The sequence below is a fragment of the Cervus canadensis genome, chromosome 13 (assembly GCF_019320065.1).
Source record: "Cervus canadensis isolate Bull #8, Minnesota chromosome 13, ASM1932006v1, whole genome shotgun sequence".
Lineage (NCBI taxonomy): Eukaryota > Metazoa > Chordata > Mammalia > Artiodactyla > Cervidae > Cervus > Cervus canadensis.
In genome coordinates, this window is record NC_057398.1 from 16792975 (window position 1) to 16937153 (window position 144179).

Genomic DNA, 144179 nt, shown 5'->3' on the forward strand with positions numbered 1-144179 from the left:
TTCTTTATTCACACTCTAATCCCCAAAGTGCCTGGCATATAGCAAGCACTCAATAATGTATACGTTTTAAGGCTTTTTCTCTTTTATTTTTGGTTTCTGACCTCTTTCCAGTAAACTGATTAAAGGTATAGACAAAGCCCAACTCATATTTTCCCAGCTGAGCTAGTGCTCATGGACACAGCAGGCCTGAGAAATAGTAATAAGAGTGAAAGATCAAGGGCTGGGGGAACAAAGGACACATTCAATCTTTTCAGTAGGGGTGACTGGGACTGCACCACTCCCAAGTGCTTGCTCAGAATATAACAGTAATGCTCTATTGCCAAGTCCTATCTTATACTTTTCAATGTGGAGGCCAGCTGGTGTCAACAACAACATGGTGAATGAGCCAAACGGTGTGCGTGGACTCTGCTGGTGGGCATGTTTGTGGTGACAAAGGGGAAAGTATTATCTCTGGTAATAGGTGGGAAGCATGGCTGGAACTGGGCTACTGATCCTCTAATTCAGGGTTGACCAGTTTTTTTGCAAAGGGTCAGAGAGTATTATAGTCTCCGTGGGTCCTTTGCAAAAGCAGCTTTAGAAGCTACAGAGCAAATGACTGTGGTTGTGTTCCAGAAGGGGCTTTGTGTTCCAGAAAAAGCCTTACTCATGGGAACTGTAATGTGAGTTTCATATACTTTTCACCTGTTGTGAAATATTATTCTTCTTTTGATTTTTTCCCAATCATTAAAAAAACAAACAAACAAACAAACAAAACACTATCCAGTAGTTAAGAATTCGCCATCCAATGCAGGGGACAAGGGTTCAATCCCTGATTGGGGAACTAAGATCCTACATGCCATGGGCAACTAAGTTGGCTAAGTATTGAAACCCACGCACTCTAGAGACCTGCAACAACAGAAGCCATTGCATGGAAACAAGAAGCTCTTGTGTCTCAACTAGAGATGCCCGTGTGTTGCAAAGAAGACCCAACACAGTCAAAATTAAAAAATAAAAAAAAGGAAAAACATTCTTAGCTCTCAGGTCAAACAAAAGTAGGTGTCAGGTAGGATGTGGCCCACAGGCCACAGTTTGCTACCCTTTTTCTGGTGCCGAATCTATTACTAACCACCCAGAATAGCTTTACTGGGGGCAAAGCCATATGGAGAGTGCTGACCGGATGACAGGACCATAGTAGTCTTACCGAGTGCTGGGTTCTGTGCTTCAGTGTAGCACGTATGCTCTCATTTATTTCTTACAACAACCCCGTGAGGTAGGAACTAGGATCATCCCTGCTTTACAGATGCTCAAACTGGTCACCCAGCTCGCCATGTCAGAATTAGGCTTTTCAAGGTCTGTCTGGTTCTCTGGTGGATGTCCTGACCACTGCGTCAGACTGCCTCCTGTGGCGATCTCTCAGTGTCATGGAAATCATAAGTGATGGCTTATGTTTTTCAAGAACACAGATTTTTAAAAATATATATACAAAAAAGAAGTCAGGTTTCCAAAACAAAAAACTGGGGGCAATGAGCCCTGAAGAACAGATGTGGGCATATCTGGCTGTGGGAAGATTGGCTCCAAGTCCCCCAAGACTTAAGTGATTTTTCTGAACTTGTTATCTAATTCTTCCCCCAAAAGTCTGGAGGAATGTGGAAGTCATTTCACTCTCCAGAGGGACCCTCTCATCCTTGCCTCCCACTAACCCCCCAAACACACACATACACGTACACACGCACACGCGTATCTTAGGTGTGCATGTTAAACTACTGTCAACCAATCTATTTGGCATTGGGATGTAAAGAACAGATGTCAACCTACGGCCGCTGCTTCCAGTGGGCCTTGGCAGGTGAGTGCAAAGGTGGGCATCGCCCAGCAGTGCCGGCTCTTTCCTGCCGTCTGCTTCCATCGTTTCTCTTTCTTGGACACCCACCCACTGGGATGCCAACATGGAGGGCGGCTCAAGGGTGGGCCCCAGTAACAGCGTGATGGGGCGGGGTGGGGTGGAGCTGGGTGCCCTCAGCTGCCCTCCCCACACTTCTGGAAAGTCCACTCACAGCTTCTCTCCTCTGCACCCAGCCCCACCCACCACTTCCTCCCTGACCTCACAAGCTACTTCCCTCTGCAAGCACTGGGTGTGACTGGCACCCCCACATCAGGAACTGCAGGCCCTGGAGAGACAAGGCCACAGGGTCAGGACGGAATTAAGTTGGGAGTGGGGGTGGGAGCTAGAGCTTGGGTAATGGAGATAAGAGAAGCATAAAAGGGGATTTAAGAGTGGTGACAGTGAGTGGAGGGGGTTGGAGCCAGAGGAGGAGGTGGGGTGTCCTGGAGCTAAGATGAACCTTGCTCCTGCCTCTGGTTTTCTTCCAGGCCTTCTCTTCCCAACCACCCATAGAAATCCTCGGAAACCTGCCTGCTCCTGAACAGGGCAGTTTCAATTCTTTTTAGAAATCCCCTTCTTGGTTCCTTTGTCTCATTCCCCTCCTACATCTGATCTCCTCCCTTTTCCATTTTGCTAATGAATCTTTTTGGAGCAAGCTGGGGGTGGGAGGAGAAGGGGGTGGGGGTGGGGGGCTGGGTGCGCTGGGGGTTAGGGCACAGCTATGGAGCACTGGGTGGCCTCTTGGGAGGCCACTGGGAACCTCTGAACTCGGTTCCCACAGACCTGTGCGCTGAACTACCCCCTTCGTGTGGTTTTCACTCACCCTCTGCCCTCAGATAAGGGTGTCTTTGCTGGATGCTGTGCTGGACAATAGGAAGGTGGGCTGAACCGTGAGGTAGGAGATATGAAGTCTTTGGACTCAGATCACTCAGCTTTCAGTGAGGCTTTGTGATGAACCTGCATCAAGGCAAGGCGATCTACATTTCAAAAGCAAATTTTAAAATGCATTCATCCAAAAAAAAAAAAATGCATTCATCCCACCCCCCATTACAGAGTCATATTTGTTCATGGTAAAAAACAAAACAAAACAAAAAACTCAGCACAGAAACCTACAGAAAAAAAAAGGAAGCAAAATCACCCATAATTCACAACCCTGGGAAAACTTGCAGCACTGGATCTTTTTCTGTCTACTCCTTGCTCAGTGTGTATCTCTGTCTCTATCTCTACCTATAACATATAATATTGACCACTTGAAAGCCTGCTTTTTTTTTTTCTATTGGCATTCTTTTTTGAGTATTTCCCTACTTAAAATTCTTCTCAAGCAATGACTGACATGTAATGAATACATATTTATCTTCCCAATACTAGACAATGTTCATATGTAGGAAATCGTTTTGAATTATTTTTGAGGACATTACCATCCCCACTCAATACCACACACACACACACACACACACACACACACACACACACACCCCACACACACACACATCTGTCTGAGAGTTTATCAGGAAGTCAGGAGGACCAAATACTCCTCACTATGGGGGCAGGCTCTCCGAATGGGATCTGTGGGCCTGGGGTGGGGTGGAAGCTGGGGATGGAGGGGGTGGGGAGGTGGGGGTGGAAGGTAAGCATGCAATGCAGGGCAATTGTTTACAGATGCGAATTCCTTATCTTGAAAGCTCCACCCCTTGAGAACATCTGGGCTGGAGTGTGCTGGGACCAGGGCTCAAAACTATGTGGGTGTATGTTGTGAGGCTCAGGCAAGAAAAGTGACATGAAGTCTGCCAAAATAAAACCAGATCAGACAAGGGAGTTTTATCTGTCTTCCTGGGAGTGTTGACATTCTCCACATTGTGGTTTATTTTCCTGCTTATGTGGCCTGCCTTTAATCTGGAGATTGTGGCCAGCATAGCCCAAAGTCTACTGGCACAGCCTATGTGTCCAGTCCCCTAGTGTATGCTGCTGCTGCTGCTAAGTCGCTTCAGTCGTGTCCGACTCTGTGCGACCCCATAGATGGCAGCCTACCAGGCTCCGCCATCCCTGGGATTCTCCAGGCAAGAACACTGGAGTGGGTTGCCATTTACTTCTCCAGTGCATGAAAGTGAAAAGTGAAAGTGAAGTCGCTCAGTCGTGTCCAACTCTTCGTGACCCCATGAACTGCAGCCTACCAGGCTCCTCTGTCCATGGGATTTTCCAGGCAAGAGTACTGGAGTGGGATGCCATTGCCTTCTCCTCCCCTAGCGCATAGTTCTCGGTAATAATTTGGATTTGGGGGGAGTGAGCATAGAGTAGGAGAATGGGCGTATAAGTGGGAATTATGGCCAATGGTAGCTATGAACCTATCTGCAGGAAACCTGACAAAATCAGCCAGCGAGAGTTCCCAAGGAAGGGTTCTGAGGGCCAAGTTTCTCAGCGTGGAGGGTCTGCAGCTGCTCTAGGGTCAGTGTGGAGGGTCAGCAGGATTCGACACTACTAACAGCTGAAAAGAAGTGAGAGGAAAAACGAGAGCAAAGGTGAAGGAATGGCAATAGGGCTTGATCACCAAGAAGCCAACGATCATGCTTGGGCATCCAAAAAACAAGGGAACCCAATATTTAATGTGTCATAAGGAATATTCATGTATTGCCTGGAGGGAAGGTGGATAAGTGGAAGGTGATTAAAGCCTTAATATTCTCCAGTTATTAGGGCCTCACCGGGTCCTAATGGACAGAAAGGAGATGGGAAAGGAGGAGAAAGAGAAAGTCGGAGGATAAAAGAAGAGAAAGTAAGAATGGTTTCCATCTACAAATATGTATAAAGTGTCAGCCATAGTGCAGACTTTCTGCTAGAAACTAGGAACATGTAATGAAAAGTTTCAAGCTGTAAAACTTTTGAATAGCACACCACAGAAAATGTGTTCCTAAACCTCTGCCGAGTGATTGCTTCCAAAGACCTTTGATGTTTGGTTTACCCAGGTGGGTTATATGGAGTCAGAAGTTGTGTACAGATTTCTGGGCTGCAGATACCATGCTGGTCATATTGCCTGGGTTGGCTCCCTAATCAGTATCCCTTTATGGCACCTGCACTTCAGGAGGAAACCCAATTTCCATCCTTAGGTGGAATATGTTCTAGAACCTTGGGGAAGGGCTGCAACTCCGTAAGGAAGATCAAACAAATGTCATATGTCTTCATTTAAATGGGGTCTGATATGTTCACCATTCATTCATTCATTCATTCATTTTTCAAACCTAAAGGTTACACCTTATTCCTAAAGGTGAGGTTAAAAAGAATATATAGAGCCATTTCTTTTCCATAGTACTTTTAAAACACTGAGAAAACTGTCATGACAGCCTCTCCCTGTGGCATTAACTATCTTGGAAACAAGTTGGACCTTAGAGCAGATTCAAAAGGGAGGTAAGACCATCCTTTAATTACTGAACACTGGGGACTGTAGGGCCTCAAAGTGAAGGCCCTCAAGGTTGAGAGTTGGGGACAGGTTGGGAATTCTGCTTAGAACTTCTTTTTTTTTTTTTTTTAAATAATATTATTTTTTATTTGGCCACACCAGGTCTTAGTTGTGGCACACAAGATCTTTAGTTGCAGCATGTGGGATTTAGTTCCCTGACCAGGGATCGAACCCTGGCTCTCTGCATTGGGAGCTTGGAGTCTTAGCAACTGGACCACAAGGGAAGTCCCCACTTGGAGCTTCTTCTTCCCGGCTCTGATTGGTATCCAATGGCTCATTATCCAGGCAGAATCATTGAAGGTACAGGTGATGCCACTGAATCCATGCTCTGAACCAACAACTGCCTTTACCATCAAAGACTCTTAGGAGACTGGGCTGCTTTCATGCAAGGCCCAAGTTGATAGAGAGAAGAAGAGGATGCATTCCGTGCCCTTGGGTTAGAGCTTAGGAGAAGATGCAGGAAGGTAAACAACTGATTGGAATTTGAAGCAGAATAAAGTGAGTTACAAACTGTGGAAGAGGCAGTGGGTTGTGGGGGTTCAGATGTAAAGGCATTTAATTTTATTGTCATGCATGATTATAGAAAGCTTCACAGAGACAATATTCATTTCAGGTGGACCTTCAGGATAAGCAAGATTTGACAAGTAGAAATGATGGGAGGACGTTTTCTAGGTCAAGGGAGTTACAAGGAAATACGCAAGCCTGCAATGGGTCCCAAGAAAAGCAACTCTGGGGAGGCAGCTTGCAGGGAGGGTGAAATGCATGGAGCCATGAAATGAAAAATCATGGGCAAAGCACCCAAGACCCACAGGAAGAATATCAGCAACCTTCCCTTGGATGTTCGGGGGGACGCAGGGCAGGACCACTGGAAGAGTATGGTATTCTAAGTCAGGCACATCACAGTTTGCTCTCAACTGTAGCTATTTTAATCCTGACTGACACTAAACAAATTATCTCAAAACTCTGATCATTTTCCTAATGTATAAATTGAAGATGACATTCTTTCCTCTCAGACTGACGGGAAGTTTAAATATGTTCAGAAAGTGCCAAACAGGTGCAGATGATAGATCCTCAGTAAATGTATCCCCTTCGTTTATTTCCTCAGGTGGAATAAATTAGGAAGTATAAGCTGTGCATCAAAAAGCTATAACGTCATTCATTTTACAGATTATCGACCACCCACTATGTGTTAGGTCCTGTGCTGGGTGATGCAGGGTATCTGAGATGCAAGCTCTCAAAGGGAGAATAATACAGCTAAGGGAGATGACATAGAAAGAGTCAAAGGTTAGGGGCTTCCTTGGCTGCCCAGTGGTTAAGAATGCGCCTACCAACACAGGGGACACAGATTCGATCCCTGGTCCAGGAAGTGGTGCTGCAACTAAGCCTTGGGCCATAACTACTGAAGCCCCATGCTCTAGAGTCCATGCTCTGAAACAAGAGAAGCCATCCCAATGAGAAGCCCATGCACTGCACCTAGAGAGTAGACCCCACTCACCGCAGCTAGAGAAAGCCCATGTACAGAAACAAAGACACACAGCAGCCGCTGCCCCCATAAAAGTCAAAGGTTAGGTAACAGTCTGAGTTAACTATCTCAGAGTCATCCTAAGCTGTCCAGACAGCTGCACAAGCATCCAGATAGTGAACACTGACAGAGAAATACAGGAGGACAAAGGGCAGGGTGAGCTCACTGAGGCCTGGGGGGCTGGGGGGCTGCAGCAATGCCAAGGAGCAGAAGAAATGTGAGCCAGACCTCAAACACAGTATTTGGAGAAACAGAGGAAAGGAAGGCTTGTGCTAAGGGGTGAAAAACCACCCGTGGTGCAGTCTAGCTGGACGGTAAAAGAGGGGTCCTGGGAGGTAAGGCTGACAGGCAGGTGGAGGCCAGATTGTAAAGCTCTGGAGGTCAGGCTAGGGACTTCAATATTCATTACAGACAATGTTTTTTCACTGTGTGTTTGAGGCCACACTATCTGATCTGCCTGCCAGATGCATACTGATGTGTCCCCAGCCACACTTTGAATTTTTTATGCCACTTATTCTCTAGTATTTATATATTGCTTTATCTTCTCTGTTGGATACATGTGTCACACTGTGTCCTAAGCAAGACTGTCAGTTTCACAGGACAGGTCACATAAGGATGTCCTAATTTGGTATGACTCAGTACAGCTTAAGCTGAGTCTAAGGGGATACCCATGGCGAAGCTGAGGTCATACTGTTGTGACGGTCTGGAGGAAATGCCAGTCACTGCAAAGGCATCATAATCAGCACATTTGTTGTCTCTTCAATGTTGATCTTAATGTTCTTGCTCCTGCCTTGATGGTTTGGTCCTCCAGTTTGAGCAGTGTTTCCGTGGACCATATCTGATGTACTTCCCATTCATTAATACAGAATCCTCAAATAAAAGGGGATACTTTCCTAATAAAGGGTCTTAGGCCTTCCAGGTTCTTTTGTGTTTTTGCCTGGTTGAGCTCCTTGACTTTCCTAGAAAAAACCAACCAATCATTTAACAAGAGAACTGCCAAGTGTCCCTAGCTCTCTTAGCCTCTAGAAACCCTTGTCCTTTGATATTCCCAGCTGCCCTTGTCTCAGCTTATTCCCGAGGAGGAGATCAACCAGGAACCTCGGGAATCAGATAACCCAGGGCGGAAAGCAGAACTACAGAGCAAACATGGACTGCCCTGCTGTTTGCTCTGGTTTAAAGAGTTACTGGGGATAGTATACTAACCTTTTGTTTTGCAGGAGCTTTACTTTCCTGGTAAATAGCTGTTTTTTTTAATAGCAATTTCTTCATGTGACCAGTTGAACAAAGTCTTAAAATAGAACTGACTCACGTATCTGTGGATCAGCCAAGATGGCAACAGTGACACTAGGGTCACTGGTCCCATTCTCCTGCCAGACAATGGCCAATCAGGAGTGCATGCGTTCCTCGCCTACGCAGGGCACAGCGGTTCCTTCATCTCACCGCCTCCTGAAGCCGTAGCCTTCCGTAGCCCTGATCATCACCAAGTGGTAGAGTCCTCAGATGAGTGTTTGCTGCCCCAGACACTGCTAGAGACCCTTACCATGACGCATGCTCATGAATTTCTCTGGAGTAGATTACTTTGGTTCTACAGACACTTCTTAAACTTGGTTTTCCATGAAACAAGGGCAGCTAAACTGGGGTGTGGGTGGATATGGGACCGGAAAGAGGCCATTCTAGTTGTTCCTGTAAGGAGCAAGGACAAAATCTCCCCTTCCCAATTGGAGCCTGTTCATGCCATTAGGAGGTCGGGGTGGGCAGGGGTGGGGGCGGGTCTGCAGCTGGTTGGTTGAGTGGGTCAGAGCCTAGCACCCAAGGCCCAACAAATAGTGACTAACCTCAGCCCATTTGTTCTTTCTTCCTTTCCTTACACGTATTTTCATTGGAGAAGAACTAGCTCTTTATGAACACCACCGAGTAACATACACAGGTACCCTGTGCCAGTTCTCTCCTCTGGTCTATGCTTTCTATGTTTGCACTGTATTTTTCCCCTATCAAGTCCTCCACTGTATCTGTTCAAATCTTTCCCATCCTTTAAGATCCTACACAAACCTACTCAATGTGATCCATGAGCTTTATTTTGGACCCTTGAAAATGAGCATGTCTAAACTAACATTACGGCCTTGGGATGCATTTCTCTTCCATTTAGTGGCTGACCAAGGCAGTATGGGGACTTCCCTGACAGCTCAGTTGGTAAAGAATCTGCCTGCAATGCAGGAGACCCCAGTTCAATTCCTGGGTCGGGAAGATCTGCTGGAGAAGGGACAGGCTACCCACTCCAGTATTCTTTGGCTTCCCTGGTGGCTCTAAAAAAATCTGCCTGCAATGTGGGAGACCTGGGTTCGATCCCTGGGTTGGGAAATCCCCTGGAGAAGGAAAGAGCAACCCACTCCAGTACTCTTGCCTGGAAAATCCCAAGGATGGAGGAGCCTGGTAGGCTGCAGTCCATGGGGTCCCAAAGAGTCGGACACGACTGAGCAACTTCACTCACTCACAAGGAAGTCTGAGTCTAGCCTCTTTGGTGTTTAGTTAGAAGAAGTCAAATTAGTAAGCATTAAATGAGCGTCTGCTCAGTACACTTCTCTCTGCTGGATCCTGGTAATGGGACCTGAGGGTTTTGCTTCTGGAGAAGAGAGCCAAGAAACCTAGTTGCTTTCTCAGCCCAAATGGGAAGTGACCATGAGAGTAAGAGCAGTAGCCACAGGCTGTTCAGAGCAAGAAAAAAACAGGGAAGGAGTTCCAAGGGGTCAGAAGCAGCAATGAAGGACTTCAGCTTCCAAAAGCACAAACTGGTTGGTTCTCAAACCGGATGGCCTGAGGTGACTCAGATGACCAATTAATTATGCAGGTCACACAGCAATCAACAGAACCAGATGAGATCTCCAAGTGAGGGGAGTCAGCCCCAAACTCTTTCTGGGGAGCAGTCAAACCTTCAGCAGTCATGGAACCAAGTCAGCAGAAGTTCCTGAGAAGAGCTAAATTTATCCAGGTTGCTGGAGGTGCTTGCGGGCATGAACTTCAGGGAAAGAAATACAAATGAGGAACTACTTATATGCCAGGAAGAGAGACCAGAAAAGATGGTACCCATGGCTGGTGAATCATAGCAGCAAAAGAGGGAAATCTCATCAATGCTGACCAGTAGCAGCTGCTTAGCTGTGTGAATTACAGTGTGTGTGGGGTGGGGATGGGAGAGATTCTCTTTAATTGAGACACTTGAGCCATCCTGGGAATTTAAAGATGATGGAAAATGAGGAATCTTATCAAGCTTCCACTACCGCTAATGATAGACAGAAATGCAATGTTTTCTCAAAGAACAGAGTGAACAGCTGAGAATTACCAAAGCATGTTGGCTCACATCCAATGACTGACGCATGCAATGCTCAGGATGCAATAGATTGGTGACATGATGGTAACATCCCACCACATGAAAAAATCCTGAGATTGTTGTCTATCTGGAAAATGTGTCTAAATTGCAAGGAGTTGGAGGGAAGCCAAGATTATTAAGTGTTATCTTGCCCAATCAAGGGTAGCTTTCAAGGGGAAATAAACAGAAGGAGGTAGGAGGTAAAGGAACACTGGTTGAGTACCCGCTGGTTGAGTTCAGTTCAGTTCAGTCTTTCTGTAAATACTATCTCACTTGATCCTTTGAGGTAAGTGCCATTCCCATTTTCAGATGAAAAAACCAAGACCCATAGAGTTTACATAAATCTCACAAGGTCATACTGATCAATTATTAAAGTCTGGGTTAAAACTTAGGGTGCAAAGCTCTAAAACCTGGGCTCTTTCTTCTCCACTATAGTGTCTTCCAGCTCTCTCAATTCCCTTTGGGTATGAAGGCCCAGCCAGGGAGCGCCTCCAAGGAGGGCCTATGTAATTAGGACACGGGAGAGGAGACCTGGAACTTCTTCCTCATAAAATCTCCTAGATCTTGGCCTAATCAAAAACTAACAATCAATACCCCTTCTAGGCCAGCTCAACACTCTCCTACTTAGAATCCCTATTTTTTTCTAAAACGACATTTCTCTGAGAAATACACTTAACTAGGTGAAAGGTGCATGTCCAGGCCTTCTCCCCTTTGCTTTCAGCATATGATAACCTTTCTGGTCATGTCCGGTCTCCTTGGTCCTTGTCCTCATCGCAGAGCAAGCATGTGTTTACCCAACCTTTATACCACATGGCTCTGAGCAGCACATGCTCTGATCTGGACCAGGCCCATCTGGCCTGGTGAGGGGTGATGGCCTTCCCCTGACCCTTCCAGGAAACACCTGTCCTCCCCAGGTTTCCCCGGGGCCCATGCTAGTGGCAACAGTGCTAGGATGGGGGCAGAGTGGGCTGAAGCTTACTCCTCCACAGGAAGTCCAGAACTGGCTCCACTAACTTCTCCAGGATGAATCTGGAGAAGTCTGAATGTCTTTGTTCACTCTTAAATCCTCCCACTTCCTTCCTTCTATCACTTCAAGCCTTGGCTACACATACTTATGATACAAACACTCAGGAGAACACTTATTAACACTCAGGACAAAAACAAGCAACAAGTTAAGGCATGTAAGACACGTAAGAACCTACACTTAGAGACAGATGTAGGCTCCAGGCACTCCTTGCTCACTCCTTTACTCTTTCTGTCCTCAGGCTGGTCGTTCCTTAGGATCCTGTCTTGGGCATCTTCTCTCTTCAGTATACTCGTTCTCCCCAGGCAATCTCATTCTTCAGTGTGACAGTGAACGCCACCTAACTTGTCGATGACTCTGAAATCTCGCACCTCAAACCCCAGCATCCCCCTGTCCACTAGCCACCTCTATCTGGAAACCACTCAGGACACAGTGGGTGCTCAATAAGTCATTGTTGAACGAATGGACCGCTTAACCCCAGGCAGAGAGTTAAGCTTCTGATTTGTTGGGTTTTTACAGCTCTGCTTTTATTGTTGTTGCTCTGTGAGGCAGTTTGGAGTGGCAGAAAGATCACAAGTTTTAGAATTACAATTGTATTCCGATCCCCGACCTTGCTCTACAATCTGTATCTATTTATCTATCTGATGGCTACAAGTCAAACTCTGAGGTAGGCAGTATGGAGTCTCATCCAGGGTTCTGGATCTTGTTCTCAAACAAGTAAGCTGGGTAGCTTTGGACAATCTCTGCCTCTCTGAGTCTCCGGGGATAGCTGAGTTGGATGATTTCTAAGTTCCTTTCTAACACGTAACTTTTCAGCGTGAAGCATTCTAACACCTCGGGTAGAGCGTTTTTTTCTGACTGGCAACCTGACAGTTTTTACTCGAAAAGGATACTATAAATTTCAGCAACTTGGCATATTTCATTCTGTTTTTCTCTACCTTTGCCTGAATATCTCGGAAAGAGGCTGAGAACTAGTTGTTGGCTTCAATACTGTTCAGCATTCAGTCTTCTGTCATAGTAGCTGTACACGGAGCAGGCTTAAAGATGAAGGTAAAAATATCTCTTCCCACACAGACAGCTATTTTTGTCTAACTCATACACTTTCCTTCTTCCCAAAACAAGGACTGGCAGAAGCAGCTGTTGCCTGAGCGCACTGGGCAAATGTCTGCACAGGGGACTGTATGTGAAGCTGTAACTCCAGGCTGGTAACTGTTTGATAAGATCCCAGATGCACAACTGATACGTCCAAGTGAGTCATTATCTTTCCAAGCACTCATCTTGGTAGGTGCAGTTATTCTAAAACTCTCTTGGGGCTGCTATTTATTTCTGATAGTAATTTAAAATTTAATCAAAGCAACAGAGGCAGACCCTGAGTTGAACAAGTCAAACGTGCTAGATATTTATCAACTCAGCAATCCAGTGGCCTCCTGACTACCTCCCCCACATCCGGCTCCCTAGAGGCAATTGCATTCAAGTCTTTCAGCTATTTCTTATGATATGTACTTCTTAATTTTAAAATAATATGCTCATTCTGCTGTCACTTGATTAATGATTTATTTTTAAAATTTTACTCTAAATGAGGTATCAGATCTCTCATACCCTCTTTTCTTTCTCTAGTGCGTTCAATTCTTCCAACAGAGAATTAAAAACAATATGCAGGATTTAGGTTATTGTCATCACTGAAAGATTGTGCATGCCAAGCCTAAGGACTATGATTTTAACCTTTTGCTTTTCCAGGTAACTCATTATAAGCCTACTTCCTCCTCCTCCTCTTCTTCCTCTTTCCTCCTTCTCCACTTCCTCTTCCTCTCCTCTTCAATTATATTTGTATCTATGGCTAGATTTGCCTACACCATTCAACATTCACTGTACACAAATTTCCACGTGGTCAAACCAGGCGTCAGTGGAGGATGGAGATAATTCCGCATTCGTCTTGAAGCCCGCCACGCGTCTAACTTCATTTTCTTCTGTAGCTCTTCCTCCAGGAGTCTCTGTCCTCCAGCTCCTCTTTGGGCTTGCTTTCCAGGCTCACTGCAAAATTGACCACAAGGGAATTCCCTTCATAGTCATTCCAAAAATTCCCTTCATCTTTCTCTTCTGTTGCATCTCCTGTTTCCTGGATCCCATGCCTTTACCCTTCTTGGTTTACACCCTCCTTTTGGTGGGGCACATTCACCAAGAATTCCTGAGAATGCATACATAGGCAGTGCTTTGAAATCATGCTCATATGAAAATGTCTATTCTATGCTCACATTTAATAAAGACCTTTAGTTGGGAATAGTTGAAAATAATTTTCCTTCAAATTTCTTTTTGGTCTACTAGCTTAGTCTAGTGCTGATGTTGAGAAGTTTATTGCTATTCTTATTTCCCATTTCTTTGCTTGTAACTTTTTTACATAGAAGCTTTTGTTTATTCCTCCACTTCTTGTAATATATCTTTGATAATTTCTTATCTATTATTTTTCCTTTTTTTTCTTTCTGGAACTATAATTTTTCAGAAAAATAACTGCCTGGGTTGATTCCCTAACTTAAAAAAAAAATCTTCTAATCCACCACTGTACACTTTTTGCACTTTTTCTCTTACCTTTTGGAAGCTGGTTTTCTTTTTTTATGAGTTTACTGTATCTTTAGTTCTCAAACACTTTTTCTTATTTTCATGATATCTTTTGCTGTTGTTTTTGCATCTTAATCTTGTTTCATGGACATAAACTTTCCCTCACCTCTCTGAAGGCACTGATTATATATTCATGGTAATTTTCTGCTTTCTGCACTGCCTCTGCTTCTCCAAGTTGCTTTATTACTGTTGTTATCTTCCTCTTTCATGTCGGAGGGCTTCCTTAAGCATCTGATCATCTGCTCTTATTTAAGAGTGAGGTTTGTCAACTGGTAGGCAAGTGACAAGCAGGCTTTTTCACACACAGCTGGTCGTATTCAGAACGCAGAAAATTCAGTGCAAAGGCCAGATCCTTGAAACAAGAGTCACTGAAGTAGCACGGTGTAAGTTCAGTGCTTTTCCCTTTTATTTAGGGTGACTTTCCTTTCTTTCATTCTTAAACTTTAGAAATCATCAAAGGGATTAATAAGCGATTATCCTCTTGAGGTCGTTTCAAATGCTGTGTCCAAAACTTGCAACTGGATGCAAGGTTGGAACTGCAGCTCACTGAGCCTGAAGAGCACCCTCTCTGGGGGTGGGCACAAACAATGGAAAAGATTAAAAGAAAGATGATTTGGATGTTACGACTACCCAGGGAACTGAAACTGAAGCAACTGTGCCAAGCAAGAGTGGACTCTACAGATATAAAATCCTCATGTTACATGACCTTTCTGTTTGACTTCAAGTGAGCAGCACACTGCAATATCACTATAGGATCATTGCTGCTGACCAGGAAGCTATCTACAAGAGGACAGTCAAATGAGAAAGGAGAAATTACAGATACCACTGTCTTCAATTAAAATTTCTTCTTCATGCTCTGAAAATAAGTTTTCATATTCTAAAGGAAAACTGCCAGATCTGTGCTCCCTCAATTCCAGCTATGGCATGCCACGCACATGCATCGAGTCCATCCTGGAACCCAAGGGAAATGCTTTGCTCTCGTTCATCTAACCAATCATTTATTCATCCAACCATCTATTTTTATCCTACATACTTGTCAAGACCAAATCTGAGATGCTTTGCTTAATTATTTAATTCTACTTATTTCTTCCTTTCCTGAACACCTGTAACATAGCTATTGGCCTCACGCATTCTAGCATGTAGTGATTCATGCATGACGTGGGTTGTCCTCAGGGGCAGTCACAAACACAAATGACTCCCAAGGGCTAGGCAGATCATGTAAATGAAGTCTTCTCCATGAGTCAGCTAATAAAGAGTTCTAAGCAAGGGAGGTAACTAGAGAATGGGTGTTCTCAGTAATGGGCAGTCACACCTTTACTCCAGTCAACCACTGCCTGGCAGTAATGCAGGTTAAGGGTCATATATCTTCTAGTTTTTTGAGAGAAGCCAGATATCCAGCTTTGGATGTGATCTTTTTTTTTTTTTTTCCTTTATTTATTTATTTTTTCAGTGGGTTTTGTCATACATTGATATGAATCAGCCATAGATTTACACGTATTCCCCATCCCGATCCCCCCTCCCACCTCCCTCTCCACCCAATTCCTCTGGGTCTTCCCAGTGCACCAGGCCCGAGCACTTGTCTCATGCATAAAAATATGGAACGCTTCACGAATTTGCGCATCATCCTTGCGCAGGGGCCATGCTAATCTTCTCTGTATCGTTCCAATTTTAGTATATGTGCTGCCAAAGCGAGCACTGGATGTGATCTTTTAAAATGACAATTTTACAAAAACACTATGTAGGACAAACAGAACAGGTGCTTCACACTATAGGTTTGTAGCCTCTGACATAAGTTTTCCCTCTCCAAAAGGCAATGAGCTTCTTGAGCTCATTGTTTCTGAATCCCCCACAGCAGCTCATGCAGTAACTAACATGAGTAATAAATGCTTGACAAACAACCATCCAACTTTGCAGAATACCACATTCAAGCCAAGCAAAATCATTGCCTCAGCTGATGCTCCGTAGCCTATAGGTGATGAAAAGTCTTCCCCTAAAATTCATTTATGTATTAAAGCTGCCCACTCTGCCCCCAAATCTGGTGGGTCTTGATGTATTTGTCTGGTAGGTATAAATATGGTTTTAATGTGTTCTTTGCCATCTTTTCATAAAATTCCCTCTCAACCTCAACTTTCCATTTTTTTGTAGCTACCACTAATAGGGTAAACTCACTACCTCTTCTCTATCATTTCATTTGCTTTTCACACATCCTTCCACATATACCATTCCTTAGGAATCACCCTCAATAATAAGGCCAACAGTGACCTCTTTTTATTTTTATCGGAGTTTAATTGCTTTACAATGTTGTGTCACTTTCTGATGTACAACAAAGTGAATCAGCTATATGTCTACATATATCCTTTCTCTCTTGGACCTCCCTTCCACCGCCCCCCAGCCATCCCAGCCCTCTAGGTCATCACAGAGCACCGAGTTGAGCTCCCTGTGCTATATAGCAGGTCCCCACTAGCTATCTGTTTTACACATGGCAGTGTGTATCTGTCAATCCTAATTTCCCACCATCCCCTCTGCCATGTCCACATGTCTGTTCTCTATGTCTGCATTGCTATTCCTGTCCTGCTAATAGGTTCATCAGTACCATTTTGCTAGATTCCACATATATGTGTTAATATACGATGTTTGTTCTTCTCTTTCTGACTTACTTCACTCTGCATGACAGACTCTAGGTCCATCCACATTTCTACAAATGACCCAATTTCACTTTCCTTTTCAATTTCCTTTTTATGGCTGAGTAATATCCCATTGTATGTATGTATCGCACATAACGATACAGCTGAGAAAGCCCAGAGATAAATCCACACACCTATGGTCACTAATTTATGACAAAGAAGGAAAGAATATACATGGAGAAAAGATAATCTCTTCAATAAGCAGTGCTGGGATAACTGGATAGTTACACATAAAAGAATGAAATTAGAATACTATCTGACACTATACACAAAAACAAACTTTAAATGGATTAAAGACCTAAATGTAAGACCACACACTATAAAACTCAGACACGAAAATATTCAAAAAACACTCTGACATAAATTATAACAAGATCTTTTTTGACCCACCTCCCAGAGTAATGAAAATAAACAAATGGGACCTAATTAAACAGGGACCTCTTTGATGTTGCGTGCAGTGATGGTAATTAGTGCTTTCATCCTCCTATCTGACTTGCACCAGGCTACAGCATTTGATGTTATTGATTATTTCCTACTTTTTGAATCTCTTTTGGTCCTTAGCCTTTTGAGGCTCTACTGCTTCCTTAATTTTCTTTCACCTTCCTAGATATTCCTCATCACACTCCTTTTCTTGTGCAATTCCTAAAAATGCCAGTTTCTTGCAGGTTTTACCCCAGGCCCTCTTCTCTCTCCCTCCACACATTCACCCTGAATGACCTTACCCTCTCCCATGACTCTGCCCCAACCTCTGCCCCAAGAGTACTGATGACCCCAGCTCTACCATCTCCGCTCCAGACTCATCTAATCAGCTGCCTTCTGGCAGTGTCTGTCTCCATTGATACTTCACACTCACAAGTCCAAGGCTGAGCTCATCAGCCCCACTCTGCCCCTGCTTCTTCTCTTCCTGCTTCACTGTTCTTTGTGAGAGGCGTGCCATCCACCTAGTGGCCCAAACATGAATTTCGCAACCCTCTCCCGTGTTGGCTTGTCCAACAAGCACGAAAAGGTAAGTGCTTGAAATGCCAAGAAAACAGGGTGCCAAAGATTTATTTGGGAAGTGTTCAGTGCTTTTAAAAAAGTGTCGAATAAGCCATTCTAGAATAAAACAAACTGTCTGAAATTCCTTACACTTACTTTAAAAATATTTTAAAATTCATTTTTACTGAAGTATAGTTGCTTTTCCGGTGGCTCAGTGGTAAAGAATCCACCGAGGAGGATTCTCCAATGCAGGAGACAGATGTGGGTTCTATCCCTGGGTCAGGAAGCTCCCCTGGAAAAGGAATGGCACCCCACTCCAGTATTCTTGCCTGGAGAATCTCATGGAGGGAGGAGCCTGGTGGGCTGCAGTCCACGGGTCACAAAGAGTCGGACATGACTTGGCCACTAAATAACAACAGAACGGTTGCTTTACATTGTTGTGCTGCTTTACAATTCTGTATCCGTTTCCGCTATACGACAAAGTGAATCAGCTATCTGTATACATATATCCCCTTCTTTTCTGAATTTCCTTTCCATTTAGGTCACCACAGAGCACTGAATAGGGCTCCCTGAGCTATATCAGTTCTCATTAGTCATTTATTTTATGTTGCTGTTGTTAAGTCACATTGGACTCCTGTGGACCACAGCCTCCCAATCTCCTCCAGTCATGAGATTTCTCAGGCAAGAATACCAGAGTGGGTTGCCATTTCCTTCTCCGGGGGAATCTTCCTGACCTAGGGATCAAACCCATGTCTGCTGCACTGGCAGCTGGATTCTTTACCACTGAGCCACCTGGGAAACCAACTACTTTATACACAATATCAATAGTGTATATACATCAATCCCAATCTCCCACTTTATCCCAATGCTCCTTTCCCTCTTCCTTGTTATTGTTTAGTCGCTAAGTTGTGTTCAACTCTTTGCTACCCTATGGACTACAGCCTGCCAGGCTCTGTGCATGGGAGTTCCCAGGCAAGAATACTGGAGTGGGTTGTCATTCCTTCTCCATCCCACTTCCTTACACCTACTTTATTTTGAATGATGTATACAAGAGGGTGGATGGGCATAACTTTTTCAGGGCTGAGAACCAGTACATTCTCACTATAACCATAGTCATCCTCAGCCATCCCTTCTCCTCAGCCACCCCTTCTCCACGTCCAATTGGTTCCTAAGCCCTGTTGATTTTGCCTCATTGATAACAGCTGAGCCAACTCTAATGGAATCTTTGCTGTCTACTACCCAGATTCTTATAGCAGCCTCTTAACTAACTCTTCCTTTCTATTCTTTCTTCACAGAGGAAATATCTGCTTCCTGTACATCACTCTCTTGTGTCAAAAATCTGTTCATTGCCATTTAGTAACTTCAGGGAAGTTCCAACTACTTAGCCTGGTCATCATGGCCCTGCACACCTTTTTGCCCCGCACTTGGCCTCCTCAATTCCATGCCCTGCTTCATCTCTAGCCTTGGCTCTCAATTGTCCATGCTTACTCCACCCCTGCACCCCACCATGTCCCTGAACCAGAGGAAATGGTCTGCAGAAGAATGAAAAAAAAAAAAGAAATCAGAATTTAAACCTCTAGTGTCCAGAAAAGAAATGGCCCAGGTCCTTCCACCTCTTAAAAGTTTCTAAAGGAGAAATGAGCAGACACAGAGATAGACCTCAGCTAGGAAATCATTTCCTTGGGATTGTCTTTTGGGCACAGCTTTTGCTCATCAAATGCAGGTAGATGGGTTACTGGGGCTACATGCAGAAAAGGGTCATTGTCTTCTTTCTCTCAATGCCCGGCTCAGTGTGAGTATCTTCACGTCACCAGCCACGAGCCAGCCTCTCAGCTGATTGAACTCGTGTCTGCTGTAAACAGGGCCGGGCAGAACGCTCCGTGCACCTCCGGCCGGGGCTCAGCCTTGGCTGGGGAGGATGGCATTACTCACTTGGAGCCCCATCCTCGCCTCCCGCCAACACTGTGTGCCCATTTTCACCAGGGAACTAAAATGGGGATGGAGGGGGGAGGTGGGAGAACAGAGAGGAGCGGGGCTGTTTGTTCTCTTCTTGGTGTTAACAATACAACATCTGTTCCCCAGCCTGGCAGCTGGACCAAAGTGAAATGATGTGAGCATTTGTTGGCCTCTGGATCAGGGGGTGGAGTGGGAGAAGGCAGGAGGGAGGGGTACACTGAGGGCTGAAGCCTCCCTGAACAATAACAACGGCAACACTAATGGGAACATCTTCAATACTACTTGGCAGGCAGGTCGGTGGAACACACACAGCCGAGTAACTTGTTCTGGCTGATCCACACAGTGTAACTAATGCACCTAAGAGCGATCTGTGTGCCTTTTAAAAAGAACCACCCAATTAAAAGGATAGTGTTTAGCTGGTAAATCTGTTTTGGCTTGTGCACTCTGATAGAAAACGTCTTTGTTAGTATCTAAGAGTGAGGCTGAAGGAGGTGAGGCTAAAAGAGGTGAGGCTGAGAGGTGGAAAGTGAAGGAGAACGAGAGTTGGAGGGAGAGAAGCAAGGGGAAACGAAGGACCCACAGCCCCCAGGCTTCTCCCCTCCCTTCCTCCTGTTCCTTCTAGTTCTCTGATGCTGAATGCTGCTCAGGCAGTGGGCCGCGTCTCTCTTCTCTCCACACTCACCCTTAAGAGTTTTCATCCAGTCTAGCGGTGTTTGTACAAAGTGAAAGTCACTCAGTCATGCTTGCCTCTTCATGACCCCACGGACTGTAGCCCGCCAGGCTCCTCTGTCCATGGGATTCTCCAGTCAAGAATACTGGAGTGGGTAGCCATTCCCTTCTCCAGAGGATCTTCCCAACCCAGGGATCAAACCCAGGTCTCCAACGTTGCAGGCAGATTACTTACCATCTAAAATCTGACCCATTCCCAGTTTATACCGCTGGCACCGACATGCTTTCCAGCCTCATATAGCTGACTGCCTGCTTGTCACCTCCAATTGGATATCTAAGGCAGAGGTCCCCAATATTTTTGGCACTGGGGATCAGTTTCCTGGAAGACAGTTTTTCCATGGGGGCTGGAGGATAATCTATGGGATGATTCAAGTGCCCCTATGAGAACCTAATGCCACCCCTGATCTGACAGGAGGCAGAACTTGGGCGGTAATGTGAGCGATGGGGAGCGGTTGTAAATACAGATGAAACGTATCTCACTTGCCTGCCACTCATCTCCAGCTGTGTGGTCGGTTCCTAACAGGCCACAGGTTTGTGGCTTGGGTGTGGGGGACCCCTGACCTAAGGCATATCCAGCCAAGCATCCCCCAGTGAGATTCTGACAGCCTCCATCTCCCAAACTTTCTCTCCCACAGTCTGTCTTCCTCTCTCAGTGAATGGCAACTTCACCCTTCCTTGACATTCCTCTTCCTCTCACATCCCACAACAAAACTGTTAGAAAAACCTGTTAACTTTACCTTCAAAATGGAACCCAGAACCCAATCACTTCTCTCCATTTCAACCACTGTCCCTATGCTCCAAGCCATCATTAGCTCTCATTCAGATCATGACAACAGTCTCCGGACTGCTCCTCTTCTGCTTATGAGTTCGCTTCCCAGTTCATCCAATCCATTATCAAGGCAGCAGTCAGAGCACTCCTATAAAACTGTAGCTCAGATCGGGTCACTCTTCCTCTCAAATTCCACCAGATCCTCTTTGCACTGGTAGAAGCCAAAGTTCCTACAATAGCCTGCAAACTTCTCTGTGACTTCTCAGGCTGTTAACTCTGCCTGAAACACACCAGGCACACTTCCAGGACTCTTCCTGAACTGCTTGTCTCTCATATTTTTGCTTATCTTACTCTCTCATTTTTAGGCCTCTATCTCAGCATCTCCTAATCTCCTTTCTTAGTTAATTTTTCTCTATAACACTTGTCTCATCTAACAAGTTATATCTCTACTTATTTATTTTGCTTGTTGCCAATGATGATGCAAATGGCACGAGACTGTAAGACAGCTACCACCCAGAACCACAAGCAGTCCCCATTCTAGGTGTAACAAGGGTTTTTGGTGTTGTTGAAAAGAAGAATAATGTTCTGTATTTAGTTTCTGGTTCATGATGATGTTCAACATTTTTGTTTTTGACTTTTTTTTCTGTGCGGGGGGTCAGAATTAGAAAAATTCATCAGCAGACTGAACAGGCACACAATAGTGAGAATGCGTAATTAACGCCTTCATCACGATCGGGATATGAAAATCAGCATCTGCAAGATTCTTTTCATTGGGTTTTATCATCATACTTTTTGTAGCCTTTTATTACTTCTTTCCTCTTAAATTTCTGTTTCAACTTCATTTCTATGTATAAGCTAATATTAAGAGGTATCAGTGTTAATCTTGCAGTATTAAATCCATCTTCTTTTCCATCCATAGGTCAGGAGAAATAGGAAAAGTGCTGTATTCCCATCTTTGCTAGTCAAGGCAAATATAAAACTTCTTGGTTCCATGTGAAAGGCTGACAGACCTCTGAGTTATAGATCTTATGTCTTAAAAGCTCTTTTGACAGTGGCAGGAAGAAATACTTGAAAGTGGTGGTAATTAAGTGGAGAGTCCTTAAAATTAGTGACAGTTTCAAATCAAATGAAATTAACAGTTAAAAGACTCAGGTAGGAGACCGTTTTGATGTTCCAGATTTATTCTGCTTCCGTTGTTTTAAAAGATCAGAAATCTTAGCATGGCTAAAATGGCTTCTCTAAGTGTTCTTTAAAAATACTTCTGGCATTTTGTGAAGAGAAAGTGTAAGTTTATTGCAGCTAAGGGATGTCAAAGATTCATCTAAATTTGATTGCCAAATGACAGTCTGTCAAGTATCTGAAGACAGGTGTTATGTCTCATGGAGGTCTGCAGTTTTCTTGGGTAGATATACTAGCCTCCTTCAACTATTTCTTATACGACAGGGCTGCCTCATTTTGGGTATTTTTGTCTAGCTTTCACTCAGCGTGGTTGTCAATCTAGAAGTGTGATACCCAGACCTGGATTTACCACTTCAGATATGGACTGACCTGAATATAAGAGTCTGGTATTTCTACAGTCCCTCTGCAGAATTTTTTTACTTCTTTTCATCCTAACTTCATAAACATTAGTTTGTCACCCACATCACAGCACTGGTTCACAATACCTTGTAGTCAACTCAGACCTCTAAAGTATCTGTTATTATTTCTTTCTCTTGAACAAGAGTAACTTTTTAAACTTTTTATTTTGAAATAATGATTGATTTCAGGAAACTGCAAAGATAATACAAAGAGATCTCAAGTACCACTCTTCCAGTGTCTCCCAATGGTACTTCTTACTTAACTATAATATAATATCAAAACCAAGAAATGAAATTTGTGCAATGCATGGGCATAGTTCTTTGCCATTCTAACTATTTTTTTGACTTAAAAAAATCTAAGTTTGTTAAATAACAAACCCTGTAACTACATGAGCTTCTTCAGATGCCATCCTCTGTCTCCTATATTGGGATAACTTATATTGTTAGAGTTGGACTTTTTTAGAGCTTCTCATTCACTTCCCTCTTTAACATTTCTTAACACTGCCTCTGACAAAAAAACAACCAACCAACCAAAGAACAAAACAATAACAACGAAAAAACCCAAAAAACCAACCCTCCTCTCTCAGCATCCTACATCAACAAAATGGTACCACCTTTCACTCAATTAGTCAAACTAAAATTCTTGAGAGACATTGTTGCTCCCCTCTTCGCTTATACCCTAAATCCAATTCATTAGCAAATCCTATCAATTTTATGTTAAGCATTTATTTTCTTTTTTCCCTCACTGTAGCCACATTGGTCTAAGCCACCATCACTCTGGCCTCCACTCTGGCCTCCTAACTGACTTCTCAGTCCAATGCTTGCACCCTGGAGTCTACTTTCCACAGAAAGCACAGACTTATCTGAGTCACTAGCACTACTCTGCTCAACACTTCCGTGCAAATTTGTAGAATTTTTCACATTTATAAAAATGATTTTTTGGGGGCAGAAAATGACAGCAAACTCTTATCTGAATCTATTGAGGATGACATAATGGTCTTTGGTTGCAGCAAGTGAGACTGCAGTCAGAGAGAAAGGAGAACTGGATGAGGTACAGATAAAACTACCCCTGGTGGGTTCCCCTTGTTCCTTGCTTTGAGCTGACCTGATACTAATTAAGAGTCTCTGGAGATGGGGCTTCTCTAGTGGTCCAGTAGTTAAGAATCTACCTGCCAATTCAGGTGACATGGGTTCAATCCCTGCTCCAGGAAGATCTGACATGCTGCAGGGCAACTTAGCCTGTGTGACATGACTACTGAACCTATGCTCTAGAGCCCATGAGTCACAACTACTGAGCCCACAGGCCACAAATACTGATGCCTAGAGCCTGTGCTCTGCAACAAGAGAAGCCCCTGCAATGGGAAGCCCATGCACCACAATTAGAGAGTAGCTCCCACTTATCATAGCTAGAGAATGCCCGTGTGTATCAATGAAGAGCCAGTGCAGCCAAATATAAAATGAAATAAAAAAATAAATCTTAAAAAAAGGAAAGAGTCTGCAGAGACGCCTTGCAGTGACTGTTGTAAGGATGCTGCTCAGAATACACCCGTTACGCTGCTCTGTGTCCCTTTCATGAGGACCCTTCAGAAAAAGCTTTCCCTAGTTTTAGTATCAGCCTTCGTTCAATTATTCAGCCAATATTCACCAAGGCTCCTCTCAACTGCGTCTCTCTCTTAAGGGGTACAGGCTAGGTCTTGCACTCATGACCTTCTGTAACGGGAGAGACACACAATAACCATGTTCTCAAATAAATGAGTTAAATGTTTTCATGTGGTGATTAGGTGCTATGAGAAAAAAACAAGCAGAGTAAAGCAATCTCACCATAGGCTTATAGGCAAGAGGAACCGCTTTTGAGTAGGCAGTCAGAAACCACTTCTCCAAGGATGGGACTTTGAGCTGAGGTCCAAATGACAAGAACAAGTCAGACATGTGAAGATCGGAGGAAAGAGGAAAAACAGGTGCAAAGGCCTGAAGCCAGAAATGACCTTGATGTTTTCAAGGAGCAAAAAGGAGACAGGGTGGCTGACACGTGGTGAGGAAACAGTGGGGGTACGAGCTGTTGAGACCAAAGGTCCAGAAGGACCTGTGCCCCAGGCATGCTAGGGGAAGGGGAAGCTGCTGGAGTTGAGAAACACACCTGGGCTCTCTGCCAGGCAATCTCTGGGCTCCATGAACAGGTATCTTCACCTGCTTCCCCCTTTCTCATCTCCTGCTCAACAGTTCGGGGCCAGATTCACGACCTTTGGTAAGTGCCTGGGAGCCTGCATTGTGTATTAACTCCATCCCTGGCACCATCTCGTGCCCAACTCTGTGTGTCCTTTTTCTCTTTAATACTTCTTACCGTAGCTAGTTTTGGTTTATATTCTCTTTCAAGTAAGTCACCTCCTGTTTTGTTTCAGATGAAGGCAGGTGGACAATGCGTACACTCAGGGACAAGGTGAACACACAGAAGAAATGGCAGAGGAATGGGGAGAGTGACATCTCCGTCGCGGAGTCTTCAGAATGGGATGGCATGGCTTTTTATCTATCCGGCTAAACTCAGAGGTTGGCTCCCCTGTCTTTGACTTTCTGCTCCTTGGGTTCTAGCATGAGGAAATGGGTTTGGAGGGGACTACTCTTTATTAGTGAGAAACTTTATTTTTGGGGGCTCCAAAATCACTGCAGATGGTGACTGCAGCCATGAAATTAAAAGACGCTTGCTCCTTGGAAGAAAAGCTATGGCCAACCTAGACAGCATATTAAAAAGCAGAGACATTACTTTGCCAACAAAGGTCTGTCTAGTCAAGGCTATAGTTTTTCCAGTAGTCATGTATGGATGTGAGAGTTGGACCATAAAGAAAGCTGAGCGCTGAAGAATTGATGCTTTTCAAATGTGGTATTAGAGAAGACTCTTGAGAGTCCCTTGGACTGCAAGGAGGTCTAATCAGTCAATCCTAAAAGAAACCAGTCCTGAATATTCATTGGAAGGGCTGATGCTGAACCTGAAACTCTAATACTTTGGCAACCTGATGCAAAGAACTGACTCATTGGAAAAGACCTTGATGCTGGGAAAGACTGAAGGCAGGAGGAGAAGGGGATGACAAAGGATGAGATGGTTGGATGGCATCACTAACTCAATGGACATGAGTTTGAGCAAGCTTCGGGAGTTGGTGAAGGACAGGGAAGCCTAGTGTGCTGCAGTCCATGGGGTCACAAAGAGTTGGACCCGACTGAGTGACTGAACTGAACTGAACTCTTTATTAATGGGCTTCCCAGGTGGCACTAGTGGTAAAGAATCTGCCTGCCAATGCAGAAGACATAAGAGATGTGGGTTTGATCCCTGGGTTGGGAAGCGCCCCTGGAGGAGGGCATGGGAATCCACTCCGGTATTCTTGCCTAGAGAATCCCATGGACAGAGAAGCCTGGCAGGCTGCAGTCCGTAGGGTTGCCAAGAGTTGGACACGACTGAAACAACTTAGCACACACTCATGCACTATTCATTAGTCGCCTGTCTAGAAAGGAAAGGAGAAAGAGAGGGAGATATACTGCCAGGGGTTTGCATTCAAGGCCCCCTAAGAGGTATACAAAACCTTCTAGAACTAACACCCCAAAAAGATGTCCTCTTCATTATAGGGGACTGGAATGCAAAAGTAGGAAGTCAAGAGCTACCTGGAGTAACAGGCAAATTTGTCCATGGAGTACAAAATGAAGCAGGGCAAAGGCTAATAGAGTTTTGCCAAGAGAACACACTGATGATAGCAAACACCCTCTTCCACAACACAAGAGAAGATTCTACACATGGACATCACGAGATGGTCAATACTGAAATCAGACTGATTATGAAGAAAGTGGGGAAAACCACTAGACCATTCAGGTATGACCTAAATCAAATCCCTTACAATTATACAGTGGAAGTGACAAATAGATTCAAGGGGTTAGATCTGATAGACAGCTTGAAGAACTATGGATGGAGGTTTGTGACATTGTACAGAAAGCAGGGATCAAGACCACCCCCAAGAAAAAGAAATGCAAAAAGGCAAAATGGTTGTCTGACGAGGCCTTACAAATAGCTGAGAAAAGAAGAGAAGTGACAGGGAAAGGAGAAAAGGAAAGATATATCCATTTGAATGCGGAGTTCCAAAGAATACCAAGGAGAGGTAAGAAAGCCTTCCTCAGCGATCAATGCAAAGAAATAGAGGAAAACAATAGAGTGGAAAAGATTGGAGATCTCTTCAAGAAAATTAGAGATACAAAAAGAATATTTCATGCAAAGATGAGCACAATAAAGGACATAAATGGTATGGACCTAACAGAACCAGAAGAAGAGGTGGCAAGAATACACAGAAAAACTATACAAAAAAGATCTTAATGACCCAGATAACCACGATGGTGTGATTGCTCACCTAGAGTCAGACATCCTGGAATGAGAAGTCAAGTGGGCCTTAGGAAGCATCACTACAAACAAAGCTAGTGGAGGTGATGGAATTCCAGTTGAGCTATTTCAAATCCTAAAAGATGATGCTGTGAAAGTGCTGCACTCAATATGCCAGCAAACCTGTAAAACTCAGCAATGGCCACAGGACTGGCAAAGGTCAGTTTTCATTCAAATCCCAAAGAAAGGCAACACCAAAGAATGTTCAAACTACCACACAATTGCACTCATCTCACACGCTAGCAAAGTAATGCTCAAAATTCTCCAAGCCAGTCTTCAACAGTGTATGTATTGTGAACTTCCAGATATTCAGGCTGGATTTAGAAAAGGCAGAGGAACCAGAGATCAAATTGCCAACATCTGTTGGATCATCAAAAAAGCAAGAGAGCTCCAGAAAAATATCTACTTCTGCTTTATTGACTAAGCAAAACCTTTGACAGTGTGGATCACAACAAACTGTGGAAAATTCTTAAAGAGCTGGGAATACCAGACCATCTGACCTGGCTCCTGAGAAATCTGTATGCAGGTCAAGAAGCAACAGTTAGAACTGGACATGGAACAACAGACTGGTTCCAAATAGGAAAGGAGTACATCAAGGCTGTATATTGTCACCCTGCTTATTTAACTTATATACAGTGTATATCATGCGAATTGACAGGCTGGATGAAGCACAAGCTGGAATCAAGACTGCTGGGAGAAATATCAATAACCTCAGATATGCAGATAACAACACCCTTATAGCAGAAAGTAAAGAACTAAAGAGCCTCTTGATGAAAGTGAAAGAGGAGAGTCAAAAAGTTGGCTTAAAACTCAACTTTCAGAAAACTAAGATCATGGCATCTGGTCCCATCACTTCATGGAAAATAGATGGGGAAACAATGGAAACAGTGACAGACTTTATTTTGGGGGGCTCCAAAATCACTGCAGATAGTGACTGCAGCCATGAAATTAAAAGATGCTTGCTCCTTGGAAGAAAAGCTATGGCCAACCTAGACAGCATATTAAAAATCAGAGACATTACTTTACCAACAAAGGTCCGTCTAGTCAAAGCTATGGTTTTTCCAGTAGTCATGTATGGATGTGAGAGTTGGACATAAAGAAAGCTGAGCCATGAAGAATTGACGGTTTTGAAGTGTGGTGTTGGAGAAGACTCTTGAGAGTCCCTTGGACTGCAAAGCGATCCAACCAATCCATCCTAAAGGAAATGAGTCCTGAATATTCATTGGAAGGACTGATGCTGAACCTGAAACTCCAATACTTTGGCTACCTGATTCAAAGAACTGACTCATTGGAAAAGACCCTGATACTGGGTAAGACTGAAGGTGGGAGGAGAAGGGGAGGATGACAGAGGATGAGATGTTTGGATGGCAGCACCAATGCGATGGAAATGAGTTTGAGTAGGCTCCAGGAGTTGGTGATGGACAGGGAAGCATTGTGTGCTGCAGTCCATGGGGTTGCAAAGAGTCGGACATGAGTGAGTAACTGAAATGAAGAGGTAAAGATGGGTCCCGATGAAAATGGGGAATGTACTCGAGATCCCGGATACCTAAGAGACCACAGACCATCCAAAGATCCAAGGAAGTTAATCCCATAACTTTCTGGAGTGAAGGGACAAAAAGGATTGGGAATGTCAGGTATTTCCCTCAAGAGTTATCTAGAATTCTGTGAACATCTCAGGGCGCTATGGTCTCCAGAGGCCCTTGGCTCAGGGGTGATTCCAAGTGTAGCAGAGCCATCCCGGGTTGACCACTGACCCCTGGTCATCTCCAGCACTTGGCTGAAACAGACTTGAGGTTTTGAGAAGATACACAGGCCAGGGGTCTTGTCATGTTGTGGTAACTACCCTGTTCTTCCCTGTCAATCTATCATCTTAAGAAAGAAAGGTAGGCACTCAGAGTGGGTGTGTGATTGGGGTGAGGCAGGGGAGAGTCACCCACAGGTTCTCTCTAGGATAAGGGACAAGACAAAGGCCTGAGATCATTCTACAGGCAATGAAATAGCATATCTGTTTTGCTTTAAAATACTGTGTGTGTGTTAGTTACTCTGTCCGACTCTCTTGCTATCCCATGGACTGTAGCTTGTCAGGTTCCTCTGTCCATGGAATTCTCCAGGCAAGAATATTGGAGTGGGTGGTTATTTCCTTCTCCAGGGGATCTTCCTGACTCAGGGACCAAACCGCAACATCTCCTCCAGCTTTTTCATTGGCAGGTGGACTCTTTACCACTGAACCACTTGGGAAGACCTTACATGAGCGTATATGTAATTTTTTCAAGCCATCATCTCTTTAGCCTGTACTCTCCCACCCATGAAAAAAAGGTAGAGGGTACATTTCTTCTTCATGATTTTGCTTTTTCACATTCCTTTTTAATCTGGCCTCTGCCACAATTGGCAGCAGAAGTGCTGATCTATCATGAGAAGGTTTTTCTTGGGGAAGCATGGCCAAGGCAGCAGCAGGAAGTACAGGAAATCTCATGAGACAGTCTGTTCTTGAACACTTGCCTGCCTTCTTCTGCAGACTCACAAGGTAAAGAGAAACGTCTGAGACACAGGGGAGGTGGTGGGAGCAGAGGCCCAGTTCTTAACTGTTTGAGGTTCACCCACAACTGGCAAAATAACCGCAGGGCACAACTGTTAGACTCCAGTCAGGCCTGCGGCCACGGTGCTACATGTTGAGACACTTTTGTTTCTAATGGGTTCTAAGCACCCAGGGAGCCCAGCAGTTAGAAGCAGCAGTGAACGGCTGCTGCTGTGTCTGCAGGCACTATAATATGCTGGCTCATGGTAAGATGCAGCTAGGGTGGTCCTGGAGTGGTCATGTGAGAGGGGAGGCATGGTGGTCTGGTCTCATGAGGCAACAAGATAGCGGCTTCCAAGGGGAAGTCTGGGTCATAGATCAGAGCCAACTTCTTTGGAAGACTTAGGCTGGGGCCCTGTGACTGCTCTTGTACTTTTGGCCAATTCAGTTAACTGATCACACACAAATGTGAGCTCCAGGATGAAGACATGGGCCCCAACCCCCAAACTTTTAAAAGTTTCATCACTTGTTATTAACACAAAGGGAGAAAGAGAGTGAAAGAGTGAGAAAGGAAACAAGACAAGACGGAGAGTGAAAGAAGGAAAAGAAAAAAGAAAAGCTTTCTCTGGCACATCTTTGGCAAGTGTTGCTTCCTGATACAGCAAGGTCCATTCTTAGAAATGGCTGGGCTTCACTGCCAAGGGTTAGATGAAAGGAAGACTGGCCCCAGGCTGAATGCTCTGACCCAACCCAATCCACCCAGGCACATGCCCAACCTCCGCACCCTATCTTTTGTTTTCCACCACATCTGATCCTCTAGTGCATACCTTGAGAGCTGGAAATTCTGGGATGATTTGCTTCCACCATATGTATACCAAAACCACCAGGCCAGTCATAGCAGCTTCTTTAGAGACAGCATCTAATGAACCCAGTGGATGACTTCTTCAAGCAAGTTAGTCAACCTAATTTGGAGGAAGAAAGAGAAGCAGGTCAAAATATGGCCAGAGATCAGAGATGGACCCTGGACCAGCCATCACCAATCTAGGATTCTAAAACCCCCTCTCTGCTACTTCTCTTGCCTGAAGCAGAACTCCTCCCTAGGCTGAAAACGGGAAGAACAGAGCTGGGTTTTGTCAGAGTCTGAGTGAATGGATTAGAGCCTGAAACAGGATCTGCCAGTCAGGAGACCGGGACTGAGGTCCCACCAGTGTGATCAGGTGAAGACTATCATCTGACTTGTCCACTGGCCATGCTGATAAGGCCCCTGACCTGTTGTGGCCTGTCCTAATTTAAACGGAAGGCCTCTCAGGTGGTGCAGCAGTAAAGAATCTGCCTGCCAATGCAGGAGACGCAAGAGACACAGGTTCAATCCCTGGGTTGGGAAGATCCCGTGGAGACAGAAATAGCAACCTGCTCCAGTATTCTTGTCTGGGAAATCCTGGGGGAGGATTTCCGAGGAGCCTGGTGGGCTACAGTCCATGGGATTGCAAAGAGTTGGGCAAGGACCGAGCACAAACACGATTGAATAACTGATTCACAAAATGCAATCGATGATATATATGATCCAAACACTTAATTTTCTAAGCTCAGATATGATTATTTATTTGAAAATGGATGTTCTCCTCCCAGTTCCCCACTGCCCATAGATAACTTGGTGATTGAACTTCTGACCACAATTTTTAAATCTATAATACAATCAGACTCTAAAGGTGAACATTTCTTTAACAGATGTATAATGCTGACAGTAAAATTAAAGGTGTATTTAAACGACCTTTTCCCAAAGCCTGGGAGTGTCTCATTTATTTGAGATGAGAGGGGCTGTGAACTCCTGCTGGGCAGGGATGGAGGATACAGGGATTTTATCACTACCTCTCTCAGAGAAAAGACTAAATATCAGCTCTCCCTGCCACCACCAGCACCACCACTCAAAACATAAAAACACACAAGAAACTCTGGCCACACAGACTGCTTCAAGGATGACCAGATATTGTCTAATCAGCATCTATTAATATTATCCCTAAGGATCACAGAAAACGCAAGAGAATTCCAGAAAAACATCTACTTCCGCTTCATTGACTATGGTAAAGCCTTTGACTATGTGGATCACAACAGATTGTGGAAAATTCTTCAAGATTTGGGAATACCAGACCACCTTACGGCCTCTGGAGAAATCTGCATGCAGGTCAAGAAGCAACAGTTAGAACTGTACATGGAACAATGGACTGGTTCCAAATTGGGAAAGGAGTACGTCAAGGCTGTATATTATCACCTTGCTTATTTAACTCAGATGCAGAGTACATCATGTGAAATGCCGGGCTGGATGAAGCACAAACTGGAATCAAAATTGCCAGGAAAAATATCAATAACCTCAGATATGTAAATGACACCATCCTTATGGCAGAAAGCAGACAGGAACTAAAGAGCCTCTTGATGAAAGTGAAAGAGGAGAGTGAAAAAGCTGGCTTAAAACTCAACAGTGCACTGGAAAGACCCAGAGGAATCGGGTGGAGAGGGAGGTGGGAGGGGGGATCGGGATGGGGAATACGTGTAAATCTATGGCTGATTCATATCAATGTATAACAAAACCCACTGAAATGTTGTGAAGTAATTAGCCTCCAACTAATAAAAAAAAAAAAAATAATGATGATAGTTAAAAAAAAAAAAAAAACTCAACAGTCAAAAAATGAAGATCATAGGGTCTGGGGCCATCACTTCATGGCAAATAGATGGGGAAACAATGGAAACAGTGACAGACTTTATTTTTGGGGGCTCCAAAATCACTGCAGATGGTGACTGCGGCCATGAAATTAAAAGACGCTTGCTCCTTGGAAGAAAAGCTATGACAAACTTAGCATATTAAAAAGCAGAGACATTACTTTACCAACAAAGGGTCCGTCTAGTCAAAGCTACGGTTTTTCCAGTAATCATGTATGGATATGAGAGTTGGATATAAAGAAAGCTGAGCGATGAAGAATTGATGGTTTTGAAGTGTGATGTTGTAGAAGACTCTTGAGAGTCCCTTGGACTACAAGGAGATCCAACCAGGTCCTGAGTATTCATTGAAGTACTGATGCTGAAGCTGAAGTTCCAATACTTTGGCTACCTGATGCGAAGAACTGACTCATTAGAAAAGACCCTGATGCTGGGAAAGGAGGAAAAGGGGACGACAGAGGATGAGATGGTTGGATGGCATCACTGACTTGATGGACATGAGTTTGGGCAAACTTCAGGAGTTGGTGATGGACAGGGAGGCCTGGTGTGCTGCAGTCAATGGGGTCGCAAAGAGTCAGACACAACTGAGCGACTGAACTGAACTGAGGATTTTATTATAAGTTGCTTTTTTTTTGTATTTTAAAGTAAAATTTCTTATAAGTAACATCATCATCATAAAAGATCAGAGTAAGAGGGTAGGGATAGATTGGGAGTTTGATATTGGCATGTACACACTGCTATACTTAAAGTAGATAGCCAACAAGGATCTACTGTATAGCACAGGAAATGATGCTCAATATGTTATAATTTAGATGGGAAAAGAATCTGAAAAGTAATAGATCTATGTATATGTATGACTGAATCACTATGATGTACACTTGGAACTAACTCAATACTGTTAATCAACTATATACCATTGTAAAATAAAAATAGTTTTTAAAAGGTCAGAATAAAATTGAAAGTTTCAACTCCCTGCTGATAGCCAATCTATTTCTTTTTTTTTTTTTCAATTTTAATGGTATTTCTTTAATGAATGCATATCATTTTTTAAAGATGTAACTGACATATAGTATGTGTGAGTTTAAGGTATACAATATGTATATGTTACAATATGATTTCCACTATAGCTTTAGCTAGCATCTTCATTATGTCACATAATTATCATTTCTTTCTATGGTGAGATTTATGACCTAGTCTTCTAGAAATTCTGAAGTACATGATACAGTTATTGTTAACTATAATCATGACTCTGTGCTTTTGATCTCCAGAGTTTATTCATCTTCTAGCTGCAAGTTTCTATCCTTTGACCAACATCTCCTAGTTCCCCCAATCACCAGCCCCTGGCAACCACCACTCTACTCCTGTTTCTGTAAATTCAGCTTTTTTACCATCCATATATAAAGTGGTATCATACAGTACTTTTGTCTTTCTCTGTCTGACTTAACTCAGCATAATGACCTCAGGGTCCATTCACGCTGTTGCAAAGGCCAATATATTTCTAAGTAACATCCAAAGTAACAATATTCCTACCAAAATGTTGGCATTGTATAATACTTTCACCTGCCTTATCTTACCTGATCCTTATGAACACGTGAGTAAATTGGCCAGTTTACCATTCCCCCTTTACACTGTGGAGGAGTGGTGGACTTGAAGACTCATCTCTCAGGTTCCTCCCACCAGCCAGGGGGCATGTGGCCAGTCAGCAGACAGCCTCTCGTTCACTCCTTCAGGGCTGCCCATCCCGCCTGAGTCACACGCTTTTCACGGCTGACTTAACGAGGAGGGGTAGAAAGGTCCAGCGCTTCAGCTGACCGCACGATGACCACAGTGGGCACCACTCACTCTGGATCTCCCCATAGTTCTGTCGGGTCTGCATCACAAGTTGACTGCTTCCTTTGCCCCTCATCCTTTCACAGGTAATTATCTCTAAAAAATATCTGCACCCTAAACTCCATCTTAACATCTTCCAAAGAACCCAGCCTTTGAACATGGATGGATGCCAAAAAAGCAAGGGGGTGAAATGGGATTTCACTGGCTGGACCCCTTGCCGTCAGGCTGGCAAATAGGTACTCGTCACTGGTGGTGACTGAAGCACAGACAGCCCTTGGCACCAGGTGGTTATTTAGTTTGTTCGAACTCTCACTTCTGTGATCTGGGAGGGTGTATTGGTGGCAGGGGATGCACTAGCCTGTGTAGATACTCCAGGTGTTTGCGGTGTGTGGAGGGAAGGATGACGGTGTTGGATGGCTATTACTAACTGCCACTGGTGCTCCGCATGAAGATGAGGATTGGATGAAAGTCACAGGCAATTAGAAGCCAGGTGTGGAAGCCAGAGGGCCTCTTGTGGTTGCTCTGCAGAGGAAGAATGGAGAAAGCCTAGGACCAAGCTCATGACTTAAGAGTCACTGAACTTCAAACACAGTTACAGTTAAATGCTAAGTGTGCAGACCCACGTGTGTGACTTCCTTGGCCCTGGTGTGGAAAATCAGAATTGACATAATTGCTTAACTCCCATGCTGGGTCCTTAGCTTATGGGGTAAGAGTTATGATAGTGAGAGGGCCAAATGGGAGCATCTAAAACTGCCTCTCCCTCCTCCCCAGGGGGGGATGGTGGAGGTTAGCATCATCCTTAAGTGTCCAAATGATTCAGGAGTAGTGGGTCCTATAATATCTCCATGTGAGTCACCAATCTGGCCACTGCAAAAACAAGATGACTCCTGGAGGATGACTGCAGGTTATTACAAGCTCAAATAAGGAGTAAGCAGATTACAGCTGCCGTTTCAGATCAGGTATTTCTGCAGGAATAGGTTAATATGGCCTCAGGTACATGGTACATCATCATTAATCTGGTGAATGCTTTCTTTTTAAACCTGGTTTAAAAAAAGGATCAGAAGCAGTCTTCATGTTGCTCCAGGGCTATGGTAATGCTCCTGACAGAGAGAGAGTCTGAACAAAGTCCACAGAGAGCTAGGCTGTCTGGACATTCTATAGTACCAATCCATCATATTGATATTGATGATATTACGTTAATTGGGCCAGATGAGCAACTGATGGCTAGCCCACGGGCGCTCCAGAGAGTGGAAAAATAAACCCTAGGTAGATTCAGGGGCCTGCCATTTCTGTACAATTTTTAGAGGTCTACTAGTTAGGAGCATGCTGGGAAATCTCTTTCAAAAAAATAAAAACCATAAATTATTACACTGCTTGCTTGCATGCGTGCTCAGTCATGTCCAACTCTTTTCGACCCCATGGACTGTAGCCCACCAGGCTCCTCTGTCCATGGGATTTTCCAGGCAAGAATACTGGAGTGGGTTGCCATTTCCTATTCCAAGGGATCTTCCCAGCCCAGAGGTTGTCTCCTGTGCCTCCTGCATTGGCAGGCGGATTCTTTACCGTAAAGCTACCAAGGAAGCCCAATTATTGCATTACAAATTTCCTAGTACAAAAAAAGAAGCACAAGACCCAGGGGCCTTTGGGGATCTGGAGGCAGCATATGCTACTCCTAGAAATGGAGGGCATGAAAGGTCTGAGTGAGGCTCAGAGCAGACAAATGCTCTGTGGCAGGTCCAGTCAGCAATACAGGTATTCCTGCTACTTGGGCCATAAGATCCAACAGACCCAATGGTGTCAGAGGCATCAGTGGTAAGAAAAGGTGCTTTGTGGAATGTGTGGAAAGTCCTAGAAGGAGAGTCCCATGGATCAAGGCCATGCAGTTGGCAAGCAGATGAATAATATGCCTTTTGAAAAAACAGCTCCAGCTATGGTACTGGGCCCTGAAAGAAACAGAATGCCTGACCATGTGAGACCAAGTGACCATGAGTCCAGGACTATTCATCTTGAGCTGAATCCTGTCATATCCATGCAGTCATCAGGCCAAACGGGCCCCCAAATAATTCATTACAAAAGAGAAGTGGTGCTCTGGGATTGAGCACAAGCAGGCTGCATAACAGAACCCCCTCCCCCATAACACATACCCATCACTGCTGCATCCACGCCCCTCCCTCAGCTCACACCCAGGGAGGTGCGGGGGACTGTTAACAACTAACTGAAGGAGGACCAAAAATCACAAGCTTGCATATGAATGGATTGACTTGGTATTTGTGTGAAAGTTGAATGGTTGAATGTTGATGACAGCTGCAGGACAGTCTCTCTCAGACCTGGCCCTGAAAATGACAGGGACAAGAGAAGGTCCTCCTAATGAACAGAGCTCTGGACAGCCCTATGGTCATTCACTTTGTGGCAGAAGAAGGGGTCTGAGGCTAGAATACACATGGACTAACGTACTGGAGTGTAATTCTAGTGGGAATGACCCCTGATGGCTCACCCAGCCTCTCAAGTGAGAGGATGGAATTTCATTTTCCAAAGATCAGCTTCCTTCTTTTGGGGGGAGCCTTCCTTTGTCCCAAGACTGACCTGGCTCCTTTTCGGGGCCTTCCCCAAACTCAGAGGATTCCTCATAGGTTTTGGAGGCCCACTCTCTCCTTTTAAGGTGGTGCTCGTCCCACATGGCAGAGAGTACATAGCACACATGGAGAACACGTCAAAAACAAACAGCTCCTGAAACTCTATCCCCAGCTTTGGGTTAGGGCCCCTCCTGGCACAGACTTCTGAGACCTGAACAGGGCTGTGTGATTTTCTGTACCAGGATTAGCTAAGAATAACACAGATCTAATGTAAACATACTTAGGGACATGTGGAAAGTACACTTAAATTTGCATTTATAGCAGCCCAGTCAACCTTCGGGAGGACAGAAGGGGAAGGATGATATTTTTTTCAATTAGCCACTTGATTGCTGATTAACTTTTGTATTTCAGATTGTGATTCGTCCACAAGCAAATAGGGGAAAATGAAAAACTATGCAGAGATTTTTCCAAGAAACTTATTTAACCAGCAAATACCATTCCATTATCATGGAAAGAAAGACTGGTCTACAGAAGCTTTGGCCCTCATCCTCTTCTGGTTCTGCAGTTACCACAAAAATCCCCCCAAATCCTGGAGGGACCCAGAAGAGAATGCCCCTGTTGCACACATTCTTATAAAATTAAGCTGGCTTGTAAATATGCAAGAATAATGATGAGAACATAGTGATAATATTTAAAATAATAAAGTAAAACTGTTATCTTCAACCTTTACTTTAGATGAGAAACACTTGAGAGGGAGGTCTTTAAAACACACGTGGGGTCTATTCCCTGAAGCTCAGATGCAGTTGTTCTGGGTCAGAGGTCAAAAGCTTCCTGGAGATCAAATGTGCAGCTTGGGTGAGTAAACACCAAACAAGACCTTGTTCTAACCTAGCATCAGGTGATTTCTATCCCTACAGAAGAATATATGTTTGGCAGGGGGAGGGGTGGCGAGAGGGAGACTTATTAATAAAAGAAAAGAGCTCATTGAAAAGAGCTCTAGAAAAACCAGTAAACCAAAGTGCATTTTAAAATGATAACTCATGAACCTACTGTATTCCACAAAGATCCTGTGACCCTTTTAAAACATACTATTTTTCTCATTTTTACTTTTTTTAATTGGAATATAGTGGCTTTACACTGCTATGTCAGCTTCTGCTGTCCAGCAAAGTGAACCAGACACACGAGTACATATATCCCCTCTTTTTTGGATTTCCTTCCCATTTAGGTCACCACAGAGCGCGGAGTGAGTTCCCTGTGCTGTAGAGTAGTTAGATTCTCCTTAGTTGTCTATTTTATACATGGTAGTGTATATGTGGTATGGTGCATGTCTGCTCAGTCATGTCTCTTTGCCTACCCCATGGACTGTAGCCTGCCAGGCTCCTCTGTTTGTGGAATTGTCCAGGCAAGAATACTGGTGCGGGCTGCCATTTCCTCCTCCAAGGGATCTTCCTGACCCAGGGATTGGACCCGTATCTCTGGCATCTACTGCATTGGCAGGCAGATTCTTTACCACTGAGCCTCCTGGGAAGCCCAGTAGTGTATATCTGTCAATCTCAAGCTCCTAATTCATCCCATCACATTTGTTGCCTATGTCTGTGTCTCTATTTCTGCTCTGCAATTAAACACGCTATTACATTGAATCCACATTTCATGTATTAAAACCAAATTATTTGCTAATAATTAGAGACAATAAAAAGTAACATTATTGTTTTATAATGTCTTTGATTTGGGTTCTGTAAATGGGCAAGCAAATGCCTACTGAGTGTGCCAATCAGAAAAAGCAGTCTATGGTTCTGTTGATTCATTCCCTGCTGGGGGCCTTCTGAGAAAGCCCAGGCTGCCAGTGGGGAAACTATACCTTAGCAGCCCTGTACAGGTATGCGTGTTAGTCCAGGAGCTAGGTGACCCGGATCTTTGTCCATTTCTGATACCAAGTTAGTGTGCTATTTAACTAAGATCCTTTTTCATCTGTAAAATGGGAATAGTAATGATCATTTTACTAACCTGAAAGGTAGTTGTGAGGCAAAATTAGAGAAAAGAACTGAACATTTATATATATAAGAACCAATGTTATTCAGTATGATTTTTATTATTACCTTATTATCATTCCACATGTAACTTTGACCTAGGGGGGCTTAGTCTTGTTTTACGAAAGGACAGCTTGGGAAATTACTTCTTATCATAATGTTCATGACCAACGTCTGTATTTTTATTTTGGTTGGTATCATTATTTCTGCAGCAAAAAAACCCAGGAGAGGTGACAAATAGGTGACCCCACCAAAATGGCCTCAAAGACACAATTATCTAAAAGGTCCTTCTCTTCCAGGTTATACAATGGTAGACTTTATGACCCTATCTCTACTCTTATACCATGAAAATACCCATTTCAAGGTCTAAGGAAAAGCCAGTGATTTCAGCATTCATAACTCCAACTGCAGAATGTCCTTAGACATGGAGTAAGAGTGAACATGAAGGCACTTTGTAAGCTGTGAGGCACTGGATATGTGTGGGTGATGGTGATGTCAGTGATAGTTATAGAGATGATGATGTTATGATAGTGATACAGACCAACTTGTTAACCTTGAAAAAATAGGAAAAGACATGAACTGCTGGTCCCAACTGGAGTAGGAAATGCACTAATGGAAAAAGGATAAGTCATGCAGAGTGAAACCTGGGGTGGGCTGTTTAAAAGCCTTATAGTTTTAAAACTCCAGCCCGCCCCTTTCCAATCTGAGAAATTCCAGACAATTCCTCAGTAGTCTACCAGGTTTTCTTCCCCTGCGTCTTTCTTTCTATCTAGATAGTTCACTTGAGGCTCCATCATCCACATCTCTTGTTCAGCAAGGTTCCTCCCCCTACACAGTCTCAGTGGGTACCACTCTCTGGACCATAGGATGGGTGTCACACTGTTAAAGGGCAGAGGGTAGGAAGGAAGGGGCAGGACAGCGAGGAAGGGTTGTCTATTCATCCCCAGGAAAGTTTCATGAATTTCCTGTCCTTACAATCCACTGACTGCTCTTTCTAATGGCTAAACTCTCTTTCAGGAGCAACACAGAACCTTTCACTTTGGCGGAGAAGGCAAACATGGAAAAGAATTATAAAAGTACACATAAGTACCCCAGGTGCTCAAAGCAGGCTGCTACAATTCCATCTTATTTATTTATCCATGACTGTGCCGGGTCTTCATTGCTGTATGCGGGCTTTCTCTAGTTGTGGTGTGCCGGCTTCTCATTGCGGTAGCACAGGCTCTAGGCATGCAGGCTTCAGTAGATGCAGCTCCCAGGCTCTGGAGCACAGGCTCAGTGGTTGTGGCGCAGGGGCTTATTGCTCGGAGGCATGTGGGATCTTCCTGGATCGGGAATCAAACCCATGTCTCCTGCATTGGTAGGTGGATTCTTTACCACTGGACCACCAGGGGAAGCCCTACAATTCCATTTTAATTGGAAGATTTAAAAAAAAAGACTTCGTGGAGGAATAGGAGTGGGGACAAATTGAAAAAAACTAGAATGAAAAGTAAACAAATGTGAGAGGTTTACCTTCCAAGAAGGTTCACTCCCCCTCCCCTCACCCCCCACAAATAGAAGAAAAGGATCACTATCCTTATCCAGGTGTTTCTTCCAAATCTTTCGGGCCCCTCATTCTGCCAGTTGAAAACTTCTTTCTCTAACAGTCAGGGACTTTTTCCTCCAGAGAGCCATTCCATCTGCATGCTACTGGTCGATGTATTTTTGACCTAAAGAACTGAGTATAGGACAGGATCTCAGTCCTCCAGGATCAGGGCAGGCAATCAGAGGTAAAAAGATTGATGAATCTGCCCTCTCCTAAGCATGAGCTGTCTCCTTGGATTAGCCCAGAGCAGTGAAGTGAAGGGCCGTCGGGGCATGTCCACTGGGTCATCCCAGCCTTGTGGAACTTGATCAGTGACAGAACTCTGCCCTGTTGCTGACAATCCCTCTCTTCAGAAAGACAACGGGGTGGTTAGGAGAATTCTTACAACTTGCCGTGGGACTACAGAGGAGATAACACCCCATCTGCCTTCGTCACAACACCACCCTCAATTCTGCAGTGATGCCTTCATCAGAGATTTTTTTTTTTAAATCTCTGGAGCCTTTCTCAAAATCTATTGAGTTCCATCTTGCTGGCTTCATCTCAACCTGTGTGTTTCAGCCATTAGTGTCTAGCACTTCTCTTAGAGCAAACTGTCTCATAAGAGTTTTGCAGGGAAGAAGAGACATTCTTCAAATTGACCTGTTTTTCTAGGGAGATTAGGCAGGAGTCTAAGAATGTAAATAGGCCCAAGAGAACGCTTTGTGTATGAGTGGATCCCAGGGTGTTGTGGGCTGCAACAGGTGGGGATAGAGCTCCCCGCTAAGCACCCCAGACTCAATGCACAATGAAATGATGGCTCCAAAGAGTCTGTCTCCCACACGGTCAATATGGCCTCTCTCAGCCGACTGCTCTGGCTTTGCAGATGCAGCCTTTGCATGAGGCCGTGACAAAGTCACCAGAAATAAGTCAAAAACAAGCTCTCATTCAATTACGGCACAGGCACTTGTGAAGGCAAACCAAGAGAGGTGGGGGAATAAAGGGCACCCTGCTGAGGTCAGGGAGTGAGAGGGAAAGAAAGAGAAGTAAACTATATCTGAAACTTATCAGGGCCCATTCACAAGAATGCTGTGAGCTGCAGAGATGGGGTGTCTGCATGACTTAAAATGGGCTCAGCTGGCCATTGGTTTATTCTACATTTGATTTTTGCCATCCATGGGAAAGAGCTGTACTTTTATTCTATGTGTATTTTTAAATATATGTGTATTTTTAAGTTAAAGATGTGTATGCTTTTTTTTGGTTGTGCTGGGTCTTAGTTGCTATATTCAGGTTTTCCTCTAGTTGTGGTGAGAGGGGGCTACTCTTCCTTGCGGTGCCTAGGCTTCTCATTGCAGGGGCTTCTCCTGTTGTGGAGCACAGGCTCGAGGCACACATACTTCAATAGTTGCAGCATTCGGGCTCAGCTGCTCTGAGGCATATGGGATCTTCCCGGGCCAGGGATCGAATTCATGTCCCTTGCACTGGCCGGAGGATTCCTATCCACTGTATCACTGGGAAAGTCCTGTGCATGCATTTTTAAAATTAAGTTTTAAATTACCCAGCAGAGTGACATGAATCTTTGCTAAGTCAAAATACATATCCTGAGTGCCCCAGGGTGCACTAAATTTAGCAGGGATCTATTAATACTATAATAAAGGTGAATCACTAAAACTGAATGCTGTGAGGTATGGAAAGTTGGGTCTTCTCCACAGCTTCTGGAACATTCCATAACAAGAGACTAACTTGGTCCCAGACTCCTAAGGGCCAGGGGATAAAGGAGTTGGGCTATTTCACCCTAGGAGACTGAAGGGTGGCCAGATTTCATGCTGTGCTGTCCTCAGTCATGTCTGATTCTTTGCAGCCCCATGGACTGTATGTAGTCTGCCAAGCTCCTCTGTCCATGGGATTTTTCAGGCAAGAATCCTGGAATAGGGTGCCACTTTCTGCTCCAGGGTATCTTCTCCACCCAAAGATCGAACTTGCATCTCCTGTACTGGCAGGTGGATTCTTTACCACTGAATCACCTGGGAAGCCCTGGCCAGATTTCATGAATAAGTACCAAACAACAATAACACTGCTTCAGATCTGCTCAGGACAAATCAAGAGTAAATGACCTGAAACAGTAGAAGAGAGAATTTTGATGAAAAAAAAACAAAAACCCTCACTGATGCAAAAAAAAAAAAAAAAAAAATTGTCTTATCACCCTAGGAGGTGAATCTAGACCCTGTTGGTTGACCTACTGTTGAATAGGAAAAGCTTCTGTCTGTGAGGATGTGGGTATAGTTACGTAAATGGACTGAACATCCTGAGATCCAGGGAATGTTCTGTTTTTATGAGGCTACACCTGTTCCTTTCTGGCCTTACCAAGCCACAGTTGGGGCAGCACCTTTTTGTGGTTAGTACTAGCAGAACTCCATCTCTCAGGGTCCTCCTACACAGAATCCCCCATCACAGTGTCCATTTGACTTCAGGTATCCTGGACTTTCCTCAAAGTCATGAGCACCAAGACCACACTTCCTTTCCATAGACACAGCAGAAGCCCTCAATGCCCTACATGCATTTCTGGATTGTCAGGAGTCCATAGAGTGTCAAAGGCTGGGCCTTGGAAGAACTAGATTCAACCCTGGCTATGCTGTTAACTGGTTGTGAAACAAGGGCAAATCTCTCAGCTCTCTGGGGCTCGTTTTCATCACCTGTGTCATGAGGACTTTTTGTGTAAATTACACTTTTTATTTTGAGATAATTATAGATTTACATGCAGTTGTAAGGAATGATACAGGAAATCCCCTGTACCCTTCCCCCACCTTTCCCCATAGTGATATCCTGTAAAACTATAGCAAAATATCACAACCAGGGCACTTCCCTGGTGTTTCAGTGGTTAAGACTCCAAGCTTTCAATGCAAGGGTTGCAGGTTCGATCCCTCGTTAAGGAACTACCATGTGGTATGGCCACAGAGCTGCACAGAATTGGACATGACTGAAGCCACTTCGTGCACAGGCATGCGCTCTGTTCTCTGTAACTACATGTTTACTTTTGCTTGGTTTTTTCATTTAATGTCTTTCTGTTTTCTATATTCCACATACAAGTAAAAGCATACAGTTTATTTGTTTCATCTGACTTATTTTACTTAGCACAATACCCTCAAGGTCTTCCGTGTATATATACAATTGGAATACTACCCAGCCATACAAATGAAATCTTGCCATTTGTGACATCATGAAGATCTGGCTAGATAATCTCTAAGATCCTTCCTAGTACTGACATTTATAATTCCATTGTAACCTGACTGTGTTTTCTTCATGCTATACCCAACTGTGAGTCCAAACAGGGTCATATCTACTTTTCCAGAGAAGACATACAGATGGCCAACAGGCACATTAAAAGACGCTCAACATCACTAACCATCAGGGAAACGCAAATCAAACCCACAATGAAATATCACTTCACACCTATCAGAATGACTACTGTCAAAAAGATCACAAAGAACAAATGTTATTGAGGATGTGAAGAAAAGGAAACCCTTGTGCACTATTGGTAGGAATGTAAACTGGTACAGCCACTATTGGAAAACAGTATGGAGGTTCCTTAAAAATCTAAAAACAGAACTACCATATGATCTACCAATTCCATTCCTGGGTATATAGCCAAAGAAAATGGAAACACTAATTTGAAAAGATATATGCACCCCAATGTTCATAGCAGCATTATTTATAATAGCCAAGATATGGACTTCCATGTAGCTCAAATAGTAAAGAATCTGCCTGCAATGCAGGAGACCAGGGTTTGATCCCTGAGTTGGGAAGATCCTCTGGAGAAGGGAATGGCAATTCACTCCAGTATTCTTGCCTAGAGAATCCCATGGACAGAAACGTCTGGCAGGCTACAGTCCATGGGGTTGCAAAGAGTTGGACACTACTGAGCAACTAACATACACAAAATATGGAACCTAAGTGTCCATCAACAGATGAATGGATAAGAAAGATGTGGTTCAGTTCAGTTCAGTCACTCAGTCGTGTCCGACTCTTTGCGACCCCATGAATTGCAGCATGCCAGGCCTCCCTGTCCATCACCAACTTCTGGAGATTACTCAGACTCATGTCCATCGAGTTGGTGATGCCATCCAGCCATCTCATCCTCTGTCGTCCCCTTCTCCTCCTGCCCCCAATCCCTCCCAGCATCAGGGTCTTTTCCAATGAGTCAACTCTTCAGATAAGGTGGCCAAAGTATTAGAGTTTCAGCTTCAGCATCAGTCCTTCCAATGAACACCCAGGACTGATCTCCTTTAGGATGGACTGGTTGGATCTCCACATACACATACAGTAGAATACCACTCAACCATACAAAGAATGAAATTTTGCCATTTGCAACAACATAGAGGGTACTATGCTTGGTGAAATAAGTCAGACAGAAAAAACAAGACTCTGTTATCACTTATATGTGGAATCTAAAAAATAAAACAAATTAATATGACAAAATAGAAACAGACTCAGTTATAGAGAACGAACTAGTGGTTACCAGTGGGGAGAGGGAAGTGGGAAGAAGCAATTTAAGGGCAGGGGATTAAAAGGTACAAACTACTATGTATAAAATAAACAAGATATAAAGATGTACTGTACAAATGAAATATAGCTGATATTTTATAATAACTTTAAATGGAATATGATCTATATAAACATTGAATCATCACATTGTACACCTGAAACTAATACTGTAAATCACCTATAATTAAAAAAACAAAAACGGAAACAAAAAAATAAACAGCATTACATTCACAATAGTGACTGCATTTCACTGGCTCCTTCCTCCACTCCCTCTTCCCTTAGTTTTGTTTCTGGGGCTCCCCAGGGATCCTTTGCACATGAGTACGTGCTCCCACACCCTAGCTGCCATGTGCTTCCTCCTCTCCCACAGACTCATCAGGGATTCAAGGCCTGAGAAGCCACTTGAGGACCCCTCCACACCACAGTGCCAATGCTTTCCATGACAGTGCTGACGTGTGTGGAGGTGCCCCCAAAGCTGTGAAGACCAAGGAGCTGTTAGTCTCATAAGACTTCAGTCCTCACCTTGTCTGAAACACCGCAGCTTCAGCACAAGAGCAAACAGAATGCTCTTCCTTCCCACCCTCAGTCACAACAGCATCAGAATCCTGCTTTGTACATCTCTTCCAGCTTTGAAAACTGCCTGTTGTAGCTTCAGCTTGTAGCTTCTCTTTCCCTGGGGCCAAGGGCGAGATGTCTGAGATAACCATTCCCACTCCTGCCTCAGAAATCCCTTCCAAACTGACTTTTGCCCACCAGTCTGTGACAGACATCCAGGCAGGTCTGAAACCCTGAAACAGGCACTATTTAGGCTGCAGTGGGGGACCCTGTAAGCTATTTAAAGAAAGAAACCAATAAAGAGACAAACAAACAAAAAAAAAGAAAAGCTATTCATCTTAAAGACTATTCAAGGAAGTAGGGAAATTAAACATGGCATCCTTGAATATATACCCTCCAGAGCACAGCTTGGCCTATTGTTCCCGTCATAATGACAATTTACCTCTGGGAGGTTGAGAACCGGTCCCTCTCTGCTGGATCAGGTATTGGGGAGGAAACAAGAACAAAGCTGTATTGTCAGGAAGCCTAAGGGCTGACCCAAACACAGCAGCACTCCAGAATATTTTTGTGGAACATGTTTCCTCCACAGAGACCCAATCTTCAGGCAGACTGCACTGGGAGAGGGAAACTACTCCTGTGTGTTGCTGTTCCATTAAGGAGAGAAACCTACACACATACATAGGAAGAGCGGTGTGAGCCATTCTCAGGAGAAACCCACCGTTCCGCCTTCCCGCTCTGCTCCTTCCTCAAAGTCACTTTCCAATACCCAGGTGTTCTCTTAGCTCTAAGTTCTCTTAGCTCTGTTGTCATCAGAAGAAAACATTGATTTGACTTACATATCTTCCTTTTATGGAGCTCCTGCCTGTTCACCTGCTTGATTACCTGGGAGCCTGATGAGAGGAGAAAATCCCAGATACAAAATTCCAAGGTGGAGAACCCAGAATCTTTAGCAGCAAATTGTTGGGCTGGAAAATTTGTCAAGGTGGAATCTAAACTGGGCTCTGTCATCAGTAAGATCCCTTAGCCCTTCTGCGTCTCTTGATAATCACATGGATACCCCAAAGTAGATTTAAATGCCCAACTAGAGGACACGGGGAATGTGTCCTCAGTGTAGTGTGTGGATGTGTGAGCCTCAGTGGAAGCAAGATGAAGTTTCTCTAAAATTATGGCCTGTTGGGACTTCTGGTTGGATTTTTTGTGGCAGCTGTAAATAAAATTCCTTTCTTAAAAGGGTAGGAGAAGCTGTGAAGAAATCCTGCAAAGAGTGAAGATGAAACTAATCATGGAAGGAGAAAAGGGACAGAAGTGCTCCTAATGAGCTAGTCATGACAGCGGGCTGTGGGGATCATTTATTCATTCATTTACTCGGTCACTCAACACATATTATAGCATTCATTCATTCATCTACCCAGTCACTCAACACATATTACAGAACCCTGCACTGTGTGGTAAGCACTATAGGGTTAGGGGCAGATCAGTGAATAAAAAAGAAGAGACAGCTGCCTTCTTACAGCTTTTGCCAGGTAAGGGAGACAGACTAACATGACACAAATAAATTACGTAACTGTAATTGTGGTAAGTGTTAGGAAGGAGAAGAGCTGGGTACTATGAAAGCAAATAGAAGGGTGGCAATGGTTCAGAAAAATTTCCATGAGGAAAGCTGAGCCCTGGAGGATTAGCCAGAGGAAAGAGAGGCGAGTTTGGGGAAATGACCTAATCAGGAAATAATAGCATGAAAGAAGGAAGAGTCAGATGAAAAATGAATCTCAAAAAAATAAAGTCATCTATAAAAAGCAAAACTCAATGAAGAGAAGGCAAAACAAAGCTAAACCACAGTGGGGCAAAAATCTACTCCAAAAAGCTGCAGTGGTGGCAGGCATCTGGGTTCAGGGCTTCCTCCATCCGGGTGGCTTCCACCTTTTCCACACTGACAGCAAAAGGCCTTTTGTGGACGCATAAGGCCATGTCCTTCACCACCACATCCCTAAGATGTTACCCTAAGGCAGACAGATGCCATGAATTCTTTGTAAAATTAATAGCCCTTCGTGGTGGATAGTACACATTTTATACTCAAAAAGGAACTTCAGTCTGGAGAAGGTAAGTCACTTGCTCAAAGAGTTAAAGATGAAGATGAACCAACTCCAGGTGGTCTGACTCTTATGTCTGACCACATGCTCATTCTTCTTTGTAACCTAACTGGAAACCACAGAGCTTGCCTGGTCCCAGCCTGCTGTTTTAGGGGAAGCTGGAGCTCACAAAGGTTCAGACACTCACATGAGACCATGAGAGTAGAGGCCAGTGTAGGATTAGACTTCTGGTTCCCATTGCTAATCCATATATCTTCCCCATTTCTTACTGTTTAGTTAAACATAGTAAAAACACAGAGCTGAGAATTAATTATGATCGGATGCCAAAACTACATATAAATTCATCATCATTTTTCTTGAGTTACATGCCTTTCTCCCCTGAAAACTTCAGTGTTGAAATATGTAGTGGAAACTTACAATTAAAAAAAAACAACACCACTAAATGATATATCTTGTGATGAAATAATCACACTTTTGAGTTCTTGGATTTTGAACTATATTAAAGCAGGATATGCTTGCATTAAACTGATTTATGACTTTTATATAATATTCTTCTACATTCATCTAATAAAATGGAAAGTCCTAAAGTATATTTGATTGATTAGTTTCTCTAATAATATCTCATATGTAGACTATCTTGGCACACACACTGAATAATCAAACAATACAGGGGAACAGGAAGATAAAAATGGTAACTATTTGCTCCATCAGAAAGGATGGAGCATCTCTTATTATAAAGTTGCTTCTAATTAGTCTTAATAAACGTATCACTCACCCTTCTGGCCTTGGATTGTACCTCTAAGAAATGTAGGGATTAGACCTACTGGTATGTATGATCCCTTTTAGATTTGAACTTCAACGAAACAATGGGTCTCGGAGGTATATTTACAACCAGCCCACTTTCTCCTCCTCAACGACCCTCAGCCATCATTTTCATCAGCAGGCCCTTAACTTTGACTTCCAGCCCTTCCCTACTGGGTCTTAGAAATACTTGAGGGAACTTCTGACATTTTCAATTCCTGGACCTGAGCGCCCCCTAGGCACACAGAGATAAACTGTAGCTCTGGGGGAATCGGGACTGTGGTAAGCTGGTATCTTCACTAAGGCCAATGCCAAATCCCTGAACTTCCCTGTTTGCTGTGTCAAGAAAGGCAGGGCAGGGAGGGAGCTGGGAAGGACAAGAGGGAGTGAGTGGAAAGAGGGAGTGGGTGGCCAGCTCTGTTGTCAACCAGACATTACCGGGGCTCTGGGTGGCTGTCCCCCTAACAACAGGTACATTTAGAATGGGAGGGGGTGAGCTAGAAGCCAAGCACACCCTACCCCATGGAAAGATCAGTGGCCACACAGTGAGTATATCGGGCTAAACAATAGTCACTGGAAAAATTTTATGGTTCAACTAAACTCATTCACAGTAAACTATTCAAAGTTTACTAAACATAAATTATTTGTGTTGCTTACATTGTGTTCCAGTCTCTATACTTACCAGGCACGCATATCACTGGGTTCCATCTTAGTCTATCAACCATTCTTGCGGCCTTTTTCATTTCTGATACTGTTTTGTATACATACCTCCCACATTCGTAGTCCACATAACTATTACCTTAAACCTTTTGTAATGTGGCTAAACCACGGTGAGGCACTTTTTGAGAAGCTCGTGCCTGTGTATTCCATACGTACGTGGTATATGGGTTCACTGTATGTTTGTGAGTGTGTATTTGGGTTGTGTGCATTGTATGTGAGAGTGTGTACTGTGTACATGCGTGTCACAGTGTGCACAAAAGGTGTATGTCCATGCGTGTGATATGGTGCATTTGTGCATATCTACCTGCGGTATGTATATCTGTGTCTGTGTGTGGTGAACACGGTGTGTGTATGTGTATGTGTGGTGTATGTGATGTCTATGTTTTTGTGTGGTGAGGTGCATGGAGGGTTGTGTCATGGGTATGGTGTGTGTGTGTGTTTGTGTGTGTGATTTGTACTGTGTGTCTGTGTTGTTTGTGTGTGTACATGGTGAACCTCTGCATGTGGAGAGGTGTGTGGTGTATGTGTGTAGGCTTGTGTATGTTCTGTGTACCTCTATGTGTATATATATATGTGTATTTGCGGTGTGCACGTCTGTTTCTGTGTGTGTGATGTTGGGTGTGTATGTCTATGTCCCTCTGTGTGTGTGTTTGTGTTTCTATGTGTGTGTTCACTCCTGCATAGGGACTGCAGCCCCACAGGTCTAGGCCCGGGGCCCTCCTCTCAGACCTCAGCATCCCTGCCGGAATACAGAGCCTTCCTGTGGGCCCCCACATGGACTGCGATCTGTGTCTAGAGAGAGCGGGGAAGCGCTTCCTGTGGCAGGTGTTTACAAGTCTGCACAGTTGTCGTGTACCTGGGGGTGTGACATGCCAACTGCTTCAGCAGAGGACAGGTGTCTGTGGTTACCAGCCTCTCAGGGCCTCAGGAAGTCATTATCACAGGCACCAGGGTGCCTGAATTCATGGGAGAGTGTTTTTCCTCTAAGACCATTCATTCTTCATTAAAAGAAAAAAATATCTTGGGTGACTCCATCAGTCATTCTTATTAAGCCCTTCCATCTCAACAACCTTTGATCCTAGAAGCATTCAAATCCATCATACAGCCTGTCCCCTATATTCCAGCCCCAGGTCCCTGCTGGACTTACACAGATGGCTCAGCCTCCCTCCACCACGTGGGGCACCTCTGTTGTACTCATCGTCATTGGTCTCCTGCCTGCCTGACCTGGAGTCAGAGCCAGAAGGTGAAGAAGCCTTAGGCCACGGTGTCTAGGTTTAATTTTCTGTTTAAATCCCTGATAATGAACTCCTCCAATGTTCACTGAGCAGGTGTGGCCACATGCCGGGTTAGGTATGCAAGACACAGAGATGGGTAGAATCATATGGTGGTTCAGAGCAAAGGCTCTAGAATAAGACAGCACCTGTTTGCCTCCCATCCTCACCACTTACTCTGTGGTCTTTGACAAGACAACTTCCTTAAGGCTCTGCTGCCTCATTTGTGAAATAAGTGCATACCTCGCTGCGTGGCTGTGAGGTTAACTTGGCATGAAGTACCTAGCAGAGTGCCTGGAATGTGATAGTCCACACATGTTATCTCTTCTGAGGACTGGCTCACAGGCCTTCATTCCAGCCTCCTAGGTGGAGGGAGACATTAGAAAGCTGAGCACCATGTTTTCCAGGTGCCTTTACAGTCGGAGTTCTAGATGCATACTGTCTTTCATCAAGTAGGTGTACTCAGCATAAGAAGTGCAAGGCAGAATATGCTCCCTTTTGTAAAATGTAAAATAAAGTGAAGTCACTTATGTCAATCACTCATGTCAAGGAGTCTTAAAATGGAGCTGGAGCTGAGCTTTTTACACATGTCTTCACTGGGTAGAACCATGAAGGTTGAACTGGACTCTGTAAGAACACCTGAAAATTATTATAGTAACAAACTTCTACCTTCCTCTAGTGATACACTTCGCATGTAATCATGTTTAGCCAAGACCAGCTTTTGTCTGGGCTTCCCTGGTGGCTCAGCAGTAAAGACTCTGCCTGCAATGCAGGAGACGAGGGTTCGATCCCTGGGTTGGGAAGATCCCCTGAAGGAAGGCATGGCAACCCACTCTAGTACTCTTGCCTAGAGAATCCCATGGACAGAGGAGCCTGGCGGGCTGCAGTCCACAGGGTCACACAGAGTCGGACAGGAATGAAGTGACTAAGCAGCAGCAGCAGCTTTGTCTCCAACTCTAATTAAGGTTTGTAATGCAAACCTCCCTTCTTTGCTTTTATTTTTTTCCTTTGAATATCCAGCTTTTAACTTCTTCCAAAAATTTTTTTTATACTGAACTATACCTGATTTACAATGTTGTGTTAGTTTCAAGTGTATAACACAGTGATTCAGTTATATATATGTTTCTTTTTCAGATTCTCTTCCTTTATAGGTTATTACAAAATATTGAGTCTAGTTCCCTGTGCTATACAGTAGGTCTTTGCTAGTTATCTATTTCAGTGTGCATATATTAATCCCAAACTCCTAATTTATCACCCGTTCCCTTCCCCCTCTGGTAACCATAGGTTTGTTTGTTTTCTATGTCTATGGGTTTCTTTGTTTTGCATGTAAGTTAATTTGTATCTTTTTAGATTCCGCATATAAGCAATATCACATATTTGTCTCTGTGGCTTATTTTGCTTAGTATGGTAATCTCTAGGTCCACCCATGTTGCTGCAAACAGCATTATTTCATTCTTTTTATGGCCAAGTGATACTGGATTGTTTAGATACACCACATCTTCTTCACCATTCAACTGTCCATGGACACTTAGGCTGCTTCCATGTCTTGGCTCTTCTGTTCTGTTCTGTTCTATATACTGCTCGCCATAGTGGTTGTACCAATTTAGACTTCCACCAACAGTGTAGGAGGGTTCCTGTTCCTCCACACCCTCTCCAGCATTTATTATTTGTAGACTTTTGGATGATGGCCATTCTGACCATTCTGATGTGACTCATTGTGGTTTTGATTTGCATTTCTCTAATCATTAGCAACGTTGAGCATCTTTTCATGTGCCTTTTGGCCATCTGTATGTCTTCTTTGGAGAAACGTCTATTTAGGTCTTCTGCCTTTCTCTGCCTTTAAAAGCCCCTGCATCCCATCCCCCCGCCCCGTGTCCACAAGTCTGTTCTCTATTCTACATCTTCATTGCTGCCCTGCAGATAGGGTCATCAGTACCATCTTTCTAGATTCCATGTATAGGCATTAATATATGATATTCGTCCTTCTCTTTCTGACCTACTTCCCTCAGTATAATAGGCCCTAGGTTGATCCACCTTATTAGAATGAGGTTAAATGCATCCCTTTTTATGGCTGAGTAATAGTCCACTGTGTATATGTACCACAGCTTCTTTATCAGGGAAGTGGGACAAATTGAGAGAGTAGCATTGAAACATATACATTACCATATTTAAAATTAGACAGGCAGTGGAAGTTTACTGTAGAAGGCAGGGAGCTCAAATCTGATGCTCTGTGGTAACCTAGAGGGAGAGGATGGGATGGGTAGTGGGAGGCAGGCTCAGGAGGGAGGGAACACACATATACCTATGGCTGATTCATGATGATATATGGCAGAAACCACACAAAATTGTAAAGCACGTACCCTCAAATTAAAAATAAATAAATACATAAGCCTCTGAAATTTACTCAGTGTCCCCCCTCGGGCCACTGTTTGGGTTGTTACTCAAATCTATGTGCTCAATCTGCAATTCTTTGGTCCCAAATAATCAAGCTTTTTGCTTCATTATTGCCTCCTAGGTTTATTTAGGCTGATCCTCTTTTAGCCATTTTTGCTGGTAACCAAAATTGTGGAAATGTGAGGCTTTTCCGCAATGGTGCTCTGAAGTTCATTTTCCAGCTTCTTGGGCACTGAGAAGCAAGGACTGGTGCAGAGGTAGCCCCAGCTTCAGGGTTTCAGCACAGCTCCCAGGGTGCCTCAGCGCTGGTAACTCCTCTGGCTGGTCATTTCTGTGTTGTTTTGGAAGCTGTTTCTGGAGCACCAGCCTAGAATCAGTTCCTTCAATCCTTCTACTAACTTTGCCAGCACATTACTCCCTTATAAAGTTCATTTCCAATCATTAAATTAAATCCTATTTAATATAAATAAAGCAAGTTCTGTTTCTTGCCCTGAATTCTGATGGATACATCTATTATTCATATGTTATTAATATTAATATATGATAATAATATATTATAATATTGTCATAGACATTATTATATATTGTATACATTAATATATATTCTTTGTATATATTAATATATAATTTGTATATATTAAATGATATTAAAATAATAGCAGCTATTATACCAAATATATAGGCTTCCCAGGTGGCCCACTGGTAAAGAAGCTACCTGCCAGTGCAGGAGATGCAAGAAATGTTGCTTCTACCCCTGGGTGGGAAGATCCCCTGGAGGAGGAAATGGCAATCCACTCCAGTATTCTTGCCTGGAAAATTCCATGGACTGAGGAGCCTAGAGGGCTATAGTCCATGGGGTCAAAAAGAGTCAGAATGACTGAGCACACACATACTAATCATACCAAATATAGGTTATACAATAGGGCCAAATTTTTACAAATGTTATCTAATTCCATCCTTGCAGCAAAACTGGTCTTTAAGGGAACCAATCAAGGTGTGAACCTAGATCTTTTGCCACCTAGATCATGTGCCTAACTACTGCACTCTACTGTTCCTTCCCTTCTCCGGAGGAGTCTTGCACAATGAGGATGGCTACCATGTAGTGTAAGAAATGCTGGGAAGAACTATGGGCCCAGGACTGTGGGAGGCCCAAAGAGAAAAGGTCTAATTTTCTCTGGACCTTAGAAGTTCAAAATGGTGTCTGCTTTCCACCCTAGCAAGGGATCATGACCTCTGGATTCCTAATTATGTTGGGGAACCTGGCCTCAAAAATCCAGTGGCCTGTTTCTCATGTAATAATGACTTAGGAACTCCAAACCTGCATGTCTGCAAAGGCAACTGTCTACTTTTCATCCAGGTGAGTCATCAAAGGCCCTGGGACATTCAGATTCCTTTGTGGGACTGGTTCCAGCTGGCAGCTGGCGAAGCTCATGAGCAGAGGGTTTGGTCAGCTGGGGCAGATGTGTGCCCTGGGGCAGATTTGTGCACTCATCTTCAGGGTATCTTTCTCCCTGTTTCTCACAAGATTTCTCTGTAGCAACACCTTCTTGCTGGGATTGCCTTATTCAGGTCTGTACCTCTGGCGTTGAGCACACTGCAGATACTTGGAGAATGAAGGAAGGAAGGAAGAAACCCCAGCCTGCTGCTAAGCCGGGCTACCTGGAGACCTGGAGCCTCTGCACTCTCTTCTCAGCTCTTCACTGCTGCTTCTGGTCGCTATGGTTCACTCACATGCCTGGCCTTGTATGGACTGCCCTACTCGCATCCTCTTCCCAGTATCTGAAAAGCTGGTGCCTTTACTTGGTGCTTCTCTCTTAATGTCAATCTTCATTAGATAGAAGCTGCAATAATTTTCCTTCACTCCAATTTAGAAGTTTACATGCAAAAACTCAGGACTTCCAATGTGTGTCTGAAAGGTCTCTTGATCCAGAAACAAACAAGATCTTTTTTTCAGCTGAAGGACTGGTGAGAGTTTCCCTCTAAGTGGAAGTTTCATCCTGGTAGCCAGTTATAGCTGACATTCCCTTTTTGAGGGTCTGGAGACCCTGGGGATACACAAATCTTTGAATCCGCATGCTTCACAATGGGTTTTTTTTTTTTTTTTTCAATTAAAAAACAAAAAGCTCCTGCTGATCAAGATATGCAGAGCAGGTCATTATCCTTGTTTCAAAAGATTAGCTTTTGAAGACAGAGCCACAGAGCTTTAAGTGGCTGAGACAATCCATGACTCTCCGTTGGTACATTTTCCAGTTTCTTGGAACTCTTTCCCAGAGCTACTGGAACACAGGGCACAGATACTCTTTCTGCTCTTTCCCTGTTTACCTCAAACATGATCCAGGAGTCCCTGTTTGCCCAGTTGGACACAGCAGCAGGAGGTACAAGACCAACCTGCAGCATGAGCCTTGGAAGAAATGGAAGCTGAGTTCCACTGAGTGAACGGGCGCCAGACATAGCGAGTCTGATTTTCTGGCCTTTGCCTCCCTCGTTTCCAGAATTCACTACTATCCCTTAATTTCCAGGTTATGGGTCGCATAAAATGTTGTAAATTGGATGATCAGCAGCCTAATTCTGGAACACATTTTCTAACTTCTAGCCCATGGTTAATTTGCTCCTCTGTCTCCACATTTAGCCAACACCCATGACCACATCCTCAGAGAAGCCCTGGGCAGAGATGCAGGGAACTGTGGGAGATTCTGGTCTCAGGACAACTTTCAAACGATGCATGAGACACAAAGATCACCACAGATGCACATTTCAAATAATCTTGGGTCACAAGGGCCTAAAATACCATAGTATTTTATAGGGACAATAAAAAGGGGACTAAGAAATTATGCACCTTCTACATCATTTTCAGAAAGTTTTAGAAATTTACTAGTCATATATGACATGGAAGAAGAGCTGGAGATAGGAACAATCTCTCATTTCCTTGCTGTATCATCTTCCTCTCCATTATTTGGAAAACTGAAGCAGATAATGGAGTGTGTATGAATGATGAGCGTGTCTGATGGAATGAGATAGGATCTATTTGGTCATCGATACTGGACTTGAGATGCTAAAGAAAACTGAAAGGAGTAGCAATACTATTTGGGGATATCCCATTTATTCAATTATTCATCCATTCAATAACTTGATTATCAAACAAGTACGACCTATAAGGTATCGGTCAAGGTATTGGGAACAAAGAAGTACACAAAATAAACAAAATTCCTTTATCTATTGGAGCTGCTTACAATCCAGATCAGGAAGACAAGTGATAAAAAATATATATATAAAATATAGCTTATGTTACTGAATAATAAAGAGAAAAAAAAGTGGGAAAAATATAGGAAGTGCCTGGGCAAAATTGGGAATATTTTTATTTCATTTTGAGCCATCTTTCATCTGTGAAAGATGATCTCTATGAATCACAAGCACTTGGGGTGAAAGAGGTGAAGACATAAGGATGAATAAATTGTATGAGTTAGTCCTGATGGCGTCAGAGATGGGGTAGTGTTTTGGCCAAGAGCATCAGAGCCCAGGGCTCCATTTTACTCTTGTTGACCTAAGGCCAGAGGGTGGAGAACACCCATCTCCAGGGACCCAGATCACTCTGAGAATGAGTAAAATTGCATGACCTCCTCTCACTTATTCAGTTCAGATTCCTGCTAACCATGAATGTGAAGATATTAGCAATTTTTAAATGGAAATAAGCTTTGAATCTACAGTCTCACCATGCTTGATAGTAAGCAAGCCACTGCATGAATTATACACCTGGTAAACATGTCTGCATAAAGATGGTAGCTCTCCAGAAGGTGTAAACTCTTTGGACACATTTCAGATCATGCTCTAAAGATAATTTTCGGCAGCTTTGTTTGGGCCACATCTAATTAAACTTACTGCAGCAATCATTTTGCAATATATGTATGAGAGCTCATTATGTGGTAAACCTTAAACTTATACAAAGCTGTGTCAATTAGATCCCCGTAAAATTGAAAAAAAATTAAAAATAACAGACAATTAAGAAAACAAAAAACAGATCTGAGGAGATAGCTTCCTGTGTGGGGATGGCACAGCAGCAGGTCATTTGGCCCCGTTAAGCTAACAGCAGTGGGACATACAGACCACCTATCCTGGATCTGAGGGTGGAAGTCAGAGTATTTTCGTGCAGAGCAATGGGAGTTAAACTAAGTTGCAGAGCCATGAGAGCAGAGGTGTGTTTTTGTTGCTGTTATTGTTGTTTGCATATTTTTTATTTCTCGGTACTTCACAGTTTACAAATACTTAAGGGTTTAAAAAATAAAACAATATACCCCGATTCACAAGACCAATTTTTGGATATCCTCAAGCTCTTCTGTTTAAAAAGATATATATTCTACACGTACATTATACTTTAAAGTAAAAAATTTTGAAACAGAAGAAAATAAATAACAAATAAACCATCTTTACAAATACATAAATAAAGAAATTATGCAGCATCTAGAAGATGAGATGATAGGAAGTTACAGTGGAGATGACAAAGCACCATAATGATACCAAATACTGCATGCATACAGTGCTTGACAATGTTAAAAGCTTTCTTATATATATCATTTCATATAATTCTCAGAATAACTGTCTTATCAAGTAGGCAGAGCAGACATTATTATGTCAGTTTAAGAAACTGAAACTGAAGCTTGGCATTGAGGTTTTCTGATTCCAAATCCAGCTCCCTTCTGAAAATCAGGATGAATATGATATGAGGTTACACCAATTTTTAAAAAACAGATCTGTAGTCCAAGTTACCTGATTCTAGTCTATAGAATGACTAGTGTATACACTGAATTCCTGTATACACTGTGTATAATTCTGTATACACTGTGTAATTCTGTGTACACTGTATATGTGTAATTCTGTATACACTGTTTATACACTGAATCTACTGTATACACTGATTCCCACCAGTGTATAGGGGACTTCAATCTCCTGCAAATTACCCCTTAATTAGTTCTGGGAGTCCCGAACAGATTTCTCACATGAGTTCAAGAACAAGGCCCCTCACAGAAGTTTCATGGCTGGTGGCTGTCCCCATTCTGGCTGGGCCCTATGAAAGTTACAGCACCGTGGGCTACTGTGATCAGGACCAACCCCAACATTTCTGTGGCCTCTCTAGAGTTGTGCTCTTTCCTGAGACTCTACCAGCCCCAGCAGTTTCTCTTAGGACCCATTTCCAGTCCTCAGGCAGTCAAGGACATCTGTTGGTCCGTGGCAGAGTAGGGGAGAGTGGCACCCTCTTCACAGGATTATGTTCTGTCAGAGGCTCCCAAAACAGTGTTATCACGACTCAGTGATGCAAGGGTTAACTGAGCAGCCTTGTCGGGTTTTGTGTATCTGGGGTGACGCTGGGGCAGGTGCGGTTAACAGCCATGGAGCTCTGCTTGGTTCCCCTGAGTGTCTCCACCACAGGGTTGTCTATCACTCAGTCTGAACTTCGGAACCAAGTGGAGTGAAGGGTATTTTTCAGAACTGATTTTTGTTCAGAACTGATGACTCGAGCAGATTTGGGTCACCTGTCATTCTTCAATACCTAAGTGCTCTTATTTGGAGAGAGGGGAACCCTTGCCATAAGCCCTCTGATATGTCAGCTGTATTGTCACAAGCACAAATGATCCAGGGACAAACAAGGTGGACACAATTCCTGCTCTGTTGGATCTTACCTTCCGTAAGGTCGACATCATCACACCAACTTCTTTGTTTATCTAGGATGAGTTCTTTCCTGGGAGACTTATCTGGATTGTTCACTCCCTTCTACACCCCTCCCCACCATCTCACCTTCCCAATCTGCAAGTCAACATTTTTTTTTAATTAAATTTTTATTCTAGGACTTCCCTGGTGGTACAGTGGATACGAATCCCCCTGCCAATGCAGTGAACATGGGTTTGCTCTCTTGTCTAGGAAGAGTCCACATGCCGAGAAGCAACTAACCCCGTGTGACACAACTACTGAGCCGGCATGCTGCAACTACTGAGGTCCACGCACCTAGAGCCCGTGCTCTGCAACAAGAGAAGGCACCGCAACGAGAAGCCTGTGCACCAGAATGCAGAGTAGCCTCTGCTGCCGCAACTAGAGAAAGCCTCTGCATGATAGCACAGACCCAGCACAACTAAAAATAAATAAATAAATTATTAAAAATTTTATTCTGAGATGACTATAGATTCATTAGCAGCTGCAATAAATAATGTGAAGAGATCCTGTGTACCATCTACCCAGTTTCTCCCATCTTGCAAAATGATAATATAATATCACTGTCAGAACTGACATCAACACACCAGACATAGAACATCTTCACATCCACCACTACTAGATTCCCTTATATCACGCTGTTCTAGCCACCCCGGCCTCATTCCCCCATTCCTGATCCCTGGCAATCACTAATCTGTTCGCCATTCTTATTTTGTCATTGTGAGACTATTTGATAAATGGAATCATACAGTGTGTGCCTTTTTGGAACTGAATTTTTTTCCATTCAGCACAAGTCCCTAATTATCTGGAGTTTCACTGAAGTTGTTTTATCAACACTCCTTTCCTTTTTATCACTGACCAGTATTCCATGGTATAGATGTACCAGAGTTTGTTTACCTAGTCACTTACTGAAGCATATCTGAGTTGTTGCCAATTTTTGATTATTATGAATAAAACTGTTCTTTATTGATTTTTATGTGAATATAGAACTTCACTTCTCTCAGACAAGTGCCCAGAGGTGAAACTGCTAGGTTGTATGGTAGGTGCAAGTTTAGCGTCATAAGAAATTCCCAAAAGGTTTTCTAGAACGGCTGGACTACTGTCTACCACCACCAGCAATGGGGGAGGAACCTAGTTTCTCCACATCTTCCCCACAAAGTGTACTTTAACTGACTACCCCATCAACTCACCAGACCCACCCATACAGAGTGAAAGTCATCCAGGGGGTACCACTTGAGATCGTTCGTTTGGTTGGTTTTTTCCAACGGGCTCTTTGTCTGTGAAAATCTGACTTCTACCCAGCATGTCCCGCCATTTCTCTGGACGTGTCCGGACATGCCTGAATCCTCAGCAGGGTCAGCAAAAGCCTTGGGCTCAAGCAACACGTCCCTCTGCATATAGTGAGATGTTTGGGGGTTTTATCCCCAGAGCCTCTCCTAAAGGCCCCACCCCGTATCATCCCCTGCTGAAAGGTGGGCCCCAGAGACCAGTTTGTCCCCACCCACCGGAGCCAACGGAAGCTGTCTGTGACTTGTGGATAGACAATCCCATTCTTTCCCTTGGTGTCTACTATGTGGCAGGCATAGGAGATAACATAGTGAACCATCAGTCAAGGCCCCTCCTCTTGTGAACCCTACATTATGAGAAGGGGTAATAAATAATAAGGGGCTTCCCAGGGGGCTCAGTGGTAAAAGAATTTATCTGCCAAAGCAGGAGTCCCAGGAGATGCTGCTTCAGTTCCCCTGGAGGGGAAAATAGCAACTCACTTCAGTATTCTTGCCTGGAAAATTCCATGGACAGAGGAGCCTGGCGGGCTACAGTCCATGGGCTTGCAAAGAGTCTGGACAGGCATACAATAAACAATAAAGAGGCAGGGGGATTTCAGATGAGGAGAAATACTACAAAGTCTACAGCCAGGGAAATGTGATAAAGTAAATCTCCATGGAACTCAGCTTTTTCAGTATTAGAATTTCTACTTTTTTTCCCCAAAGCTAATTACTTCCATTTCTCTACCATTTTTTCAGCAGTATGTTTTCTGATTCCAAGATCCTACAGTTGACTTCTGCTATCAACAATCCCTTTTATTCGTTAAAGATGATTTTATAATTTGGTTTTTTGAATTAAAAAATATTTCTCCAAATAGGGAATGGGCACTACAGATGCAGTGCAAATACTCTTTAATTTCAACACCATATTTTTATGAATACAGCCAAAGACTGCAGGCTTTTGCAAAGTTGTGTTCTTATCCATTCCTTGTTCATTCACCATGTGAATTAACATTCCCAGGTCCTTTTCAAGCAAATTCTGTAAAGTCAAACCCTTCACCTTCTGTACTAACTAGTTCCAAACAGTTAGCCTAGCCCTTTTCTGGTTCTTTCTGCTCGGAACACAAATGAGACAAAAGTCTTTGCTGGCCTTAGGCTTCTTAAAATCTCAGCTTCTTCTGACATTGGTCTTTGGAGGCCTTATGTTTCACCTTTTCTGCTCGTACTTGTAACAGTTGAGTGCCCTGAGCAGCCAAATTGTTAACTTCCAAGTGTCATTTGTGACATATTTATGCATACATGCACAGAAGGCTGGAAGACTTAGGACTGACTATATTAATAAAATGTTATTTTTTAATAATCTTCCAAGTTCCTTGAGATAGCCTGCCTTCTGGAATCATTAACCACAGGATATTTTCCCTTTTCCATTTTTTTTTATGATATCCACTTTCCTAAGGTTTATGTATGTGGCTGATTCTTCATAGACTTCTCTTTCTTAACTATATGGTCTTTAAAATGGCATGGTTACCTTTCACCAATTTTAAGAGGCTTGGTTAACAATATGGGCTTTGGAGTTAGGTAGATCTGGGTTGAATTCTCCGGTCCTTCATTGTTAGCTAAGTAATCTTGCACCCGTCAACCTCTTTAGCCTTCAGGTTCCTCATCTATAACACGAGGATAGTTTCACAGGTTGTGAGAGGATTAAAGGAAGTAATGCTTGACACATAGTGAGCACCCAAAAAAAGATGTTAAGGGCTTAATAAGTGTAAGCTATTGTTATTTTTATTACCCTTGTACATTAAAGATTGCATCTGGAGGGTCATTTCCTCAAAATGTTACTTCTGCTTTCTGCAGGAAGGAAAAAATTTACCAGATTCTCTGTTTTTGGAGTATAAATCTTCCTGGTGTTTGGACAGATTTCCTTCTCTGCTGCTGTTAAGTCTCTTCCTATGTTAGTTTCCTAATCTGATTTGCTAAATATCCTCCACATCCTTAAAGGCATCTGCAGTTTTGATCATTTCATTTCTCTATTCTTTAACCCTCATCTAAAAGCATCTGTTCTGCTTTATAAATGTTCCTAAACATAAATAATTCTATTATATGTTGCAGTTTTCCCACCCTTCAATTAGTTGTCGTTGTTTTGGGCAGTGGATGCTGGCACATCATGCACGCCCTAATAGGGAAGAGAATATACTTCAGCCTGGAGTCACTTTGTAAGAAGCCACATTCTTCTTTATAAAAGTGTGATTCCCTTTTGATATGAATTACCACACTGCTTTTCACTATCTATGCTCAGCTCACGTCTGAGATCACATGTTTGGCTGCCACATCTTTCCCCTCCCCGTGTTTTCTCCTGAGATCAGCTGTGAATCTTCACCACTGTTGTTCTTTCCATTTAACACCTGAGTTGTCAGTTTTATCTGAATCTTTTTCTCCTCCTCATGAAACGTTAATATAAAACCCTGCTGGTCAGTTTATGAACTACCTGCCAAACTCTCCCTTCCTGTCTGTCTCTTGCCAAGAGTCCATCGCGCTATTCATACAAGCCATGGTCCAGGAAAATCAAACCTGTTTTTCAACTTGTTTATGAAGCTAGCAGTTCCCTTGCAATATCTCTTTTTCTCTTTCAAGGTCATTAATTTCAACTGGAATATGGGCTTAAATGATCTTCATTGCTCCCAAATGCCTATTTCCTGTTAAAGATTTTGCAGCCATCTGAGATGCGCCACCAAATATCTTTATGCTGTATTTTCTCTTTCTATGCAGACTGGTGGGAGTAGGTAGTGGTCAACAGGCTTGGTGATCTTTGGCAGGCTCTCTTATGTTTCAGGTGCCTGTGTCAAACAACAACAAACCTCCAGAGTTTCCTATTGAAACTCCTGGTTTGATTCCATTTCAATAACACGGGCCTCCTTGCTGGTCCTTTAATACACACTGGGTATGGTTCTGCCCTGGAGTCTTTGTACCAGATATCTCCCAGACATCCCCAAGGCTCACTGCCTCACATCTTCTCTGTCCCTCTGCCCTCTGTTTCAGTAAGGCCTACCTTGACTACCCTATTTAAAGTCACAGGGGGTTCCCAGGCAGTTAGGTGGTTAAGACTTCAAGCTTCCAATGGAGGGGCATGGGTTCAATCTCTGGCCAGGGAATTAAGATCCCACATGTCTTGCAGCACAGCCAACAAATGAAATGAAATAAAATCACAAATTCTTAAAGCAGATAACCAACAAGGACCTACTGTATAGCACAGGGAAGTCTGCTCAATGTTATGCAGTAGTCTGGATGGGAGGGGAGTTTGGGGGAGAATGGATACATGACTCAGTCCCTTTGTTGTTCACCTGAAACTATCACTTTCCCTATCTTCTTTATGCAGCTCCTTTTTTCCCCACAGTACATATCACCTCTGAATATATTAGATAATGTATTAATTTATTACGTGCATTGTATCCTTAGTCGCTCAGTCGTGTCCAACTCTTTGTGACCCTGTGGACAGTAGCCCACCAGCCTCCCCTGTCCACGGGATTATTCAAGCGAGAATACTGGAGTGCGTTGCCATTTCCTCCTCCAGGGGATCTTCCTGACCCAGGGATCGAACCTGCTTTTCCTCTGACTCCTGCATTGCAGGCGGATTCTTTACCCGCTGAGCCATAGTTATTGTGATTGTCTGATAACCCCTGTGTCTCCCCTTCCTACTGGAATGTAAGCTCCATGGAACAGAGACTTATACATCCTGAAAACTTACAGCAGCACTTGATACACACAAATGTTCAGTAAATACCTGCTGCATTTACAGAGTGTAAATACACTCAAGATCTAATGGCAAATTACAGTTCAAATCCACCACCTGCCTTTTTTCCATTCCTTTGTTTTTTTTTCTAAAGTAAGATAATTTAAAATATAAAAATAATATCAAAATTTGGAAGCAAAAATTAGGGAAAAAAAAGAAAATCATAAATAGTAAAAATAAAACTAAACCACCCACAGGTAAATGTTAATAATGATCATTAGCACTGAAAATATTTTCCAGCTTCTTTAAAATTGGATGTGCATTTATACATAATCAAAACATGCTATTGTATATGTTATACAAGTAATACTGTACACAATATTTATATATACACAGTAGTAGTAATGTAGTTGCTCAGTCGTGTCTGACTCTTTGTGACCCCATGGACTGCCAGGCTCCTCTGTCCATGGGATTCTCCAGGTAAGAATACTGCAGTGGGTTGCCATTCCCTTCAGTATTTTTATGTAATATATTTATACATAGATTACTATATAAGTAATACTGTACAGAGAGTTTGGTATTCTGATATTAGAGTGAAAGTGCTTTTTCCATTTTCTTGGCACTCTTCATGCTCTCAGAACAAAGTCACCCCATTTCTCTGCCTTCAGTATAGAAGGCCTAACCCTAACTTAACCCTAATCCTAATCCTTAACTGCGCTCCCAGACATCTTACCATTGAGTCTTGGGGGTGAACATGTTGCTATTGTTGTTCTGTCACTATGTCATGTCCAACTCTTTGCAACCCCATGGACTATAGCATACCAGGCTTCCCTGTTCTTCACTATCTCCCAGAGTTTGCTCCAACTCATGTCCATTGAGTCGGTGATGCCATCCAACCATCTCATCCCCTGTTGCCCCCTTCTCCTCCTGCCCTCAATTTTTCCCAGCATCAGGGTATTTTCCAATGAGTTGGCTCTTCACATTAGGTGGCTGAAGTATTGGAGCTTCAGCATCAGTACTTTCAATGGATATTCATGGTTAATTTCCTTTAGGATTGACTGGTTTGATCTCCCTGCTGTCCAATGGGCTCTCAAAAGTCTTCTCCAACACCACAATTTGAAAGCATTAATTCTTTGGAGCTCAGCCTTCTTTATGGTCCAACTCTCACATCCATACATGACTACTGGAAAAACCATAGCCTTGACTAGACAGACCTTGGTTGGCAAAGTGATGTCTCTGCTTTTTAGTACATTGTCTGGGCTTGTCATAGCTTTTCTTCCAAGAAGCAATTGTCTTTTAATTTTGTGACTGCAGTAAACTACCCAGAGTGACTTTGGAGCCCAAGAAAATAAAATCTGTCACTTTTCCCCCATCTATTTGCCATAAAGTAATGGGACCAGATGCCATGATCTTAGTTTTCTGAATGTTGAGTTTTAAGCAGCTTTTTCACTCTCCTCTTCCACCCTCACTGAGAGTCTCTTTAGTTTCTCTTCACTTTCTATCATTAGAGTGGCATTATCTGCATATCTGTGATTGTTGATATTTCTCCCAGCAATCTTGATTCCAGCTTGTGAGTCATCCAAACCTGCATTTCACAAGATGTACTCTACATATAAGTTAAATAAGAAGGATGACAACATACAGCCTTGACGTACTCCTTTCCCAATTTTAAACCAGTCCATTGTTTCATGTCCTGTTCTGTTTCTTCTTGTCCTGCATACAGGTTTCTCGGGAGGCAGGTATGGTTATATTTGAAAAAATTAAGATACATATTAATGCCAAGTGTTGATGGGCTTCCCTGGTGGTTCAAACGGTAAAGAATCTGCCTGCAATGCAGGAGACCCAGGTTTGATCCCTGGATCAGGAAGATCCCCTGGAGAAGGGAAAGGCAACCCACTCCAGTATTCTCGCCTGTCAGCAGACAAATGGATAAGGAAGCTGTGGTACATATACACCATGGAATATTACTCAGCCATTAAAAAGAATTCATTTGAATCAGTTCTAATGAGATGGATGAAACTGGAGCCCATTATATAGAGTGAAGTAAGCCAGAAAGATAAAGAACATTACAGCATACTAACACATATATATGGAATTTAGAAAGATGGTAATGATAACCCTATATGCAAAACAGCAAAAGAGACACAGATATACAGAACAGACTTTTGGACTCTGTGGGAGAAGGCGAGGGTGGGATGTTTTGAGAGAACAGCATCAAAACATGTATATTATCTATAGTGAAACAGATCACCAGCCCAGGTTGGATGCATGAGACAAGTGATCGGGCCTGGTGCACTGGGAAGACTCAGAGGGATTGGGTAGAGAGGGAGGTGGCAGGGGGGATCGGGATGGGGAATATATGCAAATCCATGGCTGATTCAGTCAATGTATGACAAAACCCACTACAATATTGTAAAGTAATTAGCCTCCAACTAATAAAAATAAATGAAAAAAAAAAGTCTATGGACAGAGGAGTCTGGCAGGCTACAGTCAATGAGGTTGCAAGGGAGTCAGACATGACTAAGCAACTAACTTTATTTTCTTTTTTTGAAATGTTGATGGGAATGCAAGACAAAGGGAAAGTTTAGACATTGCTGTTGGGAGTTTACATTGATATAACTGAACTTCCCTGGTGGTGCAGTGGATAAGAATCCGCCGCCAATGCAGGGGACATGGGTTTGATCCTTGGTCTGGGGCGATTCCATATGTTGTGGAGCAACTAAACCTATGTGCCACAATCTCCGAGCCCAACTACTGAGCCTGTGTGCCTCAACTACTGAAGTCCACACACCCTAGGTCCACACGCTGCAACTACTGAAGCCTGTGCACCTAGAGCCTATGCTCCAAAACAAAAAAAGCCATGCTATTAGAAGCCTTCGCAACACAACAAAGAGTAGCCCTTGCTCACCCCAACTAGAGAAAGCCCATGCAGAGCGCCAAAGACCCAAAACAGCCAAAGATAAGAGTAAATAAATAAAATTGATTTTAAAAAGTAAGTGATACAACCATTTTGCGAACAGTTTCCCACACCCTATGACTCAGCAATCCATTCCTAACTATATGCCCTAGAAACCCTCATGCACTTGTACACCAGGGGTCATATTACAAGAACAGACATCTCAGTATTGCTTGTAATAGCCAAAATGTCTAAAGGAAAATGAATAAATGCATTGTAGTGTATTTACACTTTGGATTACTATATAACATGAAAAATAAAAAATTCCCACTCCACACCATAATATGAATTTTAGAAACTTGATGCTTAAGAGAAAGCAAATGGAAAAAAAAAAAAAAGAGAGAGAGAAAGCAAATGCGGGATACTAACACACAGTATGCCTCTCCCCACACTTTTTTTTCATATTTAAAGATTTAATTTTTTAAGAAAAGTTTTAGCTTCACAGCAAAAATAAGGTGAAGATATAGAGATTTTCCATACACTCCTTCATGTGTAGCCTTTTGCATTAACAACATCCCAGAATAGTACCCTTCGTACAACTGATGAACCTACACTAATACATCAAAATCACCCAAAGTCAACAGGTTACATTAGGATTTATCTTGACATTGTACATTCTGTGGTTTGGACATGGGGATTAATGTAAGATTTAATTAATATATATATAAAGCTTACCTCAAGAAAAAAAATCAACATTAGCTGAAAGCAAGCAGATGGAATAAGCAGTGAAGATAGAGCAAACATTAATGAGTCAGAAACAGAAAATAAGAACTAATAATTTAATAATGCTGGTTCTTAACTAAGTGAAATAGGTAAACCATTAGCTGATCCAATAAAAAACTGGAAAACATAAGATAAAAGATGAAGCTTTCTAAAAAAGGCATTAATTTGAAAAAGTCTAAGCAAATAAATTTGGAAATCCAGATAATAGAGATAATTTCTTAGGAAAATACTTGAAATTGGCCCAAAATTGACTCCCATAAATAGAGAAACCTTAAATAGACACATTTCCATAGGAGAAATAAAGCTATCAAGACACTACGCTACAAAAAATGAATAAGATCCTGATTATTTCACAGGAGAACTTTTATCAACACTCTATTTCTAACTTAGCTCCAACATGTAAAGAGCTCTTGAAAGTGAAAAGTGTTAGCCATTCAGTTCAGTTAAGTTCAGTTGCTCAGTCGTTTCTGACTCTTTGCGACCACATGCACTGCAGCATGCCAGGCTTCCCTGTCTGTCACCAACTCCCAGAGCTTGCTCAAACTCATGTCCATTGAGTTGGTGATACCATTCAACCATCTCAACCTCTGTTGTCCCTTTCTCCTCCTGTCTTCAATCTTTCCCAGCATCAGGGTCTTTTCCAATGAGTCAGTTCTTTGCATCAGGTGGCCAAAGTATTGGAGCTTCAGCATCTAATGAATATTCTAATTTCTAATGAATATTCAGGTATGATTTCCTTTAGGATTGACTGGTTTGATCTCGTTGCTGTCCAAAGGACTTTCAAGAGTCTTCTCCAACACCACTGTTCAAAGCATCAATTCTCTGGCGCTCAGCTTTCTTTGTGGTCCAACTCTTACATCCATAGATGACTGCTGGAAAAACCACAGCTTTGACTAGATGGACCTTTGTCAGCAAAGGAGTGTCTCTGTTTTTCAATATACTGTCTAGGTTTGTCATAGCTTTTCTTCCAAGGAGAAAGTGTCTTTTAATTTCAAGGCTACATTCACCATCTGCAGTGACTTTGAGTCTAAGAAAAAGTCTGTTACTGTTTCCCCATCTATTTGCCATGAAATGATGGGACTGGATGCCATGATCTTAGTTTTCTGAATGCTGAGTTTTAAGCCAACTTTTTCACTCTCCTCTTTCACTTTCACCAAGAAGCTCTTTAGGTCTTATTCACTTTCTGCCATAAGGGTGGTGTCATCTGCATATCTGAGCTTATTGGTATTTCTCTCTGCAGTCTTGATTCCAGCTTGTGCCTCATTAGGTCCATCATTTCTCATGATGTACTCTGTATATAAGTTAAATAAGCACGGTGACAATATATAGCCTTGACAGACTCCTTTCCCAGTGTGGAATCAGCCCATTGTTCCATATTTAGACCTAACTGTTGCTTCCTGACCTGCATACAGATTTCTCAGGAGGCTGGTAAGGTGGTCTGATATTCCCAACTCTTGAAGAATTTTCCACAGTTTGTTGTGATCCACACAACCAGAAGCTTTAGCATAGTCAATGAAGCAGAAGTAGATGTTTTTCTGGAACTCTCTTACTTTTCCTATGATCCAGTGGATGTTGGCAATTTGATCTCTGGTTCCTGTGCCTTTTCTAAATCCAGCTTGAACATTTGGAAGCTCTCAGTTCACATACTATTGAAGCCTAGCTTGGTGAATTTTGAGTATTAACTTTGCTAGTGTGTGAGATGAGTACAATTGTGTGGTAGTTTGAACATTCTTTGGCATTGCCTTTCTTTGAGACTGGAATAAAAACTGACGCTTTCCAGTCCTGTGGCCATTGCTGAGTTTTCCAGATTTGCTGGCATATTGACTGCAGCACTTTAACACCATCATCTTTTAGAATTTGAAATAGTTCAACCAGAATTCCATCACATCCACTAGCTTTGTTCGTAGTGATGCTTCCTAAGGCCCACTTGACTTCGCACTTCAGGATGTCTGACTCTAGGTGAGTGATCTAGATAACCATTGGTCATCTGGATCATAAAGATCTTTTTTGTATAGTTCTTCTGTGTATTCTTGCCACCTCTTCTTAATATCTTCTGCTTCTGTTAGGCCCACACTATTTCTGTCCTTTATTGTGCCCATCTTTAAATGTTCCCTCGGTATCTAATTTTCTTGACGAGATCTCTAGTCTTTCCCATTCTATTGTTTTCCTCTATTTCTTTGCACTGATCACTGAGGAAGCCTTTCTTATCTTGCCTGCCTAATCTTTGGAACTCTGCATTCAAATGGATATATATTTCCTTTTCTTCTCTACCTTTAGCTTCTCTTCTTTTCTCAGCTATGCATAAGGCCTCCTCAGACAACCATTTTGCCTTTTTGCATTTCTTTTTCTTGGGGATAGTATTGATCACCACCTCCTGTACAACGTTATGAACCTCCATCCATAGTTCTTCAGGCACTCTATCTATCAGATCTAATCCCTTGAATCTATTTGCACTTCCATTGTATAATTGTAAGGGTTTTGATTTAGGTCATACCTGAATGGTCTAGTGGTTTTCCCTACTTTCTTCAATTTAAGTCTGAATTTGGCAATAAGGAACTCATGATCTGGGCCACAGTCAGCTCCTGATCTTGGTTTTGCTGACTGTATAGAGCTTCTCCAATCTCTGGCTGCAAAGAATATAATCAATCTGATTTCTTGTCCATGTGTAGAGTTCTCTCTTGTGTTGCTGGAGAGGGTGTTTCCTATGACCAGTGCGTTCTCTTGGCAAAACTCTGTTAGCCTTTGCCCTGCTTCATTTTGTATTCCAAGGCCCAACTTGCCTGTTATTCCAGGTATCTCTTGACTTCCTACTTTTCATTCCTGTCCCCTAGGATAAAAAGGATGTCTTTTTTCTTTGGTGTTTGTTCTAGAAGGTCTTGTACGTCTTCACAGAACTGTTCAGCTCTTCAGCATTAGTGTTTGGGGCACAGATTTGCATTACTGTGATACTGAATGATTTGCCTTGGAAATGAACAGAGATCATTCTGTCGTTTTTGAGATTGCGCCCAAGTATTGCATTTCAGACTCTTGTTGACTATGAGGGCTACTGCATTTCTTCTAAGGGATTCTTGCCCACGGTAATGGATATAATAGTCATCTGAATTAAATTTGCCCATTCCAGTCCATTTTAGTTCACTGATTTCTAAAATGTCGATTTTCATTCTTGCCATCTCCTGTTTGACCACTTCCAATGTACCTTGATTCATGGACCTAACATCCCAGGTTCCTATGCAATACTGTTCTTATAGCTTCAGACTTTACTTCCATCACTAGTCACATCCACAACTGGGTATTGTTTTCACTTTAGCTCAGCCTCTTCAGTCTTTCTGGAAATTTTTCTTCACTCTTCTCCAGTAGCATATTAGGCACCTACCACCCTGGGGAGTTCATCTTTCAGTGTGTTATCTTTTTGCCTTTTCATACTGTTCATGGGGTTCTCCAGGCAAGAATAATGAAGTGGTTTGCCATTCCCTTCTCCAGTGGACCATGTTTTGACAAAACTCTCCTGTGACCCATCCATGTAAGTTGCTCAGTTGTGTCCATCTCTTTGCAACCCCATGTACTGTAGCCCACCAGCTTCTCTGTCCATGGGATTCTCCAGGCAAGAATACTGGAGTGGGTTGCCATTCCCTTCTCCACCCTCCTTACAAAAGAAAAATGCTGAATGCACTAACTAAAAATGGATTTTCTTAGTTCCATCAGAGAAGAGAAGTCATAGGGCAAATGTCCACCCTGTAATTTGGAGAGACATGAAAGTATAGATATCACATCCAAGATCAAAGTCACTCAAGCCATTAACTGGTAGAAACATTTCATGGTGATTTTGATTAATTGCTGGGGGCTGAGCATAGACTAGCTTGAGAGTTAAAACATTCCTAAGCCTAATTCCCAGGTTTAGGGAGGATCCATACTGTTGAGGGGTTTATACATCCAGGTTTTCACATTGAAGGATGAAGAAAAATTTCTTGGGGTTTCTAGTAGGGGGAAGGGGAAAATAACCATTTACAAGTGTGCCCAGAGTAAAAGAAAACTTTTTGAAATATGTCCACAGAGCATTCTTCACAACAAAGTCCTGCCCTCCAGGGGAAACTACTTTCCCTTATCTCACTGGGAAAGGGGTCAGCTCCAGCACTCCCTACTCTTTTTGTCTAAGGAAAAGAAAAAAAAAATGATGAGACACTTTTCTGAAGGTCACAGCCCAGGGACTTAGGCTTGTTAAAAATTGAAATTAATCATAAGATTATAGAACACATCCTCTCCAACACCTCACCACCACACCATCAGGGCTCCAGTATAACAGTGGGTTACAACTGAGAGAGCTATAAGAGACAGTCTTAATTTAAGAAGTTCTTAATGAAACCCAAAGACAATTGAGGAGGGGAAAGATTAAAGAAAAAAACAAAGATCAGGAATTCTCAGTGATAAACTCCAAAATGCAGGAAAAAAAAAAAAAGGAAAAAAGTCCAAATTCTACAGACCTATACCTAAAGCAAAAATTCTGAAATAAAGTATTAGTGAGCAGAATCTTTCAGCACATTAAGAAAATAATTCATATTTATTAGATGGAATCTCTTTTAGGAATATAAAAAAAAGGATGGTTCAGTATTATGAAATTCATTAACAGAATTCATCATACTATTTGCTACAGGGGTTCTCAGATGGAGCTAGTGGTAAAGAATCCGCCTGCCAAGGCAGGAGACACAGGAGAAGTGGGATCAATTCCTGGGTTGGGAAGATCCCCTGAAACAGGAAATGGGACCCCACTCCAGTATTCTTGCCTGGAAAATTCCATGGACAGAGGATCTTGGAGGGCTACAGTCCATGGGGCTATAGAGAGTCAAACATGACTGAGTGACTAAGCAGCAGCATTTGTTATAAGTTAAATATTATATTAGCATCTTTGGAGATTATTAAAAAGACTTTTGACAAACTTCAACACCCATTCCTCATGAAAACTTCAAATAACATAGAAATTGATAGAACCTCAACATGATAAAACATAAAATGCACACCTAAAGTTAAACTGTTTTGTGATCATGAATAGGAAGTCTTAACACTGTTAAATTCCATTGTAGGAAACACTATGGAGTTTCCTCAAAAAACTAAAAATAGAAATACCATATGATCCAGCAATTTCACTCCTGGGTATACATCTGAAGAAAATTAAAACACTAATTTGAAAAGACATATGTACACCCAATGTTCATAGCAGCATTAAATACAGTTGCCAAGACACGGAAGAAACCTCAACGTTTAACAACAGATGAATGGATAAAAAATATGATACACACACACAGAGAATGGAATACTACTCAGCAATAAAAAGAATGAAATTTTGCCATCTGCAGAGACATGGGTGGGCTTGGACGGTATTACACTAAGTGAAATGTCAGACAGAGACAAATACTATATGATAGCACTTACATGTAGAATCTAAAAAATATAACAAACTAGTGAATATAACAAAAAAGAAACAGATTCAGAGCTATAGAGAAAAAACTAGCAGTTACCAGAAGGGAGAGGGAAGGGGGAAGGGGCAGTTAAGGGGAAGGGGATTAGGAGGAACAAACTATTAGGTATAAAATAAACTACAAGGGTATATTGTACAACATAGGGAATATAGTCAAAATTTTGTAATAACTACAAATGGAGTATAACCTTTAAAAATTGTGAATCACTATATTGTACACCTGGAACATATGTAATATTGTACATGAACTACACAAAAAGAAATTAGGTTCAGGAAATTTTTAAAAAAAGAATATATACTTATATCTAGTGCTATGAATTGAACTGGCTTCCCAGGTGGCACTAGTGGTAAAGAACCTGCCTGCCAGCGCAGGAGACCTAAGAGTCATGGGTTCGAACCCTGGGTTGGGAAGATCCCCTGGAGGAAGGCATGGCATTCCACTCCAGTATTCTTGCCTGGAGAATCCCATGGACAGAGGAGCCTGGGGAACTACAGTCCATGGGGTTGCAAGGAGTCAGACATGACTGAAGCGACTTAGCAGTTACTTTTCTAAAAAGATATGTTCTAATCCCCAGTAGTTCTGAATGTGACTTTATTTGCAAATAGGGTCCTTGTAGATGTAACTAACTGAGCTTCACTAATTGCTCAGTGGTAAAGAATCTGCCTGCCAATGCAGGAGACACAGGTTCAATGCCTGGGTCCTGAACAGCCCTGAGAAGGAAATGGCAACCCATTCAAGTATTCTTGCCTGGAAATCTCATGAAGAGAAGAGCCTATGGGCTATAGTCCATGGGTTCACAAGAGTTGGAGATGACTTAGTGACAAAACAACAGATGTCATTAATTAGGTTACATGAGGTCATGCTGGAGTAGTTGTTGTTTAGAAAACCATAGCTTTGACTAGACGGACCTTTGTCTGCCAAGTGATGTCTCTGCTTTTTAATATGCTGTCTAGGTTTGTCATAGCTTTTCTTCCAAGGAGCAAGCATTTTATCATTTTGTGGCCACAGTCACCATCTGGAGTGATTTTGGAGCCCAAGAAAAAGAAATCTGTCATTGTTTCCACTTTTCCCCTTTCTATTTGCCATGAAGTGATGGGACCAGATGCCATGATCTTAGTTTTCTGAACCATCACTCTTAGTTGAAATCTAGAGTTCTCGATGTGGCTTCTTCAGCATGTGAGATCTGGCTCTGCTTCCTCACCAGCCACCGCCTCTGCTCACCATATTCCTGGCAGACCACACTCTCTCATCTTCTTTCATATGGGTAGGTTTTTACCCCAGGTGTTCCTGCTGACCAGAATGTTCTGCATCTGACTGATTCTTTCCTGCCTTCCAGGTCTTAGGTTCAGTGGCCCCTCTTAACCTCCCATTCCAAAATAGACTTTCTAGTTACACTCTCCCATAGTGTCCGGGACTTTTCCTTTATTGCATTTACCACAGGTTGTCATGACGGCATTTATTGGAATGATAAATAATTAGTGGATGGCAATTCCCCAGTCAGAGGCCTGTTTGTTTTGCTCAGTTCTGAATGCCCAGGTGACAGGAATTCAGTAAATATTTACAGAATGGGCGAAGGCTTATAGCGTCATGGTATTAGCTCCCATTATTGTGGTTGCTCCATTAAGCCTTGTACTTAAAATACTTTTTGTTTGTTTTATAGAGTGCATTCTTAATCATTATTTTAAGAACAAAGCTATAGCAAACGTTTTTCTTCCTTTCCATCCTTCTCTCTACTCTGCCATGCAGCTCAACTGCAGAAAAAATACCTCTTCCATGGTGCATGTGCTTAGCCGCTCATTTGTGTCCTTAAAGTCAGTCGTGACACTTTTGTGACCCCATGGACTGCAGCTCCCCAGGTTCTTCTGTCCACGGGATGTTTCAGGCAAGAATACTGGAGTGGGTGGCCAGTTCCTTCTCCAGGGGATCTTCCAACCCACGGATTGAACCCAAGTCTCCTGCGTTGCAGGCAGATTCTTTACCTGCTGAACCACCAGAGAAGTCCAACTTCTTCCATGGGCAGTGGGTAACAGGCAGATGGGAGCCCAGGTATAAGAACCAGGGCAGCTTGGTGGGAATGCAAACTAGTACAGCCACTATGGAGAACAGTGTGGAGATTTCTTAAAAAACTGGAATTAGAACTGCCATATGACCCAGCAATACCACTTCTGGGCATACACACTGAGGAAACCAGATCTGAAAGAGACACGTGCACCCCAATGTTCATCACAGCACTCTTTATAATAGCCAGGATATGGAAGCAACCTAGATGCCCATCAGCAGATGAATGGATAAGGAAGCTGTGGTACATATACACCATGGAATATTACTCAGCCATTAAAAAGAATTCATTTGAATCAGTTCTAATGAGACAGATGAAACTGGAGCCCATTATACAGAGTGAAGTAAGCCAGAAAGATAAAGATCAATACAGCATACTAACGCATATACATGGAATTTAGAAAGATGGTAATGATAACCCTATATGCAAAACAGAAAAAGAGATACAGATGTACAGAACAGACTTTTGGACTCTGTGGGAGAAGGCGAGGGTGGGATGTTTTGAGAGAATAGCATCGAAACATGTATATTATCAAGGGTGAAACAGATCACCAGCCCAGGCTGGATGCATGAGACAAGTGCTCAGGCCTGGGGCACTGGGAAGACCCAGAGGAATCGGGTGGAGAGGGAGGTGGGAGGGGGGATCGGGATGGGGAATACATGTAAATCCATGGCTGATTCATGTCAATGTATGGCAAAAACCACTACAATATTGTAAAGTAATTAGCCTCCAACTAATAAAAATAAATGGGGGAAAAAAAAAAAAAAAGAACCAGGGCAGCATCTTGTTAGCTCAGCAGAGGAGCTAGAGCATGTCGGAAGGCCAGGGATGGGGAGGCTGGGAGACAACAGGCAGGGACCTTGGCATCCAGGTGCCACGCAAACCTGGAGGAGTCAGCAGCAGCCAACTGCTTAGGGCAGCTGTAGGCCAACACAGAAATCCTGCCTAGAGCCTCTAAGCCTGGGTGGGACCACCCTGTAGAGACGTGTTCTCCGAGGGCAAGAAGCAAACAAATGGTACATAAGCCTGGTGATGTAGAATGCAATCAATATTTACAGTGAAGGAAAAAGAAAAAACTTTAAGCTAAGATCTCTGTTTCCCAAGGCTGCATTTGAGAAAAAGTAAACGCTATTTTATTACTGGTATAAATTCAACTAGGAGGAAAGAGAACCAAAAACAAAGGACAAACTGTACATATATAGGCTTCCCAGGTGGCACTAGTGGTAAAGAAATCTCCTGCCAATACAGGAGATGCAAGAAACACAGATTCGATCCCTGGGTTGGGAAGATCCCTTGGAGTAGGAAATGGTAACCCACTCCAGTATTCTTGCCTGGAAAATTCCATGGACAGAGGAGCCTGGAGGGCTACAGTTCATGGGGTGGCAATGAGTTGGACATGACTGAGCGCGCGCACACACACACACACACACATACATGCACACATATATATGTCAATGGACATACATTTTTCCGTCAATGAACACTTAGATTGCATCCATGTCTTAGCTATTGCAAATAATGGTACAATGAACATTGGGGTGCATATACATTTTCAACTTAGTGTTTTTGTTCTCTTTGGTTAAAGACCCAGCAGTGGAACTGCTGGATTAAATAGCAGTTCTAGTTTTAATTTTTTCAGGAACCTCCATAATGGTTTCCATAGTAGTTATACCAATTTACATTTCCATCAACAGTGCACAAGGTTTTCCTTTTCTCCACATCCTCACCAACACTTGTTATTTCTTGTCTTCTTGGTGATAGCCTTTCTAACAGATGTGATGTGATATCTCATTGAAGTTTTCATTTGCATTTCCCTTATGACTAGTGATCTGAGGCATCTTTTCATGTACCTACTGACCATCTGTGTCTTCTATGGAAAAATGTCTATCCAAGTCCTGAGCCCATTTTTTAAATCTGGTTGTTTGATTTTCTAATGTTGAGTTGTACAAGTTCTTTTTATATTTTGGTTATTAACCCTTTATTGGATATATTACTTGCCAATATCTTCTCCCATTCAGTAGGCTGCCTTTGTTGATAGTGTCCTTTGCTGTGCAAAACATTAGTCTAATGTAGTACCATTTATTTATTTTTGCTTTTGTTTCTTTTGACTGAAATCTCAAAAAAAAAATGCTGCTAAAACTGATGTCAAAGAGTGTACTGCCTATGTACTCTTCTAAGAGTTTTATGGTTTCAGGTCTTACATTTAAGACTTTAACCTATTTCAAGTATATAAAGAATACTCAGCTGGTAAAGAATCCGCCTGCAATGTGGGAGACCTGGGTTCGATCCCTGGGTTGAGAAGACTCCCCTGGAGAAGGGAAAGGCTACCCACTCCAGTATTCTGGCCTGGAGAATTCCATGAACTGTATAGGCCATGGGGTCGCAGAGTCAGACACAACTGAGCGATTTTCACAAATATACATGGTATGAGAAAGAAGTCCAGTTTGATTCTTTTGCATGCAACTTTCCAGTTTTCCCATCATAATTTACTGAGAAACTATTTCTTTCCCATTGCCTATTCTTTCTTCCTGGGTCGTAGACTAACTGATCATAAAAGTGTGAATTTATTTCTGAGGTCTCTATTCTATTCCACTGACCTATGTGTCTGTTTTAATGACAGTACTATACAGTTTCGATTAATGAAGATTTACAGTACGGTATCAAATTAGGGAGCATATTACCTCCAGTTTTGTTCTTCTTCCTCAAGACTGTTTTGGCTATTCAGGGTTTTTGTGTTTCCACATAAATTTAAGAATTATTTGTTCTACTTCTGTGAAAAATGCCATTGATATTTTGATAGGGATTGCACTGAATATGTAGATTTCTTGGGGTAGTATGGTCATTCTAACAATATTAGTTCATCCAATCCATGAGCATGGTATATCTTTCTATCTGTCTGTGCCATCTTCAATTTTTCCCAGCAATGTCTTATAGTTTTCTAAGTACAAGTCTTTTACTTCCTTGGTTAGATATATTCTGAGGTATGTTATTCATTTTGATACAATTGTAAACAAAATCGTTTTCTTAATTTCTCTGATTGTTTGCTATTTGTGTATAGAAACAGATTTCTGCATATTAAGTTTGTATCCTGCTACCTTACTGAATTTATTAGTCCTAATGATTTTTTGGTATTTCCCTTATGGCTTCCCTTGTGGCTTCCTTTGTGGGCTTCTTTTGTGGCTCAGCTGGTAAAGAATCTGCCTGCAATTCGGGAGACCTGGGTTTGATCCCTGGGTTGGGATGATCCCCTGGAGAAGGGAAAGGCTACCCACTCCAGTATTCTGGCCTGGAGAATTCCATGGACTAAAGAGTCGGACACGATTGAGTGACTTTCACTTTCAGTGATTTTTTGGCGTCCTTAGGATTTCCTGCATACAGTATTGTGTCATCTGTAAACTGACTATTTTAATTCTTCCCTTCTGGTTTGGATTCTTTTTATTTCTATTTCTGGTCTGACTGTGGTGGCTAGGATTTCCAATGGCAGATTGAATAGAAGTGGTAAAAGAGGACATCCTTGACTTGTTCCTGATCTCAGAGTAAATGCTTTAAGTTTTTCACCACTGAGTATGATGTTAGTTGTGGGCTTATCATCTGTGGCCTTTATTATGTTGAGGTATATTCCTTCTATGCCCACTTTGTTTGGAGCTTTTATCATAAACGGATATTTAATTTTGTCAAAAGCTTTTTCTGCATCTATTGAGATAATCATATGATTTTTACTCTTCAATTTGTTAATGTGGTGTATCAAATTGACTGATTTGAATCATCTTTGTATTCATGAGATAAATCTCACATAACCATGGTATATGATTCTTTTACTGTATTGTTGAATTTTGTTTGCTAATATCTTGTTACGGATTTTTGCATCAATGTTCATTAGAGATATTTTCTTTTCTGTGGTTTCTTTGTCTGGTTTTGCTAACAAGGTGATGCTGGTCTTATGGAATGAGTTTGGAAGTATTCTTTTCTCTTCAATTTCTGCAGATAGTTGGAGAATGATAGGTATTAACTGTTCTACATATGCTTGAGAGAACTCATCTATGAAGCCATCTGGCCCTGGACATTTTTGGGGAGGGGAGTTTTTTTTTAGAGGGGGAAGTTTTTAAACTACTAATTCAATTTCATTATTGGTAACTGGATTGTTCATATTTTATTTCTGATTCAGTCTTGGGAGATTGCATGATTGGAGGAATTTATCCATTTCTTCTACACTGTCCATTTTATTGGTATATTGTTCATAGTAACCTCTTATGATACTGTGTTTCTCTGTGGTGTCAGCTGTAACTTCTCTTTTATTTCTGATCTTATTTATTTGGGCCCTCTTTTTTTTCTTGATGAGTATGGATAAAGGTTTACCCGGGTTTTTTTTTTTTTTTAATCTTTTCAAAGAACCAACCGTTAGTTTCATTGACCTTTTCTATTTTTTTAGTGTCTATTTCATTTATTTCTGCTTTGATTCTATTGTTTCTTTCCTTCTAATAACTTTGTGTATTCTTCTTCTTCTTCTAGTTCTTTTTCTTGAGGTAGGCTTGTATTGCCATAAATTTCCCTCTTAGAACTGCTTTTACTGCATCCTGTAGATTTTGGATTGTTGTGTTTTCCTATGTTCATCCATTCTTCTCTGGAGTTCCTTGAACATTTTAATAATTATTACTTGGGACCCCAATGTTCAAATCAGATCCAACTGTTACAGAGAATTACTACACTATGCTGGAGGCCCAGAATCTTAGGATTGCTAAAAATCTTAATGATTATCAGTTATACCCAAAAGATCTTGAAACCATCTCTACAGTTCCTGCTGCGGGGCTACTGCTTGAATACTTTGTATGCTGGTGAACTCACTATCTTCTAAGGCAGCCAAGTCATTATTTCATTTAAATATTTATTGAATGTGTTCCCTCTGGCAGGCACTTGGACTCCCAGGTGACACAGGCCCAATACTTAAGAAGTTTACAGTTTACGAACAAATTTCTCTGCTGTGTTTGTTCACTTCTCTGTTTGTTAAACAGGGCCATATACTTTCCTTCCACTGAGGGTAATCATCACTACTCTCCATTCCACAGGTTACCCAGCATTTGGGTGGATTATAAGCACAAGGCCACAGTTCTCTCTCAGACTCAATCAATCTCACCCTAATTATCCCTTGAAAAGTACATTCTAATTCCCCTGGGGCATTTAGAAGTGGCTTACACAACATTTTCCATATCTTTTCCTCCCCAGAGGACTTTTTAGAGTCAGTCATTTATCTAGTTGCAAAATTGCTTCTCCTTGGCCTTTCCATTTTAAGTTTCCAAATTCTGCCCCTGGGTCCATTTCAAAACTTGTAATCAGATCACTCAGGGGTTGCGCTTCTGTGGAGTATCTATGTCCTTCACCATATTCATCTTGGAACAAACCCACACCAGAACCCACTTTTCATTCCAAAACTTGCCTTGTGCTCCCTATTCCAAAACCATCTGCCACCCATCTCAAAGCCACCCCCTACTTTGTGTTACCAATTCAAAATACAATTTGTGTCTAGAAACCAGGGTGCTTTCAAAATTGTTTTGGAAGATATTCTACAAGATCAGTTTAAAGTCCTCAAGATTATCTTCCCTGACTCCTTTCCTCCACTCCAGCACCAGCTCTCTTCATTCTCCCTCATTTAGAGTCCTAGGTCAGACCACAGATCATCTTCTCAAGTCTTTGCTCTCAGCCTCATCAGAGGGAATTCCTGTCTGAGTAATGCATCAAACTTTATGTAAAGTGGGCATTTGCAGATTGATAAGCAAAAGTTATTTCTCAATGTCCCAATTTCAACTTTCAGGCAAAGCTCATTGTGTTTCCAAGCTCCATGTTGCACTCAGTTCCTTCCACTAGGCTGTATTGTAATAATTGGCCCTGGAATGTTCTAGTGATGTGTGGGGAACCAAGCAACTAGTGCCCACTGCGTATATGATCTATACCAGCCTGCTAAGTCCTCTCCATAATCCTGGGAGACTGGCTCTACTAACTCATTGCCAAACATAAGGAAATGAGGCAGAATTAGATCAAGTCACTTGTCTAAGACCTCCAAGCTGGCAAGTGGAAAACAAATTCCCGTGTCTGATTCCAAAGCCAAAGCTTTTTCTCCTACTTTAACTAATTAACTCCCTTATACGAAGGTTGGAACTATTCAGGCAAATAACCCTGGACAAGCCAATTAACCTCCTCTGAACATGAGCTTCCTTCCCAAGTGAAGAAGTTGAACTAGATGGATGCTAGAGTCCTTTTATCTCTTATGTTCTCTCTGTTCCTATTGCACTCAAGCTGGCGGATTCTGGAGGAAGAACTTATGCCAACCTCAAGCCACAGCAACAGCAGTAATATAAACACTAATCATTTATTGAGTGCTTACCCTATAACAGGTGAATGATAACTTTACTTATTTTAATCCTTCTAGTAGGTTCTACCTATCATCCTCATTTTATAGATGAGGATTACAAACAAAAGTTAGAACATGCCCAAAGTCACACAGCCAATAGAAGTAAACCCAGGGATATCTGATTTCCAAGCCCATGCTCATGGGCACACTATGCTATATTTTGAAAGAGGCCAGGGAAGCGAAGGAAGTCAGGCATTATGAGAAATGGTCTTTCAGGGCTAGAGAAATGTATACACCTGGCAGAATGATCAGAGGTAAGTCAGTTGGGATGAGGAAGGACATTCAGGACTTCAGGTAATTAGTCTGTCCTAATCTTCACCACCTTGGTTCCAGCTCTAAGCAGATGTGTTCCCTGCTTCCATGCGCAGAATGCGGCCCTGGCAGGTGCTTGCCCTGGGAGACCTTTGCTTGCTACTGAGTCTTGCTCCTAGAGGAGACTTAGACCCAAAGTCACTATACCTTTCATCTCACTGTTGCTGTTTTTAATCTAACCTTATTACCAGGTCTGAGATTTTCTGACCTGTTTGAACTTCAGCCAAAACTGCCAGACCCCCAGCCCACGTTCTATCACACCCGGTAGTTTTCTGGGGCTGCCAGAGTCTTGGTGTGCAGTAAGTAGGGTTTGTGGGTGTATGAAATCATCACCAAACATAATGGAAAAGAAAGAAAAACAGGTCTCTGAAGAATAAGCAAGTGTCCATCAGGGGGTTAGTCTAAGCTGGCCAATTATGAGAGAGGGCCTTGGCATTGTATGAAGGATGCCATCTAAAGAGTCTATAGGTCCCACAGTCCCTAGGGAAGGAAGTCAAGTCAGATTTGCAAAGGCAGGTACATAGATGGCCTGGTGGAGCACAGGCATGGACTCTGGGACCAGGTAAATCTGGATTTGGATACTACTTGGCTGGGGCTTCCCAAGTGGCGCTAGTGGTGAAGAATTCACCTCCCAATACAGGAGACCCCAGAGACTCAGGTTCCATCCCTGGGTCAGGAAGATGCCCTGGAGAAGGAAATTTAACCCCACTCCAGTATTCTTGCCCGGAAAATTCCATGAACAGAGGAGCTTGGCAGGTTATATCTTCATGGGGTCACAATGGGTCAGACACAACCTGAGCAGGCACACACACTATTTGCCAACTTCCCTTTTCTGGCTTCAATGTACAGCCCTAGTCAATAAAATGAGGATAACTAGAACTTCACAGAGTGGCTATAAACATTAGAAATAATCCACACACACTAGAGAAATAGAAAGAAGGCCGGGCCTACTATGCTCATCCTGAAGGAAACAGTATGAGAAAGGCTTTTTTTCCTGCAATGAGTATTCAAGACATCATTACCGTTTTTCATGTTGTTCTGCTTGTCCGAAAATTGGGGCGTGACCATTTGGTGAGTAAAAGCTGACAATACTCACTGGGCACTAAAATCCAGAATGAAGTAAGTCTCTGGAATAGAAAACCAGCTTCTGGAGATTGCTGGAAAACACCACTCAGATCATCAGCGGAGGAGTCATACAGCTTTTCATATGGGGAAGTTTTTAAACCTGACTTTTCCCCACTTCAACACAGAGATCTAATGATCACCTGAAGACCACTTTTATCTGAGAAAATAAAGGAATAGTTGATCAAAAACCAGGAAAGGGAAAGGGTAAATTGGCCACAATAAAAACGTAACTTGTGACGTGAGGTGGGATGGCAACAGGTAGGATGAGAAATGAACCCACCAGTCATGCAGGTGATCATATGCCCTGGGTAAGGGTTTTGTCCCAGAAGTTTCAACAGTGCCCCCTCTAATTCTCAGAGATGTCCCAGTGTGGACAATAAATCATTTGGTCACCTAGTAGTCATGTGAAATCCAAAATATCACTCACATATTTATGTGATGGGAGGGGGAACTTATCTATGCTAATAAGGCTACAAAGCCCCAGGCAGACGGACACTTAGAGAAGGAACTTCCAGAACCTTGCTCTCTAAGCCTGAGTACTCTTCCTCATATTTTTACTAAGTCCCTCTGATTTCTACTTAAGCCCATTCACTAGCTGGTGAAATGAAGAAAATAGGCGTGAGACAGGGAGGGGTGAGGCAGGGAGGGTAGGAAAAAAACCCAAGGAATCATAGGATCATCAGTCAGTTGTTTTGTACCATGAAATCAAATGGGGAAATGGACTGACTGACTGTGCTTGTCTGCAGCAGGTCTGTCTTTCTGGAAGGCAGAAGTATTGCTTAGGGAGTGGACAGTATTAGTCAGTAGCCTGCCTTGGCCTGACTCAGTGGCCCCTTTGAACACTCCTGTTCTGGGGTTCCTGGAAGGCGTCCTAAAGGAGTTCACTAGTTTCTGACCATTGCAGATTAGACCAACTGAGAATTTGATATTTGTCCAAGTTCCACTGGAAGTGAGGATGTGTATGTGTGTCTGGTGGGTGGTGTGGGTGTACCGCCCTGATCCAGGAAATGCACAAAGGCAACCCCCTCAACCCCGACCGCACCCAGCTAGCCCCCTGTGTTCTATTTTAAAAGCCTCAGCGTAGCCTGATCTGAGGTCTGTCCCGTCCATCCCCCCTTGTTTACTGGAACATTGGGTCACTGCAGTACAGCTGGAACGCAATCTCTGGGCGATTCAGCAAGGCCGAGGCAAGCCCTACCAGGCGTCATGTCATTGCACTGTTTTTCCTCCCTCCCACTGAGTTTTCTTGGAAGTTCTGAGCCAGGCTCAGCATGTATCTCCAGAGATGCATTCCAAATCCCCAGCTGCTTGCAACTCAGCAAGTCTCACTGCCCCTCCTTTTAACATCCAGGTGCCCTGAAAGGTTAGAAATGAAGAAGCTCGCACCAAAGGGTGTCCCAGACTCTTTGATGTATTTGCTACTGCCTGCTGTCACACAGAGTTCAGACACAGTGTCCCCTCTTAAAAAGCAAAAAGGAAAATCATCTTTGTTGAGATGCCTTTGTGACTTGGCAAACTTGCCTCTAATCTGTACATCTGTCCTAGCTGAGGGGAATGGGCCAGGGTGGGGGATGTTGCTGCTCTTTTTCCTCCTGAGTACTGGTTTCACGTGATTCTCTGCCACCCTGAACTCCCAGTGATCTGTCGCAGTCCTTCTCCTTATTGCCCTCCAGCTTTCCCACCCCCCTTAATTTCTTCCCTTCAGTGTTGTCTCTTCTCATCATGTTCACGTTATCCCTTCCTGGACTAGAGGAGATAACAGGAGGCAGGGGAAAAACAGTCAAACACATCAATGATGTAAAAATCGTATTGGTCTCATTAAGGGTGAAAATGGTACCTGTGCCTTTTAGATTTGTTCTTGCCCTTGAATTACTTATTGATTCTTTAGGATTGGGTGCTGGTTCTCAAAGTGTGGTCCCTGGACCTGCAGCAGCAGCATAACCTGGGAACTTATTGCAAATGCACATTCACAGACCCTAGGCCAGACTCCCTGAATCAGTAATTCTTGGGCTAAAGTCCAGCAATCTGAGTTTTAAAACGCCCTCCAGGTGACCGTGATGTGTGCAAAAGTCTGTGAACCACTAGGGTAGAGGATTCTCCATAGGTTTGGGGGGCAGGGAAGGTTTGAGACTTCCCTCTGCTCTTCAGAGCATCGGTGTATGAGGAACAGAGCCTGTGCCATGTTCCTGAGGGCTGGCTCATACACCTTCCTCTCATGCTGGGGCCGGTGTGAGACTGAATGTCAGGACTGAGAGCTGATGGGGACCCAGCTGGATGCCCTCGGTGAGCTGGCTTCATGGGTCACCCATTGGACAGGGTCTGGGACTTCCTGATCTTCTATGTCAAGCATCCCTCTAAGAGAATGTCATGCAATGGCGTAGACTCATCACTCAGCTTCTCATCTGCTCTCAGGCAAATATGACTATAGCTGTAAATGGAAATTGTAGAGTATATTCCTTTTATTCTTTTCTTGTACTAAATCAAGCAAATAACTGGAAACTTGCTCTTTCTTTCTTTCCTGTTCTCGGAAGAGCACCTAAGATTATTATGAGGATTGAGATCTCTGTATTGAGACTGGTGATGTCCAACTCGGTAGCTTCTAGCCACACTGAGCAATTAAAATGTGGGTACAGTCTGAACTGAGAGGTGCTGAAAGTGTAATTATACAACATCTTGTGAAGGTATAGTACAAAAAAGTGCAAATTATTTCATTAATGATTTTTATATTGATTATATGCTCAAATTATAACACTTTGGATGTACTGGGTTATATAAAACATATTAACATTAATTTCAACTACTTATTTTTACCTTTTAAAATGTGGCTACTGGAAAATTAAAATTAACAAATGTGGCTCATATTTGTGACTCACATTTTATTTCCAAGGGACAGCACTCACTGGTCCAGTTGGCTGGGGGCTCTGGTCAAACCCAGGATTTTGAGTAAGACTAGAGGATACGCCGACATGACTGAGTAACTTCACTTTCCCTTTTCATTTTCATCATTGGAGAAGGAAACGGCAACCCACTCCAGGGTTCTTGCCTGGAGAATCCCAGGGATGGCGGAGCATGGTGGGCTGCTGTCTATGTGGTCGCACAGAGTCGGACACGATGGAAGTGACTTAGCAGCAGCAGCAGAGGATATGCCAGGAGCAAATACAAGGAAGCAGGTGTAAACTACAGCACACACAACGTGTTAGGTAAGGCAATGGAGCCTCAAGCGTGGCAGCTGATCTCCTGAACCATGAAGCTAGACATACTAGGGTTGTCTAGATTCTGCCACTTACTCAGTAAAGTAACTTAACCTCTCTGAATTTCAGTTTTCACGGCAACCCACTCCAGTATCCTTGCCTGGAGAATCCCAGGGACAGAAGAGCCTGGTGGGCTGCCGTTATGGGGTCGCACAGAGTCGGACACAACTGAAGCGACTTAGCAGCAGCAGCAGCATCTGTAAAATGACTTGCTGGTTCTTAATTCAAAGTGCTTTGGGGAGAATTAGTGAAGACAATGACTATAAAAGCCTGAATACTATTCCCAGCTATTGATTAGTACTCAAGAAATATTCATTCTCCTTAAATAAGAAGAAATTCTATTACTAGATGGTGTCAGATACTCACTGTGAAACCTTCATTCTGGAGGGTCCTTAACATTTAGATGGATTCTCCTCTATCTGGAATGGTTTGTGTATTATCCTATTCAAAATATGAGGTTTTGTAATATGGGGTTATGTTCCCTTTTCAGTGCTTCCTCAGCTGGAAACCCACAGCTGGCTATGAACCCCTCCCTACCACCTCCTACTATGGTACTTAAGGTCCTCGCAGTGAAAAACTGGATTACACAGGGGATTGCTCCTGGACAAAGACCCTGGTATATTACGCTTACAAGACCTGACAGTTTATGTGGCACAGATTGGATGGACTCTGACAGCAACATTAGACGGTGTCCCCCTGAATGAGGGAAATCAATCTCTTCACTAGCAAATACAGTACTCAAGGTGAGCAAAGTCAGGGCTGGATGGAAAATGGAAAGGAAATGTTAAGAGTCTAGCTTTTAAGATTTACGGATGAGCCCCAAAAGAATAGTTCTAGTTCTTCTGTTCATAAAAGCATAGAATGCCTAGTTAAGATTTTCCTAAAGAGAAGCCATAGCTCTCACAAGTTTACACAGAGGCAAGAATGAGATAGTAGGGCAAAAGACAATTGAAAAAACAAACAAACAAACAGAAAAAGGTGTTGTCTGGCTCTACGTTGAAAGACCCTAAGAGTGTCCAGTCATACTAGCATATCTCCAGGTGCAAAATCTCAGATCCCAAAACACTGACACTGTGATAAAACCTGTTAACTGTTTCTTAGCCATTAAAACAAACAACAGCAACAAAAAAACTTGCTCTTCCCTGAAAGTAGTATACATTGCAATATCTAAACATTCAAGCACAAAGAGATCATCAGATACTGTCACCTATATATAGCATCACCATGGAAACCACAGCTACAAATGCTGACAACTCAAATACCACAAGTAGTGCTGATATTGACGATATGATTATCTGACAAGGTAAGTAACTCCTAGTAAATTTCTAAATAAAGTAAAATTTTACCTTGATTTAAATGCTGATTACATTCCAGGAAAATTCTGTGTGTATGAATTTAAAACATGCAAATAATACTTTGTGTTTATTTATGAGGTACAGTTAAGTTCCAGGTCATATAAGTTTTTCAACCATATTGATATCCAGTAAGACATTCAAAAGGTGGGGTGATTTTTTTATTGGGAAGGAATTGTCCTAGACATTATAAGACATTACAACATCTCATCCATATCTCTGCTAAGAAAAATGCCAGTAATAATCTCTCCCAATTATTGGGACAATAGAGACATCTTATAAATTTCCAAAACACTTTAGAACAATAATTCTTAACCTTGGCTGCACATAGAATTACCGTAAGAGCTTTAACTTAAATACTGACACTTGGGCAGCATCTGCAGAGCCTCTGATGTGTTGATAGTTGGCCAGGACCGATTCCTGGTCATTAGTGGTTTTAAAAACTGTTCAGTTGATTTTATGCAGTAGCCAAGGCTGAGAACCATGCCGTAAGGGAGCTTCTGCCCTTTTAAGCATCATTGCCTTAGCTGAGTCAGATTATCAGAACATTGACCTGACAGGTTTTCTTTCTGCCTCATGGAGCTATTTCCTGTCAGATAGAGCTCAAGGGCCTCCTAACCTAGAACAACCCCTCTAATTATAAAATGAGATGGCAGGTATATGGGTCTAGGCTTGAAAAGTCAGACTTACTTTCAAGAAATCCCAAGAGTTGGGTAAATGATCAATCACTTACTTTTGAATTTAGAATGAACAGAACACAGTTTAACTAAATAAAAAGTCAACCAGTGACTGATTATTTAGGATATAAACTTGTAGTATATTGTGACCAAGCACCTTCTAGAACTCCTAGTCATCCCTTGTTAGGCTTTACTTGGGCCTTTGTAAGAAAAATTAATTTATAGTCATTCTTCAGTTGTCTACTGAACCCTTAAGTTAGGAATGGCAGATACATTTATCTCCAGTGATAACTGTAAACATATCAGAGTTTTCTGCCTGGAGAGGACTTTGAAGCCTGATCTAGGTTAATTGAAGAGTGCTGTGATGGGTTGGTTAGTGATACCTGTCATAAGCACAGGAAGGGGAGAGGAAAGGAAGTGTCCCAATCCTCCCGTAAGCCCTAGGGGAGCAGGCATATTTCTCAAAATTAACAGGTGACTTTTTCAGTCCTGGTCAACTTTTGGAAACTGACTGGATTTTATTATGATCATCATTGTCATCATCCAGTGAGTTTCCTTTTACTGAGGTATAGTTATACACTGCCCATTTATTACCTCATTGATCCTTACAACAACTCTACAAGCTAGGCATTTTCATCACAATCTGAGATCCCACAGCTCATGGGAGGAACTAATCATCTAATCCGTGGTTGCCTAATTCTCAAGTCCCACAGTACAATACACAATCTGGAGCAAAATGTGGCCTCAGACCATCCTCCAAAGCTCTAATGTTCTTTATCCTGCATCCACATCCCTAGGATTCTTGCTCAAATGATACAAGATTCAACACATACCAAATGAAAATACACTACTTATTTCTCAGTACTTTCCCATTATTTCCTGGTATTGCATCCTGTCCATGTACTTAACCAAAAAACGTAAAAACATATAGCAGGGATGCTTGTGTTAATAAACTTTGCTTTGTGTTTTTCGTTTGTTGAAAACCTTTTAAAGATTTTCATTTTTCTGCAAGTCCAGTGTAATAGAGGGAATCCAGCTCATTGCCATAATTCAACACCTAAAAGGGTGTTGGCACATGATAGACATTTAATAACAATTTAAAATGAATTAATGCAGTTGACACTTCTGTGCAAGAGCAAATAATTTTGATGAAATTAAAATGCTTAATTTTGATGGCATGCAATTTATCAATTTTTCCTTTTCTTTTTTTTCTGTTGAATTAAAAAAAATTTTTTTTTAAGTTTTATTTGTTTATTTAGTTTTTGGTCTCACAGCTGGTGGGATCTTAATTCCCCCACCAGGGATAGAACCAGGAAACTCAGCAGTGAGAGTGCTGAGCCCTCACCTCTGAACTGCCAGAGAATTCCCCTTTCATGGTTTATTTTTTGTGTGCTAAATCGAATAAATTTTGGCCTTACCTAACTTTGGTCACAAAATTTCGCTATGCTTTCTTGTAGAAGTTGTATGGTATAATAGAAGTTTTATAGTATTAGCTTTGACATTTAGGTCTATGATCCATTTAATTGACATTGTTTTTTATTATGAAGATTTGTGCAGAGGTTAGGGTGAGCTCTCTAAATGCATCTTCAGCTGCTCTGCAATGAAGAAGCAGGTGAAAGAGTTTATAAGAGTATGGTTACAGGGACTTTCACGGCGGTGCAGTGGTTTAGACTAGCAGCCCTTTCCAACGCAGGGGGTGTGGGTTGAATTTCTGGTCGAGTAGCTAAGATTCCACATGCCTCCTGGCCATAAAACCAAAACCTAAAGTAGAAGTAATACTGTTGCAAACTCAATAAAGACTTTTTTTTTAAAAAAAGTTGCTTAAAAACGGGGGTGGGTGGGGGAGTATGGATATAACATTTCCAGTCTTAAAATACGGTCTAAAGGCTGTTGTTCCAGGATAATCTCTCATTGCAATGTCATAGTTATCATTTCAGTCTTTCCCCCTAAGAAGGGGTGCTCCCCTCCTTTTCTTCCAACTCTCTCCCCTCTCTTCTACAGTCAAGAAACATAAAACTCTACTGTCTCTGTTTCAGAAGAGCAACGTCAAAAACCAGAAAAGGAAGTATGAGTCAATACTTTCCACCCTTCATCTGCTTAACCAGATAACAGCCCTGAGCAGCAGTCTCAAGCGGCTTCACAGGCGGGTGGTGGCGACCCGGCTCGCCAAGGGAGTCACCGAGCGACGGTAAGGGAGGGGAGCAACTATCGGGCGAGCAGGCGCCTGGGCCGCTGCCTGCAGCCCCAGCCTGTCCCCGCCGCCGCCCCGACGCCCAGCCGAGGCAGCGCCCAGCAGAGCCGGGTCGGCCAGGGCCAGGCTGCTCACCGTGTACCGTGTGAGGAGGGTCTTCCTCGAGGTGACACTTTCCCTCCAAGTCGCCGCCAACTTGCAGCTGTACACCTCCCACGCGCTGTGCGGGCTTGAATCCGACTTTCTTGCAGCTGAGAAACAGACCGTCTCCGCTGAAAGACCTCACAGACCACCACGGGTCATGGGCTGCTTAAGGCTTATAAGATGGCGGCGCTGGGATTTTACGGCAGAAGGAGAAAGCAGACCCTCGACCTCTGGTGCAGTTCTCAAACTTACCCCAACAGACTCCGTCGTCTATCAAAACGCTTTCTTCAAAGGAATTACAACTGGATACTTTCAGTCAACAGTACTTCCTAAAGTGAGAGGTGTGAAGAGAGAAGTGGGTATGGGGAGGTATGCTAACAGCCATTTTATTTTGAGGTACTTATTTTTTTATAGCCTATTTTACTTAGATGTATGAAAGACTCACCTCTTGATATAAAATCAACCTTCAAGGGAAAAAAAACAAACCCCAAAACCCCCAAATTCCCACAGCGTCAGCTACAAGGAGCCCAGCAGTTCCACTCATCTCTTGGAGAAATAGCTTCAGGGCTTGGGCAATCCAGCCTTGCTCTGAGACGTATTGCTTGCCAACCCGCTCTTAGCTATCTTTGCTGAAGGAACACAACCAACCTCTGGCAGATTCTCTGCTCAAAGGTCGTGAAATTTTCTAGGGTCCTGATGGAGCCGTGAGGAGAGAGCAAGAAAGGATTTGTCTCTTTTCTGTGGACCCTTATAATCTTGAAACTCAGGCAGAAATAGAAGATACAAGGTAATAGAACATTGAGGAAAACATGGCAATAGCTATGGAAGAGGCTCTGGAAAGTCTGGGCTGAGTAATGATGCTTTGTATTAACTGCGAAGTGAATGGACATCCTGTGAAAGTGTTTGTTGACTCAGGTGCCCAGATAATTATTATGAACCAAGCTTGTGCAGAAATCTGTAATATAATGAGGCTGGTGGACTATTGGTGAGCAGGGATGGCAAAGGAATGGGCTCCCAGAAGATTCTTGGAAGGGTACAACTAGTTCAGGTTCAAAAGGAAGCAGATTTCCTGGCTTGTTCCTTCTCTGTACTTGAGGAAGAGCCTGTAGACGTGCTTCCAGGACTGGCATGCTGAAATGGCATCAATGTTCCATTGACCTCAAGAAAAATGTACTCATGAGGAGCACCACAGGCTCACAGACCATCTTCCTTCCCGAGGGAGAGTTACCAGAGTGTACCCAGTTGGCATATGGGGCCAGGTAAGAGGCCAGAGGAGATTGCAGACCAAGAAGCCCTTCAGAAATCCATAGAAGATGCAGAGTGTCAGAAGCCATAATGCATATATATAGTATGTGTGTACTGCAGCTGGAGTGGACCCCAGACCAGAGGAAAAAAGCAGTAAAGGAGCTAACTCACTGGGAATATCATCATCACCAGTTTCAAATGCATTTAACCATCAAGTCCATCCTTCCCGACAGAGACTCGTGACTGGTAATTCTTAAGTCTTACTGATTCTGTCTGCTTCAGTATGCCCCCGCTCCCCCCATCAAGCCCAGTGACCCAGACAGCATTGAACCTAAAGTTGTGAAGACATTGAAGGCCTCAGCTGAATTCCAGATAACTTTCAGAAATGAAAGAACATCTTCTTCTACAGGACCTTTCTGATTGTGCTTCTTCAACAGACAATGCTCCAGCAAGCCAGAGTACAGCTATTCCTTTGCAGAATTCACTCAAAGAAGCCGTTGGTGCAGATGACCTAGAGAAATCTGCCAAAAGAAGCATGTGTGTGGTCATTCACTCAGTTCTGTTTGGCTTTTTGCGACCCCATGGACTGTAGCCCACCATGCTCCTCTGTCCACCAGATTATCCCATCAGAATACCGGAGTGGGGTTGCCATTTCCTCCTCCAGGTGATCTTCCAGACCTAGATATCAAACCCGCATCTCCTGCAGATTCTTCACCCAGAGCCACCTGGGAAACTGAAAGAAACACCCAGGGCCTCAAATCTCATCTCCACACAAGACAGAAAGCTAGTTTATCTGTCATAACTATTAGGAAGCAAGAACTACAGAGACTTATAGATTAAAACGATTGGCATCCAGAATATCAGTACCTGAGTCAAGTAAATAGCCTTCAACAACATGAAGATCCAGGGAATGAACAGCATGAGGGTACATGACAAAATGCTTCACATGATGGAGAACATCTTTGTAACACAGAAGACCTTGAACTTTTTGAAGAAAGGTAACAGAATCAACAAGAAGTGGTTGATAGGAAACTACAGTGAAAGGAGACAGGCTAAGAGAAAAATATTCTATCTTCAGGTAGAATTTGAGCAGCAGGATGCTTTGGCTCCTCAAATTCAAAAACTTTTATGTAAATAGATACAGTAGAACAATCCCTAGTTTCTGTGCTTAATTTAGCAGGCAATCAGAATACTAATGTCAAGAACATTGGTGTATCTGATCTCACCTTAGATAGTCCCTTGATGGAAGTAGAAATGTAACCCTTCCTTTGAAATTTTGAGTAAGTCCATTTCCATCCAGGATGTACAGCTTCTGGAAAATAATGTTGAAATGTCTGGAACAAATGAATATAAGTCTCTTTAAGTCTCTGTGGCAGTTAGCCCTCTGTGGAGTCAACAGAGGAATCTTACTTATCTATAACAGCAGCCTTGAAGGAAGTTCATGAATTTTTGGTCTTTTATAATAAACCAGCTTCAGAAAGTATATCTGAAGATGTTATCTGTCAATCAGAGACAGTAACTGAGGGCCAGTCAGGTATTAAAGGCCTTTCCGAAAGATGGTCCCCAAGTGAGCATCTTATAGCTACCCAGAGTGAACAGTGTTCACAAGTCTCCTTTCACTAGGCCATATATGTGAAGACAGAAGAATTAACAGACACTTCAGCTGGAGTAGAAGATGTAGAAAATATTAACTTCAGGGGTCCAGGTGATGACCTGGTAACTGATAAGGAAGGTGTCCCCAAGTCTAGGGAATCGATAAGTGAGAGCAGTTCTGTCACTCTAGCCTCAGCTAAAATATCTAATCAACTACACTGCACCTTTGGTATTGAAATTTCACCCAGACTTTTAGCAAGTGAGGAGGATGCCCTCAATCAAACTTCTGAGCAAACTGAATCATCGTCATCCAGGTTCATATTGGTTAAAGATTTAGATCAGGACACAGAATCCAGTGGCAGACAGGCCTGAGACCAGAGAAAATGTTCTGAAGCTGCAGAGCCACTTCTGAAACTTGAACCTCCTCCCAGCCATCCATCACGTCCCTCCTTTCTTGCACCATTAATTTTTCCTGCTGCAGACATTGGCCAGATTCTCTGTGCTGGCTATCTTTTGCAGGAAGTTCTTGGTGCTTTGCACTGTGATTGTGGAAATGCAGTCTTTGCACTTCTGTTTGCTGTCAAAGAGCATTGTAGTTCCTGCATAACCTTGGAAAAGTGAGCTAGACATTACTTCATTCCCTTAAAAAAGCTATAACACTCACATCCATACTCACTGTTTATACAGTATATATAAAACCAGCAAGCAGAATGTTGAGCCAGATTTTTGAAAAGATTTTTTTTTTTTTTGGCCAAAGTACTCTATGGTTTCTTGTCTTATGAATTTGTCTATTTGTTAAAATTTGGGTCTTGAAAAATGTATTGGCACTTATGTGCATACAAAAGCTTTATATTATCATTAAGATGATGTATTCTGGAATCAAATTGATGGTATTATATATTGTCCTTTGCAGGGTAGCACTGTGGTAAAGAATCTGGCTGCCAGTGCAGGAGACACAAGCGATGCAGGTTCGATCCCTGGTTCAGGAAGATTCCTCTGGAGAAGGAAATGGCAACCCACTCCAGTATGCTTGCCTGGAGAATTCCATGGACCATGGAGCCTGGCAAGTTACAGTCCATAGGGTTGCAAAGAGTCAAACATGACTGAACACACACACACACACACACACACACACACACACGCACACACACACATATATGTAGCATAAAAAGTAAAAATAAAATAAACCCTACCTTGTCTGAAAAATAATCTTCTACCCAGTGCTCAAGAAACAGATGGACCACCAATAGGAAGTTGAAGCCTATGGGTGAGAAGGGCAGAGAGGTCAAGGACCCACTATTCCAGTCAGCCTCTAACTATTTTGACTTTGAGCTGTGATTCCTACCTGAACAAGATCTCTCTTTTTAGGGACTTTGTTGGGGGTGGGGGGAAGTCATGGGAAGGGGATGTGCTGGGAAGGATCTTGTCCTCTGAATTCATACAGCTCCCAAGGAGACTTGATTTCATGGCCAAAATGGCAACCAAGGTTTCCGTCTGCTCACAATGCTAGTTGCACGTTTATACCATATTTTTGGTGTCACTAGTGGTAAATAACCCACCTGCCAATGCAAGTGTAAGAGAGGCAGGTTCCATTCCTGTGTCAGGAAGATCCCCTGGAGGAGGGCACGACAACCCGCTCCAGTATCCTTGCTTGGAGAATCCCGTGGACAGAGGAGTGTGGTGGGTCACATTCCATAGTGTCACAAAGAGTCGGACACAGTTGGAGTGTCTTAGCATGCATGCACCATATTTTTATTTCTCTGATATTCTGGAAAGAACTGAACAAAAGGAAATGGACTTTGTTAGATCTTCATTAGATATATGGGAAAACATTTGCTTCTCACAGTTGGGCTTGTGTTCTTTATTGTTTGTTTCGCATACTCTTGCTCAGATCATTCTCCTGACAGGAAGGACATCCCCTGACTTCAAATCCCACTTACCTGTTGGCCAGAATCCAATCCAAGTGTTTGTCTGTGAATCCAACTACTCAGGCATTCTTAGTGATCTCTCTTTTTCCTAGTCAATAAAGAGCTCTAATACCAGAAATAACCAGGAGCTGGAGAGATGCTGTGTGTATATAGAAAAATGTGACACAACTCATACCTATCGGAGCTTCCAGCTTAGCGAAGGAGTTCAGAGGCATCAATAGCTTATTATAACACTGCTGTGAGAAAGATGTGCGTGGACAACAATGGAAGCACAAAGGTTGGGCACCTGTACAGACTAGGCTAGGCCAGAGTGTAGTATGGAGTCATGGAAGATTTTCTGGAGGAGGTAATAGCTTTTGTTGAGTTTTGAGATTAACTTGGTATAGACTATCAGTGGGGTGGTTTCAGGCAAATCTGTCAAAATCACAGAGTTGTGAGATGGCATGGGAAATCCAGAGAACTTCAGATAGTTCCACAGCCCATAAACAGCCCCTCTCAGCTCACTTTTTCAAAAAAGTTTTTTAAAATTTCTATTTTGGCTGTGCTAGGTCTTTTTTGCAGTACACAGGCTCCTTTAGTTTTGGAGCTCAGGCTCTTGAGTGTGCAGGCTCAGTAGTCGTGATGCCTATGCTTAGTTGTCCTGTGGCATATGGGACCTTAGTTCCCCTACCAAGGATCAAACCCACCACCCCTGCATTGGAAGACAGATTCTTAACCACTGGACCACCAGGGAAGTTCCCTAAATTTTTTTTTAAATTTTTTACAATAGGTCTTTGTTGGTTATCTATTTTAAATATAGCAGTGTGTACATGTCAATTCCAAACTCCCAAACTATCCCTCTCTTTCACCTTTCTCCCCTGGTAATCATAAATTCATTTTCTAAGTCTGTGAGTGTTTCTGTTTTATAAATAAGTTCATTTGTATCATTTTTTTTTAGATTCCTCAAATAAGCTGTGTCATATGCTATTTGTCTTTGTCTTACTTACTTCACTTAGTACGATAATCTCCAGGTTCATCTGTGTTGCTACAGATGGCATCAGTTTGTTCTTTTTAATGGCTTTTAAATGGCATTGTGTATATATACTACATCTTTATTCATTCATCTGTAAATGGGCATTTAGGTTTCAGCTCACTTTTAACTGGTTTCCTTCAACTTTCTTCAGAGGAAACTAGGAGGGCTTTTTGATGGCAACATGCAATTCCTCATCACAGTTGTCCCAAGCAAGTCCATTTCTTGGCCCCGACTCAGTTCAACAAAATTGTGCAGAAATTTAGAAATCTACTGTTACTTACACAGCTCCCTCTGTGGGTGTGTCTGTGTGTGTAAGGGGGGATATTACTCCCTCCTCTTAGCAGTTTATCAGAGGGTCTCACACAATGTCCATTCCTTAAGGACTTTGGACAGTTCTATCCTTTATACTTTGCTTGATTTCTAGTGATGTATTAGAAAGCCTTACAGCTTAGCTCCCTAAGGGGACTAGTCACCCTTAAGACAGCTCCAAGTGTGATTGGGATATAAAATGTAAGAGAGGTGGCATGAAATGTAACTAGATGGAATATGAGTGGGAAACCAGATTGTGAAAATCTTTGAAAGTAGACAGAGGGATAAAAGGAAGATCAGGCTGTTGCCATGTAAACTGAGCCACATATAAAAACTTGCTTATCCTTTGAGCAATTATCCCTAATTGCTCTAGGATACAAGCGGCTCCATCCTACTGAATGATACATACATTATCTGAGGGGAAAAAAAGTGAAAGAAATATTAGTTGCTCAGTCATATCTGACTCTGCGACCCCATGAACTATATAGCCCACAGTCCTGCCTAATATTTCCATAGTGTCAACTATGATTCCACACACATGTTGAAGCACAAAGTAGTACAAAATATGCTGATCGGTGGATTTGTATGGGCTGCCAAGAAAGGTTGCATAGACTTTTAGAAAGGGATCTCTTGCGTTGTATAGCGTCAGATTCTTAAAAGGCAGGGAGGAATAGAGATTGTATATTTATCTGGAGTCGAAGATCCTCTCCAGTTACTCCAGCCTATTCAAAATGGCTGTTTCTCTCAACTTTCCACTCTCTCTGCCACTAGAAGGCAGCATCATTTCTGTTTGCCTCTGGGACAGGGATTCTCTCTGTATCCATCCCATCATACATAGTACAGTCATAAATACATAATACACACAAAAATATATATTCCACCAGCACAAACAGGCACCTGAAGCTTTGACCTTGATTGACTGGGAAAATGTTAGCTGGTGTTCTGGCCAACTGGCCCCAAAGCTCATACAATGCTTTGACCTCCAATGTGCCCTGAAGGAGCTGCCCAGATGGAAACTGCTTTCTGTGAAGCAGCTGAATGGTAGATTAATTCTGAAAGCCACAGTTGGCAAGCTCAAACATTACAGAATCCTATATTGAGTACACAGAGTTTAGATGGGGTTGATGGTCTTTTCCTGTTGAGTTTTATGCAACCCTGGGCCCCTAGGGAATTTCCACAGACCATCAGTTCGGGGCATGCTGGCCCCGTGTGTTGTAGCTTTCTGTTTATTTCTTAGTGGTTGCAATATAGTGGCACTTGTGCTTATGCCAGTAGCCTGAAACCCTTTAAAAAACTAGAAATATAATGCCCTATCCCGTATTGCAGGCAGATTCTTTGCCATCTGAGCCACTAGGGAAGCCCACATTAAGAAGCCAAAGCATTTTCCAAGCATATTTTTCTCAAGGCCCATGTTTTCAAGATTGCCTCTGCCTTTGGTGATGGTGAAATTCAAGGAAAGCTGTTTAATTTGATCATTATTGTCGGTGTGCCAGTTAAGCAGTGTCAGGGTGTCTCAGGCTGTCCTGGAAAAGATTGGTCAGTCAGTTTAGCAGAACTTCTCAAGTACTGTGACATCAGAGGAGTTCAGCTTATTTCTGAGTCATAAGATGGGATGGCCAAGACCAAGGACATGGTCTGCCTCACTCAGACACACAGCTTCCATCAAAGTCAAGTCTTGGGCTGGCCTCTTGCTTAAGCTTCTTTTCTTTTTTATTTTCAGGGGGAAATCTTATTTCCCTTATTTTACTTATGATTTTAATTGAAATATAGTGGATTCACAATATTATATTAGTTTCAGGTGTACAATATAGTGATTCAATATTTTATACTCCCTTTAAAGTTATTACAAATTAATGGCTACATATCCCTGTCCTGAAAAATATATCTTTGTTGCTGCTTAAGCCTCTTTAAGGATGATTTGCTTTGACAGGTGACTAGTGTGAAGACCAAGGTTATAAACTACTACATACGAGTAGGCAGCACAGACCATGCAAAGTTATATATAGGAAGACATTCAGCTTTTCTTCCTTCGAGCTTTACTGAAGGCTCTCTAGCATTTTCAAAGGCAAAGTCAGTACTGTTCCTTTCACAAACATGTATTGAGCCTGAACTCTTGCCAGGGCCAAGGACACAAGGGAATATGAGAGCTGGTGTGAGGATTTGGCCATCACACCTGTTGTAAATGGGCTTGCACTGGGCTAAGGGTCATGGCCAAACACAAGTCCTTACCATGTGACATGTTCATGAGAATAAATAATAAAAACTAAGTGAAACGTTACTTTTAAAAAGGAAATAAACATTAAGCAAAATGGAAACTTTGACTCTGATTTTTGGAGCTACTGTTATAATGGAAGAGTCACAATATGTATCATAAAAGACATGATTATAATGTACACAGTTACCACCCATATAATACAGATATTTTCTACTTTGCTATGAGAATGCAGAAGAAGGAGTTTTGACAAGAGTTTAACTCTCTTCCTGCAGAGAATTTGCAACAGTAAAGACAGAGAAAGCCTGGTGGAATCACCAACCAGGAAGACAATGGCCTTGATTCATTCACTCAGCAAATATTTCTAGAGTACTTACCATATGTGGACTAGATGGACCTTTGTTGGCAAAGAAATGTCTCTGCTCTTTAATATGCTGTCTAGGTTGGTCATAACTTTTCTTCCAAGGAGCAAGTATCTTTTAATTTCATGGCTGCAATCATCATCTGCAGTGATTTTTGGAGCCGCCAAAAATAAAGTCTGACACTGTTTCCATTGTTTCCCCATCTATTTGCCGTGACGTGATGGGACCAGATGCCATGATCTTAGTTTTCTGAATGCTGAATTTTAAGCCAAACTTTTTGACTCTCCTCTTTCATGTTCATCAAGAGGCTCTTTAGTTCTTCTTTGCTTTCTGCCATAAGAGTGGTGTCGTCTGCATATCTGAGGTTATTGATATTTCTCCCGGCAATGTTGATTCCAGCTTGTGCTTTGTCCAGTTCAGTATTTCTCATGGTGTACTCTGCATATAAGTTAAATAAGCATGGTGACAATATACAGCCTTGACATACTCCTTTCCCAGTTTAGAACCAGTCTGTTGTTCCATGTCCAGTTGCTAACTGTTGCTTCTTGACCTGCATACAGATTTCTCAAGAGGCAGGTCAGGTGGTCTGGTATTCCCATCTCTTGAAGAATTTTCCACAGTTTGTTGTGATCCGCACAGTCAAAGGCTTTGGCATAGTCAATAAAGCAGAAGTAGATGTTTTTCTGGAACTCTCTTGCTTTTTCGATGATCCAATGGATGTTGGCAATTTGATCTCTGGTTTCTCTGCCTTTTCTAAATCCAGCTTGGACATCTGAAAGTTCACGGTTCACATACTATTGAAGTCTGGCTTGGAGAATTTTGAGCATTACTTTGCTAGCATGTGAGATGAGTGCAGTTGTGCAGTACTTTGAGCATTCTTTGCATTGCCTTTCTTTGGGATTGGAATGAAAACTGACCTTTGCCGGTTCTGTGGCCATTGCTGAGTTTTCCAAATTTGCTGGCATATTGAGTGAAGCACTTTCACAGCATCATGTTTTAGGATTTGAAATAGCTCAACTGTAAGTCCATCACCTCTACTAGCTTTGTTAGTAGTGATGCTTCCTAAGGCCCACTTGACTTCACTTCCCAGGATGTCTGGTTCTAGGTGAGTGATCACACCATTGCAGTTATCTGGGTCATTAAGATCTTTTTTGTGCAGTTCTTTTATGTATTCTTGCCACCTCTTCTTAATATCTTCTGCTTCTGTTGCTGCTGCTGCTGCTAAGTCACTTCAGTCGGGTCCGACTCTGTGCGACCCCATCCCTGGGATTCTCCAGGCAAGAACACTGGAGTGGGTTGCCATTTCCTTCTCCAATGCATAAAAGTGAAAAGTGAAAGTGAAGTTGCTCAGTCATGTCTGACTGTTCGAGACCCCATGGAATGCAGCCTACCAGGCTCCTCCGTCCATGAGATTTTCCAGGCAAGAGTACTGGAGTGGGGTGCCATTGCCTTCTCCGTCTGCTTCTGTTAGGTCCATATAATTTCTATCCTTTATTGAGCCCATGTTTGCATGAAATATCCGCTTGGTATTTCTAATTTTCTTGAAGAGATCTCTAGTTTTCCCCATTCTATTTTTTCCTCTATTTTTTTGTATTGATCACCAAGGAAGCTTTTCTTATCTCTCCTTGCTATTCTTTGGAACTCTGCATTCAAATGGATATATCTTTCCTTTTCTCCTTTGCCTTTCACTTCTCTTCTTTTCACAGCTATTTGCAAGGCCTCCTCAGACAACCATTTTGCCTTTTTGCATTTCTTTTTCTTGGGGATGGTCTTGATCACTGCCACCTGTACAATGCCATGAACCTCCATCCATAGTTCTTCAGGCACTCTATCAGATCTAATCCCTTGAATCTACTTGTCACTTCTACTGTATAATCTCAAGGGTTTTGATTTAGGTCATACCTGAATGGTCTAGTGGTTTTCCCTATTTTCTTCAATTTAAGTCTGAATTTGGCAATAAGAAGTTCATGATCTGAGCCACAGTCAGCTCCCGGTCTTATTTTTGCTGACTGTATGGAGCTTCTCCATCTTCAGCTGCAAAGAATATAATCAGTCTGATTTCAGTGTTGACCATCTCGTGATGTCCATGTGTAGAGTCTTATCTTGTGTTATTGGAAGAGGGTGTTTGCTATTATCAGTGTGTTCTCTTGGCAAAACTCCATTAGCCTTTGCCCTGCTTCATTTTGTACTCCAAGGCCAAATTTGCCTGTTCCTTCAGATATTTCTTGAGTTCCTGCTTTTGCATTCCAGTCCCCTATAATGAAAAGGACATCTTTTTGGGGTGTTAGTTCTAGAAGATCTTATAGGTCTTCATAGAACCGTTCAGCTTCAGCTTCTTCAGCATTACTGGTCAGGGCATTGACTTGGATTACTGTGATATTGAATGGTTTGCCTTGGTAATGAACAGAGATCATCCTGTCGTTTTTGGGTTACATCAATTAACAAAAGAGAAGAAGATCCCTACCCTTATATTCTAGCAAAGAAAACAGGCAATGATCAATAAAAGCACTTCTTCTTTTTAATCTTTTTATTTATTTATTAAATTTTTTAATTGAAAAAATAGTTGATTTATAATGTATTAATTTCTGCTGTACAGTAAAGTGATTCGGTTATATGTGTGTGTGTGTGTATGTGTATGTGTGTGTATATATATATATATACACATATATATACATGCATATATATACATATACATGTATATATATATATATATATTTCATATTCTTTTCCATTATGGTTTACCACAGGATGTGGAATATAGTCACTTGTGCTATACAATAGGACCTTCTTGTTTGTCCATTCTATACATAATACTTTGCGTTTGCTGATTTACACCTCCACTCCATCCCTTCTCCAAACCCCTCCCCACTGACAACCACAAGTCTATTCTCTATGTCTGTGAGTCTTTTGAGTCTTTTTCTATTTCATAGATAGGTTCATTTGTGTCATATTTTGGATTCCACATGTAAGTGATATAATATGATACTTGTTCTTTTTCTGACTTACTTCACTTAGTATGATCATCTCTAGTTTCATCCATGTTGCTGCCAATGGCATTATTTCATTCTTTTTTATGGCTAAGTGGAATTCCATATGTGGTACACCCTCTTTATCTACTCATCTGTCGATGAACATTTGAGTTGTTTCCTTGGCTGTTGTGAATAGTGCAAAAGCACTTCCTCTTAAGTAACAGGGAGAAATCTAATTGGTTTTTTGTTGCCATCAACTACTAGAAACCATAAGACATTATAGCTCTTAATCCCGAAGTCTCACCAAAATAAAAGTGTCCAACAATATATTACAATGATAATTGTCCCAGATAGATCCTGGAGACAGTTTTAAAATCAATGAGGGCCAGTGGTGTGCTGATGAATGCTTAACAATTGGCTTTCAGAAATAAATAATAAAAGCAATTAAGTCCCCATTTGTAGCATTTTCCATTTTTTAATTTTTGTGGTATAAATACTCTAACTATAACCATTTCAAATCAACATGATATATCACTAAACACAGCTTTGGGGAAAAAATATGCACAATGACTCTTAAGAACCAGTGCAACCTTGCTCCAGCACACCACTGATTGCAGGCTCAAAGGGTAATGAAAGGGACCTCAAAGTCTGTGGATAAATATTTCTTGCTCATGTATTGCTATCAATTCTGACAGAGGTGTCACAAGTGAATTGCTACAAATACCATATTTCCTTAAATCACCTCATTGACTCAACAAAATCTTTTGGCGGGGGGAGAGAAATAGAAACATTAAACATATTTATTTTATTTACTAACTAGAGCACATACAGTACTTAAAGTTTCTTTTTATTTATTTTGACCATGGGCAGTTATGCAGAGCATGGTAGTGAGAAGCTGCTATTTTGGGAGAGCTTTACTGCTTTTGCAGATTTAATATTGACCTTGAACTTGAGATACGTTAAGGAGTATCTGGGTTTGGTCTATATTTCTTACTGGGTTAAGCAGATATTTTGTTTTCTTAATTAAATTATGTGTTGAGGATCGTTAAACAGCTCCTCTCGAAAGTCAACCAGGAGATTTTGTCAGACCCATGTCTGAGCCCTTCCGAAGGGTCAGTCATTTACACCAAATTATTCCACCTGGGTGTTTGTTGTCTCTGATTTCACTGCATGTGTTTATCCAACATAATGAAACCCTACTCAGGTCTAAAGCACACTTGGTTGTTCCTTTAATAAAAACTGTGCAAGAGTGCTCACTCCTCTTCTGACAAACTTTGATTCACTTCTCAAGGTGTCTGCCTGAACTTATGCACTAGGAACTTTTTCACTTCAAGGCTGAAATGGGAAGTAACATCTTGGTGAAATTTTCAACAATTTTTAGACAACCATATTAAGTAAAATTCAATTTTGCCCCAAGTAAAATTCAAAAAAGCACCAAATGTAGTATAACTTTGGAACTGTGGGATAAAAGTAAAAATATGAAGACATAATACAACTACAAAAACAAAACCTTTGACTATTAAAAAATTAATATTCATCAAGTTAGGTGTCAACGTTTATTAGAGATGCATTGTTGTTGGCTGTCAAGATAGAAGAAGACAACCACAAGCCAATGAACGTGGGTAGCATCTAGATACTAGAAAAGGTAAGAAAACAGATTCTCCCTTCAAGCCTCTGGAAGGATCACAGGCCTCGTGACAACTTGATCTTAGCCCAGTGAGACCATATCTGATTTCTCACCTATGGAACTGCAAGATAATAAATTTATGTTGTTTTAAGCCACTAGGTTTGTGGTAACTTGTTACAGCTGTCATAGGAAGCGAATGCCCATGTGCTTCTCTACACTTTCCAGCCTCTCTGCAGAGAGAGTGTAGGTGGGGCTGTGAGCCTAGTTCTGGTTCTTAGGTAGGAGTAGATGTGCAATTTGCACCCTAACTAGGCAACATGCCACAATCTCTCTTTCTGCTGGTTGGACAGCCAAATCCAGAGAGCCAAATCTTTAGGGTTCCAAGGAAGCTCCAGTGGAGGGCAGAGCCTCTGTTTGCAAGGAACCTTCAATCTGAAGTTACCGTGTGGAAGAGTGTTGTCTAAGAGGGCTGAACAACCAAGCACATGAGGGCTGATCCCCAGAATCCCCAGAGTTCATTCTTCTTGCAGCAGAGCTTCTCCTAATCTAACTCCAGAATCTCCGAGTCAGAGATTCCGAAATTATTTCTTTTAAGAATTTGATACTTGAGTTGTTTTTTGTTTATTTGTTGTTTTTTTTTTTTTTAAGATCAAACTCTTCTAAATGGGCAGTCAGAACTTTGTCGGGCTTCCTTAAGCTTTTTTAGTAATTTAGTCTTTTTAAAATTTCACATAGCACCTGGAGAGCCTTATAATAAAATTTCTACACCTAGGGCTTGTGAAGGTCTTAAACCTGTTCTGCTTTCTGGGCCATGGAGGCACCCACAGCCTCACAGCACGGACAGACAGATCACTGGTCTCTTACAGGTTCTTCTCGCCCTTTCCAAAATATGCTCTCTACTCCCATAAATTTATACTTTTGTTCAGAGATTTTTTTTTTCCTTAGAATATGTACCTCACCCCCTCCTTCAAGATCAGCTCAATCTTTTTTCTTGCAAGAAGGCTTTCTAGATTCTCCAAGGAATATGAATTTTCTTCTTCTACGATTCCCTGTATTCTTTCATCATTCTTATTACATTTATACCTGTCCTCTCTTCCTCTGTACACACACATGCACATAATAAAATGTAACTTCTAGAAGGCAGGTAGCATCCCATACTCCCTGTTGTCCTCACCATAACAGTGCTCTAAATGCAGTAAATGTTCAGTGCATTTATGAATTTTAGCAAAACCATCTGTGGCTGGTGGGACAGTTTTATTTTGTTTGTTTACCAGACTCGGTCATGTGGTGTGTTTTAAATTATCCTGTAGGATTGCTCCATTTATATGAGGCAAAGCCTCCATGGTGTACCTTGTTCATCCACCAAAAAATAATCTGAATGCTTACTTTAAACCAGGCACTGTGAGTGCAGGCTAGGGCATCGTGTACTCTGTGTCAGTATCATATGTCATCAGCTAGGACAGCTGCAAACCACTTACAGAGTGGTACCTACTACGTGCCAGACTTTGTGCAGCTGACCTACATCAGCCTGAGCCCCCAGCCAATCCTTCTCTTTCCAAGACTTCTTCCTTTTCAGGGAAATCTAGCCTCCCAGCATCTGGGATCAAACTGTTCTTTTGCTCATGTTTGTTTGCACATCAGGAATTTTTAATTTTAGGAACAGTTTGTCTCTCTGGCTCAGATCTCTGTGTTCCCATACCATTATTTATGATGTAACAAAGAGTCTATTGTATAGAATTAAACTCAATTTCCATTTTGAAATTGTGCAAGAGATCTACTCTTCCTATTATCTTTTTATTTAAAATGCAAGAGGGATATGTAGGAGCTGTTTAGGCCCTGGAGCTAATCCTGGTCTATTATTTCTCCATTTCTTTACAGCTCACTGAGAAGGGTGGAGGAGAATAGGAAAGGGGAGACTATTCTTTCACGAGTAATTGTTTGGCCAAGCTACACCATCAGGGAAGTAGCATTCAGAGGGTCACCCCAGGGGCAGGGCTGGCTGTGTCCGGTTGTGATGAATGGTGCACACTGGGAGGTGGAATTTGTCCAACAACAGGAAAACCCTAATAGGAGATGATGATTGTTAGAACATTTAGACATAGAGAATAGGATCTATGTCTGTCTTATGTATCCTGTGTACCAACACAATGCCTTGGCTTAGTAACTGCCACATAATATTTAAATGATGTTCAATGAATGATTGATTGAATGAATGATTGAATGCCATATTCTTGCTTCATTTTCATTCTATAAAAATTATGGCTTCTCATTCATGTCTTCTCTATAAATCAGGGATTTGATCAGGTATGCTGTTTATTCTTTTGGAATCATTTTGCTTAATCACAAAGACGTCAGGGTCTTGGGTAAGAAAAAAAAGCACTGGTAATGCAGGTTAAATATAAGATACATGGGTTTAATCCCTAGTTTTGGAAGATCCCCTGGAGGAAGCCACAGCAACTCACTTCAGTATTCTTGCCTGGAGAATCCCACGGACAGAGGAGTCTGGCGGACTGCAGCCCATGGAGTCACACAGAGTCAGACACAACTGAAGTGACTTAGCACAAGGGAAAGAGAATAGCATAGGATCTTCCTAGAGACTTTTCAAATAGTCTAGAGCCCAACTTCCCTGTATGGTTAGTTTCACGCTTCTAAGCCATCCTTCCAACATGTTGAAAGCTCTTATGAGGACCAGGATCCACAGTACATGACAGTAGCTAAATGCTCTGCAGTCTACTACTCTGGGTTCTAGTCCTGATTCCCTACTGACAATAAGGAAGTCATCTAAGCCCCCTGCCTTCAATTTCTCATCTATAATATGGGGGTGATAATAGTACCTATCTCATGAGACAACTATGAAGATTAATTTGTGTATTATTCACACACATACTCAGCCCAGCCCAGAGACAGAGTAAGCTCTGAACCATAATTAGCTCAAAACACAGCACACAGAACATCACAGACATTTTTAAAAAACTTAATATTGGGGCATAGCTGAATAATAATGTTGTGATTGTTTCAGGTGGACAGCAAAGGCACTCAGCCAAACACATATGTATCCATTCTCCCCCAAAATCCCTTCCCATCTAGGCTGCCACATAATATTGAGCAGTGTTCCATGTGCTATACAGTAGGTCCTTGTTTATCCATTTTAAATGCAGCAGTGTGTACATGTCCATGCCAAACTCCCTAACTATCCCTACCCCGTGGCAACCATAAGTTCGTTCTCTAAGTCTGTGAGTCTCTTTCTGTTTTGTAAGTTCATTTGTATCATTTCTTTTTAGATTTCATATATAAGGGATGAGAACATCACAGACATTTTTTGATTGCCTGACTGAAATGGAGTCTAGCTTGGAGAAAGTGAAATAAATTAGTATCAGACAGCTCATCAGGATTCCTTCTAGATCTGTAGCTCAAACTTTTCTCTTGCCTTGGTTATTTCTCCAAATGTGAGCAATTCAGGACTCTGCAATGAGGAAAATGGGTCTATTTGCAGAAATAAGTTATGATTTAGGGAAGCCCTGTAAAGGGATAGTTTTCAGGGCTTGGCTCATTCTTGGCTAAATGCCTTAAAGAATTTGAAGAGTGTTGATGAGCTATTATTCCTCTCCATTGAGGGCCAGGTAAGAGGAGATGGAACTCAGTGGCAGCTGGCACACCCCTGCTAGACAGGAAGAAATTCCTGGAAGCAATTTAGTTTCCTAAGGAGGGCAAGTGATACCCGTCTATGAAAAAAATTAATGAACTTTATTACAGTGTAATGTATATACAATAAAATGCATTCATTTATTGAGTGGAGCTCAATGAGTTTTAACAGATGAATGCATTCAGGTAACTAGCCACAATCAAGATATAACACATTTCCATTGCTCCAAAAAGTTCCCTCATTTCTTTTTTAGGGCCAGCCTCCCTGCATTTTGAGTCTCAAGCAATCACTGGTCCATTTTCTTTCACTATTTTGCCTGTTTTGGGATTTCACATGAAGGGAGTCACGCAGTATGTACTCTTCCGTGTTTGGTGTCTTTTGTTCATCCATGTTTTTGTAATACCTGCCACTTACTCATTTTTGTTACTCAGAAATATTCTATTGTATGGATAGCTTCTTTCATCTATCTGTTCGCATGCAGATGAACATTTGCATTGTTTCCAGGCTGTGATCATGATAAAGTTGTACTTGTGTACAAGTCTTTGTGTGTGTTTTCCAAAATGGCTGTGCCAATTTACATTCCCACCAACAGAGTATGAGAGTTTCAATTTCTCTATATCCTCACCAGTGATTGTAATTTGTGGAAGACAAAATAATGGCCTCCTAAAGGTGTCCATGTCCTAATCCCCCAAACCTGTGACTATGACACCTTCCGTGGTAAAAGGGACTTTGTAGCTAAGATGACTAAGTTAAGGATCTTGAGACAAGAAGGTTGTCCTGGATGCTCTGTGTAGGCCAGTGTAATCATAAGAATCATTTAAAGATGGAAGACAGGTAAAAGCATGAATGGCAGTTACAGAGGAAGAGCTGATATCTTCTGTTGCTCTGTCTTAAACGCGTGGTTCATCCCACTCATCAGTGGTTGAGCTGAGCCTTTAAGCCAGGTTTGCCTAGTTTATATGTACATTCACTCTGCTGCTCAATCTTCTCAGAGCAAGACACTATCAGGACCCCTCTCCACAGAGGGATGATTGTGGGGTTTGCTGGATGACCTTGGGAAACTGGGGAGAGGGTGACAGCAGGAGCTGAGAAAGGAATTCTGGGGAACTTACTTCTGGGATAACCAAGTTGAGTCATGCAAAACATCCCATGTAGCAAACCCTGGAAACCTCTTTCCATGTATTACTCTCAAAAGCAGCAGGGTGCACCATCCACGGGAGAGCTCAAACATTACTCAGGAGTCTTCCGGCACTAAAATTGTTTGTGCAATTCAATTTTGCATTACTTTCAGTTGTAGTTCTGAGACTTAGTGTATGGCTTCCCTGATGGCTCAGACAGTAAAGAATCTGCCTGCAGCGCAGGAGAACCTGTGTCTGATCCCTGGGTCAGAAAGATCCCCTGGAGAAAGGAATGGCCAGTATTCTTGCCTGGAGAATTCTGTGGACAGAGGGGACTTGTGGGCTACAGTCCATGAGGTTGCAAAGAGTTGGACATGACTGAGCGACTTTACTTCAGACAGTAAAAGCATCTGCCTACAATGCGGGAGACCCGGGTTTGACCCCTGGGAAGATCCTCTGGAGAAGGAAATGGCAACCCACTCCAGTACTCTTGCCTGGAAAATCCCATGGTTGGAGAAGCCTGGTAGGCTACAATCCATGGGGTCGCAAAGAGCTGGACACGACTGAGCGACTTCACTTTTAAACAGTAAAAAGGGGTAAACAAGTTAATTTAAAAAAAACTCTTTACAGAAATGCAAGGTGATGAATTTTTCAAGCATTGGAACATAGATGACAGTTAGTGGTGGGTCTGGATTCCATTTAAAAGAAAAGGAAATAAAGTTGGGAAAAAAAATTCTTCAGTAGTTGTATGCCAAGGATTCCAGCAAAGACAAAACAGCCTGAAAGCACAGGATGAGTCATCAAATGTGTTTGTCAAGGCTTTTCCAGATAGTAAGGGCTGTACTTTTGTGCACAGAGAATTTCTATTTGCAGCTTGCTAGTAGTAGTCACCACACCAGTAGTTTTATATTAGCTGCTCACCATCAAAATCACTATGGACAAATGAGAATAACCATGAGGCAAAATTATTTTTAGCTGATTTACAGACACCCAGAAGGACCTGGAACCCCAAAGTTCACGGCTCTTCTGCCTGCCTCACTGTGATCACAGTCCTTGAGCCAAAAATCCATTCTCTCCTGCCTCAGCTCAACATCCATCTCTTACTGGTTTCATCGTCATCAGGCTGAGAAATCCTTTTCAGTGACAATGCTAATTTTTCTCCAACATGCAAATTCCCACAGATACTTGGAGAAGAAAGCAGCTTTCCATGAGAGAATATGCGTGTGTGTGCTTGTGTGTACAGGGCAGAAGACAGACAGGTGCCCTGAGATGGGCAGGTTAGCCGCCACCTGGGAACTCATTATATTCATCATGTAATTATTCATCAAGCAGTTACCTCTGTACCAGGCACTGTGCTGGGTGATGTGGAAACCACGGAGAATAAAATAGATGACTCATCTTTTTTCTGGACGATGCCATTTAAAAACATTTTTTGTGAAAGTTAAAAAGTTAATTTGTGTCTACAAGAGCTTTATCTGAAATTGTGGGTTTGGAAAATGGTGTGACATATTTATTCCTCTCTATTTCTCACTTTTCACACGCCCTCATCTCCACCCTATTGCAGTCCTTATCTGACTTTGGTAGATCAGTGTCAGTAGATTAGAGAGCAGGGACCTGTGCGTCATTATCTATTTCCTTAAATTTGTCACTGACTTTTGCAGAGACAAGACTGAGGGCAGCCATGTCCCCAGTGGCTGAAACTGCAGAAACATCAGTCAAAATATCTAATGGCCTGTATCATCTCTCATGTCTTTTTCAATAGGCTCAGGTTGTAAGTTTTCTTAGACAATGCCATCCATTTATTTTAAAAACTTGAAAAAAAAATCCCAAAATAATAGAGAGAGTGATGTGGATTCATGCAGGACAGAAGCTCTCCAAGCATCTCAGACCAGTGGTTTCCCTGAATTCGAGCGATCACCATGTTGTTCTGTTTTCACTCAGACATTCCCAAACTCCATGGACGTGGTGCCAACAGTTGGGTCTTTTCCTGTGGTTCTAGAAGAGAGTCCAGATGAATATTCAATTAAATATGTTTTGCAGCCTCAGCCAGATCCTAAGTGCATCAAACCTTGTTCCACAAGCTAAGTGTCTTTCCTTTTCTCTCGAGATGACGCGTTCAAACCTTCCCCACCCTCCTCAGGGGGTCGAACCCTCAGTTTCCCCTTCACTCCTACATAACAGAAGGCGCACTGAAGTAGTGGCCCTGTTAGTCGCTCAGTCATGTCCGACTCTTTGTGACCCTGTGGATTGCAGCCCACCGGGGTCCTCTGTCCATGGGATTTCCCAGGCAAGAATACTGGGGTGGGTTGCCAGAAGGCACCCTGAAGTAGTCAGGTGAAAACTCCTTCAGCTTCCTGCCTGCCTCGTGCCTACCCTTTCCCTTTCCTTCCCATTCTGATGGAAGAGGTAGCCGCTCAGCCTGAGACGGAAGCTGTGCCTGGGTCCCGCCCCCTCTGGTCTGCTCAGGGACCATGCACTGATCAGCCTCCTCTCTGCTGGCTTCTATCCACTGGTTTTTACACATATTCTATAAATTTCTCCATTAAAAAAAAAAAAAAAACTCTGTCTACCCCGAATAATTCTCCAGCTGCTGCCTTTTCTCTCTCCTCCTATTCATGCATTTACATTCTCAGCTCCTTCTAGCTCAGCCACGGGCCCCCAACCCCTAAGCCTGTGGCCTCTTAGGAACCCCACCACCACCCTACCCACAGCACAGCAGGAGGTGAGTGGAGGTGCTTCTCTCCATGGCTCACTCACATTATTGCCTGAACCAACACCTCCCCAGCCAACCCCTCCACCCTCTCACCCTACCCGTGGAAAACCTGTCTTCCACAAAACTGCTCCCTGGTGCCAAAAATGTTGGGGACTGCTGGCAGCCTATTGCAGTTTGACTTCTGTCTCCATTACTCCATTGAAACTGTTTTAGGTGTTAATCACACAAGGATGCAACTAATCTCTTCTTCCTCTGACACCTGGCTGCCCTTCAATCCTGCTCTGGGACTAGGTTTTGGTTTTGTGTTTTTTTTTTTTAAATACCTTTTGGATGAATCTAGACTAGGTCCCTGGCTTTTCTGACTGCTCTTAAATAATAAGAAGAAACCCTCTTGTCACACTGAGTTTCACAAACAACTCCATTTCCAATATTTAAATGCCAGGTCCAACTTTTATTTAAGGTTACATCTTGTCCCCTCGCTGAGTTCAGGGCAGCTCCAGGTGAGAAGCCACTTTGAGTGAGGGGACCATGTTTGGTTGTCCTCTTCCTCTCCACCCCCCACTCCCAGACTTGAAAGCTACAGGCTGTAATCTCTGGAAGATTGGAGTGGGGAAAGAGGGAAGAGGTCAGGCTCTGGAAAGATCTCAATTGGCTGACCATGATGGATTGCACTTGGTTTCTGTGTCAGGGCACTTGGTGGATTCTTTGAAGTCTTCATTGTAGGAATCTCTCTCCTGCTATTCCCTTGAATGGATAGGTACATCCTTTGGTTTGTCACTTAGGATCCCCACCTCCTCTCCCCTCTAACAGGCTGTCCCAGGTGGGGTTTAAGAAACCCATCAGGCTCTCTCCGATGGCCCACACATGGTTCAGGGAAGCCCTGATCAATTCTTGGCTGTGACAAATCCTTGGAGTGCAAAGAGTCAAACACAGCTGCTTCTCCTGGCCCTTCCCACAGACCAGGATGCTCGCAACCACAGCTTCTCTGCCTTCAGATGCCTCAGGCATGTGACAGAGTCCTCTGTGCCCTACAAACTGCAGAAAACACATAATGAGCTTTCCAGGTGGTTCCATGCAAGTTCCTCTCACTTGATTTGAATAAAATAAGGGGAAAGGACTTCCTTTTCTCTCTCCACCTCCCTGTGACTTGCAGGACACAGATGACTCTTCAAAAAACTATCCCCTCTCTCAGCCTCTTTAAACATCTTGTATAAAGTGATCAGCTAATGGTCTAAAAAAATTTCCAGACACCTCCTTCATACGTCCAGTATAGGTATTTAGTGCACCATGGTGGAAAATGGGAGTCCCCTTTAATATTCTCTTGCAACCACATCTCAGCCTTTATCTTATCCACCTGTAACCAAATCATATCTCCTGAAATTCACTGAAAATCCAGAGCACCTGAGTAGACATCTAGGCTTGACTGTGGCTGAATTCTAGGACAGGGGAGAAGTCATCTTAGAGTGAACCTTTTGTTGAAATGCTGCTTGGTGGCTATTAACTCTGACACAGACTCATTTCTTGGATCTTCTGAGGCTTGCTCCTCCTCCAAGGTGACACGCTCCGGCCGGGGTGTGGTGACAATTGCTGGAGAATAGGCTCCACTGTGGACTCTGTCAGGCTGGGCAGGGCTAGTTTAGCCATACAAAGGACTCCAGTTTTGTCCTGTAGGACTCAGGGATTCTGGGGAGGTTTTTAAGCAGAGGAGTATTATAATCTGACCTGTGTGTCAGAAGACCCTGGCTGTGATGTCTTTACCTTTCCTTTATTAAGCATGGGTACTTTTGTTTTTAACATTTGCTTGTGGGGACTGCAACAATCCCAGTGGACATTTTTTCTGTCCCCAGCATGTCTTAGTTTGCATAACAAAATTCCACAGGCTGAGTGACTTAACAACAGAACCTTATTTTCTCATAGTTTTGGAAACTGGAAGTTCAAAAGCAGTGTGCCGGTATGGTTGGTTCCTGGTGAAGGCTCTTTTCCTGGTTTGTAGACAGCTACTTTCTCACTATGTCCTCATGTGACCTTTGTTCGCTGTGTGCATGCAGAGAGAGACAGCGCTCTGGTCTCGCATCCTCTTCTTTTAAGGACACTAATTATACCACTACTTTTGTGCCCTCATTTAACCTTAATTATTTCTGTGAAAGCCCTTTCTCCAAATACAGTCATACTGTTGGTTGGGGGTAGGGCTTCAACAAATGAAATTTGGAGGAGCAACAATCAGTCCATCACAATACCCAATAGATTTTTTTAACTAACTGGGAATATCCAGCTGTTAAAATGTTCCAGGGGCTTAAATGCAGTGCAGCCCCATGACGTCAATCAAGGAGCAATAATTAATCAGCAGATAAAAGCAAGATCTCTTTTAGTCCAACTGTTGACCAACTTTGATTTTCTTCTTTAACCTGTCTTGACTGTCAGTTTATCCCAGTTAAATCTGTGCTACATGAATTTCTCCAGAAATTCCTATTTACTCTCCTCCATATGACTCTGGGAGATTATCAGGCCCAGAGTTCAAATTATGACTTTGCAAGGGATCCCTATGAGTCCTGCGTCCTTCCCATCCCTGCTCCTGGAGCATCCTGAATTGCATCGGATGCCCCTGTGCCTGGTCTATGGGCATGAAATCTGTGGGAAAGCTGGCTGCCTTGTTCTGATGGGAAACAATTACTTGTGAGTCTCTGTTCCCTGGTTGGGACATGCCACCTCAGAGGAGGAGCTGCCCTATAGGACCCAGGAAAATTGAGTCTGTGTCAAAGTAAAAACAGCCAACCAGCATTTCCAACAGAATGTCATTATGAAGTGGATACATGTGGAAGTTAAGTAAGCAAGGGTGAAATAAATATTTTATAAATATTTTTATTTGAGTTATGTTAATATATCCTGTTGGCTTTTTTCTTTCTCGTTCCCTCTCTTTCCCTTCCTTCCTTCCTTTCTTCTTCTCTCTCTTTTTCTTAAAAAAAAAAAACAAAACAATAGTTTTGGTGGACTTTAAAAATAAGTTGCAATCTCTGCAATTTGTTTTATTTATTTATTTTTATTTCTTATTTCTTGGCCACACCACACAGCATGTGGGATCTTAGTTCCCAGACCAGGGGTTGAACCCAGGACCCCTGCAGTGGAAGCACAGAGTCTTAACCACTGGACCATCCGGTAAGTCCTAATCTCTGCAATTTAAATAGCAAACACTGGCTATGAATTATGAAGTACACTTGACCCATAATAAATTCTAAGATTTAGTCCTGTCATTTTTTGTACAATTTATTGAAAACACTAAATAGCCATATCATTACAAAAGCATACATTTCTATGGTAAGAAATTTGAAAAATCCAAATAAGCATAAAGATAAACTTACTTATAAACAGAAATAACCATAGTAAACATAAACAATTGTCTGCCTTGTTTTCGGTCCATACATATAATGCATTCACCATTCACTCATATTTCTGACATTTATTTATTGACCTCTCTCAAGGAACTTACCTTCTAGTGGGAAACTAGACAAGAAATAAAGCCTCAGGTAGTGATGAATTCTACTATAAAGATAAGACAGAATGATATGATAAAATTCATAATAAGAACCCTTGTGAAGACCTAAGGAAAAAGCACTTCAAGCAAAAGGAACAGCTGGTACAAAGCCTTAAAAATACAAGTACCCTTCAACCAGTCATTTCACCTGAGATTTTGCATAGTACAGAAAAATATTATGTGTGCATATATTTGTATGTGGATATATATGTGTGTGTATATATATATACACACGTATATAAAGATGGTTGCACAGTTGTTTATTTAACAAATGGCTATATTCAACCTAATTGTCAATAGGAACTAGTTAAATATTCATGATACTTGCATGAAATAAAGTGCTTTATAGTTGCTAAAAATTGAGTGGATCTCTATATGCTGATATGGAAAGCTCTCTAAATATGCTTGTTTATTAAAATGGGGTTGTATTATATACATATCTTGCAAACTTTTCAAGTAATACCTGAAAAACCTTTTTCCATGTAATTAAATGCTCTTCAGTAATATCATATGTAATACTGCATGGTCTCCTCACTTTGGATGGACCATGGTTTAATTGTCAGTCCAATATTGGGGGTGGGAGTCCTACAAGGGGAGCTCAGAACACAAATAAGAAAATCATGGTCTCAGTGGGGGTGTGGTAAAATATTCAATGAAAATATAAAGAAGATATTTAGGAAGCATGCTCATGCTCAGTCGCTTAGTCGTATCTGCCTCTGCAACCCCATGGACTGTAGCCAGCCAGGCTCCTCTGTCCATGGGATTTTCCAGGCAAGAACACTGGAGTGGGTTGCCATTTCCTTCTCCCTTAGGAAGCAGAGAAGAACACTGAATTCTGCCCTGGGATGCCTGGCAGAAGGGTCAGGGACAACTTCCCAAAATGATGCCACTCAGTTGAGAGGATTTCACTTGACCTGACCTGTTTATCCACCACTCCACAAATGCTGGAAGGGTAGCCATCCTTCTGCCCCTAAAGCACTGAAATAATCCTTCCGCATTTTTTGATAAAGCCAAGCCTTATTTACTGCCTAAGTATGCTGACCCTAAATCCCAGTTTATCCAGGGTTGTTCCATTTACACCTGTCGTCCCTATGTAATAGTGCTCCTTTTCATTCTCAGACATGTCCCAGCTTGGTTGATAAATGACAAGGCACCCCATCTATTCCTCTTCCTCCCAGACTTAATCAAAGTTCAGTCAAAGAAAACTTTATGAAAGAATTGAATTTTAAAGGCAGATAATAATAATTATCAGCAACTTCATGTATCCCATGCCTCATTCCTCTGTACCCTGTCTTTTTGCCCCAGGGTCAATCTCTTCTAACTCTTAGCTGTTTCTTATGTTTACCACCATTTCTCTAAATAATATGCTACTTAATTTTACCATTTCTTATCTCCTGTTGACTTCTGCTGCAGAATGATTTGTTTCCCTCTAAAATTTATATGTTGAAAAAAATAAAATAAAATTTATATGTTGAAGTGCCAACTCCTAATGTGACCATGTTTGGAAATAGAATCTTTGTGCAGTAATTAAGATTAAATGACATCATAAGGGTGGAGCCTGATCTGATAGGATTAGTGCTCTTTAAGATGAGGAAGAGACACTAGAGTGCTTTCTAAGAGTATTCATGGAGGAAAGGCCACAGGAGATCACAATGACAAGGTGGCTGTCCTCAAGCCAACCAGGAACCAGACTGGCCCACACCTCGATCTGGGACTTCTCGGTCTCCAGGACTGTGAGAAATAAATGTCTGCCATTTAAGCCAGCCCGTCTGTGGTATTTTGTTATGGCCTTAGTCTGCCTGAGCAGACTAAGAACCTCCTACTGTGAAGAGACCTTAGCTTCTTCCTACAATTTCCCTCCATACACACACACACCCATCATACAGACGCAAAACATCTCATGCACAAACACACACACACCCCATATATATGAATAATGCACACACTTGTACACATTCACTCACACCTCACATATACCTCACACACACACAGCCCTTATATACACATACATTCAGACACACTTCACAGTCATGCACACTCACTTTTCACACACATCTCATATATACCTCATATACACATGCGTCTCATACACACACACCCCTCACCCAGCCCATATTCACACATACACGCATACCCTTGTCTTCTTCCTAGCTTCTCCTGTTTCTTACCTACTGTTGGCTTCTGCCCCATTCTCTTTGTCTTTGATAGTTTATGTGTAATGTGGTTCTTAAATCTTTTCCCTGACATACTAGTGGCATTTCAGGATGGTGATCATGTCTTCAACCCACCACGCTTAACCGGAAGCTTATGTCACTTATTTTTACCACCACATGTGCCCCTAATCCACTCTCCACTCATCGCCTCTGCTGATTTGCCAAGAAATGTTCCTGGAGAAGCACTTGTGTCACCACTGTCCTGACATGCAAGCCTTTATGACCATAGCTGGCTTCCTCAAACTTGGTGACTTCCAGCCCTTGAACTCTGGCCAATCTGTGTGGCCTAAGTTCTCCTTCAGGACTCTGTAGGCTCAGCTTCTGTAGATAAAATATCTTTATGATATGGATTCACTCCCAGATATCATTTCAGAGGGGCATGTGAAAGTGCTTTTTAAAACTGTATGGGGGCAATGTTCAAATATAAGCATTATTATTATTATTAACATTAACAAAGTGAAAAATGCAAAAACTTTTAAATTATGCCACCAAGATACTACCCTCAGCACTAAATAAAATATTTATTTATTTGGTTGCACCAGGTCTTAGCTCTGAACTCTTATGGCATGAGTGATCTAATTCCCTGACCAGGGATTGAACCTGGGCTCCCTGCATGCGGAGCACAGAGTCTTAGCCACTGGACCAACAGGGAACTCCCAACTCTCAGCATTTTTAATCACTGGACTTCAGACTGCTTTCCCTCCACAGCATTCAGCTAAGGAAATATTCTCAACATTGGTTTCCAGGACACAATGCAGAGAAGACTCACCCCATGTGTTAAATGAGCGAATCATCAGGTCCATCTAAGGCCACTGATTCCTATTAGATCTCTCTTCTCATTCTGTAATGACCATGCTAATTCTGATCAGCACCAGGTTTTACCTTTATACATGTAACAAGGAGTAACATTACCTTCCATTGGGAACACAGGTTTCTTTTCAAGTGAAGAAATTAAATGCCCCACAAACTCAGAGTACAATCCCAGCTTCAGAAATTTTTAGGAGGAATGGCTTTACGGGATACTATTTTGCTGAACTACATCAGTGTTTCACAGATACAAATGACTCTTTAACTGAATTTATTATTTCATTCAGAAAATATTTATTGAGTACTTCCTACCTTCCAGTCACTAGAAGTAGTGGATAAAGGTAATAGCTAACATTCAAATTGTGCTGATTATACTCTATATTGTTAGATAAATTAACTAATATTTTAAAAAGTAATTTTGCTTATTTATTCTTGGCTGTGCTGGGTCTTTGCTGCTGCACACACAGACTTTTCTCTAGTTGCCGTGAGCGGGGGCTACTCTTCATTACAGTGTGTGGGCTTCTCACTGTGGTAGGTTCTCTTGTTGCGGAGCACGGGCTCTGTAACATAGGCTCAATAGCTGTGGAGCCCGGGCTTAGTTGCTCCGAGACATGTGGGATCTTCCCAGACCAGGAAATTGAACCTGTGTCTCCTGCTTTGGCTGGCAGATTCTTTACCACTGAGCCACCAGGCTTAACAAATTAACCAATAAATTAACTAATTTAATTCTCATAATGATCATATGAGATAGCTACTGCTGTGATTCCTATTTTACAGATGAGAAAACTGAGGCACAGAGCCAATAAGTAGCTTGATTGGTCTATATCAATGATTCTCAACCAGGAGTGATTACCCCATCACCCCCACCATTTGGCAATGTCTGGAGATATTTTTAATTCTCATGACTTGTAGTGATGGGGAATTATAAAGCCCAAGGGTGATGCTAAATATCCTATAATGTATAGAATGGCTTGACAGCAAAGAACAATCCATTCAAACCATCAATACTGCTGCTACATAGAAGCCTTGATTTACACCAACTAGCATATAGCATTCCTCTGGCAACTGTCATTGAGCCAGTGGTGGACACACGACTTACTGTGGCCCAATAAGACTAAAGGAGTGGGCTTTGGGGAGAAGCTACTTTCATTCATTTCTCTCCTGGTGGGCATGAACAAGGAGCACATAGCCTGATATCTAGGGGCAGTCATTGTTGTATTGAGAATAACCAACCTTGCAGTGAAGCCGAGGCTAAAGACAGCAGAATGGAAAGGCTGGAGTAACCCTTGTCCTTAATGACATTACTGAGCATCACTGAACCGTATCTCTCCTGGAAACCAAGCCATCTCTGGATTTTAAGTTATGTGAGGCAATACATTCATTAAGCCTGCTTGAGTGTGCAATTTCTGTTTCAGGCAGCTCAAGGTGCCATAATCAACACACTTTGCTAATTACAGGCAATATCTTGGAATATTCAGCAAAGTCTCTTTCACATAGTCACATAGGAATCTGAAATTCACACTTTTGGCTGAACTTTGTCTTAGGAGAAGATTCAGCCACACCTTCCACAGCTTATTCTCCTGTCTGAATGAACATATACTAAGTAGAGACTTTGTGGGGTCAGTCGACAAACAGAGTCCAAAGCCATGTGCTGGGGAAGAAAGAGGAGGAAGGCCAGAGAGGGAAACTGTAATGTAAGTGGAAACATGGCATGCTATCCACATGGAGAAAACAGAGAGAAATGATGAGTGGAACTCTGTGGTGAGGACCACCTGTTTATTGGGATTTAGAAAATGGAAAGGATGAGTTGAATTGATTTGGAGGAGGTGAGCTTGGATGTAAAGTCCATTCCCATGTATTCCAGGTGACTTGGGATGATGTATTGAGGGAACTGGAAAAAGATGATCTTTAAACATTGTTCCAATGGGACATTCCATCACTGAAACTAAAGAAGATGATAACCTGAATTGTTTGGTATCCGTAATGTATCCTATGGACTCTGATCATGGCAGTTTTCTTTACATTGTGGAGGTCACAGTCTTGGTATTGCCCAAGAGAGGCAATACATGAAGTAGCAGAGAGGGGCCCACCTCCCTTCATATTAGGCACATCTTTGAGAAGTGAGTGAAGTGAAAGTCGCTCAGGTATGTCCGACTCTTTGTGATCCCGTGAACTATACAGTCCATGGAATTATCCAGGCTGGAATACTGGAGTGGATAGCTGTTCCCTTCTCCAGGGGATCTTCCCAAACCAGGTATCAAACCCAGGTCTCCCACATTGCAGGCAGATTCTTTACCAGCTGAGCCACAAGGGAAGCCCAAGAATACTGGAGTGGGTAGCCTATCTTTTCTCCAGCAGATCTTCCCAACCCAGGAATCGAACTGGGGTCTTCTGCATTGCAGGTGGATTCTTTACCAGCTGAGCTACTAGGGAAGCCCTGGGTAGGAAAGGATATAGAAGCTGACTTTAGAAGCTTGAGAAAGCCCTAAACAAAGTGTGTTGGATGCTGGATGACTTTTTTTTTCAATTGGAGGATAATTACGTTACAATGTTGTGTTGGTTTCTGCTCTGGATGACTTTCTTAAACATCTATACCACATTAGAGAGTATTCTGGAGTCTGTTAAGATAGGCTTTGTTTTGTTTTGGTTTTGTTTTTTTTGAGGGGGAAATAAATTCTTAGTTTAGTCTCTGAGCCCTGGAAAATGAATCATCTCAACATATCTGGCAAAAATAATTGGTGTTTTTATGGTGTGTGCAGTACTTTATTGTCACAACATGTGCTTTCCCATATGATCTCAATGGATGTTAATTCCGCTCATCTCAGATTGGACTATAAGTAGTCAGTAAGCCAGTAAGTACACACTCCCATAGTGGGGCTACCTTCCTTCAGAACTCTCTCACATGCACAGAAAAATCCACCAAAACAGAAAACAGGCACAAGTTTTCAAGATTCTCTTTCCCAGGTCCCTATACAACATGGCAAGAAAGATGGGCCCAGAAGTGAGACAGTAATTGAGTCTTGGAGGCTTTAAAAAATCCAAGTGACACCACATGTGCCCTCAAACTTTACCTGACGTTTAATTTCCCTCTGAAAAAATGGCATATAGTCTGTGGACTCCTCACTGCAAAGCTTAGCAAGACTCCAGGGTTTCCTGTTCTTGCCTTTTCCCTAATCACCCAAATTAGATTTGATTTGATAATTGTTTGCGGTGGTGTCCGAGAAGGGGCGACTTTGCTGACGCCCATATTCACTGTTTCTGCTGAAGGGCAGACACATGATCCAAACCTCTCCTGCTGAGCCTTGCCTGTGGCTCCTACACACTTATTTTGCAATCAGTTCCTGCGTCACATCAGGCTTTCCCCCTCTGAAACGGAAAAGAAACTGACCTGAAGACTCCTCTTGCTATCTGAGAGTCTTGCCTATAGTCAGCTCCCTAGAACAGGCCATTTCATATTAACCCAATGGCTAGAGAGGTAGATATGTGTGGATGCGTGGTAAGTTGTTTCATTCGTGACTGACTCTTTGCAACCCCACAGACTAACCCACCAGGCTCCTAAGCCCATGGGATTCTCCAGGCAAGAATACTGGAGTGGATTGCCATGCCCTCCTCCAGGGGATTTTCCAGACCCAGGGATTGAACCCACGTCTGTTGTCTCCTGTATTGGCAGGCAGGTACTTCACCACTAGCACCACCTGGGAAACCCAGAGAGGCAGATATACTACAGTATTTTCTGAGCTGTAGATCAAAATGCATTAGAGGGTTCCGAACAAATTTAATGCAGTACAACTAACATTTTAAAGGGAAATTTACATAAAACAATCCTAGTTCTACAATTTATTTTTTTTTAATTATAATTTTTTATCATCATTGTGAAACTGTCCAGGGGCTTTAAAGACCGTGTTCCTTTGTGGTGAAATAGCCTCCTAATAGTTTGAGAAATTGCCAAGAAGAAGAAGAAAAAAGAAAACCCCCAGTAGCAGAGCATGGATTCTGTGTTGTTTTCCATTGTTATCACTGCATCATTCAATAAATAATTAACAATGTCACAACAACAACATCAAAAAATGCAACAGAATAGAAAAGAACTGAGGAGAGAAGGCTCAACATTCCGGTCTCCTACATGAAACAAGGGCAAGAATTATTTGGCAAAACTGTTGTTTCAGTTATATAAATTCTACAGTATGAAAGCGCACATTGTGTCTTGATGTAAAATGCATTTCTTACTGTGGGGTGGCAATCAAAATAATTTGAAAGCTACTGAAATGTAAAATTGAAGTTTGGTTTCCCTATCTTCAAGACTCACTGTTGGGAAGAGACAAGTCTATTGTTTATTTAGGGGACTGAAGAGAAATGCTTCTAGTTACCCACTGCATAAACCCCATGATTCCAAGAACCTGCATTTCTCTTAGGAAGTTCACTATGCTTTGCAAGAATATGCCTGGGCTTCCGTCATGTTTTCCTCCTCTGTTCCTTTCACCGTCTTAGTAGAACCCTCAGGAGGAGGAGGCATCAGAACTAGTGAGGCAAACCAGAAGCTGAGAGCAGATCCTGCATCCCTCCGATGATGACATCCACTGAAAAACATCTGCTGTTTCATCTGCCTACAAGGCTGGAAACTGGCAACCTTCACATAACACGGCTGGAGCAGAAACTTCAGCCACCACTTGGACCTCATTTTTCTTCCTGCTTCGTGTGGTTTCTTATTGCAGTGAAATGTAAGCAACATCAAATTTACCATTTTAACCATTTTGAATTGCGCAGTTCAGTGGCATTAAGTAGATTTGCATTGTTAGGCAACCATCACCACCATCCATCTCCAGAACCTTTTCATCATCTCAAACAGAAACTCTGTACTCAAACAACAGCTTCTCATTCATCCCTCCCTCCAGCTCCTGGCAACCACCATTCTACTTTTTTGTCTCTGTGAGTTTAACTATTTCATGCAAGTGTACTTTTGTTCTTTTGAGACTGGCTTATTCCACTTAGCGTGTTTTCAAGGTTCATCCATCTTGCAGCCTATGTCAGAATTCCCTTCCTTTTTAAGGCTTCATAATATTTCATTGTATGTATATATTCAGATGGGGCTTTCCTGGTGGCTCAGACGATAAAGAATCTGCCTTCGATGCAGGTCGGGAAGATCCCCTGGAGAAGGAAATGACAACTTACTCCAGTATTCTTGCCCAGAGAATTCCATGGACAGAGGATCCTGGTGGGCTATAGTCCCTGGGGTTGCAGAGAATCTGATATGACTGAAGCAACAGAGCATATATTCAGATGCTGTTTTATTTTATTTTAAGATTTTTATATGGACAATATTTGAAGTCTTGAATTTATTACAATATTGCTTCAGTTTTATGTTTTGGTTTTTTGGCTGAGAGGCATGTGGGATTTAGCTCCTTGACCAGGAATTGAACCAGCATCCCCTACGTTGAAAAGGCTTAACCACTGGACCCCAGGAAAGTCCTGATGTTATTTTAAATATAGATAAACACTTATACTTCTTCCCTGGCATTTACTGTGTCATGTTCACTTTGGACCAGCAGCAGAGGGAAGAAAGCTATGAAGCTACTGTTGTCCATAAAAGACCTGGAGACAATGGTTCAAAAATCCTATGGCCAAAACTGTGTGGTGGCTGACTTCTCTGGCTCTCTTTTGCTGACTCTGAAAGTTTTCAAAGGTTAGAATAATGTTCTAAGACTGCCAGACTTCAAAACCTGTTGAGATGTTCCCTTGGATCCTTACTCCTAGGAGCAGGACCCAGCTTCCCTTAGAAACTAGCTGACTCCTCTCTCCGAGGCCTACGTTTTAGCGTCTGTTTGTGGAAAACAGAAGAGATTTGTTCTGACTCCTTTGTTTTCCTCATTCAAACGCCCCCATTTGCATTCACGTAACTTAACTGTGATTTCTAGAGTAGACATTTTGCTATGTGCCACTCCCCTCTTTTCCTTCCTTATTCAGGTTCTAGATGATCTAGAGGCTCAGTAAGAATGTGGACAGGACATCTGTGCAGAATGGAACTGTTAGAAATGAGACTGAAACAGAAACAAGGGCAAAGAATCCTCATGTTTGGGTATCTGATATCATTATGTTCCGTGATTCAGTGACAAATTCAGGTGTAGAAAGTAGCCTGAAAAAAAAAAAAAAAGAAAGTAGCCTGGTAGGAGACACAGACCAGGCAGAATCTCACCTGAGTGTCTCTGAGGGGTCTGAGCTGTGGTCATAGTCCCGAGCCTTTGTTTATGAGCCAATCCAGTTCTGATCACTGCTCGATAATACTAATAATAGCTAATGCTATTGAATTCTTACTATGCATCAGGCTATTTTCTAAACACTTTTTAAGTGTGTTCTCTCATTTAATCCTCAACAGTAACCCTGTGATATTCTATTACAATTCCCATTTTACAGATGAGGACTGGTTAAGTAGTGTGTATGATGTAATGCAGTTAATAAGTGGTAGTGCTGGGATTCCAGCTGAGGGAGTGGGGGCCAGAACCTTCTTTGGTCTTTAGCACTCTTCTGTACCTCTCTTATTTAATTCTTCAACTCAGAAGCCTAACTTGTGATCAAACACAGTCTTACAGATGCCTCTGAAGGCTCACATTGGGCCAGTCTCTCTGGAGAGTTACCAATACTGCAACGACACAGAAACACTCAGAAGAAACACTGCAGTTCTCTTCCTTTGTCATCTCAACCCCAGGGCATTATCCAGCTGATGTAATCTGAAGATAGCCTGATCAGGCATTAGAACCATCAAAATTACTTCTTTTTTTTTTTTTTTTAGATGGAAAGAAACATTTCATCACATGTCCTACTAACAGTGTATAGGCATATCACAGAATAAGTATCTCCTGCATTCATAGCAAGAACACTGTAGAGAATGCACTGTAGAGAAATTAGCTTCCAAAAAACATTTACTTATAAGTCTTGTTAAACACTTTACTATATGCATTGCAGAATGCATATTGCTCCATCAATATTACCTCTTAAAGTCCACAAATTAACATTGACTTTTTGAATACCTACTAGTTAGCCAACATCATGCTGAATACTATAATGGATACAAAAAAATGTGGCATGGTATTACCCTTTTAAAAAACACATCCAGGGTAATTTTAGTTCTCTGACACATGAGCATTGAGCAGTTGGATGGTCCATTCTGGGAAATCTCTATATGCTAACTTTTACTATATGAAGCTGGCACATTTCCTCCGCAAGTCACCACTCATCTTTGTCTCTAAGGCAGAGATTTAATCACCTCCCACTTCTTCCTTACTCTGTGTTTCTTGTCTGTCAGTTTCTTTAAGCATTTCCTTAATTTCTTTGCCTTAAATGGCAGAGAAACCAAGGGCTAGGAGAGATTCAAAGCAAAATATATTCACTGCACACAAAAATAAAAACAACTCCACTTAAAACTAATCAGCACTGGAGAGGAAAGCAAGGTCAACACAAACATTTCCTCCTTTTCCAACATGAGAGGAATTCCTCCCAGCGTTTTGGTCATGCTCATTTCTGTTCATTTTCTGGTTCACTTCATGTGACTTCCTCTGGGTCTTATTTGGGTCATTTGAATCAGAAATGACAGCCAGTGAACCCACTTAAATCTAAGTCAAGCATGGCATGAACTCTGCTATTCTTAGAGACTCTGGAATCATTTTGAAAGAAGGAATGGAACACACATTTCACCAGGTGATGACCTAGAACCTCCTTCTTTTGAAAAGTTATACTGTCAGCTTAAAGATGCTGAAGGATACTCAGCAGCTCTGAATGGCCTGGGGAATATACACCCTATAGCCTGAATCCAGCTATATGCTTGAAAGTCTGTTTATCCCATGGCTTGGGCTATATTCCAATCTAGGTGATCCCTGAGAGCAGTGGTTTTTTGTTCTTTTTTTTCCACTACCTATTCAGCATACATCAAAATCTGCATAGATTAGGGTTCTTGTGAAAAGAGCAGATGCTAAAATTCCACCCAAGGCTTAATGACTCCTAAACTTGGAGGTGGAATCCAGGAGTCGACTTTCTTTAATATTCTCAGGGTCCCTTTCCCTTAATCTGTCAGCCACTGAAAAGGGGCAGAGGGACTTTAGCCAGCTTGGGCTTGGGAACAATATTGGCAGCAGAGTGGCCCTTCCAGCAGGCAAGACTGATGGCTAGGGAAGGGCCAAGAGGAAGCAGTGACCAGTGGCCTTTGGCTATAAAAAAAGCGTCGGGCAAGTGCCAGTGCTGGAAGCAAAGTCAGTCTCAAAAAAAAAAAAACCCAAAACACAGCCTGATTACATCTCTGCCTAGACTTCCACTTGCTTTTAATTCTTAGACTTAATAGGAAAACCTGATTTCTTCTTCCCATACTCAACACCACCTTCCATACCCACTGCACCTCTTATCCAACCTGTACTTTACTCAAAGTGACCCAATGCAAAGTTTAATCCAGAAAGGGAAGGAATGGGTAGCTGCTGGGGGAAACCAGTTGGTTGCCATGGAAACCCCGCCTGCCACAGGGTCTGAATGGTTTTCTGTTTGCTGATGTCCAGTTCTTTAGGGCAGGCCCTGGCATCAGCAGGGGCCTGGGCACCGCATCCTGTGTGTCCCGTTTCCGGCATCCGGCCCAGTGACATCCACCCTAACAGGTCTCCTGGGAGCAGGCAGGGTGTCTGGGACTAAAAGCTTCCTCCTGACCTCTTGTCCTGCTGCTGCTACCCTCCCCAGCTGGGAAGTGAAGGGAAGCAGAGGGTGTTTCCCAGCTCTTTGAAGAGAGGGTCCTTGTTTTCTCTTGCATTTTATTCTTCCTTTCCTCGTCATCCAAACACGAACCGTTGGCCATTTGCCTGTCTCCCTGCTGGCCAGCTGTCCTTGCCATTCTCCGTTTCTGAATTTCTGTTTATCTCCCAGGGACTGCAGAGTTTGTTTTCATCCCGCTTGGTACACTGGGTGAGCTGCTGTCTCTAGTTTGCTCTCTGAAATTGTGCCTCCGGCAGCTGATGAGAAAGGCTGGACCACAGCCATCCAAACGATTCAGGGAGATGATCCATGGCTTTAGTCTGTTCGAAAGGTTTGTAAGACCCAGATTAGGAAGGACCAAGGCTTCTAGGTGCCTAGCTCATGCTGTGCATGGAGTGTCCACTGCTGTGCTCTGGGCTACCATGCTCACATGCCAGTTCCTCCAACTGTCAACTGTTTTCACATTTGTAGGGTTCTACATGGGCTACTTCTGCTTGGAGAGTCCCTGCTGCCCGTTTTTACTTTCGCCTACCAAGTCCTGAATGCACCAGCCCCTGCTTTCCTCCCCAGAGTGTATCATGCATCTTTGCTTTTCATAGTCACCTTGCATCAGACACAAAGGCCTTTTTGCAGTTACTATACAGTCTTGGCAGTTTTCTGCCCCAGGGCCTTTGCACCTTCCACCTCCACCCCACCCCTCACTTTCCAGGCTCTTACCTATCTTCCCATGGTTAATTCCTTCTTATCTTTCTGGTCTTACCTAACAGGCTTCTCAGAGGCCGATCATTCTAATGTGCCCCCTCCTTGCCCTCTATATCAGCACTCTTCTTATTTCTTCCCAGCATGTTTGTAATATTTGTTTCTTACTGCCTTATCACACTGCCTGGTGCAGTATTTATTGAATAAATGAAAGAATAGCTCATTTCTATCTGTCCTTCCAAATTCCACCTAGAACTCAATTACCTCCTTGTGTAAATCATTCCTGACTACCCCACCAAGGGCTTACCTCCCAGGTCTTGGGGTGTCTGCTCCGAGTGTTCCCCTGCACCCCGGGCTTACCTCTCATGCTACATAACAGTGCCTGCTGGTGTGTCCTTTCCTTCAAGCACATGGTAAGCTTTGTAAGGGGAGGATTAATGGGGAGGATTATAACTTTCATTTCTAGAAAAATATACGACACATAGAGATGGCCTAACCAATGTTAGTTAAATGAGTAAATCAATGAACAGTTGACTAGGTAACATTTCGGACATGTACAGAAAACTTAAAGAGTGAAGCTACTATCTACTTCAACAATATACAGAGATAAATTGCAGAAGAAAAATTTTGTATGGTTTGGTTCTCATGTTTCCTTGTCCTTCCTGGTCGGATAATATTCCAGTAGTCTAGGCAAGCAACAATCGGGTAAGGTCTTAGACATGGGAGTCCAAATTCTTACCACTGAAATGTCCCTATCATTACAAAATTTTATGATGCTCATTTCCGAATCTTAAAACACAGAGTCGGGGGGTGAATTTCACACATCTCTTTCAGCCTCTGTGGTCTCACCTATAAAGAAAAGGGTGGATGACAGAATGTCTGAAGTATCTTCCAACTCTATCATTTATGATTTTAAAAAATCAAGGTAACTAACATTGAGCTTTGAATGCATTGAAAAATTTCCAGCATCTTGGGGGTGCTTTAGGGCTGAAGAGAACCCTGGCTAGAAACCTCAGCTCTGGGCATCTCAGATTTGATGTTCTCTCTCAGGGCAGACAAGAGTTATCTTCTTTCCCATATCATCTAGTGTGTTGTGGCTCAAAAGATTGTGGGATAAGAGCATAAAGTAAGACCAAGGGCATGAAGGGCAGAGAGGGACTCTCAATAATGTGGTCCCATTGATCCAGCAAAGAGCGATGCTGAGGGGGCCAGAGATGAGTGGGCTGCTTCAGAGAACATGTGATGTAAATGTGGCTGGGAGGGAGGAAGAGGCTGGAGGTGGAGAAGATACAGACTGAAGTCAGAATGAGTTGAAAGGAAAGATTATTGAGACAAGGAAAGAAGAGTGTAAGAATAACAGGCAGCCAGTAAAATGCTGCAGGAAGATCATGAACCCAGCATTCAAAAGACTTTATATTTAACTCAGGTTGGCCACCAACTAGCTGTGTAACAAGATTTGCTTGACATCTCTGGGCCTCAAGTTTCTGCATCTGCAAAAATGGAACAAATACAATAGCACTCTCCCCACAACACAGTACTATTTCTTTGACTGAAATAAGCTGATGGAAAAGAAAGCACTTAAAAGAATTTCTTAAAAAATGAATGAAAGCAGAAATGATTGGATCAAAGGGTTAAGAGAGCAATTATGGAATAATACAGCAAAAAATGCTACCACATTAAAGAAATACTACCAGGAATTTGTAACTCACAAGGAAATGGATCAAAGAGGTCAGGGAAAGGTTTTTTCCCCCTCAAAGGCTTGGTCATATTTTTCCAATTGTTTAAAAGAAAAAAATTAATAAATGTTATCTTTATTTTACCCAAAGGTGACTTACAGGAACTGATAGGGTTGGGCCAGGATGAGGGGTTGATGGATCAAAACAAGCCTTTGATGGAGCTACATCCCAGGTAATTACAGTTCTGGAAAGGTCCCCTAAACTCAAGACCCTGGGCTAGACTTCCCCTCAATCATCCACATACCCAGCCAGGGCAAGAGGAAAACCAACTAACCAACCAACAAAATCCAAATCCAGAGCCTGAGATGACAGTCAAGGGAGGATGCAGGTTAAGTAATGGACTTAGAAAGAGGTTAAATAAGCTCACTTCCAGATAAGAGCAGACCTTTAAGGGTGAGAAAGCAGCAAATAGGAGCAGATAGTCACTGTTTTATGTCCTCATTTCAGTTAAGGCCCAAATCCAATTCTTTCCACAGTAGGGACTTCCCTGGTGGTCCGGTTTAAGACACCATGCCTCCATTGTAAGCAGCAGGAGTTTGATCCCTGGTCAGGGAACTAAGATATTGTATGCCACGCAACACAGCCAGAAAGTAGAAGAAAGCAATCTCTTCCATAGGGAAATGGATCAGTCTTCTAAAGTTGGCCAAGCCCATTTTAGAACCCCTTCTTGAATGGGGTACCCCTTTCAGCATGGGGTACCCCTTCCAATCCTGGTCCTGTCTAGTATCCTGCCTCTAGAATGTCTCACTTTGTTCCAAGCCCTTGTTCTAGGCCTGCCTGACTTTCCTTTCTGTTCCATCATCTCCATCCGTACTCTGTTGTGTTGGCCGCCTCCCTGTACCTCTACTGTCCAGCCCTTCTCTCTTTGTTTCATTATTTATTTATTTGGCTGCAGCAGGTCTTAGCTGAGGCTTGTGGGATCTTTGTCTTCATTGTGGCACATAGGTTCTTTTAGTTATGGCATGCAATCTAGTTCTCTGACCAGGGTTCAAACCCAGGCCTCCTGCATTGGGAGCTTGGCTCAGAATCTTAGCCACTGGACCACCAGGGAAGTCCCCTGCCCAAATCTCTTTGGATTGAAGCTTGCTAAATCAGCTCAGCCAAACCTCAGCTAAGCCCTGCTGATATGCAAATGGCAGAGAGCCAGAGGCAGCCAGTCCTCCAGGGCCAGCTCTCACGCTTCCTCTTTGGGGCCTGTAAACTTTTCCTATAATGAACCAGAGAGTAAATATTCAAGCTTTGCAGGCCAAACGGTCTCTGTCACAACCACTCAACTCTGCTGTTGTACAAAAATAGCCTTAGACAACATGTAAACGAATGGACAGGACTATGTTCCAATAAACCTTTATTTGTGGATCTAAAACTTAAATTTCATATAGTTTTCATGTGTCATAAAATTTTTTTCTTTTAATTTTTTTCAGTAATTAAATATATAAAAATCATTCTTAGTTAATGAGTCATACAAAACACAGACAGATTTGCAGCAACATGAACGGACCTAGAGATAATCATACATAGAATTAAGTCAGAAAAGATAAACACCATATGATATCACTTATATGTGGATTCTAAAATATGACACAAATGATCTTATCTATGAAACAGAAACAGACTTACAGACATTGAGAACAGATTTGTGATTGCTAAGTGGGAGGGGGCATGAGAGAGGAGTGGAATTGGAGTTTGGGGTTAGCAGATGCAAACTATTATATAGAGAATGGATAAACAACAAGAACCTACTGTATAGCACAAGGAACTATATTCAATATCCTGTGATAAAACATAATGGAAAAGAATATGAAAATGGATGTGTATATACATATATTCATGTATAAAACACTGAATCACTTTGCTGTACAGTAGAAATTAACACAACATTGTGAATCAACTGTACTTCAATAAAATATTAATAAATTTTTAAAAAACAGGCAGAAGACCAGATTTGGTCTAGGGACCTAGCTTGCAAGCCACTGCTTTATAGCTCCATGTTCATGGCTGGCTACTAAGTAATCAGGATGTGGCTGGTGGGAAATGAAATATCTTCTGTCATATCAATAAACAAGAAATGTCATAGCCATCAGTGATTTCTGGCCTACAAATGTGTGGATTCCCCAAACTGTGATCCGACAGAGGCTGCCACCCCCCACGGTGTTTGCTGAGGAGCTGGGGGAAGGCAAGAAGTAGCCACCTGCCACTCCTTAAGGTGAACAAGGAAGCAGAATTTGGCCCCAGAGAGCTGAGGTGCATATGAAAGGAGTGAACTCGGAAATGGAAAAGGGAGAAAGATTGTGGGTGAGTCGTCCAGCACCATGGAGATAATCAGGCCCACCTCTTATTTCATGAATGATGATCTGTAAGGTAAAGAATGTCCCTAAAATCTCACAGCTGGCTGGACAGGGACCCTGGTCTTTTTGTGCCCGTGGCATTTCCGATACACATTTTGACCCAGGCAAGAAGATCAGTTGTTAAGCAGGGTGCAGATGACCCCACAACTCACAGGCAGTAAGTGCCTTTCTATTCTGTTGGCCCCGGATATTGGGACAACTCCCCCACAATTTTTCTCCCTTTACCATTTCTGATTTTTTTCTCAAAGTCTGTGGACCCAGGACAGTTGATGGGAATCATAAAAGGGCATTTAAAAAATACACTGTGGTCCACACCCCCAGGGATGCTGAATTAGTGGGTTTGAGGTGGGGCCTGAGAGTCTGTAATATGCCAAGAAGCCCCCTAGGCAGTTATCCAGGCACATTAACCTTTAAATTCTGCTGCTCCTGGAGTGGCTTTGGAATCCTGATCTATATGACAGAGGGAAAACTTTTTTTATTCGGTGGCAAAATAGATTAGAAATTAAAATAGGTTGAAAGCCTTCATTTTGCAAGTGCTATGATGACTGAAGTGACTAGGCATGCATGATCACCTCAAAAGAAGGTATTCACATAGGTAACATAATATGGTTGCAGCAGTAACTATTAGATAATCATGATTTCTTTTTCTTCTTGGCACACCCTCAGATCTCGCTGAAAGGAACAACTTTTGATCTGAGAGGCAGCTCTTACTGCCCTAAAACTCTTGCAAACTATGCCTTTCAATTTTCTGTACATCAGTTGCACATGGGTAAGCAATATATTTTGAATGCTGTTTGTCAAAATACTCATGGTATATGTGCAAGGAATGAGAGTTTAGCCAGTTACTCAGCAGCGTTCTGCCTGTCAGTGAAGGGCCAGAAATTCAGGCCAACTCATTGCAGACTTTACATTTTAGGAGAAATGAATTAAGATGCTCATTTCCTTTGGCCACAAAGGTGTCTATCATTTTGAGATTTTATGGGTAGTAAGGGCACAAGGAGCAAATGATAACATCTGTGTAAGACATATGATTTGAAAGAGTGCCCAGTGCAATATTCATCTAGCATGTAAGATATTTTCAGATTAAAGTTAAGCAAAGTAATGTATTTATGAGGGAAATAGCCACACTCCATTCTGCAAAGACAAGTACAGAGCTCCTTGTTCTGATCCAGGAAAGGTCTCAGTCTTTTCAAGAACACTTCAATTCAAGGTACTACTGAATTTTTAGTTATTTAATTTAAAAAAACTTTACACAATTTTTAAAGGTTACACTTCATTTAGTTACTAGAAAATATTGGTTATATTCTCCTGTGTGTACAGTACATCCTTGAGTCTGTCTTACACCCAACAGTTCATACACCACTGGCCCTCATCTCTATATGGCTCCTCCAACCCCCACACTAATAACCACTAGTTTGTTCTCTGTATCTGTGAGTCTTCTTTTTTTTTGTTGTATTCACCAGTTTGTTGTATTTCTTACAATTCTATATATATAAGTGATACCATACAGTATTTGTCTTTCTCTGTCTTACTTCGCCCATCAATATGCTCCCGCAGTTTTAAATGACTAATAAAATGTTCAAAATTGTCAGATACAAACAATAAAATGTTATCTTAGCCTTGTGTAAATCCTCACTAACCTATCTCAGGGAATGCTCCCAGCAGTTGTATGTGTATGCTTAGTCATTCAGTTGTGTCCAATTCCTTGAGACCCCATGGACTGTAGCCTGCCTAACTCCTCTCTCCATGGGATTTCCCAGGCAAGAATATTGGAGTGGGTTGCCATTTCCTTGTCCAGGAGATCTTCTTGACCCAGGGATTGAACCCACATCTTCTGCACTGGCAGGTGGATTCTATACCATTGTACCACCTGGGAAGCCCTGCCTAGCAGTTAGAACTATTTAATTCTGATAAAGAAAGAGAAATGTTCCAGAAAAAAAATCAAGCAAGACCATAATTTATATATTCATTCATGCATTGAACCAATACATGAGTATCTAATTTAATACAAGTCCCTAGAAAGTAGATACAGACTCTGCCCTCAAGTAGCAATAATCTAAAAGGAAAAATATGAAAGATTTTGCCTAACTAAAATCCAGTAGGGAAAGTGAAATGAACCCTACAAAGGATCGAAGGGTATAGAATCCTGTGGTTATTTTACAGGAGAGTGAAATCACTTCCATCTGGGAGCTTAAAAAAGGCTTTAAGGAGGGGGTCATCCTTGAGCCAGTCCCCAAGTGTAGATTTTGGCTTTGAGGAAATAAGGAATAGGTGGGAAAAGGGGAAGGCTGTTTCAGTTTCAAAGGTCATGGGAAACTGAAGGCATAGACAAGGAACAGTCTAGAACTGCTGATTTGCCTGGAGCAAGGGGTCAGGAAGGGACACATAAGAGATGCCTTACAAAAACACTGAAAACATGACTTTTGGCCTGGAAAGATGAGGCCTTAAAGCATGATATAATAAATCTAAAGAAAAGCAGAAGTTTCTATGAGGGGAAATAAGAATTTACAAATCTTGGAGATCAGAATTAAGCACTGTTCTTTAAATACTGGTGATAGTTCAAGTAAAAGGAAGAACTTGGATACCAATATAATTAAAACCAGTTTACTCAAGACATTGTGCAAGCAGAAGGCTCAGGTTCAAGGGAAACTTAATTAACTTAGAGATAATAACATTGTCATGGTTGTTCTGAGAACTAAACAGTGTTTTGGGAGCCCAATCCCAATCTTATGCAGTTAGTTCCTTTCATAGAATACAATTCTCCCTTAAAAAGCTTCAGTTCCAGAGTGCAATTGGTTAAAAGCTTGGGTCTGGGCTTCCCTGGTTTCAAGTCCTTTCCTGTAGCATGCAAGATAGATGACTTTGGGCAAATTAAGTTTGTCCCCCCAAGTTCTAGATTTATCTATAAAATGATAATAGTTGATTGTTACAAGAACAACCGTATTAAATAAGAAAACACTTGAGAAGTGCTTAACAGAACGCCGGTACTTTAGAGTTGATAACTGGCTGTTATAGTTACGACCTGACTTGAATGCACCATGGGTCCAATTGGGGGTGACCTCTCCTATGGTCTGAATTTAAGGATTCAAAGGAGTAAGTAAATATGTCAGAGCTCGCCTTCAAAGGGCACCTAACAGTTGTGTGTTTTGCATGTAACATGTTCAGCAATACACCCAGGGGCTGTCACTACATGTCCTTGTAGTGTTGAGAGCCCTGGATCACATGTGAATTTGGTTTTAGATATCGCAAGTCTTCAACTGTCAAACTCAAAACTCCATACAAGACTCATCCTGTCTTGTGCCCAGGACTGAGCTGAGACTTCAAGGTGAGAGATGAATAAATTAGTTATGAGAGTGTCAGGGCCAGGTTACAAAAACATGGCTTGAGTGAATGTGATATTAAGCTGAGATGGACATAAGAGGGAGCCATGGCTGGCCAGGGCAGAAAGACAAAGTTAAAATTGCTTGCGCGGAATAGCACCAAAGTACACAGCTCTCGGGGGTCAAGAAAAACAAAGAGAGTGGTGAGTCGGTAGGAGAGATGGTCAAAACTGGAGGCCACATGATCCTATGGGGCGACACTATATTCAACGTTGAATTCCATAACTGAAAATATTCTCAGAGAGGGAATGTGAGGAACAGTCCTGAGACTCTCTAAAGAAATGTAATGGACAGATAGCAAAAAAGTGAACCGCAGTGACTCAGTAGGGCTGGAGCCAACCCTTCCTTCCCCTTCTCAGAGCTCTGTTGTCATAAGTTAGATGACGGCTGAGGAAATCTGTTGTCATGTAGCAATGAGACTCTCCATGGCAACGTGAAGTTGGGGCCCCTCAGGACTCTCTGGGGGCTGTCGTGAGCTCATTTCTTAGAGCAGTATCCACCCTCCCTGGATGTGTTGCCCCATAAGGACTTCTGTCACTTGGGGAGCACCTCCATAAACACCTCCTCCCCTCCCCAGGTGCTCCCAGCAAAGACAGCTCCCTTCCCCTCTTGCATTCCTCTCAAACTGAATCTGGTCCTCCTCAGAAGCTTTCTCCAAGTCTCCCCTGACTTTACATATCTCAATTGTTTTAATAAGAAACACTACCCCTCAGGAATAGTCAAGATGTAAAAGATTGCTCCTTTGTGCCAAACATTCAATACTGAGACTCATTGAGACCTACTCTGGGCTAGGCACTATTCCAGGTTGTAGTAGGATAAATCAAAGTTCTTGCCCTAAAGGAACCTACAATAAAAGAAATTTCCAATTATATTCATCATTTATACATGCATGTCTTAGAGACCTACTATGTGTTAATTCAGTGCTTCCCCAACATGATCTATAGACCAACGGACATGATTATGCTGGTACACAAAAGGAGGTAGAAAAGGTGGTAAACGTAGCAGAAGGGTAGGTTTTACCAGTAATAGAGGAGCGGGTAGAAGGAAGAAAGGAAGAGACTAGGGTAGGGAGCAGCCCCAGGCAAAGGAAAAGGCACTGTGCTTTCTCTGCGGGCTCTGGGGCCACTGGCTAGCCCTGCTCACACTCATGCGCAAGTGCCCAAGGCTTCTTTGCTCACTATCTGGGTTTCCAGGCAGGACTGGGCCAGCAGGAATCTACAGGGGGCAGAACATCCCACCCTGGTGCCCTGCTCTGAGGCCCAGGTTCACTGGTAAGGCTAAGGCAGAGCTGTAACCTCGAATGACATTACAGCTCCCACTAAAGCAGGAAAGCATGGGATGCAAGCCCTAAATGATGGTGAACAGACCTGAACCCCAGTCCTGAAACCACCATTAGTCATCTGCTCCTAAGTCACTTGACTTCTCTGAGCCTCGTTTCTTTCAGCTGTAAAATGGAGACAATGCATGTGTCATCGGGGGTGTTATGAGAATTAAATAACTTAATCTTGCGTAGCACATTGTTAATTCTCAGTAAGTGGTAGTTGGCATCAGATTATAAACCAACGACTCAGGGATGTGTCTGCTAAGCTGACTGAAGCATTCAATTCATTTTAAATATCAGAAAATGTTTTTATTATCTGAACCATATAGTTATGAACTTATCAGAATAACTAGCTGAAAATTGTTTTAAATATTATATAGGGATCTTTGGAAAAGGAAATACAATATCTTTATTTTTCTAGAGGGGGATGCAGAAGGGAGTAGATGAGGAACCCATTTTCCTTTGTTTTCTAAACATTACAAGGTAACCCAATACATTCTAAGACTAAGATTGTAGAGATTGCTTTGGACTCCTTCTAAAAAGGAGAAATTTTGGGGGCCACATTCACTTGCATCATTTTGGTTAGAAACTGACTTTTAGTAACCAGTCTCATTGAGGAAGACAGTTAAAAAAATTTCTTTTCCATCTTTCTGACTCAATACTCTAGGAAGCAGGAATTTTAAATCCATGAATCTTGCTCATGCTAATACTGTGACTACTAATTATTATGATAGCTAACATTCACTGAGTGCTTACTAAGTGCCAGGCCTGGCCCTGTCAGAATTGTTTTGCATGTATAATATTAACTCATGCAGTAGTCAGAAACAGCTGAGATCAGTGCTATTATTAGTCCTCCCTGACAAATAAGGAACTAAGGCACAAGGGTGTGGAGAAACTGGCCCTCAGTGGTCTTCCAGCTCCCCTCCTAAATGGTGAGCCGGAACTCAAGATCCAGGAGGTCTGGCTGCTGGGCCTGCGTAACTGTGATTAACAGACGTCATGTTTCATCATCCTCGAAAACTTAACACAGGGAGTCAGATATTCCTTATTTTTTTTTTTTTTACAGGAAGATTAGAAAGTGTTTTTTTTTTTTTTTTCTGGCAGAGGAACTTATTTGTATACATTGATGAGATTTACTGCTATTTGCAAGGTATCTGAAATATCACTGTTCTGTTCTCATGACTTCATGCTGTCATTTCTCTATTTTTATGCTTCCTTTTTATTTACAGAAGTGATCTTGATTTTGCACTTACAGTGAAACGATGAAGTTTTCTCCTTAAGCAAACTGTTTTCAGTAAAAAGAAAAAAATCCACGTTCAGCAAAGTAATGAAGCATTCAGTGTCCCCAGTGTGCATGGCATAGTCACAAGGGGCTGGCAGACCTGGGGCTTGCTGGGCACCACGGAAGCCCCAGGCATCTCTGGTCAGCAGGCCAACGTTTGCCTGGACAAGTCCAAACAGCAGATGACCCGGGAGGGAGGCTGGAGTACCAGAGGCAAACTCACCCTCCGCTGACCTCATGATTCTTTGAGAGGCCAGCCTTACATCTCACATTCCTAATCACCTCGGAAAATTTAACACAGCCTGAAGGAACTCTGACCCCTTCTAGGGATAAGCATGCTCATGCTTTAGTTATTAACTGTTTAATATTTTTATTGAAAATATTTATTTTAATACTGATCTAAAAGGGTGAATATTTTTAAAGGTATGCTGATTTCTGATCTCAATGCTGCCAAGAACAAGAAAGGAGAGAATACAATTGAAGAAGGTATCAGAGTCAATAAACATTGTATTCAATCGTTCTTTGATTTGAACCTTGCCCTTATCTTTGAGGTTGCCACTTCTCTCATTTTTCGAGAAACTGCATGTTGGAAGAAAACAAGAGAAGCGAGCAATAGCGTGGCCTGAGAAACTAGGGTGTTTACTGCCTAGAGGAACCAGAAGTTCACAGGGGCCTGCCTGCACTAAGAAATGACAGCTCAGCATAGGGAAGGAAAAAAAAGAAAACAAAATAAAACCGGACAGCAGCAGCAAAGCAAGAACAAAACATGTTAAGAGATCTGGCCAGATCTGGTCGGCGCAAATTCCTGTCCCTCCCTCCTCTTCCACTCTCCCCGCAGCCATAGCAATCCCGTCTCCCCTAGAAAACCTGCGGGCACCTCACCCGCACTCCCGGAGCCGCGTGCACGCGCCCCGGCCCTCTCTCGCCCCCGCAGAAAGCAGACCACGTGTGAGGCGGGGCTGGAGAGTGGAGGAAGAAAAAGGCCGCTCAGCGGGCCGGCCCTGGCGCCTGAAGGAAGCAAGCGGAGGCAGGGAGGAAAACAGACTGTTCCCTGCAATCTGAGCACCTCCGAGGGAGCCTCCGGGTTACACACCCCGCGACGCTGAGGCCCAGAGGCGAAGCTGATTACACCGGGCAGGAAAACCCAGCGTGGTGGACTGCTCCTGGGCAGATTAGAAACACGTTGTTGGAGAAGCGGGGCCAGGCGACCCGGAGTGTGCAGGGCAGGGGGCCTGGAAGCTGGGTGTGGGGCCAGGGCCAGCAGGGCGGGCGTGGAGGGGGCAGAAGGCCTGCGTGGAGCGCTGTGTTTGTGAGCTGAGATTCCAGCTCCCGGGGTGGCCCCTGGCAGCTGCCCAGGCCTCACAATGAGAAATCTGGAACAAGGAAGACGCTGGGACAAAAAGGGTCTCTGGCCAGAGGGACCACAGGCTTTATGCGACCTTTTTTTAGTTCTCAGGGGGCACTGGGCAACCTGGGCGTGAGGCTGGAGGCAGGTTGCCGGACGGACGGGGCTTACTTAGGAGGAGAGCTGGTGTTCCTTGGGCACTTACCAGGAACCGAACCTGGGTCTCAGGTCAGAGCCACCAGAGCCGACAGGGAATATATTAACGGGGTAGTGGGCTACGCTCTTTTTACCTATTTTGTGAAGTTTGGGATCACAGTATGGAATTCTCATTGAATTGGAAAATGGGAGGGAAATGGCATCCCCCCCCCCCCCCCGCCCCCGCCCCCAGGTGGCCAGCATCCTAGAGTTGTCCGGGATCACACCAGTGCAGTTATTTGAAATAGTACCTACAGGCCATGCTAGGGATTTTGTCACTAGGAAATCAGTAGAGCATGCCCCCCCTTTTAGCTTCCAGCTTAGGCAAGAACAGTCAAGAGTGTGAAGACCAAGGTGTGTCTTCACGTCGTCCCCTGTGGGCGCCACCCATGGGACTGCTGGACCCTCAGCCTCTCAAATCCTCAAGTCTTCGTCTGCAGGGTCCTCCCAGCTGAGCCCTCGCCAAAGTTCTCTACTCCAGCGCCACCTGGTGGTCCTAACGGCTAATCCTTGGCGGGCTTGGCTTTACAGCAACTAAATGAATGTCGTGCTGCAGTCCCTGGGGTCGCAGAGACCGACACGACTTAGCGACTGAACAACAAATGAATGTCACCTGGCTCAGCTTTGAGGCCCACCTGTCCTTTCGCTCTGCCATTTAGATCAACGTTATTATCACTCTTTCCTCGTTTTCATAATCTTTAGGTTCTCTGCCACTTCATCTCACTAAGGCACCTCCAGTGTTCTTTTCATGGGACCCCAAATCAGGGATATCTTGCTTCTATTCTTAGAACTTTGCTAATGGACCAAAGTTTCATTTGAACATTTTTCAGTTTTCTAGAAACTTCTCTCCCTCTCCTTCCACGGGTTTGGGACGTGGACATATCTCTGAGTGTTTGGTTTCACTCTGTGTGGGTGGTACAATGCTGTATCCCACCTGAATGGTCCCTACCACCAATACTCAATCAGCTGAGACTGGGGACAGGAGCTCTGTCCAGTCTCAGGGTGTCTCCCTGCCCACCTGGAAGCCCTCTCTGAGAATGCAGGTGAAAGACTTTGCTTTGGTTTTGACCAGAAGGCTCAGTCTGGTGTCTGAATCTGATCCATGAAGCTTGACCGAGCGCAGTGGGAAAATCAGCCTTGTGGGCAATTGACGTGGAGGCTAAGCTTGAGTTAGAAGGGAGCTCATCCAGAGCGGCCACCACAGGTGCAGTCTGCAGGGTTAATGCCCATTGCAAAACAGGAAGACTGCCAAGGTCGGAACCAGAGGGGCAGGGTCAGGCCAAGGATGTAGGGGAGAGGAGGCCAGATGAGATGTGGGAGGAGATTGTCAAGGAGCCTTGCAGAAGCTCTTATCAGAGGCCTGCTGTATGGTGGGGGGATGGGTTTCAGGGGAGCAAAATGGAAGTTTGCAGCACTGTCCCAGATCCCCAGGGCTGAGCACATCCTCCAGATGTCTGGTTACCATTTCTTCAAGGAGATCATATGTAAACAGAACCCCTGTTAGCCACCCTGGTGATACAATGCCCACCCTGGATATAGAACACAGGTATCTCTGGGGCCTATGTCACACTGATGTAGTAGATGGATCAATTGGGCCTTCATTTATATACAGCTTCATTCAAATGTTGATTTTTTTTAAAAGAATCATTTATTCCTTTTCATTCAGCTGTCTACTGATGTGCTAGGTACAGTGCTGGGTGACGGGGCAGAAACAAATCAGGTACAGTCTTGACTGTAGTAACTTACAGATTGAGGAGAGAAATATATACGTAGGGCAATCATAGCATCATCATCTCCCGATAGTTTCACAATAACCCTGTGAAGTACCCAGGGCTGGCATCACTATGATCACTTAGCAGAAGTGGCTGACTTTTCGAGACTCAGTTTTCTGTGTCAATGGTACTTTGGGAACATTAGAACCAATGATATTGGTCAAGTCCTTAACATCGTGCCTGGCATATAGTAATGTTTCTTGTGTCTCCTGCATTGGCAGGCAGGTTCTTTACCACTAGCACCACCTGCAAAGCCCAATTGCCTCATAAAAAGGGAAGTGTTAGCTGCTCAGTCATGTCCAACTCTTTGTGACCCCATGGACTGTAGCCCACCAGGCTCCTCGGTCCATGGGATTCTCCAGGCAAGAATACTGGAGTGGGTTGCCATTCCCTTCTCCAGGGGATCTTCCCAATCCAGGGTTCAAACCTGGGTCTCCTGCGTTGCAGGCAGATTCTTCACTGTATGAGCCACCAGGGGAGCCCCAGTTGCTTCATAAATGTTAGCTTGATGATGGTTGTGGTAAATTTGGAGTTCAGAAGGGTGATCCACTAATGATGAAGGAGGTGTAGACTTAACACCTGGATCTTCTGATTCAAAATTCAATGTACTTCCATTACTCTGTACCACCTGGTAAGATGCTATCTTAGAGACAGATGCAGTAGCTGGGTAGTTGGATGCTTTGGATCACTTTTCTACTGTAGAGTTAATAGCAAAAATCTATGATTTAGGAGGAAGAGAGGCAAATGGATGTTGGCTATCTGAGTATTAATCATAGCTATGACTCTTCCTGTGTACTGGACTTGCACCTGAATCAAAGGTCACATGAAGCATTCATTTACAGGGATGAAAGTCAGCTGTGAATTTAGCCTACAGAAGGAGGATTCTCCTCGATCCAGGCTAATTGAGGTGGGTGTCAGTTTTGATGAGAAATTTGTCAGATAAGTGGGGACACCTCCCCCCCCCCCAGCCCAGAGGTTCTCATTCAGTAAATTCCCTTCAAGAAATCTGTGTCTTTAAGACTCTGATGATGAGCAGGTTTGGGAAGGACTGGACTAGCTACCCCTCAGGCGTCTCTGTTTTCCTGGGCTTGGCTTCTCCCAGAAAGGAAGGGTCTAATTAGATTAAAACATGGTTAATTAAAGGCAACTGAACCACAGAGGATGAAATTCAGCAGGAAGCCATGAACTCAGAGAAATGACTTGAATTCTGGCCCTGGGAAGGGCATGGCCAGTCTGAGCCCTCTGATGGTGGAGCCCTCCTTGGCCTGCTCACAACTGCCAGCAAAAGACCAGTTCTCATGATAGAATAAGCCAAAAAGTAGGTTTATATTTGTCTTCTAAGTTCTCTGCTAGGTCTGGGTGGAGCTGATGTGGGTAACTCTCGTTAGCAAGTCAGCAAGATCAACCATAACCGGACACATCGAGAGACCAGACATCTCCAGATTGGCTCATTTCTGACATTCTGCTTCAGGATCCCTTATTCACTTGCCTTGTCCTTTCAGCCAGATCTTTTGTCCAACGGTGAGGCAGTGCAAGGATAACAGCACACAGGTTCCCTGAGGTTGGGCAGGTAAACAGGTAGGCCCAGGCCAGCCCCTGAGATGACCTCACCCCCTCTGGGTCACAGTCTCTTGATAAGTAAGCAACAGCTGTGGGTGTTATCCCCATCTCAGAGGATTCTCCAGGCTCCGCTTCCTGACCTCAGCTATAAATCTTCCCCACTCTGCGCTGTTTTCCCTGGATCTCCTTCCTGAATTCTCCTTGCCTAGATCCTCTGTTTTGATGATGACTCTCTGAAAGGTTCTCCTTGGATTGAATTCTGCTTTCCCTTTGAGCCCCTCTCCTCTCCTCATATCCTGCGTCTCTCTGTGAGATTCCGAGAGCCCCAGCACCACTGGCTTCCAGGACATAGCACCCCTGTCCGTGTCCCATTCCTATGGTTCCTCCTTGTCTGGAGCAGAGGACAAGGATTGGGTTCCAAAGCCTGAGGGGAAACTGGGTGTTTCTATCCCAGGCAGCACAGGCCCTGAGATCCAAGAGGAATAAGAACAAAAAAAAACAAAAAACAAAAAACAACTGAGAAACAGGCAAGGAAGGAACTGAGCCAGATTGCCTCCCTGGGCCAGCAGGCCTGTGTGCTTTAGACTAACTTAAAGGTCCAGGAACAAGGAAAATAGATGGTTCTCAGCCCTGGTTGCACCTTAGAATCACTCGGAGAGCTTCTAAAGAAAAACGCCAATGTCTAGACCCTATCACAGAGCAATTACAGAATCTCTGGGGATAGTCCTGACATGTGTGTGCTCACATGTGTGTGTGTGTCTCTCTGTGTGTGTTTTAAACCTTCCCAGAAGGGTTTGATGTGTAGCCAGGGTTAAAAATTCCTGAGATGATGACAGACTCAGATCCCTTTGCCTGGTATTCAGTGTTTCTCTCCTCTGTCTTTCCCAGCAGTGCATGGGCAGGTCCTCCCAGAAGCAGCTTGATGGACAGAGAGAGAGCCAGGGCTTTTGAGAAATGCATGAACTCAGATCTTGTGCAAATCATCAACTAGTTGTGATCTTTGGCAGGTCTTAACATTTCTAAAGTTGGTTTAGAGGCAGAGGAACCAGAGATCAAATTGCTAACATCCGTTGGATCATTGAAAAAGCAAGAGAATTCCAGAAAAACATCTACTTCTGCTTTATTGACTATGCCAAAGCCTTTGACTGTGTGGATCACAACAAACTGTGGAAAATTCTTCAAGAGATGGGAATACCAGACCACCTTACCTGCCTTCTGAGAAATCTGTATGTTGGTCAAGAAGCAACAGTTAGAACTGGACATGGAACAATGGACTGGTTCCAAATTGGGAAAAGGGTACGTCAAGGGTGTATATTGTCACCCTGCTTGTTTAACTTATATGCAGAGTACATCATGCCAAATGCCAGGCTGGATGAAGCACAAGCTGGAATCAAGATTGCCGGGAGAAATATCAATAACCTCAGATATGCAGATGACATCACCCTTATGGCAGAAAGTGAAGAGGAACTAAATAGCCTCTTGGTGAAAGTGAAAGAGGAGAGTGAAAAAGCTGGCTTTAAACTCAACATTCAAAAAACAAAGATCATGGCATCTGGTCCCATCACTTCATGGTAAATAGATGGGGAAACAATGGAAACAGTGAGAGACTTTATTTTTTTTGGCTCTGAAATCACTGCAGATGGTGACTGCAGCCATGAAATTAAAAGATGCTTGCTCCTTGGAAGAAGAGCTATGACCAACCTAGACAGCATATTAAAAGGCAGAGACATTAATTTGCTGACAAAGGTGCATTTAGTCAAAGCTATGGTTTTTCCAGTAGTCATGTATCGATGTGAGAGTTGGACCATAAAGAAAGCTGAGCACCAAAGAATTGATGCTTTTGAACAGTGGTGTTGGAGAAGACTCTTGAGAGTCCCTTAGACTGCAAGGAGATCAAACCAGTCAGTCCTAAAGGAAATCAGTCCTGACTGATGCTGAAGCTGAAGCTCCAATACTTTGGCCACCTGATGTGAATAACTGACTCATTGGAAAAGACCCTGATGCTGGGAATGACTGAAGACAGGAGGAGAAGGGGATGACAGAGGATGAGATGGTTAGATGGCATCATCGACTCGATGGACATGAGTTTGAACAAGCTCTGGGAGTTGGTGATGGACAGGGGAGCCAGGTGTGCTGCAGTCCATGGGGTCGCAGAGAATCAGACATGACTGAGTGACTGAACTGAACTGAACATTTCTAAGGGCTTCCCAGGAGGTGCTCATAGTAAAAAATCCACCTGCCAATGCAGGAGACGTGGGTTCAATCCCTGGGTCAGGAAGACTCCCTGGAGGAGGGTATGGCAACCCACTCCAGTATTCTTGCCTGGAGAATCCCCAAGGACAGAGGAGCCTGGCATGCTGCAGTCCATAGGATGACAAAGAAACATGACTAAGCACAGCACATGGAAGGTAGAGGTACCTTTAATGTGTTATAGAAGATATTTAGAAATACACTACCCTTTTCCAAAACCCAAATCAACTCTGAGTCTTCAACAATGCTTCTAGTTTCTATCAATATGTTAATTCAAACAATCCAGATATATAGAACTGTCACATAAAGTCATAGTCTCTTTCTGGAATCACTTCTGCAATTTCCTCATCAAAGGCATTCTTATGGGCAGCAAACTCATACTGATAGCTTTTGGATGGCTTGAATTCCTTCTGTCACTTTTGCAT

General features: G+C 42.7%; 1 non-coding gene and 2 pseudogenes across 1 annotated transcript; 2 read left to right on the forward strand and 1 right to left on the reverse strand.

Moving 5' to 3' along the window:
• Nucleotides 1-15415: 15415 nt before the first annotated feature.
• Nucleotides 15416-15522, reverse strand: LOC122452696. Its single transcript, XR_006272844.1, has one exon. It is a non-coding gene; the product is annotated as a U6 spliceosomal RNA (small nuclear RNA).
• A 1943-nt stretch (nt 15523-17465) lies between these two features.
• Nucleotides 17466-91204, forward strand: LOC122451696 (annotated as a pseudogene).
• Nucleotides 91204-93313, forward strand: LOC122451697 (annotated as a pseudogene).
• The last annotated feature ends 50866 nt before the right edge of the window (nt 93314-144179 follow it).